The following is a 141,636-nucleotide window of genomic DNA, read 5'->3' on the forward strand; positions in this document are numbered from 1 at the left end:
ATGACAATAAAGTTGCCACCTTTGGTAACTTTAACCCTAACCCTTGAAATTGTATTATAGTTTTAAAAAGTTATAGCAGCTCATCCCAGTTAATTCCAACGTGTTCTCAAACTATTTGTTATCTTAATAATTTAGTGATGTGTAGTTATATCCATTTTTATGGTTTTAATGTTTCTGCTGTAGATGTGCGAAGATGGAATAGCAGACATCGGTTCCTCCAGTTATTCTCTTACCGTACAGAAAAGTTCTTACACTAAGTTTTCATTTTGCACTAAGCTTAGATTTCCTTTAGGTGTTGCATGAGTCCCACATTCTTACAGTACCTTTCCTAGCATCATTTATCCATCTTCCTCCTGATAAGCGTATATAAACAGATTTGATCAATTGACAGACATCTGAGTGAGTCATGCAAGATAACTGTCCTCAATGTTTGTATATTAAAATGCCCAGATCTTTCAGCCATGACTAAGCTGGCTGGGGAATTTCAGTTCTACAGTTATATTCCAGGAAGATGCTCAGCTGGAGAAGACAGAGTTGATTTGCTGGGCTTTCTTTTTGGTAGGTGTGCATGCATGCAAGCATTTCATCCTTCTTAATTTGTGAAATTGTTTTCCAGTGGCTATGTTTTTTAATTATATTGAAAGGAAATACCTTCCTCCTCCCATGCTTTGTCTCTCTTCTTGTGTTCAACACGTAGGAATTGACACATGGCAAAGAGCGTTGTAGGAGAGAATACTTTTTGCTTGAAAGAGGTTTTGACCGGGTTGGGGAAACACTGGTTAAAAACAGTGCAGTCCTACCATTAACAGGAGTCTTTACTATCTGCTGCATAAAGCTTAAGTTGACAATCTGTTGATGTCTTTTTGCTAGAAACTGTGGTATTTTTTCTGTCATTGTTAATAATCACACATCTCTCTAAAGCAGTATCTGTATGAGAAAAAATACTTTCCCCCTTCTTTAAGATGCACTGGGACTTCATTCTTTGTTAAAGATTTGAGAGATACAGTTTGTTTATTTGCTTGTTTATTTATTTAGTTTGTCACTCATGTACAAGATAACAGGAGTAAGAATAAACATGAATAAGAACACAAGAAATGGGAACAAATAAATGGGGACAGTAGGACAGGGACGGTACGCACACTGGTGTGCTTATGCACGTCCCCTTACAGATCTCTTAGGAATGGGGTGAGGTCAACAGTAGACAGTTTAAGGTTAAAGTTATGCGGGTTTGAGGATGTAACAACAGAGTCAGGTAGAGCATTCCAGGCGTTGACCACTCTGTTGCTGAAATTGTATTTTCTGCAGTCGAGTTTGGAGCGGTTTACATTAAGTTTGTATCTATTATGTGCTCATGTATTATTGCGGTTGAAGAAGAAGTACGTAGTCCTTGACAGGTAGGACATTGTACCAGATAATTTTGTGTACTATGCTCAGGTCAGACTGAAGGCGGCATAGTTCTAGGTCAGCGATGGCGAACCTTTTTTGGCTTGCATGACAAAAGTGGGGGGAGCGCAGGGGGGTTGTTGTGCGCTGGCGTGCTGCACCCATAATGCATTGCACGACTCCCAGCGTGCATGCGCACATGACAGACATTCCCCCCATTTTTTGCACTCTTTTTTCGCCCTCCCCAGGCTCCAGAGGCTTTATAAGAGCCTGGGGAGGGCAAAAACAGCCTCCCCCCCCCGGAGGCCCTCCAGAGGCTTCAGGAGCTTCCCTGAAGCCTCCGGAGCGCAAAAAAATGGCCCTACAGGCAAACCGGAAGTTCAGGAACAGACTTCCGGTTTGCTCGTAGAGCCGGTTTAAGCCCTCCGGAGCCTTCAGGGGCCTTCTGGAAGCTTCCATGAAGGCTCCAGAGGACGAAAAATGACCCTAGGAGCAAACCAGAGTCCTCCGGAGCCTTCAGGGAAGTCTCTGGAAGGCCCCTGAAGGCTCCGGAGGGCTTAAACCGGCCCTACTAGCAAACCGGAAGAGCCATGTAACCAAACGACATGCTACATGTAATTGAAGAAGATTTTATGTTTTATGTCTTGTTTGTCTTTGTCCAAAAATAAAAACTTTTACAAAAAACTAAAAAAAGGTATTCTGTTGGCGAGCAGAGCAGTGCAGGACTCTTCTCGTGAAATGCCTTTGGACTCGCTCAGTTGTGTTAATGTCCGATATACAGTGCATTTTCCAGACAGACAAGCTGTATTCGAGAATTGGTCTAGCAAAGGTTTTATATGCTCTAGTTTGCGCTACAATATTACCAGATAAAAGCTTCGCAAGATTAAGTTAACAACTTTTAATGCCTTTTGGGCAATACTGTTACAGTGAGCTCCGGTGCTTAGATCATTTGGTATGAGTATTTGATAATATAAGATAATCTTTTATAATATAAAATCTTTTATGATTTTATGATATCATATATCATAATATATGATAATCTTTTTCTCTTTTAACACAGGGAACCAGGGGCTATAATTTTAAGACAGCACAAGGAAAATAGAGATTTGTCTTCAGTTCTGATTGAATGGTGGGGAATGGAAGGGTTTCTTTTCCTTGCAGTCATCTTGGCATTAGCATCACTCTGAAGGTCGGTTGTTAGCTCTCAAAGTCATTGAGGCCACTTGGAGGTTTATCAGGGTCACTTGAATGAGAATCAACTACTACTCTTTGTCTCTTGGAATAAACCTGACGTTTAAAACATAGGAGAATTCCCAAAGATTTGGTTGGGTATGGACGTTTCACTTATTTGAGCATGGACTGTTATGGATGTAGATTCAAAAATACGTAAAGAGAAAAAAAATGATACTCATTTTGAAGATTTGACTAATGTGAAGATACAAATCATTTGTTTTTGCTACCTATAAAATATTTCAGCACACTGAAGAAAAATATGTGCTAATTATTATATTATATTATATTATATTATATTATTATATTATATTATATTATATTATATTATATTATATTATATTATATTATATTATATTATATTATATTATATTATATTATATTATATTATATTATATTATATTATATTATATTATATTATATTTATTATATTTATTATATTTATTATATTATATTTATTATATTTATTATATTATATTTATTATATTATATTTATTATATTTATTATATTATATTATTATAGTTGGTTATGGACGTTTCACTTATTTGAGCATGGACTGTTTTGGATGTAGATTCAAAAATATGTAAAGCAAAGAAAACGATGCTCATTTTTAAGATTTGACTAATGTGAAGATACAACTCATTTGTTTTTACTACCTATAAAATATTTCAGCACACCGAAGAAAAAGATGTGCTACCGTAATTATTATATTATATTATATTATATTATATTATATTATTATATTATATTATATTATATTATATTATATTATATTATATTATATTATATTATATTATATTATATTATATTATATTATATTATATATTATACTATACTATATTTATTGTATTTTATATTATATTATATTATTATATTATATTTATTATATTATATTATTATAGTTGGTTATGGACGTTTCACTTATTTGAGCTTGAACTGTTTTGGATGTAGATTCAAAAATATGTAAAGCAAAGAAAACGATGCTCATTTTTAAGATTTGACTAATGTGAAGATACAACTCATTTGTTTTTACTACCTATAAAATATTTCAGCACACTGAAGAAAAAGATGTGCTAATTTGTATTATATTATATTATATTATATTATATTATATTATAGAGATTTTAAAGTTATCATGATTCTTTTTGATAAAAGATGTATCTAAAATTTTAATAGTCTAATCTGAGTCTATCTGTTCCATTCCATTCTAATCTGGTGGGAAAAGTTTTTCAACTTTTTTGATCTGCAGCCGCTGCTCCCCAACCGCCTGACGTCGCCCGTGACGTCACGCGGCCGGGCGGGGCGTCGCTCGCGGCAGCCGGAAAGGCGCCTGGGCTCTGCCGGAAGTCGTCGCCGGCAATCCTCCCTCTCCGCCTCCCTCGGTCTCCTCAGACGCCGACGCCGCCATGGGGAAGGTGCGCTTCCAGGGCCACCGCGCCAGCTTCAACCCGTCGCGCGCCAGCACCAACCCGGGTAAGCGGAGCGGCGAGCGGGCGGGCGCGGGGGTTTGCCGGGCGGCGGGCGCTGAACCTCCGCTTTGTCCCCTCAGATCGCCCAGCTGGCGCCGGAGGCCACAACATGCGGGACCGCGCCACCATCCGCCGCCTCAATATGTACCGGCAGAGGGAGCGCCGGTGAGTTGAAGGGCCGGAGTGCCTGGGCGGTGCTGCGAGACCTCTGCCCGCCTCCTTGGGCTGAGAGGGGCTGGCGGGGGGGGGACTTTCTCGGTTCATCTCGGGCCCCGACCACCCTCGCACGGCAGAGCTCTTCAAACTTGGCCCCTTTAAGACTTGTGGACTTCAACTCCCAGAATTCTGGGAGTTGAAGTCCACAAGTCTTAAAGGGGCCAAGTTTGAAAAGTTCTGCTCTAGACCACCATGGCGCCTATGCAAGAAAATTGACATTATTCGTATACAAAACAAACCTTTGTTTTTCAACCTTGGTAACTTGAAGATGTGTGGACTTCAACTCCCAGAATGCCCTGGGAAGCTAGGGGAATTTTGGGAGTTTTAAGTCCACACCTTGAGTTGCCAAGATTGAAAAACATCGGACTTCCTCCGTCTCTCTTCCCCTCTCTTTTCCTCTCTCTCTCTCTCTCTGCCTCTGTTTCTCCCTCCCTCTCTCTTTGCCTCCCTCCCTCTCTGTCTCTTCCCCCCTCTCTATTTCTCTCCTTCTCCCTCCCTCCTTCTTTTCTCTCCCTCTCTCTTTCCCTCCCCCCTCCCCCCCTCTCTGTCTTTTTCTGTCTTATTTGTCTCTGTCTTTTTGTATCTATCATCCGTCCGTCCATCCATCTATCCATCCACTCCAGCTTCATGTGTTATATGAATCCTACCACTTGGGCTGTGGAGAGGGAGGGGAGGCCAGCAGGCAAAGCCAGTCGTTAGAGATCCATGCAAAATAAGGCAATTCCAACCTAGATCCTATCAGGGAGACACCTCCCCCCTTCCCTCTCCTTCTCCCCCAAGCCCCTGAAGCACCCCCATGCTCCATACCTCGGACTCTTTCCCTTTAACAACCCTGACAGCTTGGAGTGCCAGGATTGCAGCCACTAAATGACATCTTCCTTTATGACTGATTTGCTTAGGGATCAAAATTCCAGATCTTATTGCGGCCGTGAATTGAGCACTACCTGTACTGACAAATATTTGCTAAATTTATATGCCACCCATTTCACTGGCAGGTGACTCTGGGTGGCTTACAACATAAAAGCAAAGATAGAAACACGAACACATTAACTATTAAAAGTAGCAGAAATTAAATAAGTTAGACTACAACCAGACTATAATGGGAGGCAGGTGGGATCTCCTTCCGAGTCCATTAACCCCTTTCAGCATGGAATTCCCCCTTAGGGCCCCAGAGGAACCAGCAGTCCCAGGTGTTCAGGCCCTTTTGGAAGGCCGAGAGGGGGGTGCAGATCAGTGTGAATTGAGGGACATGATGTTCCCAAAGGGCAGGAGCCAGGGCAGAAAAGGCTCTTCTGGACTCCAACCACTGGAATGTCTTGGCCGATAGGATCCACAGCGTCCCCTTTCTGCAGAGGGAGTGGGGGGAACCAATCCCATTGGGAGGAGACAGTTCTTGAGGATATGAATTCAGAATTCCACCCAGATTGTTCTAATGGCTCTGCTAAACTTTTCTGCATTGATTTGTTTGTATTGTTCTTATTCTGTTTCTTTGCTGAGAAATGTTCCTTTGTAGCTTTATCTAGTTCACCAACCTGAAGTAGATAAATCAGGAACTAGCTCTGGACATGATCATATCAGTTTCTGGGAAGATCTTGAATGGAACGAGCCTTCTGTCCATTCTCCCTGAAAACTTGAAAAGCAGTTTCACAGGCCAGTTCCATCCAGCCTTTTTTTCTTCACAGTTGCTGAAGATTTCTTTGCTCAGGATTCCGAGTCGCATCAAAAGTGCTCATTTTCCAATCTTCTGACCATGTCAGGCACAGCCCAAGAACAATAATCCAGCCAAAGTCTAGTGTCTTATTTGCTCACACCATTTGACAGAATTTTGTTAGACTAAACTTTTATGGCCCCCACCCTAACAGATACACCCTGGTTGACTCTAGGCAGTGACTCTCTTCCTCTCTCTCCTATCCAGTTCTGGGTTGTGTTGCTTGTTCCACCACCACCACCCCCTTGCAATGTGCTCACTCCTTCCTGGGAAACTACAGTGAACTCCACCTGCTCTCCCTTTGTAGCCACCATCCGTCGCAGATCAAAAATATTTAAGTGGGGGTGGGGGAGCTTCCACAATCACTCTCTTATTGATTTAGTACCTCATAAGCTGTAATTCTTTGCCTTCCTGGATATGGGGTTAGTTACCAAATCTTTACACTGATATTATCATGTGGCAGAGAGATCAAGGTATGAGTTTGAGGTAAAGTTAGCCGCTGTTTTTCCTCAGCTATATGAATATTTTTCCCAATATTGTGGCTTCTTTCTTCCATACGGAAATCAGTCAATTTTGTGCTTGGTTGTGAACTCCCATGTGTTCAGCATCCACTAGCAGGTGCTAAATGGAATCATCCTTGCGTGTTTTCCCAACCATCTCTGCCTGTGGAAGGGGGCCAACTGCAACTATGAAATCTTTTAGCAATGTGTTTCTCAGATGCAATGCTCCATCACTTGGCTCAGCCTGTGGAAAACTGTCAGACTTGCACAGAGAGGCCTCCATCTCTGCAACCTGTTGCCCTTCCACCTGACTGCTGACCAAGGAGCCCTTATTACTTCCACTTGTTCACCTGGAGTCTACTCTGTTATGCCAGGCTATTGAATTTTGTTTGAGCGTTTATTTGCCCTTTCCTGTAAACAAGAGGAGTGGTGGTAGATGGCCCAACTTGTTTTCTTAAGAGATAGGATTTAATTTATTTAATCTTTTTGTAATCCACCCATTCTGAAAATGCATACAGTTTTAAAGGCATTCATCTTCTTAGCACACGGAGAATACAAGTTAGAGAGCTGGGCCATCTGGTTCTATAATGTTTTTGCTGATTGAGTCCTATTGGCGTTACCTAGAGGGGGGCCAGGACCTTTTTCATGTGAAGGGGGCCCTCTCACAGAGCTGCAGCTTTAAGCTGTACATTGTAAGCAAGCCAATTACTATAAGGGCTCCCATGTTGCTCTTCTTTATACAGGAACAATCGTGGGAAAGTGGTCCGACCACTCGAGTTCCAGTCCACGGTGGCGCCAGGCACCGTAGCCCGCGTGGAGCCTAACATTAAATGGTTTGGTAAGCTTGCTTTGATTGGGACAGTTGGGGGTGGGTGGGTTGTGTGTATGGGTTTGATTAACCCCAAAGCTGAATCAGAGAGACTGAGAGGGCTGCTGAAACAAGTGATGTGTTGCTCCCTGCATCCTGTCAATCCAAGCTACATTAGGCACTAACAATTGGAACATCCTCTTTACGTAGGAAACACACGTGTGATCAAACAGTCCTGTCTCCAGAGATTCCAGGAGGAGATGAAGACGGTGATGAAGGATCCTTATCGAGTGGTCATGAAACAAAGCAAGTTGCCCCTCTCTCTGCTCCATGACCGGATTAAACCTCATGTAAGTGGTATGCTTCTCCTGTTGACCTGTTGTATTTCCACGGTGTGTGGATGGAGGTTCGGGGGGGTTGGACTCTGGGGGAGACTCTAGCTGCATTCTCTTTCTCCCTTCCCTTGTTCCCGCCTCACAGAATGAGACGCCCTCTGCCAATTACAAAATGTAAGACTGCAATAGGAAAGGCTCTTCTGTAGGATCTCTTCTGCCTGCCAAGTTTGCATTAGGTCTTTCATGGGCTAAAGTTCTCACTTTCCTAACTGCAGTTGCAAGAAAAAGTATGTGGACCCCTTGGGATTACGTGGAGTTTTGCATGAATTGGTCATAAAATGTGCTCTGAACTTCATCTAAGTCACAACAATAGAAAAAAAACAGTCTGCTGAAAATAATACTACACAATTGCATGTTCAATTAAACCATGGCAACATCTAATGTTTGTGTAGTATTATTTTCAGCAGACTGTGTTTTTCTATTGTTGTGACTTAGATGAAGTTCAGAGCACATTTTATGACCAATTCATAAACTCCACGTAATCCCAAGGGGTTCAGATACTTTTTCTTGCAACTGTATAAAGAGGAGAGGAAAAGTGAAATGGGATATACTCAAAATATATACAATGTGGCATGATCGTTCCACTTCCTTTTCTCTGTCAGAAGGTGTCCAGCAAAATTCTGGTCCCAAATTGCCTCTATTGGGAAAAGACTTGCCTATATACAAAGTGATGCTGTTCAGGGGCTGAAAGTCCCTGGTGGGATGGTGTTGCCAGCTGCTTTCAAGCTACTGGTGAGGTCTACCTGTCAGTTTGCCAGATCCCAATGCCTTGATCTCAAGTCCAAAAATGTTTTTTTGGTCTGGTTTAAGAGCCATGTTTCTTATTTTCCTGCGTAGCTTGATTTTCCTCTGAACAGTTCTTTTTTTCCAGCAGTTCTCATATTGTATGTCTAATAAAATAAAAACGATAAATACTGACTAGGGTCCTCTAAAGTTCAAACATATATCACTCACTTAGTAGTTCTTATTAGCTAGAGAAGAGTTGGTTCCAAAGAAGGAGCTGGCTTTCCAAAGCAGAAATCAAGCTCTGAGGAACATTATCCTGGACAGTTCTGAATTTTGGCAGAATGAAACCTCTGTGGCTGAAACAAAGCAGTCAGCAAAGAACAGTGATATCTTCATTCTTGTAACTTCAATCACAGAGGAAGGAAGGGATGCCAAGCCACGAAGTTTGCACTCTAGCTAGCATAGCCCGCTTTGGGCCAGGAGTGGTGTCGCTGTGGCCCTGTAGCTGATATCTGGGGAAAGCTCAGATGGGGGAAATTCTTTGTGGGGCCCAGGTGAGCTGGAGCAACCTGTTCTGAGCCAGGATGATGTAGATGGGATCTTTTTCTTCTTTTAGAATTCCAAAGTCCACATTCTTGATACAGAAACCTTTGGAACAACCTTTGGTCCAAAATCTCAGCGGAAACGACCAAATCTCCTGGCAAGTGATATGCAGTCTCTGGTGGAAAATGCCATAGTGGAGGCCAGCAACTACAGCCAAGACAAAGACCGAGATCTGGTGACAGAGGAAACTGGAGTGAGGTATACTATTGAAACTGGCACCTAGAAATATGGTTTGGTGTAGAGTTGTGTGGAGGGTGATGCATTTTTGCCTTTTAGTTGAAGGGTTGGTAGGTACCCTTATAGCAGGCCTGTCAACCTGTCAGCCCGCAGGCCGGATACGTCACCTGCTGGCCACGCCCACCCAGGGTTTGCAAAGGCAAAAAAGTCACAATACATCATGATCAGGCTCATGACACGATTGACCTAATGGGGTCTCGGTTGTGTCCACCTGTATCCTTAATCACTAATTGCTCCAGCTACATTATTGGGAGCACCTGGATGATTTTTTGATCCTGCGTTAAAAGGCATCTCATTGAGAACTGTGACTTCTTTGGCTGTTTCCAGCTTTTCTATTCTGGGTGGATGCTACTACTTCTGGGTGGTAATTCTGCTTCCACTCAACTTGAATTCTTCCCATTCTGACAACGGGACTTGCATATTTTCTGCCCTTCAGGAGCAGTACTATTTTATGTGCCAGAGAGCTTTGCTATAGTCTGCAAATGCTTGTTTTACTTGATTACAATTAAATGGTTTTAACATAGAACTAACAGAAGGGGCACCTGCAATGTTTCTCCTCTTTGAGACCTGGCACTTAAAATCAATAAAACATTCGAATAAATGAATGCTCTTTTATTCATGAAAAAGATAAATAGGGCATGAGAGAGGAGCCACCACAGCAGCACCTGCATGGATGGTTCAGCTGATGGAAGAGTCTTCTGTGAGAAGAGACAATTTGTTGGGTGCTATTCCTTCTCCCAGGGGAAAAGGAATTTGCCATCTAGTCATCTGCTGACATATAGCATGGTTGTGCTTTTGTGCTGCTGAGTCTTCTGGTTCCCTTTTTCAGGGTGGAGGTGCAAGAAGAAATCTACAAAAAAGGACAATCTAAGCGGATCTGGGGAGAACTTTACAAGGTACATGAAAGGGGGGTGAATGTGGCTGCGTAATTGTGTTCTCACAAACATTTTTGACTAAGGCACGGGAAAACTATTCCTGCCAAGGTATCATGAGATAGCTTGCTTGACTTTTATTTTATCATTCCTTTATTATTTGTATAAATAACTGAAGGTGGCAAGCATACCTAATAGATATTCTTTCCTCCTACCTTTCCTTGTGAGACGGGATTGGGCTGAGAGAGGGTGACTGGCCCAAAATCACCCAACTGGCTTTCATGCCTAAGGCAGAACTGGGACTCGCCACCTCCTGGTTTCTAGCCTGATTCCCTAACCTGTAGACCAAAAGCACTGAGTTTCTTTCAAGTTGAAGTAGGCCTAGAGTTTGATGTGTTCAATTCTAGTTTTCTCAATTCATTCTCGACAGAACTCCTTATCTGCATAGTTTGAAATGCTTGAACTTGATTGTTATGAAGAGTTAAAATATGGAAATCCTCCTGGATGCTTCCCCAGTCCATTAAATCTCTTGCACTGTCTCTGGACTGCCAGGTGATAGATTCATCAGATGTCATTGTGCAAGTGTTGGATGCCAGAGATCCCATGGGGACCCGTTCCCCTCACGTGGAGGCCTACCTAAAGAGGGAGAAGCCTTGGAAGCATCTCATCTTTGTCTTGAACAAATGTGATCTTGTGCCCACGTGGGTGACGGTAGGTTGATTGGGAAGTGAGGTGGGCCACAAGAAGAAGCTGCTGGTTGCTTGTCTTCAGTGCAGATGAGACCATTTTGCACATGAGCTTGGGAAACGTCAGGAATGGAGCTTGCGGATATTTAAGTCAGAAATGATTCTTTGCAACTCCTAGGATGTGTGCTATACCTGCTGCATCCTGGAACGGTCTGGGAGGGGTGTGTGTGTCCAGAACCTGTCACCTGGCAACTTCCCCCTTAAGCTGTTGGCTTCCATGGGATGGAGGGGCTGCTGAGCATGGAGACTTGGCTTGTTTCTTCCAGAGGCGCTGGGTGGCAGTGCTGTCTCAGGAGTATCCGACCTTGGCTTTTCATGCCAGCCTCACAAACCCTTTTGGAAAAGGCGCCTTCATTCAGCTCTTGCGGCAGTTTGGAAAGGTATAGTAAATCTTTATGCTTGCCTTGAATGTACTGAAGAATGCTGCATTAAGTGGCCCACCACTTCAGTATGACCCAGCAGTGTGCTGCAGCTGCAAAAAGGCCTACACGAGTAAGAGCATCCTTGGAATCCTGGGCCCAGTTCTGATCACCACAATAGATAAAAGTTGCTGAGGCAACTAGAAATTATGCAGAGAAGAGCAGCAAAGATAATTAGGGAAGCTAAATTGTACAATGTACAGTTGTGGGAACTGAGTATGTTGAGTCTAGCAAAGAAATAGGGCGACACGATAGCTGTCCTCCAACGCTTGAGGGGCTGTCACAGAGAAGTCAACCAATTTTCTAATCAATCCTGGCATCTTAGAATGGAGAATAGGTTGACCGCCTCTTCCCCAAAGCACCTTTCTAAGATGCAGGAACTAATTTGGAACATTGGGGGTGGGAGGGAGGGGGGAGGCAGCGAAAGATGTAAGTACAAAATTCCAAGAGAATTCATTAGTCCAGAGGTTCCTTGAAGCTTCAAGTAAGTAAGAAGCAGCTATTCTAGGAGATTCTGTTGCTTGGTTGATGGGAGACAGATAGGAGTGGTGATTTGTCATAATTAGCAAGAAGAATCAGTCCTGAGGTGGAGTCAGCTGCTGGATGTCTGAAAGATTTGTTCTCCCAGAGATCATGCTATTCTGTAGACCACGGGTGTCAAAACCTGTGGCATCACGCTGGCACAGGATGTTTCATGACGTTTGTTCCCTTCACGGAGCTGGGGTGGGCGTGGCCTACACATGATGCATCTGGCCTGTGGGACGGCAGTTTCACACCCCCGTTGTAGACAGTCTAATGTTACTTGAGGGAGGGTTCAGAATGGCATGCTGATATAAGGTCACCTGAACTTTCATTTTCAAGGAATTGTCTTCCAAAAGAGTTCTGACTGGCCAAGAAGTGGCGCAGTCTGGAGGGGGATCAGCATCGCCCAGATGGGGAAAGAAAGAGCAAAACTGGGTGCTTGCATCCTAATGAGCTATTCATGTCCTCCATGGGACATTATCACATTGGCATGGACTTGTAGAGGAAATCACTTGAATGGCCAGGGGATTGCGAGGTTATATATGGAATGCCCTCTTGCAGTCTATAGCGCTTTTCAGGGAAAAGCAGATATGGTTAACCCTTTCCAAACAAAGGAGTAAGTTCCCTGTCTGATTAAGTTGCCCCATCAGCTGAAACTTTTGCCAGTCCTCCACAAAACCTGGTTGCTTGAAGCGTCTACTGATGAATGCCCATTTTATAAGCTATGTTTAGAAGCTTAAACCAAGAAGCTGTAGATGGAAAAGAGAGTTTGCCAGTTTGGGTGACTCTTTTAGTCAATCAACTATCTTACATTTGGCTCTCCAAAAGGCCAATTGCTAGTCCAAAGAGTCTTTCTCTGATTCTTGGGATGTTTGTTATTCTGTGTCTTGTCCCTTACAGCTGCATGTAGATAAGAAGCAGATCAGCGTGGGCTTCATTGGATACCCTAATGTGGGGAAGAGCTCCGTAATCAACACTCTCCGCTCCAAGAAAGTCTGCAATGTGGCTCCCATTGCTGGTGAAACCAAGGCAAGCTTCCCCACAGATTCAGGATTAAAATGTAGCCATTGTGATTGACAGGACTTCTTCTGCCTGAAGGCAAGGTCTTCTGTGCCAGTGTGAAGCATGTTCTCATTTCTAGGATTGCAGAATTGCAGGGCTGGAGTGAAAGTGCCTCATGTATAGTTTATAGTCCTCTGTACTTAAGGTTTTAATTCTGCAGATATAACAAATACTTGATAACTTGTCACGATCTCCTGGAGGCCAATGTTGAACAAAACTTTTATCAGATGGCCAAAAGATCTCAAAATGGCCATGTTGGAACTAGCAATAGAATGAGAAACTTGGTGTCAATATGCCCAGATGATTAGCCAGCTACAGAATGTCACTTAAATGTCATTACCAAAAAAAAAAACCACCTTGCCACGTAAATGTGGTTTTGAGTTTTTGCTGATGTGTGAACACTAGAAAAGCTATCTTTAAAGACAAGAAAAACAGGTTTGGATTTATTGTATTGCCCTGCACTCTAGCATGCTTGCTAAATAGCCTTTCCAAAGTAATAGCAGGTGAGGTAATGACATTAAAGGGCTACTCGCATGTTTCCTGGCCATGAAATTCTTGATGTTTAGATTCTTGAATAGTATCAAGAGCTGCTGCCATGTGTTTTGTTCCTTCTGAAATAAAAGACAGACTGTCCTTTTTCCCCTGCAGGTATGGCAGTACATCACTTTAATGCGTCGTATCTTCCTTATTGACTGCCCAGGTGTGGTGTACCCCTCAGGAGACACGGAAACAGATATTGTACTGAAAGGAGTTGTAAGTGTCAAGGGAGATATTTTTTCTGCCTTAGTCTGACTTGCCAGTGTTATTTATTATTGAAATGTTGCCAAAATATAGGTGCTTAAATAATCACAATAGATTGGTTTACTTAAAATTTCAGTAAGGTATTTGACAAGGTAGACCACCGCCTACTTCTTAGTAAGATAGAAAAATGTGGAATAGACAGCAGCACTATCCAGATGTATTTATAGCTGGCTGACAAACTGCACTCAACACCTAGTCCTCAATGGAAACACATCTACATGTAGGGAAGCATGCAGTGGGGTGCCCCAGGGCTCTGTCTTAGGCCCAGCGCTCTTGTAACGTCTTCATGAATGATTTAGGTGAGGGGATAGAAGGGAAACCCATTAAATTTTCAGATAACAAAAAGCTGGAAAGAATACTCAACACTTTAGAACACAGATATCAAACTCAATCATGTCACGTGACAAATAATGCAGGTTTTTTGCCTTTTGGAGCCGAGGTGGGTGTGGCCTGCACATGATGCTTCTGGCCCTGGGCTACCAGTTTGATCTTCTAAACCAGACCCCTAGTTTAGAAGATCGAGAAGGACCTTGACAGATTTGAACACTGGGCCCTATCCAACAGAATGCAATGCAGTGGTGAGGAAATCAACCACTTAACATTTGGACAAGAAAAAAAAATGCATAGAGACAGAATAGTGGCACTTGGCTCAACAGTATTGACACTGAGAGGAATCTTGGTGACCTAGTAGGCCACCATTTCACAATGAACCAGCAGTGTGCTGTAACTGTCAAGGCCAATGCAGTCCTAGGCTGCATCAACAAAGGGGTAGAATCAAGATCACACGAAGGGCGAATAGAGCTTTATATTGCACAGCACCCAGTTTTAGTCACCCTGATACAAAAAGATGTGCAGACTCTAGAAAGAATGCAGAGAAGAGCAACAAAGATGATTAGGGGGCTGGAGGCTAAAGTGTATGAGGAACGGTTCCAGGCACTGGATACAAACTAATGGATGGAAGCTCATTAAAGAGATCCAACCTAGAATTATGGTGAAATTTCCTCACAATGAGAAAAATTAATCACTGGAATGGGCTACCTCTGTATGTCTGACAACAATGATTTGTCCAGAACGGTATAGGGATTGGGCTAGAAGACCTCTAAAGTCCCAACTGTATTTTATTACCGTGTTTCCCCGAAAATACAACCTGTCCTGAAACTAAACCCTAGTGACATTTTTCGCGTGCGCAAAAATATAAGCCCACCCTCGAAAATAAACCCTCTGGACAATCCCCCCCCTCCAACCAGGCAGAGCACCGCTCGCCGACCTAGCAGTATCCCGAAGGCACCAAGCCACGGGAATGAGGTGGGGGCAAAGGCGCTTGCGTTGCTTGGTGCTTTCGGGGTACTGCTAGGTCAGTCAGCGGCGCTGTGCCCAGCTGAAGAGGGGGGGGTTGCTGGGCAGCTGCTCTCTTGCGAGCGGGCTCCCGAAGAGCCGGGCACAGCCTCAGGGTCGAATGGCTGTGTTGCGCTGTCGCAGCAGCAACACAGCAGCCATGAGGTGACCAAGCTTATGAGCAGCCGCCCGGCAACCCCCCTTTCCAGCCGGGTACAGCGCTGCTGACTGACCTAGCAGTACCCGGAAAGCACCAAGCAACGCGAGCGCCTGTTCGCCACTCTCCGCCTCCTGTGGCTCAGTGCCTTCAGAATGCCCCTAGGTGAGTGAATGGGGCTCTGCATGGCTGGAAAGGGGGGTTGCACAGCAGCTTTTCTATGGTTGTGGGCTGCAGATTGTACAACCATAGAGCGTACTTCCAGAGCGGCATCCATCCTCCGTGCTTTGAAAAAAAAAACCAAGCGGCGGACGGCGCCAGCAGCGCAGATGCCCTTCGCGCGAGCAGGGAGAGGAAAAGCCGCTGCGAAACTCCCCTCCAGCCATGCAGAGCCCCATTCACTCACCTAGGGGCATTCCAAAGGTGCCAAGCCGCGGGAGGCGGAGGGCGGAGAACAGGCGCTCGCGTTGCTTGGTGCCTTCCAGGTACTGCTAGGTCGGTCAGCGGCACTATACACGGCTGGAAAGGGGGGTTGCCAGGCGGCTGCTCATAAGCTTGGTCACCTCATGGCTGCTGCGTTGCTGCTGCGACAGCGCAACACAGCCATTCGACCCTGAGGCTGTGCACCGCTCTTCGGGAACCCAGTCACAAGGGAGCAGCCGCCCGGCAACCCAAAAATAATAAGCCCTCCCCTTTAATAAGCCCAAGGCCATATTTCGTGGGTCAAAAAAATATAAGCCCCTGGCGTATTTTTGGGGAAACACGGTAGTTATTGGAGATGTATGTGTGGAAAGCTGTGTCTTTGGTAAAAGCTGGGAGTTTGACTCTTCTGTAATTTCCAGGTTCAGGTAGAAAAAATCAAGAGTCCGGAAGACCACATTGCTACAGTGCTGGACAGAGCCAAGCCGGAATATATCAGGAAGACGTACAAAATAGAGTCCTGGGAAAATGCAGAGGATTTTCTGAAGAAGTTAGCATTCCAGACTGGGAAGTTACTAAAGGTGAATCTGGTTTTGTGGGTGCTGAATAGAGAACGGAATTTGGAGCCCTTACTACAGACGTTGGGCCAGCAAGAGAGATGTTTTCTGAAGGAGAACCTGCTCCTAGGATCCTGCGGGGAGCAGCCGGAAGGGATAAGGGAAAAGATGATTATGGAACAAAGAGATGATGACTTAGTGTGGTTGCTCATGACATGCTTTAGGGGGCTGAAATCGGGTTCATGGTAATTTGGGGAGTGTCTCTTTGTCTTTGCATATTGAATGAATCAGGCCCTGGAGTAGACAGTGAAACATTTTGAGGAGGTATGGTATGAGTCCAGCCCACAAGTGCCTCCTCCCCCCCCCCCCCATCCTGCCTGAAGTCATGATGCCAGGCCCCTTCATCCTCAGGCTGTTCTCTTTGATCTCCTCTCTTCCCTTCTTCAGTTGTGACTGCTGGCCCTTCTGCCTTTGCAGGGAGGAGAGCCTGATCTGCACACGGTCAGTCGGATGGTGCTGAATGACTGGCAGAGAGGCCGCATCCCGTTCTTTGTAAAGCCTCCAAATGTGGAACAAGATTCTCAGGTAAGGGCTGCCAGAATAGCTTTGAGTGTTTCTTTTCAAAGAGAAAAAAGGGGAATGACTCTTCAAAGCAAATAAAAGGGCAGTAGTTAACGATCAAGCAGTATTTAAGCAGAACTGATAATGTACTGGCTTTCAAGCAAAAACTTGAAATAATAGAAACGTTCCTTCCCTTATAATAGTTTGTCTTCCTGGGGTCCTTATGAATATCCATAATGCTCAATGGGCAGACAACTACCCTGTTTCCCTGGATAATAACCTCCCCCGAAAATAAGCCCTCCTCAAAAACATTGCAACACAGCAGCAGCCTTGAGGTGACCACACTCGGTGCCTCCTGCATCTCAAAAATAATAAGACCTCCCCGAAAATAAGGCCAAGCGCTTATTTCAGGGGTCAAAAGAAAAGAAGACCCTGTCTTATTTTAGGGGAAACACGGTAGATGAGCCTTTTCTGTGCCTTTAGATGTCCATCTTCATGCAAGGTGAGGAGGGCCCACCTTGCATAAAAATCACACATAATTAAAATGTTTTTGCATCCTTGTCATGGTTGTAAACTGCTCATGGGAGTAGTTCAGAACAACAACAGTGTACAGGTAGCCCTCAACTTTCAACCATTCATTAGTGACCATTTGAAGTTAACAATGGCACTGAAAAAAGTGCCTTATGACCGTTTGTCACAAGGTTATTGCAGGATTCACATAGTCACATGATCAAAATTTGGGCGCTTGGCAACTGACTCATTTATGACAATTGCAGTATCCCTGCTTGTGATCTAAGAAGCAAAATCAGTGGGGAAGCCAGATTCAGTTAACATTGGAGTGACTAACTTAACAACTGCAGTGATTCCCTTAACAATGTTGACAAGAAAGGTCATAAAATGGGTCAAAACTCACTTAACTGTCTTGTTTAGCAATAGAAATGTTGAGCTCAGTTGTGGTCATAAGTAGAGGACTACCTGTAATTATCTTCTTCCTTCTTACATGTTCTGTTGTCAGAGAAAAAAAAGGAAACAGAGCCATCTTTTATGTCTGGAAACCCTTATCTTCTTTTCAGGGAGATGGGAGGATTGGATGGTTAGTCAGTGGTGGTGCATGTGCATAAAGTGGGTGCTTGATTATCCTTTCTCATGAATCTGGGTTCTGACAGGCACAGACCAGGTTGGGATCCTGGCCAGTCTTACTGAAGACCTTCACAAGTATAAAATGGTACCAAGATTGTTTGGAATTGAGCAATCCGATGGCAAAGTGAAAGATAGGGATGGACAAGTAACCTTGCTTACAGACAAACCTCCATTGCTTAATCTCTCAGCCCACAGAAGCTGCTTCAGATGTGACTATAGGCCTGAGTCACAGCGAGAACCCAGGGATGAAAGAACAATGTGAAGGACAGGCTGGGACTAATGAGTGCTCCAGTGTGACACCAAAATGGCCTTTGCCCCAAGTGCCACAAAACTACGAGAAGATCACGGTGACCTCTCAGTTCTTGGAAGAGGATCTGGCTCCTGTGAATATACTGGGTATCAGTGAAACAGACAGTGGTACAGAGGAAGAAGAGCAGGAGGAGGAGGAGCAGAGTTCCCCACATGGGAGGCCAACTTGTGAGGCTAACCCTAGAGAAGATCCAAAGGTGGTACTTAGGTCCCTGGAGGAGAAGATTGCCAAGTACAAGAGATTCTTGGAGAAGGCAAAGGCCAGGAGATTCTCGGCAATAAGGTAGGGCATCCGAGCTTCCTTGGTTCATCTGATTCGTCAGAAAGAAGGCCTAAAAACACCCACTCGCCATTGTAGCTCAAGACTGACCGATGCCCAACCCCCTTTCTTTCCAGCACTGGTTGCAACACCCAATTCATATTTAAAGCAAAAGTTCCAGGCACAATATGTTTTGTGCCTGGACCTTTGTGGTCTTCAGGTGGCATTTGGGGTTCTCTGGCCCCCTGAATGAAACAAAAGGAGCTGTTTTAATCTGTGCAGGGACTGAAATGGAACAGTGCTGGCAGAATTAGTCTGGGGCAAGTGGAAGAATAGGGCACAAAAATCAAGAGGGTACTATGGAGGAAAAGAGAATAATCTGGGCATTGCTCTCTCCTCCTCCGCATAGTTGTTCCTGCACAGTCAGTCAGTTTGCATAACCCATATTTTCCCTATCCACCCTTCTCCAAAAAATCAGGCTTGCCCACATAAGCTGTAAGCTTACTCTTTGGCAGCCATGTTCTACTTGGAACTTCTTAGATTAGTGAAGCATGCTTTAGGACTTATACTTGAGACACACAGAGGGCTGCAGCTGTGGGGATATGCCATAAAATAGATTTCTCAGTTTCTTCTGCCACATGTAGGAATTCCCAATCACTTCCAGCAATAATAGGAGAGCCTGCCAACAGTTATAGCAGTCAGTAAATTTCTTTGTGGTCACCTAAAGAGATTAAGCAACCCATATGATTAGGATGTTTTTCTTTCCTTGATTTGTGTCAGTGAAAGTCCCATCTCATCCCCTAGCAATGCTAAGCAGTTCAACATCTAATGAAGCATGATTGGGATAAAGACCTACTACTGATGGCTGTTATTCAGTTGTAGGTGATGGCTCGAATAAGAGACCATATTCTGCCCGTTTCTGCAGAAGGGAGGCACCTGAAAATGTAGAGGTGGTTGGGATAGTGGGAGACTGCAGCTTGGGAAGTGGGAGTTTATGAGAAACAGTGACATCACCATCCTTGCCTTGTAAAAATTCTCTTCTTCCCAAAGCCAGGACAAGTAAAGATTATTCCCCCCCCCCCCCATTATACTCCTAAAAAGGAGTTTCTTCTAGGTCAGTGATGGCGAACCTATGGCGCGCGTGCCACAGGTGGCACGCGTAGCCATTTGTCAGGGCACGCGAGGCGCTGCCCTGTCAGCTGGCCAGCGCGCATGCGGGTGCTGGACAGCTGATTTCACCCTTTTTTAAAGCCATTTTTCGCCCTCCCCAGGCTCCAGAGGCTTTATAGGAGCCTGGGGAGGGTGAAAAGAGCCTCCCCCGCCGGCCCGGAGGCCCTCCGGAGGCTTCAGGGACCATCCGGAGGCTTCCCTGAAGCCTTTGGAGCGCTCAAAACGACCCTCTGAGCAAACCGGAAGTGACTGCCGGTTTCCTCAGAGGGTTGTTTTAAGCGCTCCAAATGCGTCAGGGAAGCCTCCGGACGGTCCCTGAAGCCTTCGGAGCGTTTAAAACGACCCTCCAAGCAATCCAGAAGTGACTTCTGGTTTGCTCGGAAGGTCGTTTTAAGCGTTCCGAAGGCTTTAGGGAAGCCTCCGGATGGTCCCTGAAGCCTCTGGAGGGCCTCCGGGGGTGTGTGGGAGGCTCCTTTCGCCCTCCCCAGGCTCCTATAAAGCCTCTGAAGCCTGGGGAGGGGCGAAAAAGCATGTAAAATGGGAGGGGGGCTGTTGTGCGCGCATGTGCACTGGGGGGGCGCATTGCATTATGGGTGCGGCCCGCCCGCCCACAACCCCCCTGCGCTCCCCCCACTTGTGACACGCGAGCCAAAAAAGGTTCGCTATCACTGTTCTAGGTGCAAAGCACCCCCCCCCCCTTATTTATATCCCATCAAGTCAGGGTTAACTCTGAGCAGCCAGAGAGATTTCTACTCATTTGTAAAATATGTATTCTACATTGTATTTTTTTTTCCAGCTTGTGATTATGGTAGAGAATTAAGCCATCCTATGAAACTTAAGGCTATACAACTGCTAGAGGAATGGGGAGTCAGATTTAGGTAGAGTAACTGTTTGTTTGCTTTCCTGCCTAGAATCCCTAAGGGGCTGAATGAAAGAATACTTGCAAAATCAGAGTTGGATTCAGTGGCTGTGGAAACTCAGAAGACTAGAGGTATGGTGGCTCCTTCAGCCGTGTCTGCATCCTATGCACATTTCATAGCTTTATTCTTACAAAGGGCTAGCGTTGGCTTGATTCCACGATGTACTTAAGCCACAGAATTCTGTGTTGCAGTGCAGATAGTCCGGTCCTCCACAAATGTTCTTTTCAAAACTATCAACCGTTACTAATCTGCATGGATTTTGACTAACATCTGAATCACTGACTGCACTGAGTACTGGTTGCTAAGGAGTGACTATGAAAAAGTGTAATTGCCTTTGTTCACTTTGGAGCGCTTCCCAATTGCATCTGTATAGCATTTGGTACAAAGGCCCACACCTATTCCGGAGAGCACTTTTCCTCGTGTTGTTGTGATCTACTTTGCTTCTTGTGTTCGTTGAACCTATTTAAGGTATGCATAAGAGAAAAGGGGGGGTCAGGAAGCTGTCATGTGGGAGGGGAGCACAGCCATCCCATTCCAAAACAGTTTTGTCCTTTACTGGAAACTTCTTTCTTGCTCACAATGTTTGGCTCTTCAGAAAGAGCTTCGTCTCTTACTATTCATGACACGCTACTTTTAGGAAAACCAGGAGAAAGGAAGAAAAGGAAGATTTCAGAGGGAGAGGAACAGCAGAGTTCCAGCGTCTGTAAGAAACTGAATTCAAAGGAGGTAGGTGTCAGCGGTGAAGTTTGGCTAAGTGGCTTTGCTATGGTCACTTTTCCTTAGCCCAAAACATCTCATGGAATTGTTCGGAGGGGGGGGGGGAAGAAGGTGGGAGCATTAGGTAGGTCACCTTCAGTTATATAGAAACTCAAGGCAGGATGTAAATCAGTTGTCCTCTGTGGCTTTCATAAGGTGCAGCCTAAGGGAAACTTTTTCATTTTATGTGGCGTAGTTGTCATGTAGTGTGGATTTTAAAAATAGAACTGTAGTAGCGCTTACATATGGAATTTTTTCCCCTTTGGGATAGTAAGTTACAGTTATTACGTTGTCCATTGTCTTGGATTTTCCCAAAACCATTGTTTTGCCTTTGCAGAAGAGAAGAGCAGAGCGGCAGCAGCACTCAAAAAAAGTTGGTGTTCGATATTATGATACACATAATGTCAAAAATAGAAACAGGAACAAGAGGAAAATTGACACTGAAGCCCAGAGGCTTACAACCCAATAAATAAATAAAGATACATCTTGAAATTGTTATCTTTATAAATCCACATAGTAAACATTTACAACATGAAAACTGTTGGCTACCATTTGGGATCCTTACAAAAGACACAATCAATGTGAAAACGATCAAAAATAGCAGAAAGAATAAGATTTCTTACTACTTTTGCCTTATATGGATGGTAAAAGAGAAGTTGATTAGGATGTGTGATCACCAGTTAAACCACAACATCAAATTTCAGGAGTCAGGATTAATTTTATCGCATTTTGTAAAGCCCTTTGTTTTGCAGTTGGGCAGACTCCCGCATAGAACTAAAATACTGCCTTTTTTTTTAAAAAAAAGCACCTCTATTATTTACCTCCAGTAAATATTAATTGAAAAGAAATCCCAAGCCAGTTGAGATTCTTTTTAAATGTGCAAGAGACATTTGAAGAGTATTTGGATTTATGTTGATTCAGATGAGGTGGAAGAGTTTGGATACACTCTTTCAGGAAGAATACTCTACAGCCGTGTTCTCCTTTTCCCCTCAAGGCACTTTTTGCATTGGGCTGACAGAGCTTATTTCTTCGGTGCAATGATGCCTTCGAGCTGTGCCTAAAATGCAGACAAAGCAGTTAATCAGTGAGTAACTACTGCCCTGTGCCAAAAGATACAAAACTGCTCCCTGAGAGATGGTGCTGCTACGGGCATGAAGGAGAGACACTGTATCAAATATTTTAGCAGTGGATCATTCTGCAACAGCATATGGCTGGCTTATAAATTAAAGCATAATTGTTAAGTTTGAAAAACAGAATCCAGAGTGGGCTTTGTTTTAGAGACTTCAACACCGCCAGCAGTGTAAATTGCCCAGGTCCAAGTCAGCCGAAGGCAAGTCCAGGTAGTTCTCGGCTTACAACCAGTTGCTTAGTGAGTGTTTTAAGTTACAATGGACTCGTCAAAAGCAATTTATGACTTGATTTGAATGTGATGGCAGCAGCACCCTCTCACATGAACACATTATGGGCACTTGGCTCACCTTTGCAGCATCCTACAATGGTATGAGCACGTGGCAAAAAAACAACAAATCGGATTCACTTAATTACAATGCAAAAACCCATCAAAATCAGATCTGCTCAGGCAGTAACCTGCTTAACCACCGTAATTCCGGGCTCAGTTATGGTTAGCCAAAGACTTTGTGCAGGGAAGGCAGAGTAATGTGACTACGGGTTGCAGCCAATTAAAACTCCAGCGCTCAGTTTGTGTCTTCCCTAACCTTGAGCTGCTGATTAGTCCGTTTCAGGAACTGGACCTCCTCGGTGTGCTTCTTCTCTTCCACCTGTCGCCTTTCCAGTTCCCGCTTTTCAATGGCTTCACACTTGGCCTTCTGCTCATTCACCTGCCTCTCCAGGTCCCGTTTCTCTTCCTCTAATTCTGCAATCTTGAGACAGAGAAGACAGCAGCCAGGGAACCTTTAAGAATGGCCGCCTGCCACTTCCAAGCCGCCCTTTGCTCCGGCTTGCTCAGACCCCAGGGAAGCCTTCTCCCCTCTGCCCGGGCCAGGCCGCCCGGCTGACCTTACCTTTCTTTCCATGTCGGATTTGCCCTGCTCGGCCTGCAAGGCCTTCCTCATGCCGAAGGCCACGCTGCTCTCGTAGAGGGTCTGGTACGCTGCGATGGTCATCCGGATTTCGTCCCGCACGCGCAGCAGCAGCAGCCCGCGCTCGGCGCAGTTGATGGTCACCTGCCGGATTAGCTCGTCTGCGGGGCAGAGAGAGACAAGTCTGGCTTGCCGGCAGCCCCTCCTCCTCCTCCCCCGGTGCCCCGCCTCCCCTTCCCACGTCGCTCACCGAAGCACTGGGAGTAGAGCTCGCGCCGCACCGGGCAGATGCCGGTCTCTCGCGCCTGGCGCTGCTGCAGCTTCAGGTCCAGCTGCTCCTGCAGGTGCACCACGTCCATGCGCGTACTGGGCGTGCTGGAGACCTGCTGCACCCACAGCTGGTTCTCCTCCGTCCATTCTCTGCGGGGGGAGCGCAGGTCAGCAGCCCGCCCACCTCGGGCGCCCCCGAGCCGCCCCCCACGTCCCCCTCGCACGCCCCCCGCATGCTGCTCACCGCGGCGGCAGGATGGCGTTGAGGATCTCCTCGGCCTGCTTGCTGGGGTCCACCGAGGGCGGCGGCGCCTTGCCCTTGGGCGGCGAGACGGGCCCCGCGGGCACCGACAGCTGCGGCGTCCCCTTCAGCGGCCGCGCCTGCGGAGCGGCGGAGCGGTCAGTCCCCGGCGGCGGCCCCGCTGTCCTCCGGCCCCTTCCCTCTGGCCCCCGCCTACCTTGGGCGAGCGCTTATCGGTGTTGCGGCTGACCAGCACCGGCGTCTCGTAGCGCAGGAGGGAGTCGGCGGGGGGGATCATGGCGGCGGCTCCTCCAGGCCCGACCGGCGCCCAGCCAGTTGCGCCGCCGTTGCCACGGCCACGGGGACGCCGGGTGCGGGGCGGCGCGCAGGCGCACAAAGGGCCCCCGGCCCGCCATGATGCAAGAAACCCGCTCGCTGGCCTCGGCCAATCACGGGCCGCGTCGCGCGGCACAAGCCACGCCCCTGAGAGCGGAAGCACTTGGTCGAGCGCTTCCGGGCCGTGCAGAGGGTGGCGGCGGCCTAGAGGCGGAAACCAGGAACTGGGAGCCGGTGAGGCGCCATGGAGGAATCGGAGCGGCGGCGGAGGCACCGGAAGCGCAGCCCGCGGGGAAGCCCCCGGGAGGCCGGCAGGTAAGCAGCGGGGACGGGGACGGAGCGAGGGGGGGCCCGTGGGGGCCCGGCCTTGGTGGCTGACGGGGTTTGTGTCGTCGGAAGGTCGCAGTCGAGGAAGAAGCGCCGGTCCTCGGGCAAAAGGAGCAGGTCGCCGCTGCCCCGGGAAAAGCGGAGCCGGAGTCCGCGACACGCCGGCGTCAGGATAAAGCAGGTAGGCGGCTGGGGGGGGGGCGTGCGGGGGGGCCGCGAGGGAGGAGGAGGAGGAGGAGGCTGTGGCCCGCGTGAGCGGCAGATGGCTTCTCTTTCCGTGTATCGGAACTTTCCAGGCTCCAGAGCGGATTCAAGGTCGCAGGTGAGGCGGCTGGTGTCGGGTCTGGGCCTCGCAGCCACCAGCCCAGCCTCTTGGTGCCAGGGTTCCACTTCAGGCGCTTCTGGTGGTATGCAGCCCTCGCACTTCCGTTGTGCCGGTGCCCTTCGCCATTTGGCTTACCATTAAGTTACACTTGGTTGTTCAGTAGTTCAAATGTTAGCCGTGCTTTGCAGCCATGTATTTCAACCATTATTGAAATAATATTGAGCCCTCATAAAGTATAGCTGGGAATCCATTTATTTTTATTCCTGAGTTCCACTTGTAGCTATCTATTTATTCCTCCACTGTTATAGGAGCCAGAGGATCATTCTCGGAGGGGACACGAAGAGCGGCAGAATCAAGACCGCTCAGAGGTTGAACGTAGGCAACCAAAAAGCAATAGAGAGAGGTACCGGGACCATTCAGCTCGAAGGAAGCTCACTAAGGAACAGGCTGAGAGTCGTGGAAGGAAACAGGATGCCGACCATCTCCTGGATCGGCAGGCGGAAAGGGAGTTTTATAATGAGAGGCGGCGGCAACATCGTCAACACATGGAAGCAAGTGGAGATGAGGAAAATAGTGAGGGAAAAGGGCCCAGCAACAAGAATACGGACAAGGAGGCTAGCCAGAAGGAAAAACCAAGCTTTGAACTATCTGGTGCTCTTTTGGAGGATTCCAATACTTTTCGTGGTGTTGTGATCAAATATACCGAACCCCCAGAAGCACGCATTCCCAAAAAGCGATGGCGTTTATATCCCTTCAAGAATGATGAGGTTCTTCCTGTTATGTATATTCACCGGCAGAGTGCTTATCTGTTGGGAAGACACCGACGCATTGCTGATATTCCTATTGACCATCCCTCATGCTCTAAACAACATGCTGTTTTTCAGTACCGGTAAGTTCTGAATCCAGAGGGGTGAGGTGAAGTGGGGAGTGGGATTAGCTGCTTGGGGCAAGATTTTTCAAGATGTGGGCCACAACACCCTGGGAGGTTTTGAGTGAATTTGAAGAGAGTTACAAAAACATAGCTCGCACAAGCAAGGCCAACCCCCTGCAGAGTTTCTCTGGACAACCTGGCTGCCTATTCTACTCTCCCTACCTATTTAGGTTGTTGTGATAGCAACAAAAGCAGCAGTAGCAACAGCCTCTGTCCCACACCAACTTTGACCTCTAGAGCCTGATGCTTGCTGTCCCTTGTATTTTCCCACCCAGCCCGCTATACTTTCTTCTTTCCCTCCACCGGAGAAGAAGAAACGGAGGGCTCAGCTCCTTTTGGCAGCAGTTGTGCCATTCCACTGCCATCATTTTTCCAACAAAGGTGGACAAAAGCTAGACAAGTTTTTCCTAGGTTTTTCTGCAGTCTCAGTGGCTGCTCCGGATCACTTCTTAGTCCAGGCTTCTTAACTGTTGCTTGGTCTGTAGAAGAGAAGGCAAGTGTAAGGAGAAGAGAAGATGGATAACCTGGCAGGTGTAATAGGCAACAATGATCTCGCATGGAAAGAGGTGGCAGTTACTGCTGCCATGCTAACCAAAGTAAAGTAGCCAGGCAGGATACAAATAAATAAACACATGCTTCGTGGTAATCAAGAAATGGAATGGGATTTTTTTCAGTAGATAGGTAGGAGGAGAATTTGAGAAGGTCAGGCTTAAATTTGTATGTATAATCCAGGCATGCTTAGCCAACTTCTTTACAGGTAGTCCTTGACTGGTCCATAGGTCCGTTTGAAGGTATGTATGGTGGATCCTCCCAAACCTACTTACAATCTGGTCTCAAAATTATGGCCTCTGTAGCCCCAATCTGCCCCCAACTCCACTCCTGTGTTTCTGCAGGCCTTGGGCCACCCCACCAGGTCCCACATCCTCTTCACCTTTTGAAGATCTCCGGAGCTTGGTTTAAGAAAAAATAGCAAACTACTTTGTTGCTGGACCATGTGGTGCAATCCTAGAAGTGGTCGTCCCTTTTGAAGCAGCTTCATTGGCTTGCACCACATGACCCAGCAGTGGAGTAGCTTGCTATGCTTCCCTAATTCTAGTTCCACAGCTTTTTGCAGAGTTTCACAGCACTATTTTTCCCCACAAGTATTGCTATAAAGCTAGATATCTCCCGATTTGTACCTATTCATTTGTCTCTGTTAAATGTTGTTATGATACTTTTGGCCTGTTTCTCCAACCTTTCAACATATTATTCTTGTCTTCTAGGTATCAGCTATCTATCCAATTTTATATACTTTGCAAATTGATAAGAATTCCTATCACTTTTTTCCCAATTAAGATAATCATTGATGAATAGAGGATACAGAGGTGATGCATTCTATTCTGATCCAAGGCTGCCCACTTTTATCTTTTTAGTGTGACAGAATGATTGACAAGCACTCTTGGGATAAGATTTGCAAGCCAGCTGTGGTATCCATTTCACTCTCATGCTACACTTAGCTGACTTGCAAAGCAGCCTGTCCTGAGGCGTTTCATCAGATGTGCTCCTGAGGTCAAGATGCTTTTTGCCAAAGGGCTTCCACAACCAAGCACTGGTCACCTGATCCAAATGTGAGATAAAGTTAGCCTAGCAAACTCTTCAGGTGTTGACTTCTGATAACTATCCCATTGTTGTCAAGGTCCTTATAGCTCTAAGTTACAGTATTTTTCGGTGTATAAGATGCCCCGCAGTATAAGAGGCACCAAGATTTGAAGAGGGAAACTCAAAAACAACAAGAGTTTTTGCACTCTGCAGGCCTCCCAAACCTTCTGCACACCTCGTTTTTGGTGAAAAATGGGGCATGCAGAGAGTTTGAGAGACCTGCAAAGTGCTCCGGGGGGGGGGGGGGGGAGCACAAAATGATCCATTTTTCACAAAAATGGGCCCATTTTTTGCAAAAAAACCCAGGACATGCATAGGTTTTGGAAGGCTTGTAGAGTGCTCCTGGAGGGCGTGGGGGCAAAAACAAGCAAAAAATAGCCCATTTTTCGCTCATGTTTGCCCCCCCCCAACCCCCAGGAGCACTTTGCAGGCCTCCCAAACCCTCTGCACATCCATTTTTGTGAAGGGGGTGGGTTTTCGGGAGGCCAAAAGCTGTATTCAGTGTGTAAGACGCTCCCTGATTTCACCCTGGGGGAGGGGGTAGGTTTTAGAAGAGAAAACCACTGCTGAGAAGTGAAAATTCATTGGTTTCATGAGCCTGATTTTGGGAAGAGAAATAGGTGGGGAGGAGGCGGCTACTCCTTTGGCTTTCAAAAGGAATTGAGGAGAAAGTATTAGCAACAAAGTGGAAAGGTGGCCACATGGAGAATCTGGTTGTTGACTTTGTTAAGCCTCATTCCAACCATCCCTCACCCATGGCCAGGCGACCTAGAGCATCCGGTGCAAGGCAGTTCACCCCTTCCTGAGATGGAGAAGTGAACGTTATTTTTATAAGGGGAGAGGAAGGAAGTGTTAGGAGTTCCAGCGATTTTTCTCTACCAGGATATTGAAGAGACTCCAGGTTGGGAAACCAGGAGCTGCCATTTGTGGAATGTCATCTTTAACACACCCCTTCTTCCACAAGTCTCTCAAACCTGGCTCTACTGACAGCCTGGTCTTGAGGGAGCTGTCAAGCCTCTTACTTCTCTTGGCTATCTTGCGTAGTTTGTTCCTGGTACATGTGCCTTTTTTTCTTTCATTTCACTGTCAGCTACCCAGAGTTGCTGGGAGTTGGGCAGCCACTCAATCTAGGGACATAAACTGCTTTCTCCCATCTGGGCACAAAGGCCTCCAGCTGTGGAATCAAAAGGGATCTGGTGTTTTTGATCTCTCTCTCTCTAGAGCTATGCGAGAGGCTGAAGGAATCCAAATACAGAGGTACATATGACGCAAACTGTTCCTGGGTCTTTGGGCATTAACTGGCATTGGTTTCTTTTCTCTCTCCTGCAAGGCTTGTGGAGTACACCCGTCCTGATGGCACAGCGGGTCGGAAGGTGAAACCATACATCATTGACCTCGGCTCGGGCAATGGCACCTTTCTGAATAACCAACGCATCGAATCTCAGCGCTATTATGAACTGAGAGAGAAGGACGTGCTAAAATTTGGCTTCAGCAGCAGGGAATACGTCCTCCTCCACGAGTCCTCCGATGCCACAGAGGACAATCAGAAGGCAGAAGAGGAGGAGGAGGAAGAATCCGCCTGCCGTGCCGATAGCGAGTAAACCTGGATCCCCTAGGATCCATCTGGTGGACATTGGAGCCCTGAGGCTCCGGGTGCCCTCGCTGCCTTAACATCCGGAGGCTCCTCAGAGGGAGATGGCCAAACACAGCAACGGGCCAGGAACAACCCCATTTTTGCTTTGGGGGTGACATTTTTAAAAGTTTGATGCTTCAGTGGCATCCGGTAATTTTTCCAGTGCATGTTTCATGATTAAAACCTCTCAAGTGGTCGACCATCCTGAACAGGCAGGGCTGCCATTTAGTTAATAGACCCTTTTGCTCGTTTTTGCCCTTTTTTATTCCTTGTGCAGTTTGTCTAAAAATAGATGCTTTTTGTTCAGAGAATACAGCGTGTGTCTGTCTCTGTGTGTGTCTCTTCTTCGCCTTCGTCACACCCTGCAGCCCCAACAGAGGTGGGGGGGGAGGGGGAGGGGGGGGGTCTTCCCTCTCCGGGAAAGAGGAGATGAGCCGAGCCGCCTCCTCTCCCCGGGCACCAATCCTGGGCCGCCTCCTGCGCTTCCCCGCCCGGCCTTGCGGCGCGGTTGAAGCGGCTTCCCCTGCCCTGGCGCGGCCCGCTCGTTCCTGGGCGCACGAGGGGCGCGGCGGCCTCCGGGGAAGGCGGGCGGGCGGGCGTCCGGCCGGCCGAGGGCGCTCCAGGCTGCGGCTCCTCCTCCCGTCACCGCCGCGCCACGCTCCGCCCCGCCCGCCGCCTCCTCCTCCGCCGGCCTGGTCGTGGTGGGGCTCTCGGGCCATGGCGGCGTTGCACGGGGCGGGCGCCAAGGCCGGCGCCCCGCCGCAGATCCCCGACACTCGCCGCGAGCTGGCCGAGCTGGTCAAGCGCAAGCAGGAGCTGGCGGTGAGCCCCGCGGGGGGAGGGAGGGAGGGGGGCGTGCAGCGGAGGTCCCCCCCCCGGCCTCCTCCCCCCCCCACCACCCGCTAGCCCGGCCGGTGCTTCCTCCGCAGGAGACGCTGGCCAACCTGGAGCGGCAGATCTACGCCTTCGAGGGCAGCTACCTGGAGGACACGCAGATGTACGGCAACATCATCCGCGGCTGGGACCGCTACCTGACCAACCAGAAGTGAGCGGGGGGAGGGGAGGGGGCTCCGGGGGGAGGGAGGGAGGGAGGGGGCGCCCCTCCCCCCAGGCCCCGCTGCTGCCCGCCCGTCTCCCGCTCCCTCCCCCCGCAGAAACTCCAACAGCAAGAACGACCGTCGGAACCGGAAGTTCAAGGAAGCGGAGCGGCTCTTCAGCAAGTCCTCCGTCACCTCGGCCGCCGTGAGTGGGGGGGGGGGGCTCGCTAAGGGGGGGAAGTGGAGGGAGCGAGGGTCCCGCTGACCCCCCGCCTCTCTTCTGCCCCCCACAGGCGGTCAGCGCCTTGGCTGGAGTTCAGGACCAGCTGATTGAGAAGCGTAAGTCTGGGGGTGCCCTGCCCCTCCCTCCCTCCCTTCCTCCAGGCTCCTCTTGGCCCCTTAGCCTGGTCCTGGGTAGCCCAGCTCGGGGGTCCTGCCTCCCTCCCTCCCTCCAGGCGAGCCCGGCAGCGGCACAGAGAGCGACACTTCCCCGGATTTCCACAACCAAGAAAACGAACCAAGCCAGGAAGAGGTGGAAGATCTGGATGGGTCCGTTCAGGGGGTGAAACCCCAGAAAGCAGCCTCTTCTGCCTCTGGGAGCCACCACAGTAGCCACAAAAAGCGGAAGAATAAAAACCGACACAGGTGAGCTGGGTAGACTGGAGACCCCGAAGCAGCTTCTTTCTCCAGGTCTCAGGCTGCCCCCACCTGAGCCTCTGGAGAAGGAAGCGTCTTCCTGAGCTTCCTCCCTTGGACAGTCCTAGTTCAACATCCCCCCCCCCCCCCCCCCGCCCAGACAAAGTGCATGAGGATCAGAGTTCGCCCCTCCCCATGAGCTGAGTGGCCAAGAGGGGCTTTGAATCTGGCAGCTGATCCCCCCTCTTGGGGTTCAGATGGAAAAGCCTCAGAGGCTGCTCCTGGTCTTCTACCCCAAGGAGAGTCATAAATCAGCAGCCGTTTTCCAGGGATTCTGTCCCAGAGAGAGACACCCCCTCTTCTCTTAAAGACACAGCCCATTAGGTTGGCAGGTTGACCCAGAAATGACATTTTACTGCTAAAGCCACGAAGGAAGTGCCTTGAAAATGACAGTGGAGAAGGGGATGGAAGTGAAGGTACAAAGAGGGGAAATGGGACTGTCGTTGTTGTTATATGTATTTTGTTTCAGTTGCAAATGTTTGATGATAACCCTTTTTTGTGTAGTGAGTCATTCCTTATGGAGAATTGGAAATCTTCAAGTAAATGGAGATTGGCCTTGTTTCAAGGCAGGAAGTACCAAGAGACAAAAAAGGTCAAGCCTGGATATTCTGTTCTGAAAGATGCCAGATCTTTCCGTTCACAGGCTGGGAGAAAGCTGCGGAGACATAGGTTGGGCTGGACTTGGGGAGCAGAGTCTTCTCAGGGCCAGAGCTACCCCTGAAAGTGAAAGCAGGCTCTCTCTCTTGGCTGATGCCCCTGGCCCAGCATTCTCCCCAATCCAAGCTGGTGTTCTGCCTTCTCAAGCACTGGGCTAAGAAGGCCCAGCCAGGCAGCAGGGGAAAGTCTCTTCCATTCTGCCCAGGCAGTCGTGCCAGGATCTTGCCCTTCCTTTACCGACCTGGCTGTTTACTGTGCTCCTTTCAAGCATTGTGGGAGGTTCCCACCTTGCTTTTCTTCCCAAGGTTGCTGATATTTGTCCCATGGGGTTATTTGGGGTAGCAGACGTCTGGGGGAGGGAGGGGCAGTCTTGGGTGGATTTCATATTTCAAGATGACAATGATGTGCCATTTGCTCTTTTTTATTTTTGAACTTTGCTAGGGTGGCTAATCAACTAATTGATTTAATTCCTTAGTGTATTAATTTCTATTGCTTTCTTCTTTTTGAATGCTGCCCCTCAGCCCGTCTGGCATGTTTGATTATGACTTTGAGTAAGTTTGACTTGATTTGACTTAGTTTTTGTACTGTGATGTCAGTGTGTAGACTTTTCTTTTCCCCTTCGCCATCCTCCTTCAACGTCGCCATGTGCGCTTTCAAGACTATTCTAATCCATAGTTTATCTGTTTAATTGTAGGTATGTATATTAGGTTAGGCTGGCAAGTTTTTAAAAATACAGACAAAAGCACAATGGAGGTAACTTTTTATTTAATAACCTTGGCTAAAAAAACTCATTCGGCTACCCTCTTTGCTTCTTTATGTCATTTTGAAAAGCAGATAAACTTCTACTGAATTCTGAAAATTGTTTTTTGTTGCTTGGCTTTCTGAGGCCTACAGATAAGGCAGTTTCCCAAATGCAGAAAATACAATTTGATTCTTACTGGTGCCACTAAATCCTCTGGCTACCCATTTCCTCTTCCTCTGCTGCCTCCTCCTCCTCTAAGTTCTATCTTTAACATGCTAGCCCAGCAGATGACATGTTCCCATGGTCTTTGGATGCTGCCTAACTCTCTAATGTGTTCCTTCTGATCGTTGGGTGGAATCTGCTTTTCGGTGCCATTGGGTGGTGGGTTGGAAATGCTAATATCAGGCTTGTCCCTTAGCTAATGTGGCCCAGACAGGGACTGCCTTTTTAGCCATCCATAAGCTAACATTCGCTTATTTCTTCTTCCCATTGCAGGATTGATCTCAAGTTGAACAAAAAACCACGAGCTGTAAGTATCCCTCCTCTTTTCCTTCCCAACGTCCTGCCATCTTTCAGTTACTGCACAGTTCTGGGTTAGGGTTGGGGTGAAGGTTGCTTAAAGGGGAAAAGAATGTCCTTGCAGCCTCTGCTTTGGGTGGCTGAAGGACAGCATTGTCGGAGGGGGTTTGATCGGAGTTTGGAGCAGGGTTTTCTAGGGTTGGCCCTGCTCTACCCCTGGTGCCTCTCTGGTTTGTGGTGCCTCTCTGGTTTGTGCTGGCATCCCCGGTGATGTTCACTCTCCCCTTTGTGTCCACAGGACTACTAGCGATCCTCCAGGATGAATCTTCCAGGAACTTTTCTCCTTCCTTCCTTTCTTCCTTCCTTCCTTCCCAAGAGACTGAATAAGCACAAGCCCAGCTCTTTCCTGCAGCAGCCTGCACACCAGCGGCCCTGCTGGCTGAAACAGCTGCTGCCAATTCATCATGCATAAAATCCATGAAGTCAAGTCCTCTCTACTTGCTGCCATCTTCTGGTTGAATTGTTTTGTCTTATGTATTTGGCTCTTTTTTTAAAAAAAAATAAACTTTATTTAATTTTCCATTTGTTAAAGATTAAGACAAATTGTCTGCTGGATGCTTTCATTCTTCAGAGCCCAAATAGTTTTTTTCAAACTGGAAAAGGTGATTTGATTTTACTCTGAAATGCCTGCTAACTTGAGGGGAAAAAATGGATATGTGGGGCAAGCAGTCTCCTTTTTAATACGTGTGTCTCCTTATTGTAAATAAAACATCTACATTCACTTTAGATTGTTTTGTAGCTGCGCTCATATCACACTGAGAGCTATAACCACGGCTAGTTGAGTAAACCAAAAATTGGAGAGATCCTAAATTGTGCTGATGCATAAGTATTAAAGCGGGTGTCCAAACTTGGGAACTTTAAGACTTGTGGACTTCAACTCCCAGAATTCCCCAGCCAGCACGCTGTATTAAAGGATAGTCTGGTTTAGTGGTGATGGCACCAAGCTAGAAACTGGGAGACTTGAGTTCTGCCTCAGCCCAATCCACCTCCCTCGTTGTGGGGAAGATAAGAGAAAGAAGGAACATCGGGTATGTTTGTTGCCTTGAATTATAAAGGATAATTGAGTTGCAATATAGAAAGGTGCAGATAAACCTGCCTTGGCCTCGGGTGTTGTATGAATTCAGCCTCCCAGAGAAAGTTAGGCCAAGGAGTCAGATTCCAGAGCCTGCCTCTGTTCTCTTTCTCTTCTCAGCCACCCATGGTGGGTGGGTGGGGCAGAAATGGCCTTTGGGGGGCTTTCTGGAGTTTCCCTTGAGGGGAGGATCTCTTGCTTTGCTACAGATACCCAGAGGCATTGATTGGGATCCCTGCCAGTGAGTTTCTACTTCTGGAAAGACGTTCCTCAGAATAACAGTCCTTCCCTGCTCAGCAGCTCTTCTATGCCACTAACGTGTTATCTGTCTAAACAACTGATACAAACAGGTCCTTAAAGATTAGAATTTGGAATAACAGTTGAAAGAAACCTTGGAGGTCTTCTCATCCAACCGCCTGTTCAAGCAGGAAGCCCTATGCCATTCCGGACAATGCCTGTCCAGTCTCCTCTTGGAAACCCTCAATGATGGAGCATTCTCAACTTCTGGAAAAAAGCTGCTCCATCGATTAATTGTTCTATCAGGAAATTTCTCCTTATTCTAGGTTCATCAAGACACCTAGATCTCTTTTGCAGTTACAGCTGTTGAGCCAGGTGCCACCTATTCATTACCTGTGCATTGGGTGGGTTCCAGCTACTGCCAGTTTGCTCAGGGATGCATGCACGGACGCTTAATGCGCACTATGCGTGCATGCACATCACTTTAAAAAATGCTGCACGTGCGCAGAAGCAAAAAAGATGGCGGCAGTGCCTACGGCATCGTCGATAGAACCAGTTCGAGGGCATGGCAGGCCAAGTTACTAACTACTTGGCCAAACCTGTAGGAACCCACCTCTGCTGTGCAATTGATTTTGCTGCCTAGATGCAGCACCTTATTTTTCTCACCACTGAAATGTTTCTTGTTGGATAGCGCTCAATGCTCAAGTCTGTCAAGGTCCTTCCATATCTTGAGCCTATCATCTAAAGTATTAGCAATTTCCCTCAGCTTAGTGTCATCTGCAAATTTGATGAATTCTCTTTCTATCCCCTCATCTAGATCATTTGTTAAGATGTCCTGGCCCTAAAACAAAGCCTTGGGGTACCCCACTGCATACTTCCCTCCATGTAAATGTAGTGTCAAGATTGAACCACTTTGCTTCTTTCTCTCCCCCCCCCTCGATTTAAATTTTTTTTATAAATGTGTCAAATCAATGCGTGAACAGTGTGGCACCAGGGTGTCATACATTCTAATACAAATAAAACTTGTAAAGTTAATCATAATTATTACATTTATTCCACTTATGCATTTCTAATAATAATACATATTTATATTAGGTTGGAATCTATCATTATTCAATTATTCCATATTTTCTCTTGTTATTACTTTTATTATATAAAGGTGTATATACTAGTATTCTCCCTTCTCTTATTTCTATCACTTATTCTAGCTTTTTATTATGTCATCCTTTATTAAAATACTTTTTCTTTTAGGCAAATCCAAACAAGAGCAACAAATCTATCCATCATCTCTTGTCCGCTTCAATATTTTAATTGCTATGCTTTCTTCGTACTTGATTCCCAAATTCCTCTCTTAAATCTTTATCTCTGCATCAGCTTCTTGGATGTTCAATCTAGGCATTTCTCCCATCTCTACTCTTCCACTGCCCAGTTTCTAAAGTTTCTACCCAGACCCCTGTCTCCCTTTCAAACACATCTTCCAACTCCCTTGATACATTTTCTCCCTGGTTTAATTCACCAGTCAATGTTATTTTCATTGTTGTCTCCTCTGTCATCTTCTTCCTTCATTCCCTCTCTTGACTCCTCCCTTTCCTGGGCATCTTGGTCTTTACTCATCATCTTTCATATGGTATTTTCCATTTTCCCCATAATCTCCTTAAAAACTTTCTCCATGATGTCTTTTGAAAAAGTAACTCCATCTCCTTTGAAATTCCACTCATTTCTTCCTTATAAAGTATCTTATTTTGTTTTAAAGAATTCAATTTTTGTCCGGCAATCCAAGAACTATTTATTCGACCTTAAATTTCCCTTCAAGGAGTGCACTAGTCCCAGTTCTTTACATCCCATATATCTGTGATGGCGAACCTATGGCACGCGTGCCACAAGTGGCACGCGGAGCCATTTGTCAGGGCACGCGAGGCGCTGGCCAGCTGAGTTCACCTTTTGAAAAGCTATTTTTCACCTTCCCCAGGCTTCAGAGGCTTTTTGCCATTTCCCCTCTGAAAATATGTGGGTTTGTTTGAATCTGGTGACATTAAAAAAAAAAAAACTTCAATGGAATAAGGAAGCCATTGAAACCTCTGAGAAAATTTATAGGAGGGTCGTTTTAAGCGCTCCGAAGGCATCTTAGAAGCCTCGGTTTGCTCGGAGGGTGGTTTTAAGCGTTCCGAAGGCTTCAGGGACGGTCCCTGAAGCCTCCGGGGGGGTGGGGGAGGCTCTTCTCGCCCTCCCCAGGCTCCTATAAAGCCCCTGAAGCCTGGGGAGGGCAAAAAAATGTAAAAATGGGGGGGGGGGGTTGTGCGCGCATGCGCACTGGGGGGGTGTCGCGCGTTGCATTATGGGTGCGGCACGCCCGCCCTCGACCCCCCTGCGCTCCCCCCATTTGTGGCACGCGAGCCAAAAAAGGTTCGCCATCACTGCCATATATAAACACTCAGTTCCATTTAAATAGTTCCAAAGATTATCAAAAGCCTTTTTGCATCCCTTTTGCAAGTTCAATCTTCTAGCATAACATTCAAGTGTCCCTTTAATTAAATAGCTTCCTCATTTTCATATTTGGGTTTCCAGTAGTCATGGGGTAGCTGAAAATAATCCCATAGATATTTTCACTAAGGGGCGTTGGGCAGAAGCTGTTCATTTGTGTTGCTCAGCTCACCAAGCCTCACTTCTTTCTATTCTTTGGCACAGGACCTTCCTTCCTTCCTCCTCCTTCGTCCTTCCTCCCTGCCTCCTTCCTTCCCCCCTCCTCCCTCCCTCCCTCCTCCCACTCTCCTTCTTTCTTCCCTCCCTCCCAACTTCCTTCTTTCCCTCCTTCCTTCCCTCCTTCCCCCTCCCTCCCTCCTTCCTTCCTTCCCCCTCCCTCCCTCCCTCTTTCCTCCCTCCCAACTTCCTTCTCTCCTTCCCTCTGAAGTGAATAATGCCCAGATGCAACTGCTGGCTTTCTCCTTAGGGAACGGATCCCCAGGGCTTCCCTCCTTCCTCCCAAGCCCTAAGGAGTTGCTCCATCATTTCCGGAAAGTCCTGTGCGTCAACTCTGTCTCCGGAGGTGGGGACTTTCCAAGTTTCGCCACGAGTCCTCTGGCCTGGGAGAGGAAGGAAGTTCACCGCTTCTAACCTCCCTCTTGCCCTTTGCTTGGCTTCCTGGCTGGAGGCCGTCCATCCTTGGCCGGAGGAGGACACACCGGCTGGCTGCCTGTCTCCAGAGAGGCCAAGGATAAAAACGGCTGTGGGTGGGTGGGTGGGGAAGGCGTGCTAAGGCCAGGCACTCCCACCAGAGCCTGTTTCTACATCTGAAAGTCCTTGAATGGGGGTTGCCATCCTGCCTGCGTGTTTGGGGAGCCAGAAAGGGCATTTTGGAGAGGGTCAGCCCTGCCATGAACTACAGAGAAGCCGACATAGCCCCCCCTCCCCTTTCTTGGCTTCTGGCTAAGCCTATACAGACTCTACATCAGGGGTCCCCAAAATTGGGAACTTTAAGACTGCTGGACTTCAACTCTCAGAATTCTCCAGCCAGCTGGGAGTTGAAGTCCACCAGTCTTAAAGTTCCCAACTAAGCTAAGCAAAACAGGAGCCGTCTCGGCCCGCACAAAGCCCCCCTCCCCACTTAGAGCAACCCACCCCCCACACCACACCCCCGCGTGGCTGCGCCAGGCCGCCTCCCCCGGCAGGAAGTGCCTGGGCCTCGGGGAAATTCCCTGGCAGGAGCCCGCGCTGGAGGGGGAAACCCCCGGGGGCCTGGAGGAGGGCCGCACCCCCCCCCGCCCTCTGCCTCTCGGGCGTGGGCGCTGCACGCGCGAAGCCGCCCCGTGGACTGGCCGCCTGGGAGGCGCCTACCTAGAAGTCATTCCCGAAGGAACCGGGAAGCCCCGTCATTTCCCTGCCAGCTGCAGGTCGAGGGCTCCGGCAGTTCTGTAGCAATCAGCTCCTCCCTCCCGGGGGAAAATAGGGTCTTTTGGAAGTCTTTGGAACCCCCCCCCTCTCTGGCCGTTGCAGGGGGGTCGTTGGGTGAAGCGCCTTAACAGATGAACAGAGTTGGAAGGGACCTTTTAGGTCATCTAGTCCAACCCCCACCCCCGCCCACGCAGATCATATACCATTTCTGACTGATGGCAGTCCAATATCTACTTGAAAGTCTCAAATGATGAAGCTCCCACAACTTCCGAAGGCAACTTCTGTTCCATGGGTTGATTGTTCTCACTGCCAGAAAGTTCCTCCTTATTTCTAGGTTGAATCTCTCCTTGCTCAGTTTCCATCCATTGTTCCTTGTCTGGCCTTCAGGTGCTTTGGAGAATACTTGATGCCCTCTTCTCTGTGGCAGCCCCTCAAAAATTGGAAGACTGCTATCCTGTCTCCCCTGATCTTTCTCTTCACTCGGCTAGCCATGCCCAGTTCTGCCCAGAGCGATGAATATCAGTTCCAAACAGATTAACAGAGTTGGAAGGCACCTTTTAGGTCACCTAGTCCCACCCACCCACCCCTCAAGCAGGAGACCCTACTCATTTCTGACAAATGGCAATCCAATCTCTTCTTAAAAGTCTCAAGTGGTGAAGCTCCCACAACTTCCGAAGGCAACTTCTGTTCCATTGGTTGATTGTTCTCACTGTCAGAAAATGTATCCTTATTTCCAGGTTGAATCTCTCCTTGGTCAGTTTCCATTCATTATTCCTTGTTTGGCTTTCAGGTGCTTTGGAAAATAGCTTGACCCCCTCCTCTCTGTGGCAGCCCCCCCCCAACACACACACACACCCTGTCCCACTCATGCACAATCATAACGGGACCCACCTAATTGTGTGTATTGCTGCTCTTAAGCATATTTATCCTCTGCTTTGCAAACACAAGCTGGTTGCCTGTTCCTACCTTAGGGGGCCATAGGAGAGGAAATGCTCAAAACTTCAGGTTGTAAACATAAAAGACAAAATTAAAAAAATTCATCCATTACATACAGCATGTTGTTTGGTTACAAGTGTTTTTGCATCCATATTTTCGATTACATATACAATCACAAATTTTAAAAAAATGTGGGGGGAAAAAAAACTTCAGGTTGTAAAGGGTGTTGGTACTTACCTGATACACCTCTTCTCATAGTGGGGGAGGAGTATCCAGGATGGGTTGACCTTGTTCTCTTGTTGATTGGGTTGAGTCAGATAAGCTCTTGGGACACGCCCTGGTCACCAGGTACTGCCCAGTTATCAGCGAAGAACTATCTCCGACTCCTTGTGCCATCCACTCCAGACTTTTGCCTTAGTTTCAAACATTTATTTATTTATTCCTTTAACAGAGCAGTTCAACAACCAAACATATATTGTTCTTGCTTCATAACAGAACAGTTTGACAACCAGGCATATCTTGTTTTGCTTACATAACCATATCAGGGAGGGGTTGGATACTCCTCCCCCACAATGAGAAGAGGCGTATCAGGTAACTACCAACACTCTTTCTCCATAGTGAGGGGAGGAGTATCCAGGATGGGATGTATCAAAGCCTACACGTCCCTAGGGAGAGTTACACATGTTAAGAGCACGCACAAACTAATGCCTGGTGAGGCGTCACCTCCACCCTGTGCCCAGCCTGCAACACCCTACGCCCGAATGAAGCCTCTGCAGAGGCAAAGGACTCCAGTTTGTAGTTCCTCACGAATGGTGAGGGGGAAGACCACATAGCTGCCCTACAGATCTCAGACAATGAGGCCTGAGTGGCCCAGGCCGTTGAGATGGCCGCGCTTCGTGTGGCATGCGCTGTAATAGAGCTTGGTGTTTGCAGACCCCGTGCTTGGTAGGCGGTAGCAATACAGGTTCATAACCACCTGTCTATGGTGGTGGATGTCACCTTGTTCCCCAGGGACCGCGGCTGGAAGGAGACAAACGTGTTCCATCTTTGATGATAGGGGGAGAAATTTTAGCCCCCTCAGAGAAGGCTCGCAATCTGGGAGTCCTCCTGGACACGCGGCTTAGTTTCGAAGATCACCTGACGGCCGTGACCAGGCAGGCCTTTTACCAGGTTTGCTGGTATGTCAGTTGCGCCCCTTCCTGGATCGGGATGCTCTGTGCACAGTCACTCATGCCCTCGTCCTTTCTCGCCTGGACTACTGCAGCGCTCTCTACATGGGGCTGCCCTTGAAAAGCACCCAGAGGCTTCAGCTGGTCCAGAATGCGGCCACACGGGTTATCATGGGGGTACCTAGGTGCTCCCATGTTACACCCCTTTTAGGCGGCCTGCACTGGTTGCCGGTTGTTTTCCGGGTGCGATTCAAGGTACTAATTATGACCTTTAAAGCACTCCATGGCTTAGACCCAGGATACCTGCGAGACCACCTACTGCCACCAGTAGCCTCCCACCGCCCAGTACGATCCCACCGAGTTGGCCTCCTCAGGGTGCCATCGGCCAAACAGTGTCGGCTAGCGACCCCCAGGGGGAAGAGCCTTCTCTGTGGGAGCGCCTTCCCTCTGGAATGAGCTGCCCCCGGAGCTTTGCATAATCCCTGACCTCTGGTCCTTCCCTAAAAAGTTGGTTTTTCCAGCAAGCTGGCCTGGCCTGTTAATTTTATCTAATTTTTAAAATGTTAGTGTTATATTAAGGGGGTTTGTTTTTTAGATTGTTTCTAATTTTCTTTTAACTTTTGTAATATGTGTTTTTTAATGTTGTATGCCGCCCTGAGTCCTTTGGGAGAAGGGCGGCATATAAATCCAATAAAACATAAACATAAACAAACATAAACGAACAGGGCTTCAGACTTCCTGTTCGGCCGGGGTTCTTCTAAGGTAAATCCCCAGAACCCTCCTTAAGTCTAGGATGTGCCACTTCCTCTCTAACAGGTGAGAAGAGTCCGGGCAAAAATTGGGCAATATCAATTCCTGCGAGCGATGGATGCAAGAGCACACCTTGGGGATGAAGGATGGGTCCAACCTTAGCACCACCCTGTCCTAGTGGAACACACAGAGATCTTCCTTGGCAGACAGTGCCTGTAGTTCGGATATCCTCCTGGAAGAGGTTATGGCCACCAGAAAGGCCACCTTAAGGGTCAAAAACTTAAGCGAAACAGTTCATAATGGTTCAAACGGAGAGTCTGTCAAAGCATCCAATACCTTGTGCAAGTCCCAGGATGGGTACTTGTATACCGTCAGTGGCTTTAGGTTGGATGCCCCCTTGAGGAATCGCTTGACCACAGGATAAGTCAACGCCTGAGCCCTTCCCCACAGGAGTACCAATGAAATGGCCAAGACCTGTCTCCTAATTGTATTGGGGGGCTAAACCTCTGTCCAGACCCACCTGGAGAAAGTCTAGAACCTGTGGAACAGTGGTCCGAACCGGATTGTAACCCCTGGAGGTGCACCATGTTGAGAAGGCCCGCCATGTAGTGCCATAAATGCGCTCTGTGGGGGTCTGCGGGCCGCCTGGTCTGTATAGCCCTAGGGGAGACATGGTCTTCCCTCAGGATGCTCCGCTCAAACGCCAAGCTGTCAACTGGAGCCACTGAGGGCTGGGGTGCTCCAGCGACCCCTGGCTGAGGGAAATCCTCTCCTGGGGGATCCTCCAGGGCCTGTCCACCGAGAGAGATTGGAGATTGGCAAACCACGGCCTCCAGGTCCAGTGTGGGGCAATTAGCATCATCCCTGCCCCCTCCCAGACTTTTTGTATGACCTTACCTTGGGAATCAGGGGCAAAGGTGGATAGACCTAGAGGAGTCCCCGGGCCCATGGGCATCAGAGGGCGTCCATCCCCTCTGCCCCCCATGTCTGGTACCTGGAGTAGAACCTCAGGAGCTGGGCATTGAGGAGTGGCAAATAAGTCGACCTCCGGGCATCTGAAGTGCTTTGCCACCTCCTTGAAGATTGCTGGCTGCAGTCCCCACTCCGAGTTGTCCACCTCGGCCCAGCTTAGCCAGTCGGCTCTGATGTTGTCCACCCCCGCTATATGTTCCGCAGTCAACGAAAGAAGGTTCCTTTCGGCCCCCCGTTCCAGTCTTTTGGCCTCCCACCTGAGGGACTTCAATTTGGTCCTCCCCTGTCTGCTTATGTGAGCCTTGGTGGTGATGCTGTCCGTGAGGACTAAAATATGATTGCCCGTGACCAAGTGGTGAAAATGTAACAGAGGTCAGGCGGACCGCCCTGAGCTCCAACCAGTTTATGTTGTGAGTCAGTTCCACCTGGCTCTATTGTCCTTGTACCATCTGAGCCCGCAGATGGGCGCCCCACCCAAACAGACTGGTGTCCATCTGACGTTCTGAAAACTTCGCCCTTGGTTATCACCAGGGACATCGACCAGAGGAGTTGGGGAACTCCTGCTGGAAGAAGGACTTTGGTTTGGGAGCAGCTCATACGCCTTCACTGGAAAGGCAAAAGGAACCATTGGAGGTCTCTGGTGTGGAAGTGAAGCCGAGGGACAATGCCAATGGTGGACACCATGGTGTCTAGCAGTTTGGTCAGAGTGGCTAGTGACACCCTACGCTCACTGACTACCTGGGAGGCTAGCTGTCTGAGAGAGAGCTGTCTTTTTGATGACAGAGAAACCGTGCCTGCTTCTGAATCTACCATTTTGTTAATGGCCTGGTGTCTCTGACGTCTGCTGCAGGGAGTTGCTGTAATCCTGAAGCAGAGCAGACAAGAAAGATTAAAAGGGAGAGGAGTGGCCGTAGTCACTGTTAATGCCCAGCCACTGCCTGAAAACTCGTTATAGTGATGTCTGCTTCTTGACCTCAGGCTGTAGAGCCTCCTCAAGTGCCCCGGCATATTACATGTGCAAGGCAGCACCAGAGCCTCAGCGCTAGGTGGTAGAAACCCTGGGCTATATCCTTGTCCTGCCATTAGAGGTGGGCACTTGGCCTGAAGTCGAAGATGCCCACTATCTATTAATCAGATCAGGAAGGATCTTTGGTGTGGGCACTGCCTCTGCCTCCACGGCAAATGTAAGTAAATATAATCTTTATTGTCATTGTACTTAAATACAAAGAACTACCATTCCTACTGCTATCACTGGCGGTTGCACAGTCACCTCTGAGACATGTTGCCAGATTTGGCTGAGGCCTTAGCTTTGAATAAGAGGTTTTTGAATAGAAAAAGCTGGAGGAGACCAGAAAGGATGGAAGTGGCAGGTGGTATACCGTCCTCCTCAGAGAAGGTTTCCTTCCTAATTAAGCCTTCCTTCAAATCCGAGGCCTGAGCATCCTGTGACTGGACAGGGAAGACAGGGGAATCCTCTGCCTGGGTGTCAACTACCACTGGCCTACCCTGCCGCAGAGCCTTGGCCCTAATGTCTGAAATTGGGTGTACACAAAGGGAAAACCTAGGTCAGAAGGGGAAGGTATCACCATCCCTGCGAAGTCGAGGCTAGGGCTGGTCGCCATTTGTGGGCTGTGCAGGGGAAGCTGCCACCCTTGGCCAGAGCCCCAAGCCCTGAAGCGGCAAAGGAGGTTCTCAGGTGGAGCTATCGACCTCTGCCCTATTCCAACAGTCAATTTAGCCCAATTAGTCTCCGCTGCACTCGGCGCTCTTCAAAAAAGACGGCGCAGGTGCTCACGGCTGCTTTGAGAGTCCCTGTCATTGCCCATTCTGTGAAGAGCTGCGGAGTGCTCCTGTGCCAGATGAAGCCACGATAGACAACTAGTGGCATGGAGCATAAGTGTTTGAAATAGGCCCCAATGACAAGGCCCTGTCTAATGACAGTTAGGCTGTTAAGGCCTGAGTGGGACAGTATGCCGCCCCTGAGGGGCTGAGGCAAGGCTGCCACCACCCGTGGTGGGGAATTAACAATCCAGTTCAATACTACTCACAATCCAACTTTCAGTCAATTAAAGATGTATATAGATATGAATTCCAAATATTTTTGAAGATGCTTGCCCATCTAGATGTGCAGGCTTGGGGTAAGGCACTGAGGGGGGAGGCAAACTGGGTGGCATCGTGTGAGGGTGTGATTGCCATCCCTGGGCAGGGCCCCGGAGACCTGGGGTGTCAATGGGTATCCTCCCTTGCAGCAAGGGGTCTTCCTCTGCAGTCTTGCTGGGCGAAATCCCTGGACTTATATCCTCCTGTTTTTGTCTGTGGAAGAGTGCTCACAAGCTCTGATATACTAGGAAGCAGATTCTGCAAAGTTAGAAAAACACGTTCCCCCTTCTCAAACCTATTCAGTCCAATCTGCTGTTGTTAAGGCCAAACACATGTGGCTTCGAGAGAGTGGTTGTAAAAGCTTCGTGGAAAGGTCTCCATGGAAACGAAATTTGAATGAGAAAGGGATCAGGTAGCCAAGAGCCGACCTCCCAAATCCTTTGATAGCTGCAAGGAATCCCCCTCTGCCCCTCCCCCCAGGGGAGGGAAGCCCTAAACATTGCCCAAGGGAGGCCTTTTATCAGAAACTGGAGCAGAGCTTTTTGCTGCCTTATTGCAAAATTGCTTTTGTTGTTCGAATCTATCTCTGGGCTTGTAGACTTGTTTTTGCTGTGGGGGTTCCGCCCCCCTCCCCTTAGGGAAAACATCTGGCAAGGGGCCAGAGGCAGCTGTGGGGGCATCTTTAGCCTCCTTCGGACTGGTGACCTTCGGCCTCCAGAGGTGAGAGGAACAGGCTCTTTCCCATGTCCACGCTGCTGCTAGCGGCTGCCCGTTTGAAGCATGGCTTGAAATCTCAAGAGGGTGATTTGCACCAAAAGGAGCTGCGGGAACAGCGCGCGCTTAACTTCAAATGTACGCGGCTTGGGCTGCTCAGAATTCTGCCGCACGCCACTCGCTGGCGTTCTGTACTCTTGTGGGCCCTGCGGGGAATGTGCTTGGCTTTGCTTTTAGCCTTGCTGCCCCCCCACCACATGGAAGAGGCTCCCGGAGAGGTTTCAAACCTGTTTGGAGGTTCCTCTGTGCCTCTGGCAGGGCTGCTGGTCATAGGTGCAGGGACCAGATTCCGGCTTGTGTCCTTGAGCAGGGGGCCTCCATCTTGGAGCACATGGTCCCTTGCTATCCAAAAAGGCGATTTGGGCCAAAATTCAAAGGGCGCTTCAATCCGGGGCTTGAAAAGCGGCTTGTGCTGCAAAGAGCTGCCGCGCCCCTTGCTGCCAGTGGGATTAGCCTTCTGGAAGCAGTGGCTCGTAAGTGAGCTCTGCTCCCAGCTCCCACCGTGATCTGGTGAGGCTTGCGGAGGCTCCGTGTTGCAGAGCGGCTGGCAGTCCTTGCTGAGTGACCCAGGTCACCCTTAGTAACCTAAGCTGTGTGCCACCCCTGGGGGCTAATGGCGCCCGCCCCTAGCCCCACCAGCCTTTCTGTGAGTCTCCAGATACTCACTCAGGCAGTTGATGGTAGTATTTGCGCTTTTTAAAATAAGTCTCTAGTTTTTTCCTTAGGATTCTCAGGAGTTCCAGGATGGCACAACCGCCCAGTTGAGGGCTGAGTCGATAACTGGGTAGTACCTGGTGACCAGGGCGTGGTCCAAAGAGCTTATACGACTCAGCCCAATCAAGAGAGGACAAGGTCAACCCATCCTGGATACTCCTCCCCCTCACTATGAAGAAAGAGCTCCTCCTAACCCCCTCCTCCTCCGGATTCAGGCCCACTCAGTTACTGGGCAATGGGTTTCACCCCAGCTCAGCTATCCTGGAGGGGAGACACATTCCTGCGGCCTTCCTAGCATCCTGTGGCCTCCTTCCGAAGCGTCTGGGGCAGGGGTCCCCAAACTTGTCAACTTTAAGACCTGTGGACTTCAATTCCCAGAATTCTCCAGCCAGCTGGGAGTTGAAGCCCACAGGTCTTAAAGTTAACAAGTTTAGCGACCCCTGCTCTGGGGCATGGCAGAGGGCGCTTGTGCCCCACCCTTCTGCTTTGAGGTTTATAGCAGCCAAAGAAAAAGAGCCAAGAGTGATCTTGGCATCCAAAGTGTTGACTTGTACTTTGGAAAGAGACTTTGTGGTAGAAGAAAAGAGACAGTCATTCCAAGGTTCAAGGTTGGTTTATTTTTTTTACTTGATTGCATCTCTGCCTAGGGCAGAAGAAAGGAAGACCAACCATCACCAAAGCAGCCTCAGCTCAGAAAGCATTTCATTAAAAACTATGGCTCTTGTAATTTACAAGTGCAAAGTTGTAAGATTATAAATGATTACTAAAAAGCATTTTGCTTACTAACGTGAAGCACCACAATTCTGTGATGGGTCATAATTAACCAGATACAACAGGGTTTCTTTGGCCACGTGGCTGCCTCAGCACATAGTGCTGGCATGGCTGACCGATCTCCAGGGCACCTGGCAGGGAGAGCAGCAGGGCCTGGTGGCATTGCCAGCTGCCCACAGGGGCTTCTTGCCCTGCTTCTCCCCCAGGATGACTTCAGCATCAACCACTCCAAAGACCCACTCGAGAGACAGATGCAATGTGCATCAACCGATCAACTGATCCTGGCCTGCAAGTGAACCACTTCTTCTGAAGAGGGTAGGACCAGGAACAATTGTTGCAAATTCATTACCGAAGGATCTATAACTGCCCGTATTGGACTTACCAATCCTCAAGACTGAGCTGTGATAGAAAAGGATAAGCTAAACATGCACCCCCCTCCCCCCGGTCAGGTTTCCAGTGGGTCTTTCTACAGCCACCGAGAAAGTGGCGTTGTCTTCTGTCAGCAGACGAGCAAGTTGCCCAAAACAGCTGGGCACTAAAGGCTCCCCAACAGTTGATCTAAGCAAGTCCCTTTTCTGGAGACCCTCCTGGTTTCACATTAATGCGTTTTGTATTTAGTCTTGGGATTTGTGACATCTGAGCTTAAGATATAAACTTGATTATGACACTAACATTGCTAAGATGCCCCATGGAGCATTTTCACTGCTCCATCTCAGGGCAGAAGAGGTGCAGGTGCCCCGCATGGCAGGACTTGCCTGCCATCAGCAGCACTGGAGGAGGAGGAGGAGGAGGGATGCAGGGCACCTCATGGCTTGTTCCCAGAAGAGAGGAAATGACATGGAGGGCTTAGTTGTGTTCAAATCTTACTCTAGAAGAGCAACACAGAACTTTGGGGAACTGAAATGACAGCGGATATTTGGCTTGAAAGAAATATTATGCTTCACAATCCAAACCAAGGGAAAGGAGACCACTGGGACAACCACATTGACAGAGAGGGGCAGGAAGCCCTTCCAGAATTCCCCTCCTGGCAAGTCATTCTCCTGGCCAGCTTCTTTTTCACAAACATCAAGCTCTTAGGGTAACAGAGAACAATACCCCAAACCTCAGAATTGTTTTCCACCGGGGCAACGAGGAGAGCCCATCACTCTGCCCCCGTTGGGCTGCTGTCTGCCTTGGGCTGAGGAAGGAAGCATCTCTCGGCCACCTGGAAGCAGAGCAGTTAGGATGCAAGTCAGATTCCGTCCATTCCTCACAGTTCATTCTGCAGGCCCCGGAACTTTCTTCTCCCTGCGGCACTCCAGTCCTGGCCGTGCCATAGCCAGAAAACTTGGGACTCCCACCATCTTCCTTTCCAAATCAACCGGAGCAGCCACACGGTTAGGAGCAAGAGACACACTCACTGCCAGCAAGGCCGTGCTACCCGCCTTCTGCCTGGCACAAACCAGCCAGCCAGCCTTCATGCAGCACGAGAAAATGGCTCAGCATTGTGGTTCCTGGGCCAGTTTCTTGGGTTGCTTGAGGCAGACCTTTCCATCCCACCTGAGCCCCCCACAATCCTGGTGCTTGGCTTCCATGAGTGGCCGCTGGATGAGGGTCCAAACTGCGGGCAGAAAAGGACGTTTTGTCCCCCCCCTCCCAGGAGTTGGGCTTCCCTCCTCCAGCTGTGTCACACCCCAAGGTGTTGGGTCTTGTACGTGAGGATTTCGGCAGCCAGCTGCTGCGGCTCCAAGAGGTGCGGGAAGCGGCTCATGACAGTCTCCACCAGGTGAGGATGGAAGATGCCACAAAGCTTGACGTGCACTTTTGCACGCTCTTCTGCAAAGCTGTCCGGGGGGGGCCAATGGTGTGAGGAGTCCTTGTAGGCCAGGCAGGGAGCTCTCGACACGTCTTGGCGCACTGCAGGACCCGGATGGTACGGCTCGGACCAGTACTTGCGCCCAGGGCCCAGAGAAGCACTGGGGGCCACATCGTATCCAGAAAAGGAGTGAGGAGCAACCTGTTCAGATGGGGTTGGCAGGAAGTTCTGAGGCCGGTACTGGCTGTAGCTCCTGGATTCCGGGCCAGGAGGAACCCGATAGGCAGGCCCCTGCCCCCTGCAGCTGCTCTCCCCAAGCGGCTCTTGCTGGGCCCACTTGACAGGACTAGCCGAGGGGCTGGGCCACATTTCAGAGAGCTGATTCTCAAGGGAGCCAAGGCCCGAGTCAAGGTGGTCTTGAGAGACATGGGCAAGGGAGTCCCTGGGAGGCGGCTGGTACTGATCTGAACTCCTGTAACTGTGGCTCTTCCGGGCTGGGATGCCATGGGCACCGAGGAAGAAGGCTGGCACATCGCCATGTCTAATGTGAGGGGCAGAGCTCGTCTTCTCAGCCAAGAACTTCTGCAGGGGGACTTTCTCACTCTCTGCAGGGGCAGAGCCCCAGAATTCCCCGTGGGGAGGCCTCCAGCTCCTCCTCTCCTCCTTGGTGGCTGGCGCAGTCCTGGTGGGGGAGAGCCCGGCGTTGGCCCGGAGCTCATCGGCAACGGAGCGCTGCAGTTGGTGCGGCCGCTCAGGGTGGTAGAACTTACACTTGATGCCATAGGTGCACTTCTTGCCTGCAAAGAGAAAGGCGAGCCGTGTGACAGGTGTCCACCGCCCCAAACCCTTCACGCCGCTCTCTCTCAAGCAGCATGGCCTCACCGTATGGGCACTGCTGCCTCTTGTGCTCGGGCACGGCTGGCGTCTTCCTCAGGAAGTTCTCCAGGCTGGGTCCGTGGCGCCCCAAGGGGTCATCGGGAGGCATGAACCTGGGGAGCAGACGAACCACGCCATCAGGAGCTGCAGGTCCCAAGGCCAGGCCCAGCCCTCCCCCATCTGCCAAGGCAACAGTGTGCCATGATCCCACCAACCCCACCGCCTCCTGAAAAGCTGGCTAGAAGTGAGCAACTTGGTGGGCCTGGGAAGCTCAGCAGAGATTAAGAAGAGCCCGCTGGGCACGCTGTCAGCTGAAGAAGCAGGCAGGCTGCGAATGAGAAGGGCGCTTCCTAGTCAGGAACTTTATGTCCCAGAATTCTCAGCCATAGCCTTGGGGGGCTACTCTTCACCCCCCACCCCCCGGAACCCTACTCAGCCTCATGGCCAGCCTCCAGCCTTCCCCAAGGCCAAGGACTTACTTGTCATTGACAAAGGAATACATCAGCAAGCGTTCTTCAATGAACTTCTTCCACTCTGCCCGTTCTGCTTGCAGGTCCCGGTAGACATCGTTGGAGACCACAATCCCGTCCGACTCCCAGGCTAGCTTCACAATGAAGCGGTCATCGTAGCAGACCACTCGCTTGCCTGCCACTCGCCGGGAAGGAGTGAAGACAAGGATGTTCTTCTTCTCGAGGTCATGGAGGATGTGCTGGTCTGCAGGAAGAGGTGGCAAAGTCATCCCCACTCAGGCTTCTTACAGAGGAAAGATCAGGGGAAACCAAGCTGTGGATGCTCCAGACAGCCCCTTGGCAGGATGAGACCCTTGGCTGATCTCAATGAGCAGTCTGCCAAATCATTTCCCTCCCTCCCTCCTTCCTCCCTCCCTCCCTCCCTCCCTCCCTCCCCCCTCCCTCCCTCCCTCCTTCCTTCCTTCCTCCCTCCTTCCTGTCTTTCTTGTTTGCCTAGATGTCCCTCTTCCTCTTCCTCCATGTTTTCTTCCAGGCACTGCCTCCCATAGCTCTACCCTTAATTTACATGTCTAAACAAGATTATGATTTAGAGCAGGGGGGGCTGCAACCTTGGCAACTTTAAAACTTGTGGACTTCAACTCTCAGAATAGCTGGCTGATGAATTCTGGGAGTTGAAGTTCACAAGTCTTAAAGTTGCCAAGGTTGAAGACCCTGCTTTAGAAGGTCAAGAATACAAATCAATCCTCTAAAATTGCTGTAGCATTTTTTAAAAAATCTGCAAACATCATTTTTGCCATTAGAAACTGTCAAAGTGTTCAGGTGATTCCAGATAGACGTGTGGAAACAGGGCTGACTACTTCAGTGGTGCCCACAGTCTTCCTGATGCTTTGGCCAGCAGCAAAATTCGGGGAGAGGCCTCTTAAAGCCACTGAGAAGCAAAATTCCCACCAGAGGGAGAAGAAGCGGCATGTCCCATCTCAGTCGTCTCCCCAGCCTGAGGAAGAAGCACAGGGGGCCACCACTAGCCTGCATCAATGTACTAGGATGGACAGCTGCCCAAGGCCACCTTGTTACCTGTAATGGCGACATCAGAGCGTGAATGCTCTTTTCTCCAAGATGGGACGAAGACCGTGACATCCTTGTGTCCTCGATCCAGAAACCAGGTCACAGCCAGCTGGATGCCTCGGCAGGAGAAGGAGTCTTTGTCTCCATGACTGCAAATGGAAGAGAATGGCAGGTTCAGAGTGCTTCCCCCACTTGGCCTCGTGTGCTGGCATCCAAGAGACCTCAGGCAGCCATAGGGAGGGGCATCCCTTCCAAAGTCTCCCACTGGTCACGCTTCACTGCCCTTCTGCTATTAACAATCAAGCCAAGTTGGCTCATTGACGGAGAGAGAGATCTGGGCACAAACTCATTCAACCATGCCAGGAAATTGACTCTGATTATAACAGAACAACAAAGTAACAAGATTGGAAGGGACCTTAGAGGTCTTCTAGTCCAACCCCCTACTCAAGCAGAAGACCCTCTACCAGTGATTGCTAACCTTTTTGCTGCCAAGATCCCAAAGCGGGCGGGGGGGAATGCACTTGCCTTAACCCCCAAAATGCAATGTGAACCCCCCCCCCGACCCCCCGTTTTGGGCCTGGAAACCCTCCTGCACCAACCTGGAAGCCAAAACGGGGTGCGTGTGTGGGGGGCTCGCACTGGCAAAGAGGCTGAGGCTGCAGGCCATTTGTGCAGGCAAAGAGGCAGCGCTGGCAGGCCAGTGTCTTGTGGCGAAGTCGTGCCCAGCTGCACCAACACAGGCAAACCCCCAAAATGCAATGTGAATGCCCCCTGATGCCCCCTGTTCCCCGCACGCCTCCCGCGCATGTGTGGCAGAGACAAAAAAGACCAGCTGGGTGGCGGGAGGTGCGGACACATGCCTGGTGGAGCTGGGGTGAGATGCCAGCTCTGTGTGCGATCTGTGGCACGCGTACCCTAGCTTCGCCATCATGGCCCTATGCCATTTTAGACAAATGGCTAACCAATCTCTTCTTCAAAACCTTCAGTGATGGAGCATCCACAATTCCTGAAGACAACTTCTGTTCCACTAATTAATTGTTCTCACTGTCAGGAATGTTCTCCTTAATTCCAGGTTGCTTAGTTTCCATGCATTGTTTCTTGTCCTGCCCTCTGGTGCTTTGGAGGATAGTTTGACTCGCTCTCAAACTTAAAGAGAGCTTTAGAAGGATTCCATGGATGAGAATCCTGACGGGAAAATAACTCAAGAAGCCTGGGAAATTTTGAAAAAATGAGATTATAAAAGCCCAGTTTACCACAATACCAATGAAGAAGAAAAATAACAGCTTTCAAAAGAAACCAGAATAGCTGCATAAAAAACTTCCTAATAAATTGAAAGACAAAAAGGACAAGTATAAAAACTGGAAAAAGGGGCACATAATTAAGGCAGAATGTCAGCAAATATCCAGAGCCTGCAAAGATGAAGTGAGGAAAACTAAGGCTCAAATGAACAAAGGCTTGTGACAAAAGTAAAAAATAACAAAAAAAAAAATCTAACAAAATGAAATTCAATGGTGAAAAGAGTAAGGTTCTACATTTAGGAAAAGAAAAAAAAAGTACAGGTACAGTATATGCGGTACCTTGCTCAATAGTAGTAACTGCGAGAGGGATCTTGGAGTCCTAGTGGACAACCATTTAAATAGGAGCCAGCCGTGTCCAGCAGCTGCCAAAAAAGCCAACACACTTCTAGGCTGCATCAACAGAGGGGTAGAATCAAGATCACGTGAAGGGTTAATACCACTTTATAAGGTCCTGGTAAGGCCACACTTGGAATCCCGCATTCAGTTTTGGTCACCACAATGTAAAAAAGATATTGAGACTGCAGAAAGAGTGCAGAGAAGAGCAACAAAGATGATTAGGGGACTGGAGGCTAAAACATATAAAGAATGGTTGCCTGGAATTGGGTATGTCTAGTCTTCTGAAAAGAAGGACTAGGGGAGACTTGATAGCAGTGTTGCAATATCTCAGGGGTTGCCACAAATAAGAGGGAAAGCGCCTGAGGGCAGGACAAGAAGAAACTGGTGAAAACTAATCAAGGAGAGAAGCAATTTAGAACTAAGGAGAAATTTCCTGACATGACAGAACAATTAATCAGTGGAACAGCTTGCCTCCAGAAGTTGTGAATGCTGCAACACTGGAAGTTTTTAAAAACAGATTGGATAAACACTTGTCTGAAGTGGTGTAGGGTTTCCTGCCTAAGTAGGGGGTTGGACTAGAAGACCTCCAAGGTCCCTTCCAACTTATTGTATTCTATCCCTATTCTCTTCCAGCACTAATTTCAATTGTCTTAGATGAATGAGAAACCTACAGGGTATTCTTGAAAACCACTGCAGCCTTCTCACCCGTACCTCCCTGTTCTATCCCCCCCTCTCCTCTTCAGCCTGGAGGGGCTCTTCTGCTGACCCATCTTCCCTCCCTGAGCCGGTCTTCAAGATGCTTGGGAGGCATCCACCTCCTTCCCTACTTTCTAATGCCTCTCTTCCAGTGGTGGGTTGCAGGTGGTACGCCCTGGTATGGCCGTACCGGAGCCAGCCCGGAGCACCGGATACCATTCTGGTATGGTGCTCCGGTGGCCTGCCTGCCCGCCCAAGCTCCTTACCTGTGTTTTAAAGCTTCTGCACTGCCACGCATGCACATGGCACTTAACAGCTCCTGCGCGATGCTCGGCGGAGCAGCTGGAGTGTCGCAGAGGCGCTAAGAGCAGTTGTGCACTGCGGGCATCCATGAGGACACCGCTGGCCCTGTTCCAACCGTACCGGTTGGAACGTGATTTGAAACCCACCACTGCTCTCTTCCCAGGTGCGAATACCTTCTCTTGGTGCCAGGGGGACTAGCCTCCTCTCCTTGGGGCCCCTGCTAAACCCTGCATGGTGCCAAGCTGATGAGGGAGCGTCCATTGCAACTTTTTGGCAAATGCCTCTCTAAACATCCCATAGTTTCTATCCACTTCAGCATGATAGTGCAAGCCCTTGGCATTTGGGCAATGTTACTTTCATCCGTCAAACATAAACGGTCCTCCTAATCAACAACTCATTCTCCTATCTCCTGGACAGCTGCCCGAAAACAATGGCAGTGCAATTTAAAAAACGTGAAGAGCGGTTGTGAAATGAGAGTTTACTGGAAGATACAAGCAGTTTGTTAATGAAGTTTGACAGGGCTGGGCCTCGTTGCAGCAAGTCCTTCCCTGCGCTGCCTCTAAAAGTGACCCACATAGACCCAACTCTTCTGCCTGCCCCCCTGCTGCTCTCCCTACTCAAATCCCTTGTCTGGAAAGAGGAGTTTAATGTGCAGTGTCAGCACTAAATTAAGATGGCCAAAGCAATAGAGCAGGGCTCCCCAAACTTGGCAACTTTAAGACTTGACAGATAGTTAGCATATATATGAATTTAATCCTTAGAATACATGTTCAAAAAGAAGAAATTATAAGACTAAATTGAATATATGATTTACAATGACAATCAATGGACTAATGTATATTGGGCTGATAACTAAGGATTCTATATGTAATTGAAAGTGGTGATGCACCAATGTTTGTGACCAAACAACATACTAAATAGATATGGAACTGATGATATTTTTGTTAATGTGTATTTTTGTTTGTTTTAAAATAAAATAAAAACTTTATTAAAAAAAGACTTGTGGACTTCAACTCCCAGAACTCTCCAGCCTGGCTGGAGAGTTCTGGGAGTTGAAGTCCACAAGTCTTAAAGTTGCCAAGTTGGAAGACCTCTGCAGCAGAGCAAAGGAAAGTTGGGAACAGCAGAAAGAAGGGTGTGCCATCTGGTGGAGCTGGCACAAGAACTAGGCCTGGCATAGGGAAACCAGCAGTTTTGCCAGCAGTCCCTTCTCAGTTGGACTACTACACTGCAAACTACAGGGGGCTGCAGCTGGTCCAGGATGCAGAGGCATGCACAGTTCTGGGCACCCCACAGTTTGCCCACACTGCATCCCTCTTGCATCAATTGCCCTGGCTCCTGCATGATTCCAGATGCTGGCCATCGCCTCTCCCAGAGCTTGCAGGTGCAACTTCTTGGTAGCTGCCTGGACTTTTGGAATAACCTCCTGCTGAGATGGGTGTTATCCTTTTAGTTTTCTGGAAGGCTGTAAAAACATTGTACTGGGACGTGTTGAATTGGGGCTGGTCAGTGGATGCCTGGTGGGAAGGGTCTGATGTGTTTTTATATCAGTTTTTATTGCCTACCTCCGGTCCTTCCGACGTGCCCTAAAAAGTTGGCTTTTCCAGCAAGCCGGCCTGGCCTGTTAATTTTAACTCATTTTTAAATGTATTGTTCTATAAATTCGTTTTTTTTTTTTGATATATAATTTATTTCTTTTTAACTTTCGGGATGTGTGTTTCTTAATGTTGTACGTTGCCCTGAGTCCTTTGGGAGAAGGGCAGCATATAAATCCAATAAAAGCAAAACAAAACAAAACAAACCTACTGTGAGACCCCCCATCTTTTTTGTGACAGCTCCTCAAGTACTGGAAGAGAGCCATCTCCCTTAATCCCTTCAGTCGCACATATCCAGTTCCTTCAATCCTTCAGCATACATGGAAATAATAGAAAACACGTGTAGCTAAGGTTTTAGATTTTGGCAGTGGTTTGCGCTCCAGGCTTGTTTCTGAATGTAGTTTCTGAACATTTCGCTCCCAGGCCTGATGATGTTACCTAGCCTGGTAACGGAACGTTCAGAAACTAAATTGAAACAAGCTTGGAGAGTTAAACCACTGCCAAAGCATTACATGATTTAGCCTTCAGACCCCCCACCTCATCTTTCTGTGTTTCTCTTATCGGCATGGTTTCTGGAGCCTAGGCATCTTTTTGTATTGTGGTAAAGCAGAACTGGGTGCAATATTCCATGTGTGACCTCACCAGTACAGTATAGAGCAGTAATGGCTAACCTTTTCCCCATCGCGTGCCAAAAGCAGGGGGAGCGCAGGGGGGGCGTGCGCGGGCATGCCCACACGCATAATTCTGTGTGTGCGACCCCCGCCCTCCCCTCCACTTTTGACACAAGGCGGTACCGTTTTTCACCCAGGGGGGCGGGGGGGGGGAAGAGAAGCACAGTGCGCCAGGAGAAGACTCTATGGCAGCGGTTCTCAAATAGTGGGGCGCGCCCCCCTAGGGGGGCCCGAGGCTCAGTAAAGGGGGGCGCGAAGGCTCCCTTTCCATCTGGGTGCAACGGCAGCGGCGTGGGCGAGGCATAATATATCCCGCCTGGAAGTGGCAGCACTTCGGACTGTGGATTTTCATTGGAGCCGCAGGCTGGAGCTGTGCAAGAAGCCTGCTCGGGCGGGGGTGGGAGGGAGGGAAGCATGGCTGTCCCAGGCTTCCCTCCCTTCCCCCCCCCCCAGCCCAAGCAGACTTTTTGCACAGCTCCAGCCCGCGGCTCTGATGAGTCTCTGAGCAGTCCCCAGCGCTGCCACTTCAAGCCGGGATATATTCTGCCATGCCCTCGGCGCCGTCTTTATGCAGGTAGCTCGCTTCCCCGCCAGCAGCTCCACCGCCAGGATTCCGTCTGGAAGCGGAAGCGCAACAGCCGCTGTTGGGGAAGGGACAAAGGGGCGGCGGTCGCCCGATCTTGCCACCGCCACCCCTTCGCCCCTGGTAACGGCGACTGTTGTGCTGCTGCTTCCAGCTGGGATGCTGGAGGAGCTGCTGGCAGGGAGGGAGGGAAGAAAGGGAGGAGGGAGTAAGGATAGACAAGCAAGAGGGAAAGAGGAAAGAAGGCAAGCAGGCAGGAAGGAGGCAGAAGGAAGGAGGGAAGAATGGAACTGGAAGGGAGGCAGGGAAGGAGGGAGGGAGAAAGGAAGGATAGGAGGATAGGGAAAGAGGAAAGAAGGCAGGCAGGCAGGGGGAAAGAGGAAGGAGGGAACTGGAAGGGAGGCAGGAAGGAAGGGAAGGAGGAAGGGAGGGTGGAAGGAAGGATAGACAAGCAAGAGGGAAAGAGGAAAGAAGGCAAGCAGGCAGGAAGGAGGCAGAAGGAAGGAGGGAAGAATGGAACTAGAAGGGAGGCAGGGAAGGAGGGAGGGAGAAAGGAAGGATAGGAGGATAGGGAAAGAGGAAAGAAGGCAGGCAGGCAGGGGGAAAGAGGAAGGAGGGAACTGGAAGGGAGGCAGGAAGGAAGGGAAGGAGGAAGGGAGGGTGGAAGGAAGGATAGACAAGCAAGAGGGAAAGAGGAAAGAAGGCAAGCAGGCAGGAAGGAGGCAGAAGGAAGGAGGGAAGAATGGAACTAGAAGGGAGGCAGGGAAGGAGGGAGGGAGAAAGGAAGGATAGGAGGATAGGGAAAGAGGAAAGAAGGCAGGCAGGCAGGGGAAAGAGGAAGGAGGGAACTGGAAGGGAGGCAGGAAGGAAGGGAAGGAGGAAGGGAGGGTGGAAGGAAGGATAGACAAGTAAGAGGGAAAGAGGAAAGAAAGCATGTGACTACGGTGGGAGACGAGGAAAGACCGGTGTGCTATGTTATGCAGAGGTGTACTTATAACAATTTTATAGACAAATTATACTATTTACAGTCGCGCGGGGGGGGGGGGGCGCGAAATGTTTTCTTCTTCCTAGGGGGGGCATGACAGAAAATAATTGAGAAGCACTGCTCTATGGCAAGGGGAGGGTTTCCCAGTTGTCTCCACAATTGATAGGGCTTTCGGTTATGACAGGTAGAGGAAAAAGTACGCCGCGCTAGGAGGAGACTCTATGGTGGAGGAACTGAACTTCCGGTCAGCTCCAGAATTGAAAGGGGGGGGGGGGGGGCTTCCGGTTAGGACCTTTGTGGTTTCCGGTGGTTTTTTTTTTGTGGGAAACGGGTCCAAAATGGCTCTTTGAGTGTTTAAGTTTGCCGACCGCTGCCCCAGGGCATACTCTTCTCAGAGGGTGGGCTCTTATGAAGGTTGCCACTCTCATTTAGTCTGAAGTTGTGGTTTCTCCATCACTGGAGGCTTTTAAAAAAAAGACTGGACAGTCACTTCTCTGGAATGGTCTAGGCCAGTGGTGGGCAACCTTTTTTTTCAACTGAGCCAAATCTCACCAAAACCACGATTGAAATTTACTTTGAGAGCCACATTTTTAAAACCGAAAATACATAGGATGGTACACTGTTTTTAGTTTCAATAAGTTTTTATTGAGAATATTCTGCATGCAAGTATCCACATAGGTCGGGAGGATACAAATAACACAACTAATAAAACAAAAACTTTAGAACGATATTATTTATCGATAACGTTAAATTCCGTAAAAATTTGCCTTACAATGTAGAGAAGATTACATCCTGACATTGACTGACAAAGTCACAACCACTAATGTGAACATTGGCCTTGCATTTCCTTGGATAGTTTGAGTAAGTCAGGTTTGTATGTTGTTGTTTTTAATTTCATCTCTCTCTCCCACTTTCTTTCTTTTTTTCTTTTTCTTTCTCTCTCTCTCTCTGGCTCTTTGTCTCTCTCTCCCTCCCTCCCCCATCTCTGTCACTCTCTCTCTGTGTGTGTCTGTCTGTCTCTCACTCACTCTGTGTGTGTGTGTGTCTGTCTCTGTCTCTCCCTCTGTCTCTCTCCCCTCCCTTCCTCTCTCTCTCTGTCACTCTGTGTATGTGGGTGTGTCTGTCTCTCACTCATTCACTTAATCACTCACTCTGTGTGTGTCTCTCTGTCTGTCTATCTTTCTCTCCCTCCCTCCCCCTCTCTGTCTCTCTCTGTCTGTGTGTGTGTGTGTGTCTGTCTGTCAGTCTCTCTGATTCCCTCCCTCACTCCCTCTCTCTGTCTGTCTTTCTCACTCACTCACACACACACACACACACACACTGTGGTCACCTTGTTGAGTGTTCCAATCACATTTGAAACACTCAACAACTGGCCTGCATTTATGGTATTTTGCAGCATTCTGCAGTCATAGGACCAAAATTGGTTGTCACTCGCCTGGGCTTTTGCAGAAGCTTCCCTCCGAAGCCCGAGAGGAGGGAGGGGAGCGGGCACCCGGCACACAGAAGAGCCGCATTAAAGGGTGTAAAGAGCCGCATGTGGCTCCCGAGCCGCGGGTTGCCCACCACTGGCATAGGGTATCCACTTGGGCAAGGGGTTTGGACTAGAAGACCTCCAAGGTCCCTTCCAACTCTGTTATTCTATTATTTCCTGGGCCCAATGTTAGAAAAAGCAGCGATGAAATCAGGAAGACTACGGCTCGTTACCTACTTTTTCTGAAAACTACCCCCTCCACGAAGCTGCCTAGCCATCCCTGAGCCCTTCTGCTCCCCCTCCATACCCTGCAAGTGCAATGCAGGATGAGTAAGGAATACCAGGGACGGGATCTCCTCCAACGTTCCAAGTAATTCATCTGATGTGGCAACAGACGTGAGAAATTCCCGTAGAAGGAAGCCGGGGACAATTCTGCTCTGCACACACCCCTCCCAAGATTTGCATAAACCTGCCACAAGTATTATCCAAGCAAGGGTGAATGGGTGAGGAACAGTTTGTCACTCCACTCATGCAGGAAACAGTCTGTAAAAATTCCCCTTGTTTTTTTTTTCCCCCTTGAAAAGAGATTGTTCAGAAACTCCGTCTCTGCTGCTCCAGGCACCACTCAGAAACTCCACTCCCCCACCCCTCTTTTCAACAGAAAGTGCCCTCTGGCCGGCATTTACAGCTGGAGAGCAATCTGGCTTATCTTAAATAAAGCACGGAAAGGACAGAAGTCCGGAACTGCTGCTGGCTTCTCCCTGCAGGCTACCGGGTCTGGGCTGCCAAGAGCAGAATTAGGGCTCGATTGCCTTTTTCCTGCCATCTGGGGGAGGTCCAGATTTTTGCAGCCCCACCACTGCCAGCATCACGTGATCAGTCGGTGATGGGAGGATGCTTGCCGGGAAAGTTCCAGGTTCAGTGGTTAAGCCAGCGAATGGTGCTAAGGAGAGAATGCCGCACCTTCCAGCACCCCCAAGTGCAAACTCCCCACTTAAGCAGCTACAGCTCAGGATCAACGTTCACAGGTGGTCCTCAACTTACAATTCATTTAGCAATCGAAGTTACAACAGCACTGAAAAAAGGGACCTGTGATCGTTTATCACATTTACGATTATTCGAGCATCCCCATGGTCACATGATCAAAATTCGGACACTTGCCAGCTGGCATGTATTTATGACGGTTACAGTGTCCGGGGGTCAAGTGATCACCTTTTGTGGGGCAAAGTCAACGGGGAAACCAGATTCATTTAACAAATATGTTCCTAACTTTAAAAAAAACTGCAGTGATTCACTTAACAACTGTGGTAAGATAGATTGTAAAATGGGGCGAAGCTCACTTAACTATGTCACTTAGCAACATAAATCCTGGGCTCAACTGTGGTGGCAAATTGGGGGCTGCTGTATTTCCAACAGGCTTAGAATCCTGGGAAATGGAGAAGTTGTTGTTCTAGGAAGCACAGCTTCCATCTCAAAACCAAAATGTTTCTCCCACGGACAGGGAAGCAACGCGAGTTCCCTTCCCTGGGTTGGCCACCCTCTCACCCAGGACAGGCTGGGCTTCATTCTGTTTTCAACCTGGGCCCTCCACCCTTCTCTCCAATTCAGTCCACACCTGGTTGTGCCCAGAGCTTGCCTCCTCTCCTCCAGTGCCCCCCCTCCTCTCTCTCTGTGGGGCCTCATCCCCTTCAGTTCCCCCTGAGAGGCCAATTGATGGGGGGGGAACCTCTGGAGGAAGAGAAAAATGCTTCCCCAGGCACTGGTGCTTGAGTCACTGGGTTTCTTCCTGTTTAGATAAGAAAGAATGTTTGCCCAACAGAGTCAACGCAGCTGAAAGGCAGAGCTGCCTGAGCCACAAGACTGGTTGCCAGTCAAGGGGATGCCCACATCCCCCCCCCCCGCCTCCTGGCAAAATCCTTCCTGCTTCAGAAATAGAGGGAACTGCAGGGGGTCCCAAGCAGACCCCCTCACATGCATCCAAGACAAGGATGCACCACCCCCAAAACCCACCTGTCCAATCTCATCTAATCACGTAGCTTTACAGTATCATCAAAATCCAGCAACCAACCCTTATGAAATCCCCAAGAAGATAAAATGACTTCTTATGGCCTCCTGTAGGGTTAAGAAGGAAGGAAGCCAAAGCAGAGACATCGGGGGTTTCAGCCTTAACCTCCTCCATTGTTCCCCACTCCAGAGCAACACCAGATCCCAAGATCTGGGTGTTTTGGTGGTGGTGGTGGTGGGCGATCTGACTAGGATCGCATGGGCAGGACTGCCATGAGGAAATGGAAGCCTGGTGGTACTTTCGTTCTCCGAAGACCAATTTTGTTTCCACGGCAAGGTCAGGACTCAGTGGATGAGAGATCCAGCAACTCACAAGGGGGGGGGAGTATGTGTGTGTGTCTGGAAGCAGCTCACTCCGGACTATTTCGCCTCCCAAGGGCAGCCTCCCCTTCCTCCTCCCTCCCTGAAGTCGGGAGCATGGGGATCGCGCCTTTGCTTGAAACCGACGGGGGTGAATCTGCGAGCCCGCAAGCAGCAGGGCTGAGAAGGGCGCCCGCTTTGTGCCCCAGCCACATCCAGGGACCCAGAAGAGGAGAGAAAGAGCCCCCCAGAACTTCCCCGGACCAACTGCGCCCCAACGCGGAGGAGCCCGCCTAGACTCACCTCATGGCCACGTTGCTCCCATCAATGACGATCGGCCGCAGATGATCCCCGTCCTGCTCCTCCGGAGGCCCCGGCTGGGTCGCGGGGCTGCTGGGGGCTGGCCGCACTCCGGGAAGCGGCGCCGGCGGCTCGGGGGCCTCCGGGGCGGCCTGCTGGGCGGGCTCCCTCTCCCTCTCGCCGGGGGCCGCCCCGTGCTTGACCAGCTCCCCCAGGATGGTGTTGGTGTCCGCCTCCGGCCCGTGCTTCTGCAGAGCGCCCAGCACCTCCTGCGAGGAGTAGCCCAGCTTGCGGAAGAACTCCACCTTCCGCCGCCTCTCCGCTCGGCCCTGCTCGGGGGCGCTCCAGGGGTCGCCTCCCCCGCCGGACTCTCCGCCGCCCTCCAGGCTGCAGCCGCAGAGACTCAGGTAGCCGCTTTCCGGAGGCTCTTCGCGGCCGACGGCGCGGGCGCAGGGCAGCGGGGGCTCGGTCCAGCCGGAGAAGCGCAGGGCGCTGGGCGGCACTCGGTCCAGGTCCATGGCGGCTTCTGCTGGCGCTGCTCCTGGCTCGCTCACGCCTGGCCTGCCGAGAGAAGCGCGCAGCTAGGAGGGCGGCCGGGCCGGAGAAGCAGGAGAGCCCGCGGGTCGGGCAAGGCCACCCCGAGCTCGGCCCGGCTCCTCCCTCCCAGCCGCCGGGCAGAAGCGCGCCCCGCCCTCCGAAGGGGGGAACCGGCCGAGCCCGGCAGGAAACGGGGGAGGGCGCGGCGCTTCTCCGCCCGCTACCAGTCCCGACGCGGGGCGCCCAGCCGGGCTTCCCCGCAGCGGCGGGACAGGAAGCGGCGGCCGCCCCAAGGCTGGAGGGAGAGGGCCTTTCCGCGGGAAGTGGGCCTCCGAGCCCCGGTCCGGCCAGCGCCCTGCCCAGTCGCCCCGCCCGCGCGGAGGGAAACCCCGCCACCCCCGAGCCGCGCCGCTGCTTACCGGGCGCCTCCATGGGGGCGAAGTGTTCCCGTCCGCGCGTCGCCGCCTCTTTATGCAGGGCGAGGGCTGTCCGGGTAGCGCCGCCTCCGCCTCTTCCCCCTCCGGGCTCGTCGGGGAAGTCTCCGCGGAAGAGACGCGGCGGGCGGGACCCGTGGCCGGGGGTTGGCTGGGGCGGGCCTGCCTGCCTGCCTCGCGGGGTTGTTGGGAGCGCTGGAGGGGGAGGAACGCGGGGCCTGGAGCTCCTGTCGGCGGCTCCGCTCACCTCGCCCTCCCAGGCCTCCCCCCGCGATGGCGCTCGAAAGACCGGGGCCTCCCGGGAACGGAGGCCGAGCAACCCTCCGCTGGGGGCGGTGATGTGGAGGGAAGGCAGCAGGGCAGGAGGCCGCCTTCAGTGCAGGAAGGGGTCGCACCCTCGGGGGCTCCGTCGGAAGCAGCTGCGTTAATCGGGCAGCCCCCCGAAAGCGCTCTGGAGCTGCTGCCTGGCGGGGCGGGACCGGGCTGGGGTCTCCCCGCCGAGCAGTGGAGGGTGCTAAGTGGCGCGTCGTCGGGGGTCTCTTCCCCGGGCAGGTCCCGGGTGGCAACGGCGCTTTCGCAGCCGGCAAATGAGCTCTGCGGGAGCGGGGCAAGAGCGCTGATCGACGCGGCCTTCCAGGGCAGCCGAACAGCTGGGGCAACTCTTGTCCAGCGGTGGCCGGTTCAGGGAAGGGGCCGCGGCCCTTCAGGTGAGCCTTGGGGCAGCAGCTACTGCCGGCTGCAGAGGAGCCCAGCCGGGCGCTGGAAGTCGGAAGCGCCCGGGGCCGACCGTCTTCCGAGCGAGGCTGGCTCTCTTTCCAGGCGGGTTACGAGGGATTGGCCGCTGTCTCGGCTGCTCCAGCATCAGGCGCCGCATCTGCCCGAGGCGGCGGGGCGGGACTCCCCCAAGGACGCCTGGCCTCTCTATGCAAAGCAGGCCGTCCAAGGTCGGGGAAGATTTGCATCCCCGCGCCGGAGAGGGGTTCCCCGGGGAAGAGGAGCGCTCGCTTCCTGGTTTCACGGGAGCCTTTACACTCTCGGGCCTTTGGCTGCCCGGCCTTCGGTTGCCAGGTTGTGTGGAGCCAGGGCAGTTGCCGGTCCCCCCCCCCCCAAAAAAAAACAAACTCACGGAGTGGGGGGTGGGGTGGGTTCAATTTTTTTAGAACCTCTTCTGTAGGTGTGGCCTGTTTTGTGGGAGTGGCTTACTGACCATGTGACCAGGTAGGAGTGACTTGTGGGCTTCAGCTCCCAGAATTCCTCCTCCAGTCATGTTGGCTCAGGAACTCTGGCATTGAAGTGTGCAAGTCTTAAAGCTGTCAAGTTACAAGACCCTTGCACCCCTAACCCTTTAGGAAAAAAACTCCAGGGGTGTTCAAACTTGACAGATTTAAGACTTGTGGACTTCAACTCCCAGAATTCCTCCTCTCGCTCTTCATCTTGATGATGTGCAGATGGGCAGGGGGAGGGAGCTGGAACCAGTTCTAAACGGCACTGTAGATTTGTGGAACCTCTTCTATAGAAGAGGTTAGAACTGGCAGGAACCCACCCCTGGGGGTGGGTGACCGGCCTTTAAGATGTTTAGGACCCCCCAAGCAGAAACTCCCAATCAAACAAAGAAGTAGAGAAAGGAAGGAAAACGGTCCATTTTTTTGCTATTTTTTGCTCTCCCCAGCTCTCAGGAGCACTTTGCAAGCCTCCCAAACCCTCTGCACGTCCATTTTTGCAAAGGGTGCGGGTTTCGGTAGGCCAAAAATGCTGTATTCAGTGTATAAGACGCACCAAAAATTTTACCATATTTTTCGGACTATAAGATGGACCGGAGTATAAAATGCACCTTAGTTTTTGAGGAGGGGGAAAAAAATCTTCCTGTGCCTACCAGCTTCCATTGGTATTCATCTGGCTAACGTCTTTGCCGCAAATAGCAAACAGCCTGTTCATCTTCAGCACATTATTGCCGCCTGATTCAGCACAAGCAACTGATTGGCAGGTGGATAGACCTCCCGGAATACCCCCAATCAGCTGTTCCAGGCTGCAGGGATTGCCACAGGCCATCGCCATCTCCGTGCCTTGCGTTTTTGGGTGGTTCCAGGCGGCGGGGATCGGCGGCGGCCTCACTTCCACTTGGATTTTGATTACGAGCAGCACAGATCTTTTTACCCATTTAAAACAAACACCCTACATGCATTTAAGGGGGTGGGGTGGAGGATAATTTCCATGGGGGCCGAAGAGGGATTTGGCACCAAAGGCTCTATTCCCAAGATGCCCCCATCTTCCTACCTATAGCTGTAGGGGTTGAAAGCCTGGCTTTCTTGCAGCAAAGCCTGATAGAGACGTAGCACTTCAGTCCCCCTGGACGCGGCCACCTCATAAACACGCTTTAACCAGAAGTTATAACCGAGGGTTTGTCAAAAACAGATCGTGCCAAATAAATCTTATTTCATTATTTGACAAAGTGATTAAGTTAGTGGACCTTCAGAATGCTGTAGACACATCTTCAGTAAGGCGTTTGACGTAATAGACCACAACCTACTTGGCAAAGTAGAAAAATCTGGGTTAGTCAGCATCACCACCAGAAGGATTTGTAAATGGTTGACAAACTGCACTCAATGCATAGTCCTTAATGCAGGGGTGTCCAAACTTGGGAACTTTAAGACTTGTGGACTTCAACTCCCAGAATTCCCCAGCCAGCCCAAGTTTGGACACCCCTGCCTTAATGGAACTATATCTACATGAAGGAAAGTAAGCAGTGGGGTAATGCAAGGTACCAAGGAAGAGATTGGAGAACTATCTGAAATGATAAAGGGTCCCCTCCTTGAGCAAAGGGTTGGACTTGAAGAGCCCCAAGGTTCCTTCCAACTCTACAATTCTGTTCCTGCTATATTCGAATTTCTTCTGTCTATAAAATAGCAGCAGCCAAACAACAAAAAGGCCTAGAATCCGAAAGGGGAAGCTGCTCAATGTTTGATGCTATCTTAAGCAAAAACCCCAAACTCTGCACTTCTGCTTTCCCCAGAGAGCACCGGCCACCCACCACTTCTGGAGGGGAAGGAACACATGATCCTCACCCCCCCCACCCCTCCAACGAATGCAGAGTGATTGTTTGCTGATAAGGGAAGCGAAGAGAAGGCATTTGTCTGGCAGACTATGTTGTGTTGTGGGCCGTTTCCTCTGCTGCAGCTGGCCGAGATGGCTGCATGGCAGCAGAGATTCGCTGCTTGGGTTCCGGGTGGCTGCCTTGCACAGCCATTTTTTCCTAGGCCTCTGACTGACACTTTGCCTTCCAAGTGTTTAGGGCTCAGATGTGCTGAACCTTTGACATACAGAGCATACTTGGTTTTTAGCTGATCTGTTTCTACGTATAGTGAGAATTCAGACTCTTAAAGGTAGTCCTCAACTTACAACAGTTCGTTTAGTGACAGTTCGTTCAAATATATAATGATACTGAAAAAGAGTGACTATCAGCCTCGATTTACATCAAGTAAATCTGTGGCTTGGGGAGTTTTACCCCGGTGACGATTTCTACACTGCAATCAGTAGGGCGATGGGGTGGGAGCTTATTGGAAGCCCTTTCGCTAAATGCCTCTCTGGGGTCCCCATGTTCCTTTGGGATTTTCTCCTCCCCCCCTCAATTCTCTTGCATGCGAACGCTGCCAGTTCTTTCGTGGCTCTGGCTATGCAGGAGGGTTTCCCTACCCCCTTTCCCGGCTGGGTGGAGTGGATGCGTAGCAGTCCCTTCCTCCAATTCAACTGTGGTTCCACTTCCACTTCTAGTCCCACTCAAATGAGTGCACCATGCAGGATGGCCTTGCATGGGTGGGAGCCAAGTTGTATGTGCCTGCTAGTCTAAAAAGTGTTGTCCTCCATCAGGCCCATGATTCAAAAGCGGCTGGACATTTTGGATTCATGAAGACCTTACATTTGGTTAAAAGACAGTTTTGGTGGCCTTCCCTGAAAAAAGACATAGAATCCTACATTGCTAGTTGTCCTGTTTGTGCTGCGGCAAAGAGACCACCCGGAAAACCTCAAGGACTATTCCAAAAAGTTGCCAGTCCTGATGCCCCTTGGAAGGAGATATCCATGGACTTTATTGTCGAGTTACCAGAAAGTAAGGGAAATATTGTCATTTGGGTGGTCACGGATTTGTTCTCCAAGCAAGTGCATTTCGTGCCCTGCTCCAAGATTTTGCCTACAAAAATGCTGGCTAGACTCTTCATCCTATAGGTCAGTGATGGCAAACCTATGGCACGCGTGCCACAGGTGGCATGCGGAGCCATTTGTCAGGGCACGCGAGGCGCTGCCCTATCAGCTGGCCAGCGTGCATGTGCGCGCTGGCCAGCTGAGTTCACCCTTTTTAAAAGCCATTTTTCGCCCTCCCCAGGCTTCAGAGGCTTTATAGGAGCCTGGGGAAGGTGAAAAGAGCCTCCCCTGCCCCCCCCCTGAGGCCCTCCGGAGGCTTCATGAGCTTCCGTGAAGTCTCCGGAGCGCAAAAAAACGGCCCTATGGGCAAACCGGAAGTTCAGGAACGGACTTCCGCTTTGCTCGGAGGGTCGTTTTGACTGCTCCAGAGGCTTCAGAGAAGCCTCCTGAAGCCTTCGGAGCGCTTAAAACAACCCTCCGATCAAACTGGAAGTGACTTCCGGTTTGCTTGGAGGGTCATTTTGAGCGCTTCGAAGGCATCAGGGAAGCCTCCTGATGGTCCCTGAAGTCCAGGGGGGCGGGGGAGGCTGTTTTCGCCCTCCCCAGGCTCCTATAAAGCCTCTGGAGACTGGGGAGGGCGAAAAAAGCATGTAAAAATGGGGGGGGGGGTCACGCCTGTCGTGCGTACATGCGCACTGGGGGTCGCGCATTGCATTATGGGTGCGGCACACCCGCACACAACCCCCCTATGCCCCCCCCACTTATGGCACGCGAGCCAAAAAAGGTTTGCCATTGCTGCTATAGGTGTATAAGTTACACGGTGTTCCTGAACGCATTTCTCAGATAGGGGGTCCAGGTCACCTCTCACTTGTGGAGGGAGTTCCTACAATTATTAGGCTCCACGCTCTCTCCTTCCCCTACCACGCTCACCAAGCCACGCCACACACCCCAAGCCACACCCACAGAACTGGTAGTGAACATTTTTGAATCCCACCACTGGATGGTTGACATGATAGCAGTGTTCCAACATTTGACAGAGAAGGAGGGGGATCAATGTATTCTCCACCTGAAGGCAGGATAAGAAGTAACAGAAGGAAGCTTATTAAAGAGAGGTCCAAGCTAGAAATAAGGGGAAAATTCCTGACAGTTAATCAGTGGAACAGCTTGCCTCCAGAAGTTGTGGGTGCTCCAACACTGGAGGTTTTTAACTTTTGCTTAAATTGGACAACCATTTGTCTGGAATGGTCTAGGAATCTGCTGCTTGAGCAGGGAGTTGGACTAGAAGACCTCAAAGGTCCCTTTCAACCCTGTTATTCTGTTAAACCTGGGAAACACACTGGAGCATTAATAAGGAAAGGTTGCACACAGACCCCTTAATTTATTTCCCCAAATACTATTTCTTAATCTAATGGAAACTCCCCTCCAAATAAAGATCTCTAAAATTAGTCAGAGGTGGGTTCCCACTGGTTTGGACTGGTTCGGCCGAGTAGGTAGTAACTTGGCTGGCCACGCCCCCGAACTGGTTCTATCGGCGGCACCGTAGGCACATGCAGAAGCATTTTTTAACCTACTGTGCATGGGCGCCCCCCCCAAGTGCATGCTTGCCCGAAGTGCGTCCCTGAGCGAACCGGCAGTAGAAGAAACCGGAACCAGGGATGGGTTCCTGCCAGTTCTAACCTCTTCTATAGAAAAGGTTCCACAAATCTACTCTGCCGTTTAGAACCGGTTCCAGCTCCCTCCCCCTGCCCATCCGCACATCATCAAGATGAAGAGCGAGAGGAGGAATTCTGTGAGTTGAAGTCTACAAGTCTTAAAGCTGTCAAGTTTGAACACCCCTGGGGTTTTTTCCCTAAAGGGTTAGAGGTGCAAGGGCCTTGTAACTTGACAGCTTTAAGACTTGCACACTTCAATGCCAGAGTTCCTGAGCCAACATTTTGGTTGCTAAGCAAGAACGTTGTTAAGTGAGTTTCACCACATTTTGCAAGTTGGCCATGCCCACCCAGTCACATGGCGACAAGCCACTCCCACCCGGTCACATGGATGGCAAGCCCCTCCCACAAAGCAGGCCACACCTACAGAAGAGGTTCTAAAAAATTTTGAAACCCACCACTGACCGGAACCCACCCCTGAATTAGGTGGTTGTTGCTATGCTCTCCCCTCCTTGTTCAACCCAGAACACTTTTTTCCTCTTCCTTTGTAAGGAATGGGAACTTTCATTTGTTTTATTCTCATTCTTACTGCTACTTTTTTCACCAGAGATTTTTAAAAAGGCTCCGAAATGCTTCTGCGGGCAGGGATGTCCGGTGGGGAAATCGCAAATGAGTGACCCCTTTTCCAGTCCTCTGGTAGTTTCCCATGTCCCAGAAGCTCTGAAAGATTCTGCTCAGTGGTTCTGACAGATCCCATTTGCCAGCTCTTTCAGAACCCTGGAAAAAAATCTGACTTTGTTTCCACATGGAAAGCATTGTTAGACCTCTTGCTAGAAACTGAAAGAAATGAAAATTTAATTTTGGGATGTGATGATTAGAACTGTTTATGAATAAGGAAAATACTGTGCTGATTTTAGAGTAAGAGGTTAGTGCATTATTTTCTGCATTTTTACCTAAGAGAGTTGGAAAATATAGTTTTCCCACCTTTCATTTTCTTTTTTCTTTATCTTTGTTCTCCTAAGTTTGCTTTTCTCTTAACCTCTCTTTTCTTAACCCCCTCCTTTTTTGTCTTTTATGTTTTGTGAAATTTAATTTTTTTTCTTTTAAATGAAATATTTCTGTGGGCCAAAGCAGCCAGGCTAGGTAACTCTAATATAAAACAAACACATTTCCCTTTTAATATTAAAATGAGTCGTATGTTATGTTTTGGTTTAATGGCATAAACAGAGTTGAAGGAAAAGCAATTAACAGGAGGTTGGCATACAATATTCAGCAGAATTAAACAAAGCAAAATTGTTCAAAGGGAAAAGGATATTGAGAAAATGGGGCCCTGGAAAATCTTAATGGGTTAATTCTGTAACGAGATCAAAAGTGTGCAAATACTGAGATTGAAAAACAAGTCAGATTCCTTATAGCTCACCCAGATTGATTAGTAAATGTATTACTGATCTGTTGAATAAACTTAGACTGCCCCCTCCTCTCTCACCAGGAACTCTGAAAGGCAAACAGAATAGAGGTAGTCCTCAGCTTACGACCACAATTGAGCCCAACATTTATTTTGCTAAATGAAACATTTGTTAAGTGAATTTTGCCCCATTTTATGATCTTTCGTGCTGCATTTGTTAAGTAAATCATTGCACCTGTTCAGTTAGTAACATGTTGTTAAGTGAATCTGGCTTCCCCATTGACTTTGCTTGTCAGAAGGTCACAAAAAGGGATCACATGACCTGGGACACTGTAACCATCAGTTGCCAGCATCTGATTTTTTTTAAAAATATATATATATATATTTAAATATACATCCATATTGTGTGTGAACAGGGCTGGTTCTGGGTATCATTGATATTAATCCAATTCACAACAACAGTATTAGTAATCTCTATCACATTTATCAAATTAAGTAATCCTCATTATATTGTTCAAACATATATAAGCAAGAAATGCCTAAATCCTCATCTTTATCTCTATCTCCATCTATGTCTTTGTTGCTCAATCTAAACATTTATCTATTATATATGAACACGTTTGGCTAGGTATCATTCATATTGATCCCATTCATGCTAACATTGTTAGTAATCTCTATCGCATTTATCAACTTTATATAATCCTCATTATATTATTTAAACATACATAAAAGGAGAATGCCTAATGTCATCTCTTCTAATAACAGTACTAGTGATCCCTATCACATTTATCAAGTTTAGGTACTCCTCATTATATTGTTCAAACTGGGACGTGCGGTCAGGGGAGGCAGGGGAGGCAAAGCCTCACCTCTCATCATGAAATAATAATATATAATAATAATATATATTTCCTCCCATCCCTTTTACACGGCTCCCGCTAAGCTCCAGTAAGGAGAAGAGCCTTTGGGGAGTGAAGAGGAAGAGGAGGGAGGAGGAGGAGGAGGTGGTGTGCGTGCGGGGCGGTGCCAGCTGGGCAACCGGCGGAGGCAGGAGGGTTCTCGGAAGTGCCAATAACCTTCCTGCCTCCGCTGTACTTTGCGCGCTCCTCGCGACTGCAATAGATGTCCAGAAGTGGCAGGGGCTGTTGGGCTGGTAGCCCAAACCCCATTAGCCACAAAAGCCGCTTCTGGATGTATATTGCAGTCGCGAGGAGCGCGCGAAGTCCAGCAGAGGCAGGAAGGTTCTCGTCATTCCCCAGTCACTTTTGTGGTTTTGTCATCCGGGAGCGCCGACAACATTTCTGCCTCCGCAGGTCCCGGGCACGGATGGACGGAGGTAGCCAGAGTGGCGCCGAGGCAGTCCGGTGGGCGAGCGACCGAGGATCAGGCTGCCTGATCCTCCATCGCTCGCTCGCTCGCTCTTTCGTCCGCCCGGACCGCCTCGGCGTCGCTCTGGCTACATCCGTCTGGCCGCACCCAGCAGCTGCGGTGACGTCATCAAGATGAAGTGGCTTGGAGGCGAAGTGCTTTTCAGTGCTTTTCTGTGTGTCTGGCATTTAGGTAGATAGCTGGATGTCCTAAACGCCAGACGCTCAGAAAAGCACTGAAAAGCAGCTGCTGTTGGGGACTGCGGAGCGCGAGCCGGCGGAGCACGCTCAGGAAGGCGGGGAATGGGATCACGTGTGCTGGAGGCTGAGGCAGCCTCAGCCTCCAGCACACGTGGTCCCATTCCCCGCCTTCCTGATGATATCACCACCCTCACCAGCCATAAACCTCACCGCACGTCACTGTGTTCAAACATACCTAAACAAAAAATGCCTAACTCCTCATCTTAGTCTCTGTCTGTGTATCTTTCTTGTTCAACCTAAACATTTCTCTATTACATATGAACAAATTTAACTAGGTATCATTCATATCAATCTAATTCACGCTAACATTGTTAATAATCTCTATCACATTAATCTAATAGTAATCCTCAAATTATTTAAACGTACATAAAAGAAAAATGCCTAGAATCTGTAAACTTCTAATCTAATCTTTCTATTTTTATTCATTCTATAATCAATTTTAGTTCTAATATTTCCCCTAATTTTATTTCTGTCTCCTTAGCTTACACTCAGGCTATTTTAATATTTAAAGGGCAATTTTTCTATCCATCATCTCTTCTCTTCTTTAGTGCTTCACTTCTTATCCATTTTTTAATTCACCTCCCACACTCCTCATCTTTATCTCTATCTTAGTCTATCTCTTTTTTGTTTAATCTAAACTTTTCTCCCAGTGCAGTCTTGTGTTGGCAATTCTCCCAGTTTTCTGCCCATATCCCAATCTCCTTATCAAAAGTATCTTCCTGACTCTCCAATTGTTGATTTATCTGTTTTATTTTCTTTTTTCCTTTGTGAGCTGATTTGTCAATCCTATTTTTTGTTCCAGTCCTTGATTTATTTGTTGATGTGACCAATCCCTCTGTTATTTCTGCTTTTTTTGCTTATCATTTATCTAGTCCTCCTCTTCGTCAAGCTGTTGATTTATTTGGTGATTTTTCTGATCCATATTTTTCCCTGTTTGTGTTCCATTTGTTGGCTTAAATTGTCCATTTCATCCAATCTTTCTGTTGTTTCCACAAGTTCATGGGCAGATCTTTTTTCCTTGTTCTTTGCAAAATGTTTTCCATTTTCTGATCCATACCATCAACTAAGTTCATAATATCTTGGAACAACAAAGTCATCTCATTAAGAAATCCTCTCATTTCCACAGCTGTTCCTTCAACTCCTGTCAAAATAGTGATACAAGTGGAATAAACAGTCACGCCTCAATCAAATTCAGAGAGTCCAAAACCCTAGGAGTATGGTTTATTAAATGGAGCTCTCCTCTCAAATTTCCATACTGCCTTTTTTTCAGCAGATATTTGTTTCACTCAATCTCCATTTCTTTCAAAACAAGGTCAATTATTTAAATGGACCCAGTCCAGCATTTACTCAGTACTCCGATAGTCCAAGATATTTTCCAAATTCTTTAAATTACTCTGTGGTTTTAGTCTTTTATTGTAGTTTCCCAGTGTCTCTTTTATAAACTTTCTTTCTTATTTCTGCCTCTGGTAATCATAAAACAATAAACAGCTAAAAATCACAGCCACCAAATGTCAAGTATTTTCTCCTCCATAAATTTCCAGGAGTCTAGGAGTCACTTTTCCTTTCATCACTAGATGGCAGTCTCCTTACTTTTCAGCATACATCTCTTTAAAAATATTTTCTTCAGCCACTTAAACAGTTATATTTTTAGAGTATCTTCTCTAGGATTTTTTTTTATCCTTAGGGTAATTTGTAAAGAAAAAAGAATCATCCCACCCAATGTGTTAGTCTCTGTTCACTGCTCTCTTTGCTCCTGCACTTTCTTAGGTGTTCTGGCTGTCCCCAACTTTATGGCAGTCATATTGACTGCTGCTGCTCCTAGTCTTTGGATGTGTAGAATTTTTCAAGTCAGGGAGGAGAGATGTGGCTCTCCTCAACCTGCAAGGTGCCCCCCTTTACTTCACCACCCCTACAGGGTGGCTATGGCTCCTTTTGGAGCCCTCCGATGAGGAGAGCTTGGAGCGGGGCTGCGGAGCTCATGGCCCATACCCCCGATGGTTCCAGAAGTACAGCCAGAAGTCACCAGCATCTGAATTTTGATCACATGACCATGGAGATGCTGCAATGGTCATAAGTGTGGAAAACGGCCATATGTCACTTTTTCCAGAGCTGTTGTAACTTCGAATGGTCACTAAACAAACTGTTGTAAGTCAAGGTCTGCGTGACTTCTTCCAGATAGATCTCGACATACAATAATTTGTTTAGTGACCATTTGAACTCTACCTGTAGGAAGTCAGGACACTGGTTGGGTTTCCCTGTTTCGGAAATATATTTATCAGTATTCAACTAGAGGAGACAGTTTATGTACATATAGGTTTGTTTATTTTTATGCAGATTTCTTTTCTTTCTTTTTTCTTTTTTGGTCTTGTCTAGTTTTGCTTAGTTTTTGTATTTTTGTTGTTTTTCTTTTCTGGAGTTTGTACTTTAATGTTTTGAATAAAAATAAAAAATAAAAAAAATCTGCCTTTGCCTGGCTTTTTGCCCAGCACAAAAATAAAATAAAATAACTCAGTCTGAGTTTTTCATATAAACACAACTAAATGGAAGTTTAGCTGAAGGAGGGTAGAGCAACAAATAGAAATTCCTAAATGTACAAAAGAGGAACCTTGCCTTAGCTTGTGAATTAAGTTGGTTGTCATTTATTTTTAAAGGTACTACAGTATTCCCTTCTGCTCTGAGTAGCAAGAACATTTACAGAATATAGAATAACAGTTGGATGGAATCTTAGAGATCTTCTATTCCAATCTTTGCTCAGGAAAGCCTGTTTATTTTTTAAAATAAAATAGCTGAGCATCCATGTGTACATCTTCTCAATAGCAATAGCACTTAGACTTATATACTGCCCCTATTCTCCATAGAGCTTTACAGTACTCTCTGAGCATTTTACGATGTCAACATACTGCCTCCAACAATCTGGGTCCTCATTTTATCAACCTTGGAAGGATAGAAGGATGAGTCAACCTTGAGCCCATCAGGATCGAACTTCTGGCAGTAGGCAGAGTCAGCTTGCAATACTGCATTCTAACCATTGTGCCACCAAGAAGAGAGATGAGCCAGTGAAGAGGAGGGAGGAGGGGCAGCTGCCACACCTAGCAAGACTTCATTATATTGGAAACACTGATGCTGTATTTCAGGACCACAAAATGAGGAGGAACTGAGGCTGGCCTGTAATGAGATGGTCTGGTTAATGTCACCCTTTGTTCTTTTCTTTCTTTAATTTTATTTTTTTGAATATACGTACATCAATATCAATACATGAACAGTGAGGCGTCTGGGTATTAGTTGAATACTAGTAGTAATGATAGTATTAATATTGTTATTTAAATCATACTTATGTAATTGTAATAATAGTCTTATAAGTATTGTATTAAAATATAAGCCTTCATTATTTAATTGTTCAACATTTTAGTCCCCCATTCTAATAACAATAATAGTATCATTAGAACGTGCATAGTATCACAGTCTTTCAATTTCTAATTTTTATATCTAGCTATTACTTTTAATGTATTAAAATATGCATAATAATATTCCCCCTATTTCTTGTGTCTGCCTCTATTCTAGCTCCTAGTAAAGCCAATCTTGTGTTACAAAACATTTCCTCTATCCGTCATATTTTGCCCGTTTTAATATTTCAATTCTTATTAATTTTTGGACTTGCCTTCCAAATTCCTCCCTTGGGTCTTCTTCTCTATCTACATCTTTCCTGTTTAATTTAAGTATTTCTTCCATCTCTACTATCTTTTGTTCCCAGACCTCCAGAAGATTTGTCCAACTCTCCATTTTCTTTTCAAAGATATCTTTCTGATTATCTAGTATCATTTTTTGGTCTTTTAACATGTATTTTTCCTGAATTGCTTCATATGTTTTTATTACCTTCTCCTTCTTACCTTCTTGTTTTGTTTGTTTATTTAGTTCTGTCTTTTCCCCTGGTCTCTCCTTTGTCTCCTCTATTTCCTGGGCTTTTTGATAATTATTCATTATCCCTTGTGCAGCACTTTCTAACTTCCCATTTATGTTATTCATTAAGTCCATTATCTCCCTGTGATTCCTTGTCATTGTATCATGAATGCTTTGAAACATCGCAACCAATTCTTTTTGCAACCCACTTATTTCCCCCTGCTGAAACATCTTGCCTTCTTTTTTGATAAGTCCAATTATTGCCCTTTAGTCTGTCAATGTTCTATCACTGCCCCAGAGTCTCAATTATTTTTGCTCCTCCGGAAATACACTAATATGTGTCCTACAGTTAGCCAATTTAGCTCTTTTTTGGTAAGCCAGGAAAATTTCCAAATGTCTCCTTAACTCCCCACTATAAGTTCAATAACTCCTGATATTTAAAAGTCACTTTACTTAGATGTCTTCCGTATTTTCAATGTTAGAACTTCAGTAGTCATGGAATAGATAAGTATAAAGCAATAGATAGCACCGTAGTCCTCTAGGTGTTATTTCCACTTTCTCCTCTTTCTTATCAGTATTTTTCTCAGGGTTGAGGGAATATAATGTATCCCATTCACCAGTAGATGGTGCCTTCTGTTTAACTTCAACATTGCATAGAGTCTAACTTCCGTTTGTATTTATTCACACAAATAATCAACGTTCTGACAAGTAATTCCAGCATTTTAAAATGCCTTATTGCCAATAAAAATTAGAGATCCAATAACTATTCATTCATACTGCTCAGTCTTTGTTTCTTCAGTTGTCCCAGCTTCACAGCAGCCATAATGGCTGCCTCTCCTCTTTGTCGTCGGATGAGAGGGAATTGGCCCTGGATCAAGTAGGAGAGCTGCCACTCTCTATGACCTGCAGGGCACCCCTTCACTCTTTGTCACCTCTACAGCGTGACTTTAGCCACTTATGGGGCCCTCCAACAAAGGGATTCGGTGCGAGTTCGTGGAGCCCTGCTTTTTGCGTCCGATACTGCCGCGACCTCTACCAGAAGTCCTAATGTCACCCTTTGCTCTGAACTACCACAAATTATTTTTAAGCGGTTAAGTCAATTATAATAATTCTCTCTCATCAAGGACTGGACTCAAGTCTGCCAATATTGCAGGTTCATATATGCTAAAAACAGCTTAATGATAGGCACTGATTGCAGTAATGACAGACAAAGGACCTGAACATATTTTGTTTTCTCCACAAAGGAGGGTCTGTGTGCTGTAGAACAACCTAGAACTAAGGAGAAATTTCCTGACAGTAAGTACAATTAACCAGAGGGACAGTTACCTTTAGACGTCGTGGGTTTTAAATGACAGATTGGGCAGCCATTTGTCTCAAATGGTATAATGTTTCCTGCTTGACTAGGGGGATGGGCTAGGACCTTCAAGGTCCTTTCCAACTCTGTTTTACTGTAAAATAATTCATGGATAGGATTTGTAGGTAGGCAAGGCTGGGCAATTCATCCAGGACATTAAAGTTGGATTGTTTATTTTGATATAAATCAGTTGATTTTTTTTCATCCATTATTCCTTTCTTCAGGTGTCTTGGAAAATAGCTTGACCCCCTTCCTCTCTGTGGCAACCCCTCAAATATTGGAACATTGCTATCATGTCTCCCCTGATCCTTCTCTTCTCTTCTCTAGACCAGCCATGCTCAGTTCATGCAACTGTTCATTGTATGTTTTAGCCTCCAGTCCCCTAATCATCTTCTCTGCACTATTTCTAGAGTCTCAACATCTTTTTTATACTGTGGTGACCAACAATCAACCAGTGGAACAGCTTGTCTTCAGAAATCATGGGTGCTCCATTACTGAAGGGTTTTAAGAAGAGACTAGTCAGTCACTTATCTGAAATGGTATAGTTTCTCCTGCTTGAGCAGGGGGCTGGACCTGAAGACCTCCGAGGTCCTGTCCTGTCCTGTCCTATCCTATCCTATCCCATCCTAAAGGCTGCTAATGAAATATTAGGTGCATTTCACAAGAAATGTAAAATATTTTATGAGACAACATGGAAACTTTGACAAGCAGTATTTTAAACCTGTGAAGGAGTAGAACAAAAAACAAAAGTAACAATTTCAGATGAAAACTTGTGCACCACAGGGGGGTGGCAAAGGAAAAGAAATAGGGCATCAGAGAGAAGTGCAGAAGATCCTAAGATTATCTCTATCTGTTCAGAGTATAAACTTGAGATCTTAGTGTGGAAAGACAAACGGGCCTAAATTAGTAAGTTATTTAGCAAGGAGTAGAAGATCTGGTACGATGGAATATGGCAGATGAGAAATAGAGACACAACATCAGAAAAAGGTATGGGACTGTAGGGGGCATGTTCCAAAAGCAAAATATAGCATATAGAAACATGGGGCTGGAAGTACCTTGGAGGTCTTCTAGTCCAACCCCCTGCTCAAGGCAGGAGACCCTATACCCCTGCTGGCATACCTATGGCGTGTGTGCCAGAAGTGGCACTCAAGAGCCCTCTCCGTGGGCATTTGTGCCATCGCCCCAGCTCTGCCCCATTGTGTTTCTCTGTCACATTTCTCGCCATCATTTGCAGGACTAAAAAAATGCACGAAACAGCATTCCGCCTTCGTCGTGGTGCATTTGCTGTTGCTGCCTCCTTGGCCTACCCCTTGCTCAGCACAGTGAAATTTAGCATGCTTCACGATGGGGTAGATGGGATCCCGTCCTCCTCCTGGAGCCCATTACCACATGGAGCCACAATGTGACCCTGAATCTTGCCTCCCAGATGTCAGCTGCTTTTCCTGCAGAGCTGCCAGTGTTGGGATACCCCACCTCCCCGCCGTCCAGCTGGCTCTCTGTTGACCAGCTGAGCATGGACGCACTGCTCCTTCGTCAGCCTCGAACATCAGATTCCCACTACCCAGCACCAGTTCAGGGGTTTCTTCCCCCCCCCCCCGAGGGTGGGAGAGAAGGAGGGGGGAAGAGAGAGGGAAGGAAAAAGAGAGGGAGAAAGAGAGAGAGAGAGAGAGAGAAAGAGAGGGAGGGAGGGAGGGAGGGAGGGAAAGACTGAAAAGGACTGTATGGGTCCCACCAGGAGTGTGAGAGGAACTTGAAACAATGGAACAATGGGAGAGTCAACAAGACTTTGTTCAAAAAGGGGGAGGCCCGCAGGGTGTGCCTGGAATAAAACAGAACAGGACAGAATAGAACTGGAAGTGACTTGGAGGTTTCTATTCCAATCTCCTGCTCAAGCAGGAGAGCCTATACCAGTGATAATGAACATTTTTATCCTTGCATGCCAAAACTGTGTTTGCATGTGCAATAGTGCAAGCGTACATGCTCCACACCCACAATGCAATGCCCCACGACCAGCCCCGTGCATGTGTACGTGACCATCACCTCTGCGCATGCGTCAGTGCTGTGTTTCAAAATTTTTTAGAACCTCTTCTTAAGTGTGGCCTGCTTTGTGGGAGTGGCTTACTGGCCATGTGACATGGTGGGAGTGGTTTGCCAGTCATGTGACCGAGTGGGAGTGGTTTGGCAGTCATGTGACTGAGTGGGTGTGGCCAACTTGTAAAATGTGGTGAAACTCACTTAACAACGCTCTTATATAGCAACCAAAATGTTGGCTCAGAAACTCTGGCATTTGAAGCACGCAAGTCTTAAAGCTGTCAAGTTACAAGATCCTTGCACCCCTAACCCTTTAGAAAAAAAAACTCCCAGAGGTATTCAAACTTGACAGCTTTAAGACTTGTGGACTTCAACTCCCAGAATTCCTCCTCTCGCTCTTCATCTTGATGATGTGCGGACGGGAGGGGGGAGGGAGCTGGAACCGGTTCTAAACGGCACTGTAGATTTGTGGAACCTCTTCTATAGAAGAGGTTAGAACTGGCAGGAACCCACCCCTGGCATATGTGCACGACCACCCCACATGAGGGAGTTTTTGCCCTCCCCAGACTCCGGAGGTTTTCCTCCTGAACTCAGGAGGCCCTCTGGAGGCCGGAAACACTCTCCATTTTTGGCACCAGGAGGCCTCAGGGAGGGCCGCCGGAGCCCGGGGAGGCCATTTTCACCCTCCCAGAAGTTCCAGACTTCCAGAAATTCCATTTTCCCCCTCCCCAGGCTCTGGAGGCTTTCCTCAAGCCTCTGGGAGGGTGAAAACAGGCTCCCCTGGGTTCTGGAAGCCTTCGGGAGGCTGGAAACAGGCCTGTTTCCGATTTTCCAGAAGTCCTGTTTTTCACCCTCCCAGGCTCCAGAGGCTTTCCTGAGGCCTGGGTAGAGTGAAAATGGCCTCCTCCGGCTCTCCAGAAGGCCGAAAACCAGCTGGCCAGCGCACGCATGCACACTGGAGCTGACAGCTCGCGTGCCGACAGATATGGCTCGTGTGACACCTGTGGCATGCGTGCCAACAATTCGCCATCATACACCTATACCATTCCAGCGAAATGGCTTCTCTTCTTGAAAAGCTCCGGCACTGGAGCACCCACAACCTCTGAAGGCAACCTCTGTTCCACTGGTTAATTGTTCTCACTGTTAGAAAGTTTCCTCTTAATTCCAGGATCTCTGCCTGGTTTTATGCCTCTCCCCCTGGAAAAGAGGTAAAGCTTCAGTCGTACTATGCCTTCCTGCCTGGTTTGTTTTTGTTCCTTTTGGCTGCCTCTTCTAAAAAAGGGAAGAAAGAGGAAATGGGAGAACTACAGACTAGTAAGTCTGACTGATCCCTGGGAAAATTCCAGCCAGAGATCAAAAGAAATAGCCCCCTCCAAGATTCAACTTGAAAGGGTACTTCCAGCAGTCAGCATCAATGAATTGACACCTCTAGTCAAACTACCCTGATCTCTTATGTCGATCGGATCACCACCTTGATAGGCTGTCGACATAACATACCTTCGCTTCAGAAGATTGTTTGACAAAGTGCCAGGAGGCTCTTCTTTCCAATAGTAAGTCTGAAGGATGACAGAAGAGTCTTTCTGGTGAATTGATTGTTTAGTTACTTTTCTCTCTCTCGCTTCCCTCCCAGCTGTCTCTGCCTTTCAGTTTTAGCTTCTGGGCATCCATCCAACTTAGCACCTGCAATGCGCTCCAGTCATGAGAGCTTTGGATGCTCCTCAGAATACTACGCGATTTTTAAAAAATCATTTTTCTCCCTTCCTTTCCCTGCCCAGAGTTGACACACATTAGTTGTCTTTCCTGTCTTTGGAGATGAAAATTGCTGGATTGTGCCCCAGCCTAGATATGCTGACCTCCAGGAGAAGCAATTGGGGAGCAAGCACATTTTCCCACTGCGGTCTTTCTTTGTTGGCTGTTTGGGCCGTGGCTGGTCCTGTGGAAAGGATCTGGAGCTCTTCCCCGCTGGCCTTGATGCTTCCTCTGGGTCTCTCCCTGTGGCTCTAACATGGGTGTCTATTTCCAGGTGCCCGACTTCCTTCTTTCTGATACAGAGGCAGCCTTTGGAATAAATGCACAGATGCATGTTTAACTTGACTCTTCAGTTGCTTTCTCCCCCTAGGACCTGTAAAAAGAAACATACCATATTTTTCAAAGTATAAGATGCACCTTCCCCTCCCTAAAAGAGCATGGAAATGTTGGTGCATCTTATACACTGAATTCAGCCATTTTTGGCCTCCCGAAGCCCCACCCCAGCATCCCATTTTTGCAAAAAACAGGCCATTTTATTTGCAAAAACGGGGGCATTTTTGCCTTCCCCCAGCCCTGCTGAAGCCTGCAGAGTGCTCCTGGGGGCCAGGGAAGACAAAAACTTTTTTTCTTACTTACCTCTTTGAAATCTTGGTGCGTCTTATACCCCAGTCCGTCTTATACTCCGAAAAATATGGTACATATGCTGATCTCCTGCTTGGTCTTCAGATTTTTCCCCAAAGCCAAGTGTGCATGTACAGGAAGGCATGCCTTGTGCTGGGAGGCCCAGGTTGTTAGATTCGGGCAACAAGAGAACAGACTCCAGACGATAGTGACAACAACAGCTCTTATTATTAGTAGTAATCCAGCATTCCTTGGGGTCTAGAAGCTCCCCTTTTATAGGGATCGGGTACACCTCCCGTCCAATCAGAACAACCCCTTGTTCCCGCCCTAGTGGCGGACCTGAGTGGAGACTTACAGCGGTTTATGCTAATATCTAACACAGGTGGTTTCAGTTTAGCTGGCCTATCTCACTAGATACCCCAAAGCAAGCTAGTTAAGTGGGAACTGGAGGCATGAGAATGAAGTGCATGGATTCCTGGCTGAAAATCATTCCCAAAGGGTGCCAATCAATGATGCCTCACCATCCTGGAGAAAACCTTTCAGCATGGGGTGTGTGCCACAAAGATCTGTCCTGGGCACTCTGTTGTTCCATAGTTATTAATGATTTGAATGAAGAGATGACAAAATTAGATGCTACCTTAGAAAGAAATAAAATTGACAATAAGGTTAGAGAAAATAAAATGAATTTGAAAAATGCAAAGTTCTTCACTTAGGAAACACAAATAAATGCACAGATGTAGGGTGGAAGATACCCAGGTTGGAAACAATAATTGTGAAGGAGAAAGGGAATATACCCAAACTAGGAATGAGCCAGCAGTGTGACGTGTCTCTAAAAAGGCAAATGCAAATTCTGTCTGCCTCAAACTCAAACACAATTTTGAAATTGCAGGAAGTAACTGTTCCACCATATTTCACTTTGAGCATATCCCCTCTCCGGTCCAATGTCCAGTTCCAGGCATCATTTTCAAAGGAAGATTTAAGACATTGGGGTAGGGTCAATGATGAGCACTGATAATGATCAATGGCTGAAAAATAAGTTCAACAAGAGAAGCCAAAGGAGTTTCAGGTGTCTTATTTAGCCTTGAGGAAGGTAAGTAGCATCTTCCAGTATGCCAAAAGATATCATGAGAAAAATGGTCACATCCTGTCTTTCTGTCTTGGAAGATTCCAGGACACGGGACAATGGATTTGAGTTAAAGGAAGGCTGATTATGAAATCCTCTCTGGCAGGACAAACAGTTTGAGAATGGAACCAACAACCCAGGGAATGTGTAGTTCCCCTTATCTGGATATTCAGATGTGGACAGCGGTCAGTTGGGGCTGCTTGGATGGCCTTAATCCCCGCTCTGGGATTCTACTATGGGATAAGGTTTTGATGCCCTTTAAGGGCTCCAGAGTCTTGTTTGTTTTGAGCGAGAAATGATTAGCAGATGCTTCAATTACAAAGGAGAAAGTACCAAGGAATGGCTTCCTTCCCTGACTGTTTCTCTTGGCCATTCAGCAGCTCTGTGTGCCCTGTTGGTATACAAATTATGCTTCTGCTCCCCCCTCCCTCAAATCTCTTGGAGGGGTGGTTGCGTTTTATGGAGTGGAAGGCATCTGTTGGTGAGATCTTCCTGCTAATGAGCTCTCAGTGGCTTTCTTCTTTCACCTTTCTCTCTCCTTGTCTCTTATTTATGAAGGCTGTTGGCTGGTGGTGCTACAGAGAAAAGCCTGCGCACTGGTTTTCCTCCTTGTGAAATTTCTCCTCCTGAAAAGAATTAGCGGTAGCAATTGCTGGTGCAATAAAGTACATCCTTCCATCCGCTACTTTTTCCTTTAAAGTGTGCTTTTCCTGACCATGGAAAATTACCCGCTTGTTGTAAAGCAAAAGGGGTCGATGGGCTTCCCCACTGCTTCCCTTCTGCAGATCCACATAATCTTCAAGATCTACTGAATGGTGGGATTTTTCCTTCCAGATTTTCATAAACAAAAAACAATGGGACTGTCCGTCCAAAACTTCCATTAGAGCAGTGGTTCTCAACCTTCCTTAATGCTGCAACCCTTTAATACAGTTCCTCATGTTGTGGTGACCCCCAACCATAACATTATTTTATGTTTTCCGTATTTTTTCAAAAATATGGGTTTTCCGATGGTCTTAGGCGACCCCTGTGAAAGGGTCGTTCGACCCCCAAAGGGGTCCCAACCCACAGGTTGAGAACCACTGCATTAGAGGAAGAAGAGGAGGACATCCGGAACATTCTACCCTAGCTCCGTCTTTGTCCTCACAATATTAATCCCAGACCAAGTGCCAGACATGGCCACAGTTTTACCCTTGCTTCTTGGTGGGGACTTGCTCTGTCAGCTGGATTTGGCCATCAAACTGCTGGGATTTCTACTGGTGTTTAGGTTTAGGTTTATTAGACTTGACATCAGGGCTGCATGTTCTAGTGCAAGCATCTGTTGGCCTTAGGGCAGACCGAACCAGATGTTGCTGTGACCACATCTCCCAGCTTCCCTAGGCATCCCTCACTGCTACCACCCAACGTCTTCAATCTTGGAAGTCCTCTCTCACCATGTCTCCTTGGTTGTGTTGTGGAAAGACCAACCAGTTTCTACTGCCTTCATTCTCTTGTGTTTCAGATCTGTTTTTTATGGTACTGTTTTTGATAGCTTGGACTGTTTTTTTCCCTTGGTGTAAAAGCGGATGCAAAAAATGAGTTACGTAGTTCTGCTTTTTCTCTGTTGCTTGTCACCTTCTTGACACTTTCTCCCACTAATGGACCAATCATTTCCTTGACTTTTTTCTTGTTTTTTACATGTTGATAGAAACTTTGTTTGTTAGTTTTAACTTTTGTTGCAAATCTTAGTTCATGTTGAGCTTCACTTTATCTTTGCAGGCATGGACTATTTGCTGATATTCTGCCATAGTTATGTGCCTCTCTTTCCACTTTTTATACTTGTCCTATTTGTCTTTCAATTTATCAGGAAATTTTTTATGCAGCCATGCTGGTTTCTTTTGAGAGCTGCTTATTTTCTTATTTATTGGTATTGTAGACTGGGCTTTTATAATCTCACTTTTCAATTCCCAAGCTTCTTGAGTTGTTTTCCCCATCAGGATTCTCATCCATGGAATCTTCCCAAATTTTCTCTATGTTTATTGAAATTAGCTACCTTAAAGTCCAAGACTAGTTTGACTTTGTTCTGTTGCTTGTGCTTGCATAAATCTGAATTCCAATATTGCATGATCCCTCCCTCCCAAAGTTCCTGTAGCTTCAGCACCTTCTATCATTTCATTTCTGTTAGTGAAAATTAAGTCCAATATGGCTGATCCCCTTGTTTTTCTGTACTTTTTGGGAGACAAAGTTGTCTGCTAGGTTTGTCAGGAACCTGTTGGATCTTCCACTTGTTGAGGAGTTTGTCTCCCAATTGATTTCAGGGTAACTAGTCCTCCATTACTATTGTGATGTGCTTCCTACATACCCTAGTTAACTGACTAGCAAAAAGGTCATCTATTTTACCTGTTTGTTTGGGTGGCCTATAGTATACACCTATGGCAATTTCATCCCCCCCTTTAATATTGACCCAAATGCATTCAAGACAGTTTTCATCATTGTGCTCTATTTCTGTAGAGATGTAGTTATTTTTTATATATAGTGCAACTCGACCCCCTCTTTTGTTTGGTCTATTTCTTTTAAATAATTTAAATCCCTCTAGCTGTATGTTCCATTTGTGGGTTTCATCTCACCAAGTTTCCGTAACGGGAACAATATCATATCCACCCTCATTTACATGATATATATTTATTAACCTTGATTGAATAAGATTTAAAATCATGATTATGGAACTGGAGGCTACAATATATGAAGAATGGTTGCAGGAACTGTGTATTTGTAACCTAATGAAGAGAAGCAATAGGGCAGTGATGGCGAACCTATGGCACGCATGCCACAAGTGGCACGCGAAGCCATTTGTCAGGGCACGCAAGGCGCTGCCCTGTCAGCTCGCCAGCGCGCATGCACGCGCTGGCCAGCTGAGTTCACCTTTTTAAAAGCTATTTTTCACCTTCCCCAGGCTCCAGAGGCTTTATAGGAGCCTGGGGAGGGCGAAAACAGCCCCCCCGCCCCCCCGGAGGCTTCAGTGATCATCCAGAGGCTTCCCTGAAGCCTTCTGAACGCTTAAAACCACCTTCTGAGCAAACAGGAAGTGACTTCCGGGTTGCTCGGAGGGTCGTTTTAAGCGTTCCGAAGGCTTCAGGGACCGTCTGGAGGCTTCCCTGATGCCTTCGGAGCACTTAAAATGACCCTCCGAGCAAACCGGAAGTCTGAAGCCTCCGGAAGGCCTCAAGGGGGGGGCTCTTTTCGCCCTCCCCAGGCTCCTATAAAGCCTCTGGAGCCTGGGCAGGGCGAAAAAAGCATATAAAAATGGGCGGGTGTGGGGCGCGCGTTGTGCGTGCATGCGCACTGGGGGATCGCGCATTGCATTATGGGTGTGGCATGCCCGCACACGACACCCCCGCGCTCCCCCCACTTGTGGCACGCGAGCCAAAAAAGGTTCGCCATCGCTGCAATAGGGGTATCAGGATAGCAGTGTTCTGATATCTAAGAAGAGGTCAACTTATTCTCCAAAGCACCAGAAGCCAGGACAAGAAGAATGGATGAAAACTTGTCAAGGAAAGATACATCCTAGAAATAAGAAGGAATTTCTTGACAACGAGAACAATTAATCAGTTGCCTTCAGAAGCTGTGGTTGCATCATAACTGGAGGCTTTTAAGAAGAGTTTGGATAGTCATTTCTCTGGAATGGTATAGGGTCTCCTGCTTGAGCAAAGGGTTGGACTAGAAGACCTCCAAAGTCCCTTCCAACTCTGTTACTCTATTCAATTCTAGACCAACCCTAGAATATTTGTTTTATATTTTTTTCTTTTAAAAATCTTGATGTTTATTCTCTTTAAATGGTGTCCCAAAAGCTAATTTCATTTTCTCATGATCTTTTCTCAGGAACTCCTTCATGGGAATAACATACCTTTTTTAAAGTCCAAAATATGAAAGTTGACCAAAGTACTGTTCTGGTTTTAGTTATTAAGAAAGCAGCTGAGTTCATCTTTTCCCGTATTATTCTTGTCATTTTTAAATCCATAGCCCAAACAGCTTGAGTCTCAGTTGTATCTTCTTCTATCTCCTCTTTTAAACCCAGTTTTATAGTAGCAGATAAGCTGAATTCCTGACTGCCCTATGCCAAATGTCATTGAATTCTTCCAAAGTTACATCTGTTCTTATTAGGGATCACTTCTCCTTAACTCTTGCACCCTTAATCTCTTTCTGGTTGCATTAAGTGTCCAGCCTTCAAAGTCTCTCATCATGTTTAATCCACATTTTCCATGGGGAGATTTCCTATACTTAGATTCAAAATCTTCACATATTTTAAATGTTAAACAATCTTATTTCCAATCCAACTAGGCCAGGGATGGCTAGCCTTTTTCTTAAGGTGTACCAAAATTCTGTGCGCATGCACTATCGTGCACACACGTGTGCCCCACCCACTTGCGCATGTGCACATGACCCCCCGCACATATGTGCACAACCCCCCCATGCGTGGGGAGTTTTCATCTTCCCCAGGTCCAGAAGCTTTTCTGAAGCCCAGGGACGGTAAAAACGCCCCCCTGCCCCTCGGAGGCCCTCCAGAAGGCAGAAATGGATCATTTCTGAACTTCCGATTGGCCTATTGGGCCCATTTTTCACCCTCCCTAGGCTTCAGGAAAGCCTCCGGAACTTGGGGAGGTGAAAATGGCCTCCCCTGGCCCTCTGGAAGGTCGCCATCATTGATCTAGGCCCTTAATCCAAAATTAAAATTCAAACCACTCTTTTGCTGTTTTCCTCAGAGTTTTTTTTCAAAGCCCTTAAACTTACATGATTTTCTCTCTCTCCAAGGAAGAAGGATGTGATGGCACTTGGCATTCTGGAGGGTCTTCATTACCCCAAATAAGTTATTTTCAGAAGGCTTTTTTGAAGCACATGACGTATATAGCCAGGGAAGATTATAATGCTTTTTACCATTCAGCACTTCTAGCAACCTAAGATTGTTAGTTCCTTAGTTCACACGTGGACACTATCCACGGTGCACCACAAAGGGTGTACTACCCTGTTTCCCTGAAAATAAGACCTCCCCGGATAATAAGCCCCATCAGGCTTTTGAGCAGATGCACTCAAATAAGCTCTCGCCCTAAATAAGCCCTCCCCAAAAATATTGCAACACAGAAGCCGCCATGAGGTGACCACGCTCGCTGCCTCCTCACCTCAAAAATAATAAGACCTCCCTAAAAATAAGGCCAAGTGCTTATTTTGGGGGTAAAAAGAAATGAGACCCTATCTTATTTTCGGGGAAACACAGTAGCTTTGTACCAGAAGTGTTCAGGGATATCAGGTCATCTGAGCTTTCTTCCTCAACCTCGCCGCTCATCCAGGGAGGTCTGGCATTAGTTGCTACTTCTGCTCAGAATGCTCCTTAGCGATCCTACCAGAGTGGTACCTGTTTCTCTAGTTGCATTTTTTAAAATTTTATTTTGTTTGTACAAACTTCACATCTTATTACATTTTTTAACCTATCTGTTGTGTCTGTTTAATCTATACAAATAAATCTTTTATAACTATGACTTCATATATTTGTGCATTTACATTATTTCATACATTTTTTCATTCTATATATAATATTCTATATATTCTATGTATAACAGTTTTTACTACATTTATGTCATTTTGTATAATATATAATATATTAAATCTTTTATAACTATGACTTCATATATTTGTGCATTTACATTATTTCATACATTTCTTTCATTCTATATGTAATATTCTATATATTCCAGTGACGTGCGGTCAGTAGAGGCAGGGGAGGCAGGGCCTCACCTCTCTTCATGGAATAATAGTATATAATATTATATACTATATATAATATTATATACATCCGTCCGGCCGCGCCCGGGAGACGCGGAGGGAGCAATGTTGTCGGTGCCTCCGGATGACGAACCAGTCGCTTGCTTTCGTCATCGGGAGGCCGACAACATTTCTGCCTCCACGTCTCCCGGGCGCCGAAGCAGTCCGGCGAGCGAGCGAGCGAGGCAGCGAGATCTTCGGTCACTCGTCCACCGGACTGCTTCCGCATCTCCCGGGCGCGGATGGACGAAGGTAGCCAGAATGGCGCCGAAGCAGTCCGGCGAGTGAGGCAGCGAGATCTTCGGTCACTCGTCCACCGGACTGTCTTGGCGCCATTCTGGCTACCTTCGTCCATCCGCGCCCGGGAGATGCGGAAGCAGTCCGGTGGACGAGTGACCGAAGATCTCGCTGCCTCGCTCGCTCGCTCGCCGGACTGCTTCGGCGCCATTCTGGCTCCCTTCGTCCATCCGCGCCCGGGAGATGCGGAAGCAGTCCGGTGGACGAGTGACCGAAGATCTCGCTGCCTCGCTCGCTCGCTCGCCGGACTGCTTCGGCGCCATTCTGGCTCCCTTCGTCCATCCGCGCCCGGGAGATGCGGAAGCAGTCCGGTGGACGAGTGACCGAAGATCTCGCTGCCTCGCTCGCTCGCTCACCGGACTGCTTCGGCGCCATTCTGGCTACCTTCGTCCATCCGCGCCCGGGAGACATGGAGGCAGAAATGTTATCGGCCTCCCGATGACGAAAGCAAGCGACTGGTTCGTCATCTGGAGGCGCCGACAACATTTCTCCCTCCGCGTCTCCCGGGCGCGGATGGACGAAGGGAGCCAGAATGGCGCCGAAGCAGTCCGGCGAGCGAGCGAGCGAGGCAGCGAGATCTTCGGTCACTCGTCCACCGGACTGCTTCCGCATCTCCCGGGTGCGGATGGACGAAGGTAGCCAGAATGGCGCCGAAGCAGTCCGGCGAGCGAGCGAGCGACGCAGCCTGATCTTCGGTTGCTTCCAGAGCCGGAGCGGGATGGAGCAGCCATTGCCTTGGAAGTGAGTCGCGCGGACGGAGCTTTGGGGCTGAGGAGAGAGGCAGGGACGGAGGGAGTGGGGGGAGAGGAGCCGCCCCCCTCAACCCCCAGGCAATGGGGAAAGCTTTCCCGAAATGGGGGGGGGGTGTCGCGGGAAATAAAAAGGGCGCGCGCTGGGGGGGACGAAGGAGGCTTTGGCGTGCCTTAGAGGCGGGCGGGCAAGCAACGAAAGGAGCAGCGAGGGCGGGCGGTGGCTGCAGGCGGCAAGGCTTGAGCGGGGTGAAAGGGACTGGTGCCGGTGGAGGAAGTAATGCTACGCCGCGGTCCCCTTAATGTTCACTCAGGAAGGCGGAGAACGAGACCACGTGGTCTGCACACGTGGTCTGCACACGTGGTCCCATTCCCCGCCTTCCTGATGACGTCACCAGCCTCCCCAGCCATAACCCTCACCGCACGTCACTGATATATTCTATGTATAACAGTTTTGCTACATTTATGTCATTTTGTGTAATATTTATTTGGTATAGTCTATCTCATATTTCAATCTTTTAATCCTTTTCCGGTTTTGTAGTTGTCTATTGTTTTGTTGATCTTTCTTCCTTTCTTTTTTGCTTTCCTGCTTTTCCCCTCCTTTCCTCTAGCCAATTGTACAATAAATCCCAAACGGAGTAGTATTCAGATTCATCTTTCTCTTTGAGTTCTTTCGTGAGCCTATCCATCTCTGCACATTCCAATATTTTTTTAAATTACATTTTCTTCTGTTGGTATATAATTATTTTTCCAGTTTTGTGCGAATATAATTCTCGCTGCCGTAACGATGTGTAAAATTAAGTATCTAGTATTTTTTTCATAATTTCCTTTTACAACAAAAATAATTCAGGTTTTAGTGCAATTTGATGTGTAGTAATCTTCTCTAGCCAATCTTTTATTTTATTCCAATACTTTTTCGCAGCTGTGCACATCCACCACATCTGGTAGTAGGTTCCCTGTTGTTTGTTGCATTTCCAGCAGATAGGTGAACACTCCGAGAACATTTTTGCAATTCTCGCTGGTGGAATGTGCCATCTGTAGAACATCTGGTAAAATGTTCTCTCTATAAGCCATTGCCATCGTTAATTTGAAGTTTATTTCCCAAATTTTTTCCCATTCCGCCAATTCTATACTATACCCAAAGTTTATCGCCTATGTTATCAGCGTTTCTTTCAGTTTCTTCTTCCATTTTAAATTTTAATAAGTGATATATTTTTTTAATTAATTTTTCTTTGGTTTCCTGTAAAATTTTATCCAGCTCTTGCGGCTCCTTATACAATCCATCCCTTTCCCTGTCTTTTTTATACCTTGCCTGTATTTGTAAATAGGGCCACCAGCCTACATCTATTCCCTCGTCTTTCAATTCTTGCCTTGTTTTCAGTCTTTCTTGGTTGTCTAATATGTCTTTATATCTTATTATCTTGTTTATGTCCAATACGTTCGGGTATATCAGAGCTTCCATGGTGGATAGCCAGGTTGGGATTTTAATGTAATGTTTTGTTTTGATTTTTAACCATGTTTGTGGTAGAGCTTTTCTAATTACATGTTTTTGGAAATAGCTGTGAATCTTGTCTTTCCCATCCCAGATAAAGGCGTGCCAACCCAATTCCAAGTTATAACCTTCTATTGTTAATAATCTTTTTTAGATTGATCCAGTCCTTTATCATAAATCTCCCAATTGGGAAGTCCAAATCCTCCTCTTTCTCTACTGTCTTGTAACAATTTTAATTTAATTTGTGGTTTTTTTCACTGACCAAATAAACTGCAATTAATTTGTTTAAATCTATGAAAAAAAAATTCCCTAGGCTAATAGGCACCACTTGAAATAAAAATAAAAATTTTGGTAGTATATTCATTTTAATGATGGCAATTCTTCCCATTAAGGATATTTGTAGTTTCCTCCAATTTTCCAGATCTTTCTTAATTTTCTGAATTGTTTTAACATAATTATCTTCTTTAATTGTTGAGCATTTCCCTTCAGCCAAAGTCCTAGGTACTTTACTTTTTTTGCTATTTGCATTCCCATGTTTTCCTCTAATTCTTGCTCTTGTTTTTTAGTAAAATTCTTCGTAATGATCTTTGTTTTGTTCTTATTAATTTTAAGTCCTGCTACCTTACCGAATTCCTCTATTTTTTGGATTAATTTAATTCCTGATTTTAATGGAACCTCTAATATTAATACCATATCGTCCACAAATGCCTGTGTTTTATATTCCTCGTTTTTAATTTTTAATCCCTTTATTTCTTGATTGTTACTAATTTTTGTTAGAACTTCCAGTGATAGTATAAATAATAAATGTGATAATGGACAACCCTGCCTCACTCTTAACTTCTTCTGTAATGTCACTATTATTATCTTTGCTGTTTGGGCTGAATAAATTGATTCTATCATTTTTATAATTTTTTCTCCAAATCTCATCATTTTTAACTCTGTGGTAATGAAATGCCAATTCAAGTTATCAAAGGCCTTCTCGGCATCTAAAAAGAGCAGTGCAACTTGTTTTCCCGGATTCTCTTCATAATATTCTAGTGTATTTATAATTATCCTCATATTGTTTTTTAACTGACGTTTTGGTAAGAAGCCGTTTTGATCTGTGTGGATAATTTCATTTAATATTTTTTTAATTCGCTCTGCCATTATTGATGTAAAGATTTTATAATCTGCATTTAGTAAAGAAATTGGTCTGTAATTTTTTATTTGTTGATGGTCCAAATCCTCTTTGGGTATCAATGTTATATATGCTTCCCTCCATGATTTTGGTAGCTTCGCTTCTGTATGTGCTTCATTAAATAAATCTAGAATCATTGTTTTTGTCTGCTCTTGCATGGCTTTATCAAATTCTACAGGTATACCGTCTGGGCGATCCTACCAGAGTGGTACCTATTCCTCCACTTGCATTTCTACATGCTTTTGAACTGCTAGTGGGCAGGAGCTTTAGGCATGACGGGAGCTCACTCCACCATGCAATGCCATGGACTCAAACCGCTGGACTGTCCAATCATCTCTGAGCAACAAATCCAGCATTTTTAAGGTGCTGCACCACTGCGTCCCCTGTATTTCCAGAAGTGATTAAGAAGGAGAGATGGCAAACCCAGTGTCCATTTGAAGGCTGAAAACTGCAACTTGGCCAAAGCTGGCTTTTTTTAAATCTCCCAGAACTGTAAGACCAGCCAGAGGCCACCTTTTGACAGTTTGCTTGTGAGGACCAATGGTGGGTTTCCAATTTTTTTACTACTAATTCACTTGCATACACGGCATTTCTGTGCATGTGCAGAAGCGTCCGGGCGGGTGAGCAGAACCTATTGCCTCCGCTTACTACCGGTTCACCCAATCCAGCCGAATCGGGAGCAGCCCACCATTGGTGAGGACTCTCTGTATGGAGCATTTATGGGTAATCCCAGATCTTCCCCATTAGTCTGGGAAGAATTTCAAGATGCCAGTCTGACTCCTCATTCTGCTGCAGTCATCAGTTCGGTAAACAGTGAAGCTGTCTACAGGCCACCATTGCTACCCCACAAGTCCAAAAACGTATGGTTTTAATATTGAGTAGGTTACATTGGAACCAGAGATAATATCCAGCAGGTTCTGATCAGTTCTGGCGAGAACCATCTTTGATTGGCCCCTCCCCCATCTATTCTGTCTCCTGAGTCCCAGCTGATTGGGAGGGAATGGGGATTTTGCAGTACCCTTCCCCTGCCATGCCCACCAAGCCATGCCCACAGAACCGGTAGTAAAAAAAAATTGAATCCTACCACTGATTGGAATTGGTCTTTCACTATTATTAGTTAATTTGTGGTGATGATACATTAGCCATTTGGGTGTCACATTCAGACAGGTCCAGCATTGGTTGAGTTTGAAAGCATGTTCCATGCAGGTAGGTAAATAAAGTAGGTACCAATTTGATGGGAAAAATAATGGCACTTCAGGAAGAAGTTTGAGCCATCACTGTGGCTGAGCCAGAAAGATCCCCTTTTCTCAGAACAAGATGGGTGCTATAAATTACTCCCACCCCCATCAGAACAGGGAAGACATGAAATTTGGAGAGTTCGGAAGGCTCACCTGCAGGGAATAATAGCTTTCTTTAAAAGATCTGAGCATATTAAGAGATGCCACCAAATAATCCCCAGAACATTTTTTCTGTAAGTAGGACAAGAATGAAAAAAAAAGAAGCTGTGCCTTAAGAGAGCACTTTTCCAAGAGCTGAACATTTTCTGCAAGTCTCATCACCTTGTAACAGATTAAAGACAAACATGCACTCATCAGAGAGAGAATTATATTCTATTATTAAACCTAATTGACTTGAGGCCGGTGCTACAGATTTAACTCATCCTGAAGGCAGCAGCATTCATGTCGTGCCTTTCATAAAGCAAAATATCACTGAGATCAAGAATGTCACGTATTCCATCTGAAAAGGTAGGTATTAGCAGGCATAATGGCTTAATCTCAACCCACCGGTTTTGGAAGAGACAGGGCCTTGTTTTCAGTTGGTTTGAATTCTTTGTACTACAGGCTGGGGCAAGCATTTCTTCAATCTCTCCTCCTCTCTCTCCCTCTCCCCCTCCCTCCCTCAGACACAGACAAAGACACACACACACAAAGACACCCTGAAGCAAACTTGCAGTATTTTGCTCCTACCAGCCTGTGCACCCTCTCAAAACCTAGCAATTGCTTCCATAGCCTCCCCCTGGAAGAAAATATACAGACATATATATACTCACAAAGAGTATTCATCAATAGTTTCTAAAAAAGAGGCACAACCCAGCATTCCTGCGACAGGAAGAAAAGTATTCCAGACTTCCCTAGGAAAAAAAAGGTGAATATTGGTGATAGCGCTCCATGGCACAGGACCTAGCTACCTGCGGGATCGCATCCTGCCCCATACATCCCTACGACCAATTCGCTCGCACAGAGAGGGACTTCTCCAGGTGCCGTCCACCAAACAGTGTCGGGGGGCGATGCCTAGGAGCAGAGCCTTCTCTGTGACGGGCCCAGCCCTGTGGAATGACCTCCCCCCTGATATCAGGACTACCTCTGACCTCCGCTCCTTCCGTGCAAAGCTCAAGACCCACCTCTTCCAATTAGCTGGCCTGGCTCAACCATAGTTTTACCTTATCGCTCCTGACGGGTTTTTTAAATTTTGTAACTTAATTGAGGGTGTTTTAAATTGTTAATTTTAAATTCTATTTTATATATTTGCTACCTCCTCCATGTATATGTATATGTGTACGTACGTATATGTGTTTATTTTTATCTGTATATGTATTGTTCATTTGTATATTTTATGTGCTTTTATTGTACGCCGCCCTGAGTCCTTTAGGAGAGGGTGCGGCTAACAAATAAAAATTTATTATTATTATTATTATTATTATTATTATTATTATTATTATTATTATTATTATTATTATTATTATTATTATTATTATTATTATTATTATTATTATTATTATTATTATAGGAGATTCAATTCCTAGGGGAACAGAAAATATAGTCTGCAGATTACGCAGTCAATATAGGGAGATATATAGTCTTCCTGGAGCAAAAATCAAGTATGTAACTGAGTATTTTACTAAAATAACCAACCCTATGGGGACCAATGGTACAATAATGAATCTGAAAACAATAACAAGAGATTATGAACAGCTACGGAAGAAAGTTAAAGAATTAGGAGCACAAGTGGTGTTTTCATCTATACCTCCAACGAAAGGTCAACATCCAATGAGGAAGCAAAGGATTTTAGAAACAAGCCACTGACTCAAAAACCAATGTTGACAACAGAACTTTGGCTTCCTAGACCATGGTCTGCATTACCTACATGAAGGGCTCCTGGCAAGGGATGGGCAGCACCTCACAAGAACTGGAAACCATATATTCGGAAAATAATTGGCTTATCAAGAGGGCTTTACGCTAAAATTGAGAGGGGAGGGGGGCCATCTTCATGACCTACGGAACCTAATTCCCAGCAACAAACACCAGATAACCAATCCCATAAGGAAGTAGGAAGTAAAGAGAAAAGAAGAGATAAAAAAGAAGAACACAATGAAATAGAGAGTGATGAAAAGGATGGAAATTCCAGTTACAAGGTAGGAGACATAAGAAACAGACCCAAGACCCATAAAGGATTCAAATCAGTGGTGGGTTCCAGATTCCATTCCAACCAGTACAGTTGGAACAGTCCCAGTGGAAAATACCCTAACGATGCCTGCGACCCAATTTTGTAATACAAAAAGCAGTGATTTATTAACAGCTTCATTAGGCAATCTTCATTAGGCATTTCTTATTCGCAACCATCTTTTTTGCTTTCTTTTTCTGCTTTTGAACTTTGCCCGTGTTTCTGTCCTCCCTTCAGCTGTCATAAATCACGTTATCCAATAGCTTCATTCATTTCAACCCATCTACTGTAATCTGAGATCCGGCTCCGCCGCCACTCTGCCTGGAATGTCAACACAGAGAGTTGACACCAGGCGTCACCCACATGGATGTGTGTGATGCGTGTGCACACACATGCTGCACGCACATGCGTCATACTTGCCTGCGACCCTTCTGCAAGCCTCCGTGACGCGCCAGCTGCTCGGTGGAGTGTCGTGCAGGTGCCGTACGCGCAATGCATGTGTGCGGAAGCGTCAAAGGCTTAAAGGAGCTTGGGTGGGCAGGTGGGCCCTCTGGAGCACCGTACCTGAATGGTACCTGGTATTCAAGGCAGGCTCTGATACTCCTGTACCGGGGTGTACTGCCTGCAACCCACCACTGATTCAAATGCCTAGACACAAACACTCAAAGTTTAGGGAAGAAACAGGGTGAACTTGAAGCATTTGTACATGAAGGCAGATATGTTCAAAAGGAACAGATCGAACAAAAGTGGAGGTGGAGTTGCATTATACATAAAAGAACACTACATCTCTACAGAAATACACAAAACCAAGGATGAAAAGCCCCTGGAATCTGCATGGGTCAATATAAAACGGGGGAAATGGCTTTGCTATAGGTATATAATTCAGGCCACCCAGCCAACATAAGAAATAGATGAACTGTTTCCTAATCAATTAACAAATGTATGTCGGAAACATACCACAGTAGTAATGGGAGACTTTAACTACCTTGATATCAGCTGGGAGATAAACTCTGCAGCAAGTGGGAGATAAACAGATTCGTAATCAACTTTGCTGACAATTTTGTCATCCAAAGGTAGAGGAGGGAACTAGAGGAAAAACTATACTGGACCTATTTCTTACTAATAGAGAAGAAGGGACAGGGAGTTGAAACTGTGAGAACCTTGGGTGAAAGTGACCATGTCATTCAATATAAAGCAAGCACAACCAATAGAAAATAATTCACCAGTGTCTTAAACTTTAAAAGAGCTGATTTTAACACACTCAGAGAGAGCCTAAGCAAAATGTCATGGATAAAAATCCAAAAGGGGAAAACAATTCAAGAAGCATGGGAAACTCTGAAAAATTATGATCATAAAAGCCCAATCCAACACAATACCACTGAAGAAGAAAAACAAGAAATCCAAGAAGAAACCAGCATGGTTGCACAAAGATCTCTCTGATGAACCGAAAGACAAAAATGATAAGTACAAAAAAATGGAACGAGGGACACATAACTAAGGACAGAATCAGCAGATAACAAAGATGAAGTGATAAAAATAAAGGCTCAGAATAAACAAAGAGTTGCAACAAAAGCCAAAGATAATAATAAAAAGGTTTCTTTCAACAAAGAAATAACAAGAAAAAAGTCAAGGAAACAGTTGGTCCACTAAAGAGAGAAGACGGCAAGGAAGTAACCGGCAGCAGAGAGAAAGCTGAGGCAGCTGAACTCATTCTTTGCATCGGTCTTCATACAGAAAGAAAATAGGGCTCAACCTACAAAAAACGTAACTGTAAAAGAACAGACTAGAAATAAAAATTAAAATAAGCAAGAAAACAGTGAGAGAACACCTGACTGACCTTGATTAATATAAATCAACAGGACTTAATGGACTACATCCCAGAGGTCTGAAGTAACTGGCAGATGTGATCTCAGAACCATTATTGTATCTTTCAAAAATCTTGAAGCACCGGGAACTACCGGAGGATTGGAAAAGAGCTGATGTGTTTCTCATCTTAAAAAAAACAAAAACAAAAAATTAACAACAATCCACCACACAACCCCCCCCCCCCTCAGGAAAATACAGGTCAATCAGTCAAACATCAATACCTGGGAAACTACTGGAAAAAGTAATTTAAAAAAACCAGATCTGTGAACATCTAGAAACAAATAAAGTTATAACTAGTAGCCAGTATGGGCTTGTTAAAAACAGATCATGCCAAACCTAACTTATGTCTTTCTTTGACAAATGACTAAATTAGTAGAGCAGTGAAATGCTATGGACGTAGTATATTTAGACTTCAGCAAGGCATTTGACAAAGTAGACCACAACCTACTTCTTGGTGAGCTAGAAAAATGTGAGATAGAAAGCATCACCACCAGATGGATTTGTAACTGGCTGACAAACCATACTCAACAAGTAGTCCTTAATGGTACTACATCTACATAGAGGGAAATAAGCAGTGGGGTTCCACAGGATTCTGTCTTAGGGCCAGTACTCTTCAACATCTTCATAAATGACTTAGATGAGGGAATAGAAGGGGAACTCATGAAACTTGCAGATGACATTAAGCTGGCAGGAATAACCAACACTCCAGAAGACAAGCTCGGGATCCAAAAAGACAGACATGAACAATTGGCCCTATCCAGCAAAATGAAATTTAATGTGGAGAAAAGCAAGGTTTTACACTTAGGCAAGAAAAAAACCCCTACAAGTACAGATTAGGTGAAACTTGGCTCAAAAACAGTAATTGTGAGAGGGATCTTGGAGTAGTAGTGGACAATCACTTAAACATGAATCAGCAGTGTGCAGTAGCAGAAGGGGTGGGATTCTACCAGTTCGGACCAGTTCTGGTAGCTATGAAGATCAGCTGTGGGCCTGGCCACCCGCCCCTGCACTTTACCTATCTTTGTCTTCTCAGCTGAGTCGCGGGGCAGAATGGATTGCAGCACCTCAACTGTTTTCCTTCCCAAGCAAGAATTAACTTTGCTGCAGCAACTTGTTTATCTGCTGATGGTCTTCCTTGCAAACAATTTTTGTTTTGCAAATAGCTTCTTCCTTGAAAATAGTTTTTTTTCTTTGAAAACAGTCCTTCTACAAATGAGTCTCATTACCACAAATGAAGCACTGCCTCAGGAATTTCTCCTTGTGGCTTTTTGTAAAATGGTGCTTGTCCTCCTCAGCAATCAAAACAAGCCTTTAAGGCTTCCAAATGCAACTCCTGCTCTGGTTTGCACTCAAACAATGCAGAAACAATGTCTCACATTTCATCCAGACTGTTTTAACACCAACAGCACTTTGTGAGACTCAGGAATATTCATTCCACGTTGTTCTAACTCCACAAATAAAGTTTGCATTTGTAGAAAATGCTGCTCCACAGATTCTCCTGGTTGCAGACAGGCTCTGAATGATTTTCTTGATAATTGCCCAATATTGCATGCAGATATACTTACATGCACATTTCTTAACTTCAGCCAGACTTCATTTGCAAGTCTTTAAATCAGCTACATTCAAAAATTGTTCATCTTCTAAACTCAAGATGATATAGGCCATTGCTTTACCGTGCTGCCTCTGATCTGCAGCTCCTAAAGGTGCCTGGGTTGGATTAGCAACGATATCCCAGAGCTCCTTAGCCTTCAGGAAACATTCCATCTTTGCAGCCCAAATAATATAGTTCTTCTGTCCCAAACGAGGCAGAGAGCTTTCTTTAAATTGAATAGAAGTCATCTTGCAAACCTTCTCTGCTTGTGTTTCTCTATTAATACAAGCAGTCTCTCAGCTTAATTACAGATCAGTTTTTCTGTGCACTCTGGGCCCATAACCTGTTAGAGTTTGTTGCAGAAATCAAATCCAAAAAGCACACACAGATAACTGATTCAGCAGGATTCATTAGCTTCTTTATATACACAATAGCACATGAGTAATATATACAATACCAAGAGCTGGTTCACAGGCAGAGGAGAGAACATGGTATTCAGTTTCAATTTAGAGAGCCGATAGGATAGATTAGTTTTGTTTCTCAGCACAGACTAGTTTCAATTTAGAGCTCTCTTGCACAGACTCAGAGCTACATTGGTAAGCCACGCTCAGGCTCCGAGCCGTCTGGCATGGCTCTCAGTCATCAAATAGTTCCCATTGGCTGACCTTGTTACCAAGTATCTGCCTGTTCATGAGTATTCTGACACATTCTTGGCAGTAGCCCAGACTTCCTGTCCCCTCCTGAGCTTCTCTGGAGTTTTTTTTTCTTTGCTGGTATTTTGTTGGGGCTTGACTTTCTTAAAGGGGAAGGGTTGTTTTAAGCTTTTTACAGTGCTGTTGGGAGGAAATATTCCCCTGTTGGAGTTCTTCCAGCTGGGATGCAATAAATAAAGCAGAGCTGCCCGAAAGAAGCTTTTAATGACAAGGAACCGAGATGAGTGACATTCAGCAAGGCTTCTTGGCTAGCTAGAAAGATTGACATTCAAACATGAGTTTACATACCCTTTCTGAGGTTTGGTCTAAAACTGGTTTTTGGTGAAGTTTAATTCTGTTTAACAAGCAACAGCTACTGTATTTGCTCTTGTTGGAAGGCAAAGGTTTCCCATCCGTTCCCAGCCGGGAGTCCCCACCGACGCTAAAAGAAAGTTTCGTGAAGACAGCCGCCTGGAAGTTATAAGTTTTATTGAAGAAAAAGGGAACGGGAAGGATGAGACGCAGCTCTATCGTTCCCGGGTCTGCAGCACCCATATACAGTTTGGTTTTCCCTTATATACAGTTTTTCTTGCCCCAGGCTATTGTGTAAAATTCAGTTTTTACAAAAGTTCTTTTATTCTGGATGATTGCTCCGATCTTGATTCTCTTGTCTTCAGGTTTCGTCCGTCCGGTATCTCGTCCTTGGGCTAATCCTATCATAAAACACGAGGAGGGTGTTTTCCTGTTTGGAGCGCTTATACAAAAGTGTCTGCTTTATGTAAATGGTCATGATGTTTGTGTTATCTTGGAACTGGATTTTGTGCTTTTGTTATCCTGACCGGTCATTGCTAGATCCGGGGATTTTCCAACTCTGTTACCCTTTTCCTAATCCTATTATTTTATTTCTTTTGTGACCAAGTGTAACCTCTTCCTGGCTATGTGTGTGGTTTTCTCTGGCTATGGCTCCTGGCTACATGTTTATTAATTTTTTCTGTGCATGTCATCTGGGCTATTTCTGTTACCTTACTACACTCTTTTGCTACATTCTAGTGCTAATTGCATAATTTGTAGTTAGGGTTATCTGAAGTGTTTATACTTGAGCTTGCCTGGGGTGTGAGCTCTGGCAAAGACCCAGGCAAGGTTTGTATTTTAGTTTTAAAAGGATTTAAACAGGTGCAATTTAACTATTTGTATTGTGTTTGAATTTTTACCTGTCTTATGGTTACTTTTTCTATCTGGGGGGGGGGGTCTTCCTTCACTGCTTTAGTGGTTCCTGGCACTGTCCTTTTGGGGTGTACTTCTAAGAGGCAGAATGCAATCTTGATGCTGCTTTTTTACTGCCTTTCTGGGGGGGGGGGGCGCATGTGATCTTCCCTCAAATCTGGATGATTTCCGTAGGATATCTTGTGAGGTGAGTGAGACCAGCTGGTATCTTTAAGTGGTGCAAATGGATCTAAGGATTGCTTCTTCTGGGTGTGCTCTTTCTGGAGAGTTTAAATAAACTTTCTGCTAAAAGGTTTCACTTTATGAGCAAGAGTTGGCTGCTGATAGTTATCATTGCATTTTAACTATTTTAATTCTTCCAGGTGCTCTGACATCCTGCCTGATTTGTAACTCCAGTTTGCAGGAGTTTTTTTTATTATTTTATTTTTGTATTTTGTATTTTTTAAATTAAAATTTAACTTCCGGTGGCGCCGCTGGCCTTGGAGGACGCTCCCTCGGGAATGCCAGCCTCGTGTTTGAGTAACAAGCTGCTAGGATAGCATAAATCAGCTGTCCAGCGGTTTGAAACCCCCCCTCGGGAAAAGAGGGGGAGGTGAGCTGTCTGGCATAGGGTAGAGGCCCCCAGCGGCCCCAGAAGCAATTCTGTGGCGTGAAGGGTGTGAACTCCCCAGGAAGCCCGACAATCTCCTCATCTCAAGACGCTTCTGCCTTTGCAGAAACAAAAGGCAGCGTCCACCCCTGCTGTTTCAATGCTTATTCTACATCTGAACAAGACACAGGCAGAGCAAACCAGGAGGTCAATATATCACAAGTACAAGCCTTAACTCCGTAGATTATATCTCCTTCTGTAAACTTTAAAAAAAATGGCGCTGGAATAATAAAGGGTGTGGTGAAAACGAAAGTGAAGCAGAAAGCAGTTTGCAGGAATTTTTAATCTAATGATTGGTGTTTAGGGCAGCTTTTTGCAAGCAAAGAAGCTTTTTATATTTTTGTACAGGTAGTCCTTGACTTACAACAGTTCATTTAGTGACCAAAGTTACAATGGCACTGAAAAAAGTGACATGACCATTTTTCACACTTACGACCATTGCAGCATGAGGAGAAGCACCCCTTAACATGAGTGATGCTGAGTTGGCCATGCCCACCCAATCACATAACAACCCAGCCACACCTACCCAGTGGGTCATTAGGGCAGAGAACCTGTTGTTAAATTATTTGAATCCCACCACTCAGTGGTGGGTTGCTGCCTGTTTTACTACCAGTTTGCAACCCACGCACATCAGGCATGCTCGCTTTGCTCATGCTAGGAATTTCAGCCCAGTGCTGAAGGGTGTAAAAGCATGTTTGTTGACATTAGGACTGAACAAGGACGCTTTAAGTATTTGCTTAGAGATAAATGTGGAAGAAGAGATCGTTTGATGTATTTTAAGAGATGTTTGTCCGTTCTGAAAGCTGGACATTGCCTGCCATCCAGAGGTGAAGGACCTAAATTGGTCCGTCAGGGTGGTCGAATAGCCAGAGGAAGAGCGAGGAAGGCACCGGCTGGAATGGGGATCGCGGTTGGAGTTAGAGGCCGATAATGGCGGCGGCAGAGGAAGAACGAGACGCCGCTACTAAACGAGACACCATTACTAAAAGCCCCTCTGCGGCAGCAGAGGTGGGTCGAGACGCCGAACAGCCTGACTATCTGCCCTTTACCGCCCACCATGGACCGCATCCTGGCCTCCATCCATCATCCATCTACCATCCGACCACCTGACCAGCATAATATTTTTTTCCACCTAGATGCGACCGTGGACATTGCTTTCCCCCCACATGGAATCCTGGCTTATTGACTTTTTAACATCAACAGCACCCTGACCCTGTTACAGCTTTTATCACCATGTATTCGAGGTCAGACTTGCTCCTACTGTGGGAGTCCCCCCTCTCGCAGGCATGGCCCTTTGCCCTCTCAAGGGCCCACCTTGATGATGGGTTTGTTAACCCAGAGAGGTGGAGGAAGCGCAGACTTAGGGGGTTTTTAACGAAGTGTTTTTTATCTTTTTTAGGGGGCTCCAGGGTGGGTGGGTGGGCTAATCAGGCCAGGAGGGGGACTAGTGCCAGGCGAACAGGTGAGGTCAGGAGGGAAGTGAGCGGAGTAGGGGGGGGAGGAGAATGACACTCCAATAGAGGGTTGCTTTATTACAACGGTCGTGGGGAGGGGTGGGTGCGAGGATAGAAGAAGATCTCGCAGTCGGTTGGGAGACCATGGCTGTTGGACACGCCTGGTCGCTTGTACCAACCCCCGCAGTCTAGGTGGCCAGGACCTACAGAGCCAGGGCCTGAGGCTGATGCTTTGCAATGCAAGGTCCGTTGTCAACAAGGCCCCCCTCATCAATGAGTTGATCTCGGAGGGGGAGCTGGACCTTGCAGGGATAACGGAGACCTGGCTGGGCCACGAGGGTGGTTTACCCCTCGTGGAAATGTGCCCACCGGGCTTCCATGCATTCCATCAGCCCTGGGCCCTGGGTAAGGGTGGTGGGGTGGCGGTAGTTATACGGGAGAGTCTGGAGCCGAGGGAGTTCACTGTGCCACAGATATCCGGATGTGAGTCCCTTGGTGTGAAATGGGGTCCAGGGAGGCAGTGGGGCTTGCTGATTGTATACTTGGCTCCTCGCTATGCATCAGCAGCCCTGCCCGAGCTCCTCGAGCTGATCTCAGAAACGGCAGTTGAGACCCCCAAACTCTTGGTTATGGGAGACTTCAACCTGCCGTCGATGGGGGAAGCGTCCGAGGTGGCTCGGGAGTTCATGGCTTCCATGACAGCCATGGACATGACCCAATTAATTCAGGGCCCCACACATGAGGGCAGCCACACGCTGGACCTTGTTTTTGTATCTGGGCAGTGGACGAGTGATCTGGGAATAGGGGATTTGGTTGTTACCCCCCTGTCATGGTCAGATCACTCATCTCTTCGGCTCAACTTCCCTGGCGCTACCCCCCGCTGCGGGGAGGCGGAACCAGACTGTCCAAGATGGTTCCGCCCCAGGCGCCTGATGGAACCGGATAGGTTCCAGATGGAGCTTGGGCCACTTTCTGTAGCCCTGACCCGCTCTCGGACGGAGGACCTAGTGGCCACCTGGAATAGGACGGCTGCTGGAGCCTTGGACTGGGTTGCGCCTTTGCGGCCTCTCCTGCGGCAACAAACCACTCTGGCTCCTTGGTTTACCGAGGACCTAAGGGTGATGAAACGCCACAGGAGACGCCTAGAGAGCAGGTGGAGGTCCTTGCGCTCCGAATCTGACCGAACACAGGTAAGAGCCTATTTATGGACCTACCTTGTGGCACTAAGAGCGGCCAAACGTAGACGTTGTGCTGCCCTTATTGCGTCCACCGATAACCACCCTGCCGCCCTGTTTCGGGTGACCCGCTCCCTCTTATCACAGAGGCTGCGGGAAGCCCCTTTACAGGGCAGAGCAGAGGAGTTTGGGGAATATCTGCAGGACAAAATCGCTCAGATCCGGAGTGGATGGGCCCCCTCCAGTGGACCAGAGGAGACGTCAGAAGCGAGTCTTGAGGGACCACACTGGGAGGAGTTTGACTCTGTTGCCCCCGAGGATTTGGACAGGTTACGTGGGCGGCTGCGAGCCACTACATGTTTATTGGACCCGTGCCCCTCCTGGCTTGTACTGGCATCCTGGGAGGTTACACGAGACTGGCTCCTGGGTCTAGTGAACGCGAGGGGTCCTTACCGGCCGCCTTGAAAGAGGCGGTGGTGAGGCCCTTACTCAAGAAGCCTTCCCTAGACCCGACGGAACTAGCTAATTATCGTCCTGTCTCCAACCTTCCCTTCTTAGCGAAGGTTGTAGAGAGTGTGGTGGCACAGCAATTCCCATGGCACCTGGAGGAAACCGATTATCTAGACCCGCGCCAGTCTGGTTTCCGACCCGGTCACAGCACGGAGACGGCCTTGGTCGCGTTGGTTGATGATCTCTGGAGGGCCAGAGATAGGGGTTGCTCCTCTATCCTGGTCCTATTAGATCTATCAGCGGCTTTTGATACCATCAACCATGATATCCTATTGCGCCGGCTGGAGGGGATGGGAGTAAGGGGCACCGTTTTACGGTGGTTCGGCTCCTACCTCTCTGACCGGACGCAATGTGTGTTGGCAGGGGAGCAGAGGTCGACCCTGAGGTCGCTCACTTGTGGGGTGCCGCAGGGGTCGGTCCTCTCGCCCCTTCTGTTCAACACATATGTGAAGCCACTGGGTGAGATCATCCGTGGTTTTGGGGTTGGATACCACCTGTATGCTGATGACACACAGCTGTACATTTCCACCCCAAACCACCCCAACGAGGCCGTCGAAATGATGTCCCGGTGTTTGGAAGCCGTTCTGGTCTGGATGGGGGACAACAGACTCAGGCTCAACCCCTCCAAGACAGAGTGGCTGTGGTTACCGGCGCCTCGGTTCAACCAGTGGACCCCATCACTGGCCATAGGGGGCGAGCAACTGCCCCCTGTGGAACGGGTGCGCAATTTGGGCATCCTCCTAGATGCCTGGCTGTCGATGGATGATCATGTGGCAGCCGTGGCAAGGGGGGCGTTCCACCAGGTTCGCCTGGTGCGCCAATTGCGCCCCCTATTGGACCGGGACGCCTTACGCACAGTCACTCATGCGCTGGTGACGTCCCGTCTGGACTACTGCAATGCTCTCTACATGGGGCTCTCCTTGAGATGCACCCGAAGACTGCAGCTAGTTCAGAATGCGGCCGCGCGGGCTATCATGGGGAGTACTAGGTACTCCCACATAACACCTCTCCTGCGCGAGCTGCACTGGCTGCCTGTGGTTTTTCGGGTGCGTTTCAAGGTATTGATCACCATCTTCAAAGTGCTCCATGGCACAGGACCTAGTTACCTACGGGATCGCATCCTACCACATACATCCCTGCGACCAATTCGCTCTCACAGGGAGGGACTCCTCCGGGTGCCGTCCACCAAGCAATGCCAACGGGCGGCGCCCAGGAGTAGAGCCTTCTCTGTGATGGGCCCAAACCTCTGGAATGACCTCCCCCCCCCGATATCAGAACTACTACCGACCTCCGCTCCTTCCGACAGAAACTCAAGACCCACCTGTTCCAATTAGCTGGCCTGGCCCACTTATAGTCCCATTTATACCTCCTGGCAAATATTTTATCTCGGGATAGTTTTAGGGGTAGTTTTTAATGTATTTTTAAATTTTTAAATTCTAAATCTAACTTTAACTATTACTGTACAGTAAATTATGTTACCTCCTCCAGCCACACCTATATCTATTTTATATTTATATTATGTATATTTATTGTTTTTAATATGACTGTACACCGCCCCAAGTCCCTCTGGGAGAGGGTGCGGTCTAGAAATCAAATAAAAGTTAAAGTTAAAGTTAAAGTCATGCGCGCACCTAACACGCGCTGCGCATGCGTGCACTGTTCAATGTAAATTGTTCTTTGCGCATGCACAGAACAATTTACAGTGAACTGCGCACACAGTCACAAAAATCCAAAATGGCAGCGGCTCAGCTGTGGTGAGGGAACCGGTTGAGGGGTGTGGCAGGCCTGGGTTGCTGCTGGTTCTGTGACCCAGGCCTGAATTCCACTATTGGTTCGGCCAAACTGGGATCAACCCACCTCTGCCACCACTGTGTATAAGGAAAGCATTTGGAGATAGCACCGATGTGTTGGAGGCATTTATGTGCAATGTAATCTTCTGTAGTCTGTATTGTGTTGCTGTCTGAGAACCTTAATAATTAGCCATGAATAGTTGATAGACTGAGGAGGCAAGATCTGAAAATCAATGTGTCATGGTAGTTATGTTTGATGGGATAAATGGGGAAAGGTTAAATGACAAAATTTCCAAGTTTACCATGTAAAAGGCGAATTGGGCAAGTTTCAATTAAAATTCAATTAATTTTTAAACATTTAAAATCCCCCAAATATTTTTTTTCAGATCATCATGTTATATTATTGCATGTTTTGTTACTAAGATTATTTAATTATCCCAGCGCACAGCCAATGGACTGAAAACTGTTTGATAGCATCTCTTGCAATATCAGAGAGCCCCAGCATACCAAATGCTCCTCACCCAGCTGGGTGAAAGTTGGGAGTACATGCTGTAGGGGTCCTTTCTAGGCCCAGTTTCTTTCTTTCTTTTTTCTTTTTTTTACAATGTTTTTAAAGGGTTATATGAACACATTTTGGAAGCAATACAAACATTTTATCTTTCATTTTTTTATTTGTCAACAAGTACAAGGAAACAAGTATGAAAACACATGAAAAAATGGCATAAATAAATGGATATAAATAAGCAAAACATAGCCATAAACACATAAAAAGAGTACATATAAATGGGGACAGTAGGACAGGGATGGTAGGCAGGCTGGTGCGCTTATGCATGCCCCCTTAGGGGCCTCTTAAGAAATGCATAAGGTCCATGGTAGACAGCTTAAGGTAAAAGGTACGGGGGTTAGAGGAACTAACAACAGGATCAGGTATAAGGTCTCCTACTTGAGCAGGGGATTGGACTAGAAGACCTCCAAGATCCTTTCCAACTCTGCCAGCCCTGAAGCCTTTTTTGGAGAATCTTCAGGGCTGCTACAGCGCGACTGGGTGGAGGTGTGAGAACGTAATGGGGAGATAGAGATAGCTGGGGGGAATGTGTAGCCAAAATAAGATTGTTTCTCATGGGAGTCAAGGACGCTCTACCAAGTGTTGGAAGGGTGTGGACCAAAGCCAGCCAGAGCTGGGACTATGACTTGAGTGGCCCATGTGATGGACATGTGACCTGGAATACAAGAACTGTGGACTTGATTTTGGTGGGGAAAATCCTGGTTGCTTCAGAGTCAGGTTTTCACCAGCTGTGCCAATATGACATCCCAAATAAAATTATACTTTGAGGAAATTCTAGGCCTCAGAATTTTGATTGCTTTTGGGTTTATTACTTGGAACCCTGACAAACCCGTGGTATAAGGTCTTGAGCAGGGGGTTGGACTACAAGACCTCCAAGGTCCTTTCCAACTCTGTTATTCCGTCAGCATCAAGAGAAGGAGTTTTCTACCCTATTCTTCACTGGTCAGGTCATATCTTGAGCATTGTGCTCACTTGGCATCACAGTTTAGGCAGGAAATGAGAATGATCTGGAGATGTTCCAAGAAAGCAATCATGACAATAGGAGCTCTGAAAGTTAGAAAGGATGTTTGGAAGCCTGACTATGTTTCACCTGGAGGAAACTTGAGGAGGACGGGGGCCTTCGAGGCTCTGAACGCTTGTCCTGTAGAAGCTGGGGCAGGATTATTATTCCAGAAGACAGGCTGAGAAACAGAAGCTTTCAGTAGGAACTCAGGAAATGATGCCTCACAGTTCTTCAACAGGCAGGCTCTCCTTCATTTAAATAAAAAGTTAAAGATAAAGGTTGCCCTTGCATATACATGTGCTAGTCATTCCCGACTCTAGGGGCCAGTGCTCATCTCTGTTCCAAAGCCAAAGAGCCAGCACTGTCCGAAGATGTCTCCATGGTCATGTGGCCGGTATGACAAAACACCGAAGGCGCACGGAACGCTGTTCCCTTCCCACCAAAGCAGAGGTGGTATTCAGCCAATTCTGACAGGTTCTGGAGAACAGGTAGTGGAAATTTTGAGAGTGGGGAGGGAATGGGGATTTTGCAGTATCCTTCCTCTGCCACGCCCACAAAGCCACGCCCCACAGAACCGGTAGTAACTGTTAGATTGGGTAATGGATAGGCACACACAGGTTAACGATAACAACAGCTCTTTATTTTGTACAACAAGTGAGAACAATCCGGCGAAGGTTGAGTCTGACAGCAGCCCTTTTATAGGGAGCTGTCAGACCCTTTGACCAATAGGATTAAACCTCTGTTCCCGCCGGAATAGAGGACCTTGGTGGAAACCACTGAAGTTAGAGCAAGTATCTAACAGTAACATTTTTTGAATCCCACCACTGCACCAAAGGTGGTCCCTATTTTTCTACTTGCATTTTTACATGCTTTCAAACTGCTAGGTTGGCAGAAGCTGGGACGAGTAAAGGGAGCTCACTCTGTTAAGTGGCGCAAGGGATTCAAACTGCCGAACTGCTGATCTTTTTCATCAACAAGCTCAGCGTCTTGCCACCACGTCCCTCCACCCCATTTAAATAGATTCATTTATATAGAGACCAGGGATGTGGGAGGGTTGATCCCTGTGCTGCAGGAGCTTGGGAGTCCCCCAGCCGCCTGACTGGATTATTGACCCTGCAAATCTTGTTTGGCAATGCAAATGGGAATAAGCAGGGAGGATATGTGGGCTGCTGTATAAATCAGTCAAAGAAAGAAACCTGAATGGAGACTTGCCTTTTGGATGGGAGAAGTTATGATTTCCTGACTACAAAATGGAGAAGCAGATGCTAAAGATATGGAAAAGGGAATCCTTTGCGCTAGTTTGCAGAGAAGATGATTTCCTTGCGTGCTTTGCCACAGCTGAAAGGAAACGATGCACAAGACCTGCCAGGAATGAGGCATCTCCTCCCCCACCCCAGGAAGGCCACGAGGTGGCAATGTTGCTGTGTGGATGGAGGCAGCATCTGGGTAGCTGCCCTGAAATCCAGGAAGGACTGGTGCCCTCAAGAAACACATCTGCATGGGCAAGGATGCCTTCAGGCTACTTCCCATCATTTGGGCAGAGCTGTGGAGTTTCTGAGGCTCTCTTGCTACAGCCGAAGGGGATCTGCAGCCCCCAACCCAGCCAGGACCCCAAAGGGGGTGTGGAGTGATTTTGATTGGCCAATGAATTCTTCAGACACCTGCAACTTGAGGGTGGGGGAGCCTGTGAGGGAAATAGGATTCTTTCTTTCTAGCGACTGGAGCAAGCCCCCTCTTTTCTTGCCTTGGGGTCATATTGGCCCCTGCCCCAAATTTCATAAGGACCCGGCTGGGTCTGAAAAAATCATTCTGTCCTGCTGCCAGCCGCTTGCAGTCTTCTCTTGGGAAGTTCAAGTGGGCTTGGTCCAGTGGTGAAATTCATTTTTTTTTTACTACTGGTGGCTTGGTGGGCGTGGCTTGGTGGGCGTGGCAGGTAAAGGATATTGCAAAATCTCCATTCCCACCACAATTCTGGGGCCAGCCAGAGGTGGCATTTGCCGGTTCTCCGAACTACTCAAAATTTCCTCTACCAGTTCTCCAGAACCTGTCAGAACCTGCTGGATTTCACCTCTGGCTTGGTCCCATTTCTGACCTGGGCCACAGAGCAGCCTGAAGAAAAGTCATGGAAAAAGTACCTGCGCCCTCTGAAGACATGCTGTGTTGTTGCACATGAGTTGATGCTCAACCAATATGGGGGCAGTTTATTTGTTTGCTTTGTTTATCATAATTGTGTAGCTGCCCATCTCACATGAAAGTGACTCTGGGTGGCTAATTAATAAAAGAAGCAATAAATACCTAAAACATTTACAATTTAAAAATAATTATAAAATGGCACACAGAACAAGAGGGGATTATATCACAGTTAAGAGAGCCATCACAAAATCTCCCCTGTCCCCTGAGACTGCTAGATCTGATGACAAATTCAGATTTTGGGACACCTGCAGCAGGTAGAGAGGGATGGGGCTGACCTCACTTCCAGGGGCAGAAGGTTCCTTAAAGTGGATGCTGTGGCATAGAAGACATGTCTCCCAGGACTTGCTAGTTGTCATTCCCTAGTAGATGGGGCCACCGATGGGGCGCAGAGACGCAGTTCCTCAAAGACTCCAGATCCATGCAACGAAGGCTTTTAAAGATCAAAAACAGCATCTTGAACTAGACCTGGAAGCAAACCAGCAACTGGTGTCACTTTGGAATGGAGGTGTAACATGTACCATTCTGGGGCAGACACATGCACTGCTGCGTTTTGCACCAGCTGAAGCTTCTGGATACTTTTCAGGGGCAGCCCCATGTAGAACATATTACAGACATACAAAAGGACATGACTAAGGCATACGTGACAGTGAGTAAATCCCTCTCTACCCTGATCTAGGAAAAGGTACAACTGGTGCACAATACAAAGCAAAGACTGTCTTAGACACAGCTGTCACCTGCTAGAAACGCAGAAGTTGTGAGCCCACAGTGTGCACAGAGTCTGTCTGGGGCAAAGCCGTCCCATCCAGCACAAAAGATGCCATAGTCCTAGAACCAGAAGGGCCCCAAACCCAAAGCCTCTCATCTTGCCAGGGTTTGGTTGAAGCCTCTGGTTCCACAGCCAAACTTTCACAGCCTCCAGGCACCAGCACAAAACATTCACAGCTTTGCTTAACTTGCTGGCAGCAGAGAAGCACAATTGGTTGATGTCAGCTTTCTGATGATACCTTACCCTAAGACAGTGCTTCTCAATTATTTTCTGTCATGCCCCCCATAGGAAGAAGAAAACATTTCGCGCCCCCCGCGCGACTGTAAATAGTATCGTTTGTCTATAAAATTGTTATAAGTACACCTCTGCATAACACTGTATCCTTATTAACGTATAAGAGAATAAAAAAAGAAAGAAATGTGGATCAATTTACAACAAAGAATAGCTTTATTAACTGTAGCAGAAAAGATTTAAAGGAGCACAGGATTTAAAGGAACACAATATTAAAAAAAACTTTAACCTGCAAAACAAAAATATATAAAATAATTTGAGCTGAGCCCCCCTTTACGGAGCCTCGTGCCCCGCCTGGGGGGCCCACCCCACTATTTGAGAAGCACTGCCCTAAGATAATGGATGGGCTCACCCAGTGGCCTCGTGTAGATTTAAATAGGAGGAGGGAGAGCACCACATACAAAAGGGTCTCAATCACCCCACATCTCTCCTCAATCATCAACTATTCATCCCTGGAGGAAAGTAGTCTTCGACTTTACAATTCGTTTAGTGACTGTTTGAAATTACAATTGCACTGGTAAATATCTATGGAGCTTCTCAGTCATCCAGGTCAGGGATTCTTGGATGAGAAGCAAAACGTCTTCAAAATAAAACAAGAAATACCACCCCAAGAAAATAAAAATTAAGAGCTGGAAGAGACACCTACAACAATAGAAAAGGAAAGGAAGAGAGGAGGAGTGGAGATGAGATGAGAGGAAGAGGAGGGAAGGAAGATGGAGGTGAGGAGAGGAAGATGGAAGGGAGAAGGAGAGAAGGAGAGAGGGCAGGAAGGGGAAGAGGAAGAGAGGAGTTGGGGAGAGGAAAGGGAAGAAGGAAGGGAAAGGAGAGGAGGAAGGAAGAAAGTAGAGGATGGAGGGAGGGAGAAAAGAAAAGGAAAAGGAGGTGGTGTCAAAACAGGTGAGGGATGGTAAACAAAGCAACCCAAATGGTATATTGTAAGCCTGTAAATGGAATGATAAATGTATAAGAATAACGAATGTAAAAAAAAAGAATAATAATAACTATGTGAATGCATACCTATAATTGTATATAGAGAAAAAGAAAAAAACAAGAAAGCTCAGTTGTCAACTGAAAAAGCATCTTTGGGACAACCATGACTTGAATCACTGAGAATCTCTATAGACATTCAGCTATGCACTTTGGGATGTACACCCGTCAAATGGGGTGGGAGAACCGTGTTTCCCCGAAAATGAGACCCAACCAAAAAATAAACCCTAGCATGATTTTTCAGGATACTCGCAATAAAGGCCCCACCCTCCCCAAATAAGCACCAGTTAAGACTGTCAGCCCTCGGGGTGGGTGGGTGTGGCCAGCACAGGAGGCGGTGCTCCCGCCGACCCTTTGACCAGCACACTCTGGGGCTGCGCAACTGAGTCGTGGTGCTGTGAATGCTGGTCCAGCCCTCCAAGCAGCGGGGGGACGGGACACGGGACACATGCAATCTGATTTGCTGGATGCGCCATGCAGTGCCTGCCTACTCCATCCCACCGTCTGTCTTCTCGTGCCTCCCCTTGCCTCTGCTTCCGCCTGCTGCCAGTGCCACCACTGCAAGGTAGGGAAGGCAGGTAGCGGGATGGGGGTGGCACCACACCGTGGCCCCTGCACACTTGGCTCCTGCCATCCAACCTTGTCCTTCAGCTCTGCCACACGTGCCTCCCGCCCGCCATCCCACACACGATGGCCCTGGTGAACGGGAAGGGCAGGGAGTCCTCCAGAGGCAGCTGGGACTCTCCACTCCACCCTGCCAGAGTGGGTGGGTGACTGCATTGCATGTCTGTTGGGCCGGATTGTGTGCCTCTCCCTTGCCTCTGCCTCTGCTGCTGCTTGATGGGGCCAGCCCGGCAGTTGCAGCTCTTGGTCTGACCTCTGCTGCATGGACTGCACAGCCCCAGAGTGCGCCAGCAAAGGGGTTAGCAGGCTGCAGCTGCTGCCGGACACCCTCAGTTCCCGTGTGCTTGCTGCATCTTGTGTGCATGCTGGGGGGGCAGTAGGGTGCCTGGCTGGACTAGGCTGGGGCCAGGGTGGCAGTGGCTGGTCCCTCACCTTCACCCTGGTCCTTTTCCCCCCACAAAATAATCCCTAATGCAACTTTTGGAGAGAAAAAAAACACCAGGGAAAGATGGTATGAACCAATTTCCAGAAAAATTGCAGACTACAGGAACCAGTTGCGCTTCAGTTTGAGATGCAGACAGCACTGCCTCATCTCCACAGCTTGCACCTGCACTCAACAGTGAAGGGACACAAGGCAGAAAACACCCTGCAGCCAAGAAGGCTCCACACCCATTTGCACCACTCGGATGACCCTGAGGACACGGATAAACCTCCAAGTGGCCTCAATGACTCTCTGAAAGGATGCAAATGACCATCTGTCTGCAAAGAGCATCAATCCTTCCATTCCCTGCCATCCAGTCAGAGCTGAAGAAGCTTCTTGGATGAGAAGCGAAACGTCTTGAAAGAAAAACAAGCAAGTCCAGTTGCCTCCTGGAAAAAAGCACCTTTGGGACAATTGCAGTGGTTAAGTGACTTATGACTTTCACACACCACTGCAGCCTCCCCATTGTCAAGTGATCAGAATTCAGACATATGGCAACTGCCCTGTGTTTATGACAGTTATCAGTGCCAGAGTCACATGGTCAACTTTTGCAACCTTTTGACAAGCAAAGTCAATGGGGAAGTCAGATTCACTTAACAGCCATTTTATTAACTTAACAACCACAGTGATCCACTTAACAATTATAGCAAGAAAGGTCATACAAATGGGGTGAAATTCAGTTGACAATTCTCTGATCTCTGTCATTTGGGGCTGACATCCTCTTAGTAGAAAACTATAGGTGCTGAAGAACTCAAATACTGTCCAGCCCATAGTAACAATGCAATCTTGAGGTAACAACAGCACCTGTCCAAGCCAGAGTTAGACAAGGGTGTGTAAATGTGAAAAAAGCTACTGCTTCTGTTTCCCAGGCCTACGTCTCCTGGACTGAACCAAAGCTGCATTGGACCTCCTCCAAACAAACAGACGCTATAAATCATTGTTGACGTGCAAGAAAAAGGAAGCCATGGAAACATCTGCATGCAATTCATCCAGGCAGTGTGATCCAATCATTTGGCCTCTTTCTGGTATATCACACAAAGCTCCCACAGCAGTGATCCATCCATGGTGGACTGTCTCATCTTCCCAGGGACCTGGACACCATATTTTTTGGGGAACTCTATCACAATACACCCATTGAAAGCCAGCCCCGTGATGGTGAACCTATGGCACGTGTGCCACAAGTGGCATGCAGAGCCATTTGTCAGGGCACGCGAGGTGCTGAGTTCACCTTTTTAAAAGCCATTTTTGCCCTCCCCAGGCTCCAGAGGCTTTATAGGAGCCTGGGGAGGGTGAAAAGAGCCTCCACTGCCCCCTGGAGGCCCTCCGGAGGCTTCAGGCACCGTCCGGAGGCTTCCCTGACGCCTTCGGAGTGTTTAAAACGACCTTCCGAGCAAACCGGAAGTCATTTCCGGTTTGCTTGGAGGGTGGTTTTAAGCGTTCCGAAGGCTTATGGGAAGCCTCTGGACGGTCCCTGAAGCCTCCGGAGGGCCTCCAGGGGGCAGGGGAGGCTCTTTTCACCCTCCCCAGGCTCCTATAAAGCCTCTGGACCCTGGGGAGGGCGAAAAAAGCATGAAAAAATGGGGGTGGTGGTAGTGCATTGTGCACGCATGCGCACTGGGGGGGGGGAAATCGTGCATTGCATTATGGGTGAGGCACACCCGCACACGACCCCCCTGCGCTCCCCCCACTTGTGGCACGCGAGCCAAAAAAGGTTTGCCATCGCTGCCCTAGCCAAACTACGGAAGAACTGCCAATATGGACATGAGTTACAGGAGCAGAAATCAAGAGCCTGGTTGCTCAACTAAGATTGGGGAAGACTCCAGGGGAAGCCTTGATCTCGCCCATGGTCATTAAGTCCAACCTGGACTCACCTCTACCATGGGTGGCGTCACATTGCCATCATGTGATGTTTCATGATGTTTTTTCCCTTCACGGAGCTGGGCTGGGTGTGGCCTGCGCGTGACGCATCCCTGACCACACTGACATCTGCATCTGGGGAGAAATGAGAGTCAGGCTGGCTCAGGAATCCTGAGAGTTGAAGACCACAAGTCATAAAAGCCATAAAAGCCACAAGTTGTAAAAGCCATAGTTCCCCCTCCGTTTTAGATCATCGCTTTTGTATACAGGTAGCCTTCCTCTTACAGTGGCAATGCAAAAAGTGACTTATGATCATTTTACATACTTACGACAGTTGCAGCATCCCCATGGTCATGTGATCAAAATTCAGATGCTTGGCAGCTGTCTCATATTTATGACGGTTCCAGTGTACCAGAGTCATGTGATCAGCATTTGCAACCTTCTGACAAGCAAAAGTCAATGGGGAAGCCACTTAACAACTGGGTTGCTAACTTATCAACTGAAGTGATTAATTTTACAACTGTGACAAGAAAGGTAATAAAATGGGACGAAATTCACTTAACGACAGAAATGTTGGGCTAAATTGTGGTTGTAAGTTGCATGTTTAGTTTTTAACTTTTATATATTCTAACTTTTCGTAATTCTTTCTAGATTCTCATTTTCTTTCTCCCTCTCTCTAGATTTTTTAAATGCTTTCTTTTAATGTATTTATCCTGCCTTACTACTTTTCCTGGTCTGATCATAATAAAAAGAAGAGCAACTAAGACCAAAGGCCTGGATTCTACAATATATGAAGAACGACAGCAGGATTTGGGTTTGGCTAGTCTAAAGAGAAGAAGAATGAAGAGCAACATGATTGCAGTCTTCCAGTATTTGAGGGGCTACCCCAAAGAAGAGGGGGTCAAATTATTCTCCAAAGCACCAGAGGGCAGGACAAGAAACAATGGCTGGAAACTAATCAAAGAGAGAAGCAACCTGGAGTTAAGGAAAAACTTCTTAACAGTGAGGACAATTACCCAGTGGAACGGCTTGCTTGCAGAAATCGTGGGTGCTTCATCAGTGGAGGTTTTAAAGAAGAGACTAGAGAGCCGCTTAACTGAAATGATATACGTTCTCCTGCTTGACTAGAAGACCTCCGAGGTCCCTTCCAGCTCTATTCTATTCTAAGGTACATTATAAAAATTATCTCTCTCTCTCTCTCCTTCCTCTTGTGCCAAGCAGAAACTAGATAAGGGGTATAAGTAGTTTTGCCTTGATACAGGTAGTTGTCAATTAACACCTGGTCTCTTAATGACTGTTCAAAGTTATGAGAGACTTTTAAAAAGTTACTTTCAAACTATTTTCACAGTTACGATTGTGACCCCACTCCCACCCCAATCCCTCAGGGTCCTATGTCACATTTTGGATGCTTGGCAGTTGCCTCATTCCATAGTCCCCATGACCAAAGCTTGCAATATTTTTTTTGCCATTTTTGGACAGAAAATGGCAAAAAAAACCTGCCATTGGATATACTAAATTCACTTAATGACCACATGGTTCACTTAGTGACCATGTGATTCACTTAATGATTATGCTGACTTACTTAACAATCGTTGTAAAAATGGTTGCAAAATCTAGTCAGACCCGCTTAACGACTGCAATAACTTATAACAACTCAAAATTCCTTTTCTAGGACTTTGCTTGTCTGTCAGTTTTCCATCAGCCACCTGTGCTCTGGTACACCCTTAGGAGGCCCAGCATCTTTGAGGACGCTTGTAGCTGTGCTAAGACTTTGGCACCAAGGCTGCAAACAAGAAATGTGTTGAAGAGTATTCAGCTATTTTCTCAACAAAGAATTATTGTTATGAAGCCTTTGTGAACAGAAGCATCTGAGGTCCAGCAGAGATGGGGGGAGGCACACAATCCTGGCTGGGCAGGCCTGGTGCTCTTTACAGCAACTGCAGTGGCCTAATGGACCTGCGTGAGCTGCTGTGGCCTCAGTGGTGGCAGTGGCCCACAGCGATACTGAGGTGCATTGGGTGAGCAAGGGGAAACTTCTCCATGCTCGGGCTAAGGGCAAGTCCCTCAAGGGGGGCGAGGAGATGAACAGTGGCGACCTGCTCTCCAACTGCAAGCAAAAACAGATGGGTCAGAATTGGCGGGCCGATGGTGTCTCCAAGCAGCTTCCCCACACCCTCCTCATCTTGTCTTGGGCCGTGGCAGTGGCGGGAGCTGGAGGCAGAGGCACAGGGGAGAGGCAAGCGGTCTAGCCTGCTGGATGCGCCGGACAGCCACCTGCGGTGTCCGGTAGTGCACATCATGTGCCTCTCCTGATTCTGCTTGCTGTTGATGCCGCCATCTCTGCCATGCCTGCTTCTTGGAGCGCCAGCTGCGGAGCTCCTGCTGCTGGACACCTCCCTCATTGCAGACACATCCCTGAAAGGCTAGTAAGTGTGGCCATCCTGGAAAAAGTAATGTTAGGGTTCTAAATACCATGCAGAAATAAATCATTGTCCAAGGCAAAACATCCTTAAAGGTGCAATTTATTCCGCAGGCATGTTAGCACGGCTATGGAAATTTCAACTCTGAATTACATCCTGTAAGTTCACCTAGTTGAAAGTTCATGATCTCTCCCCACACCCACAAATCCATCACATGTTCCAATCATCATCTTCCACGCTGGCATGTACACCCATCTTCTTCCGGCCAGGTGTCGAGGTGCTGAGACAAAAGATGACCTTGGCTTCTACAAAAGAATGTCAACAATCCATTCTACAATCCTACTCCTTTCTATTCCCCCCTCCCAACTACTACACTATTGAAACAGCATAGAAAATTATAAGAAAGTGTGGCAGGCCAAAGATCCTAAAAAGAACATAACTACAGGCCTGACAAAAGGAGCATCCTGTATCGCTTTGGCCTGGCCCATGCTATCCCGGCAGGCATGCATACATACAGGAGGCGACGGGTGCATGCATGCACAGGCCTGGCCCACCCCATCCTGGTGCATGCACCCACCTCCTCCTGTATGCACATGTGCCTGCTGATATGGCTTGGGCTGGGCCTGTGCACACATGTGCTCGCTGCATCCTATGCACATGCACACCTGCCATGATGGGCTGGGCTGGGCTGAAGCAACACGGGCCAGCCCCTTACCATTTCCGGGATGGCCAGGCAGGCCAGATTTGACCTCATCGTGGGCTGGATCCAGCCCGGGCACCTTGAGTTTGACACCCCTACAATACAAGAAGGTAATCCTTCTGATTCATCAGTTTGAGACTCTTTATGATTAGAGGACTCTTTCAGTGTTAGAGGTTAGACAGGAGAAAGTTGGTGTTGCAAACTGTGGACTTTGATAGTAATATGGAAAGTTGGTTAGTGGAGCTCAAAGCAGAATTTCAGTGTGATCAAATAGTTCATTAAGCAAAATGTGAATGGAAGCAAGAGAAAACCATGTGAGGAGATAAAAATGCAATCTTTAAAGGAATTTAATAAAGAGAAGTAATCAAAATTGTTCAGAATAAGCAGAGAAATACATACTCCAAAACGTGGCCCACCAAAGTGTGGAAATAGTCACAATGCAAGCGATGGTTGGTAGTGGGCGAGGCAATGCAGGAGCATCTGCCAAAATGTAAATGGTGACCCTTGAAAGGCTGAGTGAGCTGGCTTGGATAGGAGGTGGCACTGTTTAACAGTCCAATAATTGGCAAGAATTAGGAGGATTTGTTAAGGGCTCATAATATGAAGTGGCAAAATCATTTGCATTTTGTCAATCCACAATTGCCGTTAGTGGAGAGGAGGTGTTTGAGAAGAAATTGGACACCTATTTGTCTGAAATGGTATATGGCATGGGTCCTAAAACTACGGCCCGCGGGCCGCATGCGGCCCACCAAAGCCACTAATCCGGCCCATGCAGGATCACAAGGCCCCACCCACATTGCCCTGCCCACCCTTCGGCTGAGCACAGGACTTTCCTTTGCGGGCTCTGCAGGCTGAAACTGAAAGGTAAGGCCAACAATTTTAGCCTGCAGAGACTTTCTGGAAAAAGAAATGAACTGTTTTGGCAAAAAACCCAGGCTGTATTTGCCTGTTTTTGGCCTGCAGAATGCTTCTGGAGGTGGGGAGGGGTGGGGGTGAAAAATGGGGCACACAGAATTTTTAACCTCCCTTGCTTCCAGAAGATAGATAAAGAGAGAGAGATAGAGAGAGATAGAGAGAGAGAGAGAAAGAGAGAGAGAGAGAGAAAGAGAGAGGAAGAGAGAGAGAAAAAGAAAGAAAGAAAGAAAGAAAGAAAGAAAGAAAGAAAGAAAGAAAGAAAGAAAGAAAGAAAGAAAGAAAGAGACAGAGAGATTTCTCAAGCTCCTTGGGGCTGGGAAGAATTGCTGCAAAACTGAGTTTCCTGAAGTGGACCACTAGACTCCTAAACAACTGAAAAAAACAATGATCTAGTAAAAAGAAAAGGCACCCAAAAGAGCAACATGCAAACAAAAGCAAATAAAACACCCCCAGGAACAAAACAAATTAAAGTTTAATTTGTGTGCATTGTTCAATGGACTGTTAAATTGGCCATGCCCCCCTAGTCACATGGCATAGCCACGCCCCACCCAGTCACATGACCACCTAGCCATGCCCACCCAGCTGGTCCAGCCCCCCCAACAGGGACCGTAAATTGGCCCCCTGTTTAAAAAGTTTGAGGACCCCTGGAATACGGTTTCCTGCTTGAGCAGGGGACTGGACTAGAAGACCTCCAAGGTCCCTTTCAACACTGTTATTCTGTTGTTATTATTATTTTTAAAAAGTTTTTATTTTTAGACAAACAAAAACAAACAAAATAAAAAACATAAAGCCATCTTCAATTACAAACAGTGTGTTGGTTGGTTACAAGGTTTCTGTGCATCCTTTCCATAGTTCTCACTTACATTTCATATATGATCACATGTTATCAAGTCAAAAATATTTATATATGTTGTTATTATTATTATTATACCTCGTTTATTTGACTATCACCATTATTCTTCATTTTCCACAAGATATATTAAGTATTGGGATAATTTGCACCATAGCAATTCAATATATCATGTCAAAAAATTCCAGTAGTAAAATATTTTTATGTTATTTTCTATATCATTTAATTGTTCTTATATTTACCACATTCTCTAATAGCTTTCATTTCATATTTTTTTAATCTAACCACGAATAAAATAAGTCCCATATCTTAAAAAATTGTTTATCTTCTTGTTCTCTAATTTCAAATGTCAATTTACTCATTTCAGCACATTCCATTATTTTATGAATAACTTCCTCCTGCATTGGTGTTTTCTCATTTCTCCAATTTTTAGCAAATGCAATTCTAGCTGCTGTTAGCACATTTACAATCAGATATTTCAGTTCTCTATTATATGTTTCCGGTATAATTCCCAATAAAAAGATCTCTGATTTAAAGTCTATGTGTATGCGCATCATTTTCTCCAACCAAGTGTGGATTTTAGTCCAATATCTTTTAGCTTCTATGCAAGTTCACCACATATGATAATATGTACCCAGTATCTGATGACATTCTAGCATTTTTCCGATTTATTCTTGAACATTCTTGCTATTGTCATCGGGGGTAGATGCTACCTGTAAAACATCTTATACAAATTTTCTTTATATGCTGTTGACTCTGTTATTCTGTTATTCAGCCCAGTAAGAACAACAATCTCAGGGCCCCACAAAGGCTATCAGAGAATCACAAGGACAGAGCTGTGCTGGCACAGTGGAATGCACTACTGCAGGCTCCTTCTCCTGACTGCCGGCTGCCAGCAGTTCGAATCTCACCAGCTCAAGTTTGACTCAGCCTTCTATATTTTGGAGGTTGGTAAAATGAGGACCCAGATTGTTGGGGGCAAATATGCTGACACTGTAAACCTCTTAGAAAGGGCTGTAAAGCACTGTGAAGCGGTATATAAGTTTAATTGCTATTGTTCAATCGGCACTCCTATTCCAGCTGCAATGAGGAGATAACTGATTTCAAGAAGATCCAGTGACCTTTCACAGCTAACGTTGGGCACCTTTCCCTGCATCCTCACTGCTGATTGCCAGGTCTTAGAAAAACAGTTGGCAAAAGCTCTTCCTCTGTAGCAAAATCAACAGATGCCTTGGTTTTTCCTTGAAACGTTTTGTTAATCCAGTCTGGATTAACCTTTGCACGGCCAACGATCTTGGGCAGTTCTTTTATTCAGGCAAGATGGAAAGACTCTAACCCAACTCCATTACCTGCCCATCATCTCCCCCCCATTTGTCTCTTTCTATTGCTTGTCTTTGGTTGGCTCCTCCCCCCCAATTAACAAATAGCAAAGTTGGAAGGGATCTTGGAGGTCTCCTAGTCCAACCCACTGCTCAAGCAGGAGATCCTATATCACTTCAGAAAAACGACTGTCCAATCTCTTCTGGAAAACTTCCAGTGAAAGAGAACCCACAACTTCTGGAGGCAAGTTGTTCCAGTGGTTAATTGTTCCTACTGATAGGAAATTTCCCCTATATTTTAGATTGGATCACCCTTTGGTAAGCTTCTATGTGTTATTTCTTGTCTTGCCCTCAAGTGCTTTGAAGAATAGACTGACTTCCACTTCTCTATGACAACCCCTCAATTTTTGGAAGACTGCTATCATATCACTCCCATTCCTTCTCTTCCCTAGACTAGACATGCCTGGTTCTTTCAACTGTTCATCTCTCCAACCCTCTAATCATTTTAGCTTCCAGCCCTCTAATCATCTATGTTGCTCTTCTCTGTACTGTTTCTAGGGTTTCAGCATCTTCTTGTATACTGCTGTCCAAAACTGGACACAGTTCTCCAAGTGTAGTCTTACTAGCGCAGTATAAAGTGTACTAAGACTTCACATGCTCTTAATACTACCTTTCTGTTCATGCAAACTAGAATTGCATTGCCTTTTTTTTGGTAGTTACAGCACATTGCTGGCTCAAACCTAAGTGGTTGTCCTCTAGGACTCCTAGATCCCTGTCACAGTTGCTGATGTTAAAGCAGGTACTGTCTATTCCATATCAATCCATTCAGTTTTTCCTAGTGAAATTCAGGATCTTACTTTTCTCACCACTGAATTGTTGGATAGGGCCCAGTATTCAAGTCTACCAATATCCTTCTGGATTGTGTCCTATCTTCCAAAGTATTAGCAATTCCTTCCAGCTTGGTATCATCTGCAAACTTGATGAGTTCCTCTTCTATCCTCTCGTCTAGATCATTTGTGATGATGTTGAAATGTACTGAGCTTAAGACATAATCTTGGAGTACTCCATTGCATGCCTTCTTCCACGTAGATGCATTTTCTCCCAGGTGTATTGGTCTGAGCCACTTGATACTGACCCCCTCTAACTGTACTTCAGTCAAGTTGATATGACTCTTGGGAGGCAAAGCCTGATGATTTCCCATTAACCGGAAGTTGTAGACTCAAACAGCACATCCAGTATTTGGCCTCTTAGGCTTTGGAAGCTTTTTGGATCACAGCAGGTCCTGTACTGGGACATTCAGATCAGCTGGATTCAGACCAAGACAAAGGAGCAGGTCTGAGTCCCTAAGAAGCCAAGGAGAAAACTGAATAGATGCAGCAAAAAAAAAAAGCACCCGTTTTCCTTCTGCTGACTGGAGTATCCATCTTGTGCCTAACTTTGAAGTCTAGAGTGTTCCTGACATGGTCCAGCTTGACAAAAGAAAGCTGCTTCTTTCCCCTCTTCCATCTAGAAATATTCTGTGCATTCTCCATTGCCAACTAAAGTAAAAGAGTGTATACTTGAATATTATACCTTGTAAAATTCTCTTCTACTTTGCAATGACGCGAGGCCTCCACAATTATGGCTGTTTGTTATGGCAAATAAATCTTTATTTTTCTCTTTCTGCCTTCTCCTTCTCCACCTGAAGGCTGTGTAGCATGGATTGCTTCTCAAAATCTCCCCCATTTCTCCTGTCATTCTCTTCACTCCTGCTTGGCTTCTGGACTTGAAAGATACTCTTGAAAGTCCTTCCTTTCTCACTGAACTGAATAATGTGCCAAATTCTTACCAATTACTAACTGCTTCATATTTTGATTGCTTTATTAGCGTCAAGTATTATATAATAAATTATGTTGACTGGTTATTAATTATGGTTTGATTTTTGACCTCTGGAAGGCCTAAGACTAATAAACAATGGCACAATGGGCCTGGATGAATTGGGGGGGAGGCAAGGGGGGGGGGGTTCCCGAGAGGCACCTCTGTGGCAGGCAGGGACTTCTGAGCAAAAGATATAGAACATTGCATAATAGGGTTGGAAGGGATCTTAGAGGTCTTCTAGTCCAACATCCCTGCACCAGGCAGGAGCTCCTATGTACCATTCTGGACTTTCTTTGGGCTTGATGGGATCATAGAAAGAATAAAAGGATAACAGAACAGAATAACATAGTTGGAAGGGACCCCAGAGGTCCTCCAGTCCAACCTCTGCCCAAGCAGGAGATCTATACCATTTCAAACAAATAGCTGTCCAGTCTCTTCTTAAAAGCTTCCGGTGATGGAGCACCCACAAATTTAACTGTCAGCAAATTTCTCCTTAGTTGCTTCTCTCCTTGATTAGTTTCCATCCCTCGCTTCTTGTCCTACCCCCAGGTCAATGGTGCAATTCAATTTTTTTTACTACCGGTTCTGTAGGCGTGGCTTGGTGGGCGTAGCAGGGGAAGGATACTGCAAAATCCCCCTTCCCTCCCCACTCTGGGGCCAGCCAGAGGTGGCATTTGCCGGTTCTCCAAACTACTCAAAATTTCTGCTAACGGTTCTCCAGAACCTGTCAGAACCTGCTGGATTTCACCCCTGTCTCAGGTACTTTGGAGAATAGCTTGACTCCCTCTTCTTTGTGGCAGCCCCTGAGATATTGGAACACTGTCATCATGTCTTCCCTGGTCCTTCTTTTCATTAAATAGCCATGCCCAGTTCCCACAACTGTTCTTTATATGTTTTAGCTTCCAGTTGCTCTTCTCTGCATTCTTTCCAGAGTCTCAACATCTTGTTTATATTGTGGGGACCAAAAATGGATGCAAATTCCATGACGTGGAGCCCTTTCCCAGCTTTGGCTGGACTGCAATATCTTGCAAAGCCAGAGCCCTTTCTTTTCTTTCAGAGTCCTCTGGTGTTATTGTTGCTTTCAATTTCCTTACGCACTGATGGCTTTCTCCAAACAGAAAGTGCTGTGAAGAAACAACAAAGACTATTTTTCTGCTGTCAACTTACAAAAAATGCTTTGGGGGCAGCTTGGTTGAAACGTCTTGACCTTTCCGACTATGGCAAACAGTGATGACACATTACAAGTCTTGCTCTCTTTCTGCAAGGAATGAAAATGGCTGGGACCTTCTCTCCCATGTTGTCTGCCCGTTTCCATGGCAATAAAGAATGCTTCTGATCCAGTTGTTCTCTTATCCTGGAGCATTTCAGTAATTTAGCAACATCACCACACCTGCTCCGAGCCCTCCAGCCTTCCTTCGGCAGGCCTGCTAATGGCTTGGGAAGGAGACGTTGTCCTATGGGGCTTCTCACCTCTCACCCTCAAGTGAGAGGATGCCAGATGGAGCCTCTCAAATGGCCCCAATCCACCCATCTTTCAAGGAGGTAGAAGAAGAGGAAGTCCCTCATCCGAATGCAATATTATCTCTCCCTTTTTTTCGTTCCGTGGGCAATTATGCTGAGAGTTTTCTTGGTCTTTCTTTCCTTATTATGAAATCAAAGCTCCTTAAATGGCGGAGTTGAACAGAAACTTAAAATGTAGGAATGCAAGCAATAAGGCTGGTTTCATTTTCCTCTGGCAGTAAAGGGCAACTCTCTAAAACAAAATAAAAATCAGCTAAACCCACTCCAAAGCAAATCCGGTTAAATTAACAGGAGCCACAGCAATGCTGACAGATGGGGCCAAGTTGTTTTGCAATCCTCAGTGCGTTTCTTCTGACAACAGGACCTGCTGAAGAAAAACAAATGCCAATTCTGAATATCTTTTGTACAAATAATGCACCCGCCATGGAATGGGGGGCATGTAGTGTAGAAAAATCAACCCAAACAATTGCCCCAAAGAACAAAAGGAGGAAGATTAACAAGGGGAAGGGAAAAATCAGCCTGGGAGCCCCCCCCCCGGCTGTTGCTGGTATTAAGCATTCAGATGGGCCTTCAGTGAGCAAGGGCTGAAGATCAAATGCAAAGTTGGCAAGACGTTTTCTCCTCCTCCTCCACTTTAATTCCTTTTTCCTAGAGACGACAGGCAAACAAGCCACCAGGTGCAAGGAGTGCGTGACAATGTGTTGTTCTTTTATGCCAACTGGAGATCTTTTCAATGCACCTCACTTCCTCTGGCATTTGATTTGGCCAGGGCTGAAGCCTCCTTAGATGGTTCAGCTTGAAGCTGCAGCGATTACAGATGTTCTCTTGACAACTGACGTATAATCCAGACGAATGTTGCCACTGGGAGCCAGGAAAGCTCCAGATGGACATTAAAAAGGAATCTCGCCTCACCTTCCCTGAGATCCTATCAATGCCATGAAAGGAGTGCAGAATATCACCTAAGGTTGGGTGTGATTTATTTATTGCAAGGTTTTTATGGTACTTGCAGATCCGTTTCTTTAGGATCTCCTCTAGAATCTTCCCAAGGGTCAATGTCCGACTGTTCTATAGTTTGCTATAGATAGCGAACCTATGGCACGCATGCCAGAGGTGGCACACAGAGCCCTCTCTGTGGGCATGCGTGCCATTGCCAGCTGCTCTTCTGGTTTTCAGCACACGCATGTGTGCTCGGCAGCTGGTTTTCGTGGGCGCCAGAAAATGGCCTGAAAATGTCCCAAAACCAGGCCGTTTCCTGGGCTGTTTTCAGGCTGTTTTTCGGGGTTTGCCTGTTCTGCCTTTTCTTTTTATCTCAAGTCTATCCTCTTCTAAGTCTACTTCTGACCTGCTTTCCTGTCTCTCCTTCATCAGACTTTGCATAGCTTCTCCTTGCGGAGAATTCATGCTATGCGTTGGCATGCATTGGCATCCATCAGTCTCAAAAGACCAAGGTATCATGCTCTGGAAAGAGGTCAAAGCTGGATTGACCTTTTTCCAGAGCACGAGGCCTGAGGTGATTAACATGAAATAGTCCAATGGAACGGCAGAGCCGATACGATTGGTTCCAGCTGCGTCGCAGGAGTTACCAGAATGTGGTTTACACAGTCACGAACTGCTTCTGGGACTCCGGCTCCAGATTTTGCCTTGAAGTTGACTCCTGAAGCCTTTTTCAGTAGTGGATGAAGCCACAAGGCAGTGGAGGTTTGTCATCAGAGGTTCCCTTCTCCTAGAAAATGGTTCTGCCACTTCATCTGCCGTTGGTGCGTAGAGTCCTCTTCCGCCTTCAAAACCATTGACCGTCTTCTCCTGTAACCCTGGAAAGGGGTCCTTACGAGGTGTTACCAGTTGGGCCAGCTGGACCAAGGTTTTTTAAGGGGGTGTTACTCCTCCATCACTCACCCTTTGTCCTGGCTTGGGACAGGCAGAGCCTGGCTTCCCAAACGTTGGGCCCAGGATGTCGTTGGCATGAACACCTCAGAATTAGCATGCAACCTATTCCAATTATTTTGTTCTGCAAAACTAGCAAATTGTGAAATCACCACTTTTTTGCTTTCATCTCTACACTTTTGAACCTGGCTGATAACTAACAAAGCTAAGCTTCCGGGCCTTTTCTCCTGGGGCCTTTGGGACTATATACCCAGGCATAACTACCAAATGTTCTTAGGTGTGCCAATGAAGGTTTTCTTCCATATAATAGGAAATATGAGGTTTCATTTATAGCAACACTCTACATCCTGTTTATTATATAATTCGCTGTGTTGTTGACTCCCCCCCCCCAGTATACTCTACTCATTCCTGCATCTGCTAGCAGTGAGTCTTTCATGGTTTGCAATACCCCATTCCGTCTTTCAGCCACTCCATTTTCAGCTGGTGAGTATGGATTTGTACGTCTATGCCAGTGATGGCGAACCTATGGCACGCATGCCACAAGTGGCACGCGGAGCCATTTGTCAGGCTGGCCAGCTGAGTTCACTCTTTTTTAAAGCCATTTTTCACCCTCCCCAGGCTCCAGAGGCTTTATAGGAGCCTGGGGAGGGTGAAAAGAATCTCCCCCAGCCCCCCAGAGGCCCTCCGGAGGCTTCATGAGCTTCCCTGAAGCCTCTGGAGCGCAAAAAACCAGCCCTATGGGCAAACCGGAAGTTCGGGAACGGACTTCCGGTTTGCTCGGAGGGTTGATTTGACTGCTCCGGAAGCTTCAGCGAAGCGTCCTGAAGGTCCCTGAAGCCTCTGGAGAGCTTCGGGGGGGGGGCAGGGGAGGCTGTTTTCACCCTCCCCAGGCTCCTATAAAGCCTCTGGAGCCTGGGGAGGGCAAAAAAACATGCAAAAAATGGGGAGGGAGCGCCTGTAGTGCGTGCATACACACTGGGGGGGTCGCACATTGCATTATGGGTGTGGCACACCCGCACACTACCCCACTGCGCTCCCTCCACTTATGGCACGCGAGCCAAAAAAGGTTCACCATTGCTGGTCTATGCCTAATGGATAAACTCCTTAACCATATTTGGAAATTATCAGACATGAAATCTGTCCCCCTGTCTGTCTGCAACTGGCATTCTTTACAACCATACCTTTGCTCTACAAGTTTTATTTATTGCTTGAGTTGTTGCAACGCTGCTGTCTTGCTTTTTAGCAGATAGCAAAACCCATATCTCATGTAATCATCCACCGTGACTAGGGTATATCTAGCTCCTCCAAAGGAGGGTGCCATAGAGCCAATCAAGTCAGTGTGCGCTAACTGCAAGACTTTGTTTTTTGCCATGAACTTTTCTTACTCACAGGATACTCCCTGGCTTTTGACTCTTTACAAATAGTGCAATCTAAATACATCCTGCATTGCTTTAGTTTAAGCCCCTCAGCTAAGTCTGGCATCTTCTGCAGTAGTCTAAAACTTGCATGCCCCAACCTCCTGTGCAATAAATGTACACAATTGTCATGTGTGGGAGTGTTTGTAAGTGTTTGTGCACAACTATTCTCTTGTCTTCCTAGTATGTACAGGCCACCCTACTTAACTCCTCATGCACGAATTCTTCCACCTTTCCTTTGGGAGTATTGTCCTCCAGCCAACAGTATTTCATACCCTGGGCTATCTAAACTGAAATACTCAACAGATTATGATGTAATTCAGATACATACAATATATTGTCTAATGCTTCCCTTATCTCAGGTACATAGACTTTACCTTCCTCTTTAACACAGTTCATTGTCCATTAGCCTAATAAATGTTTGCTTAGCTGGTCTCAAGCCAGAAAATGTTTGTGGTCAGTGCTAGAGTTTTTAGACGCTGTTGCTGCCAGGGAAAAAGATGATGATGGCGAATGACTCCTCATGTGTTGAGTAGCTCTACGCTCTTGTCTCAGATCACCAAACTGCTCAGAAAGTTAACAACTGATTCTCCCGAAGTGGTGCAAACTGGCTGAATCCCACCTCTGCTCTAGGCCAGTGGTGGGTTCCGGAGTCCTTTGCAACCAGTATGGTGCAATGGGGCCAGGCGTCCACCAAATGCACGCCCGCAGCACTTACCGCCCGCAATGCTCCAGCTGCTTGGCAGAGCATTGCGCAGACACCATATGCTCCGTGCGCATAAGCCCCGATCGGCTCAAATATGGGTAAGGAGGGTGGGCAGGCGGGTGGGCCTTCCGGAGCACCGTACCGGAATGGTACCTGGTGCTCCCAGCAGGCAGCGGTATGCCCATACCAGGGCGTACCGGTCGTATCCCACCACTGTTCTAGGCCCTTCTCATCTTTACCAGCATGATACAGCTAGACTCAGGAAACAACTAAACAACTAAAGACATATCAGGAATTGTTTAATGTTTATCAATGTCTTTACAAATGAGTAAAAGAAAAAAGAAAAAGATAGAGCCTCCCCCCCGCGAGAAATTGTGGTTAAAAATATTAATAATCCAAATGGAAATTGCTGTTAATATCTAAAATAATATATTAAAATAAGCAAATAACTCCCCTTCAGTGGGAGAGGGTGGAGAGAAAGGGGAATGCCCTATTTATAAGTTTTAAAACCCATTTTGTTTTTCTGTTAATTTCCCTCCTTCAAACCCTTAGTTATACAATGCCCATCTCCCCCCACTGAGCAACTCTGGGCCATTGCAAATAAACATAAAATATGTTTACAAATAAACTTAAAAATATGAAGGCCACCTATAATAAATAACATCGTTAAACAAGAATGAAATAATAATATATATGTTTACGTACAATTTTTTCCTTCCCTTTTTCTTTTTCTTTTGCTAGCATGTTTTAGTTAACTAAAAAAAAAAAAGAAGCAATGTTAAAACAAACCCCCACAGACCGAAATTTCAGCAGACTAAAGACCCCTCATTTCAACCCTGAGCTACAAATATTCTCCTTTATTGGCACAGGCAGAGATGCGCAGGTGAAAGTGTAGCCGTTCCCCAGAAGTGGTGCATTGATGCCAAAGCAAATATAATTAGTACAGCACTTATTCATAAGGAAGCAGTGGGGATATGAAAAGTTTTAAATGGTTGAGATTAGGTCAAATCAACTTTAGTTATTTTTGGCATCAGTTTGGCAATTTGGATCTCAACTTCCAGCCACTGGCCTTCAACTGATTTGAACTGGGTCAAAGTCACAGTTTGCATGTCTGATTCAAGTTGGACACTCACATCCCTAAATGTCACCTCTGCAAGAACAGTTAATCTTCTCAATGCCCAATTTAGGACGCACTTTCCGGATATGCAGATATGTTGCCCAAATTGCAATGGTCGTTGTAATGTCTGCCAAATTCAGGACGCAGCTAAGATATTTGTGTAGCTTTTGTTTCGGATGACTCTTCTGTAATTGTTGGCACAGTGACATTGTGAATCACCCACTGAAGACTGAAATTGACGGGAGTGTAAAGTGCTGGTTCTCAGTGCCATTTACCAACAAAATATGGTGTAAAAACTCTTTTCTTAGATATACGTGATTGTCTGTGGGACTACTATTATCATTTTGAGAAAAGTGCCAAGAGAAAAATCTTCCCTGACATTTCATTTCGCAGTGCAGTTAGAAAGATCCTCTTCCTTCTGCCCAGGACTTAAATATGTGTTACACATTTGAAAAGATCCTAAATAATTGGAATCATCTTCCGTGCAATCCTTCTGTTCACAGAACCTGTTTCATCCCAAGGCCACAAAATCCCACAAAACAAATGAATCACCTAGGGAGTAGCCTGGCAAGTATATTAAAGATCTGCTTTATAAATTTCAGATAATGTTTTCATTTTTCTTTGATTCAGGAAGTTTAATAGGAAGACAGTCTTTTCTCAACAAAGATCCAGCACAGAAATGGCTGAACCATCAGTTCAGGAAAACAAGACAAATCACGCAACTAACTGGACCCTACTCTTATAAGGTCTAGCTCAGTGACGGGCGAATGTGGCGCTGACACATCAACCAGCTCAGACGGTGAGCCACCAGCGCAGCAGACCAACACTCGGTGCAGGCCCAATCCTGCCCCGGGGAACTAATATTGACAGAGGCTGCTCCAGCGCAGACAGAGCTGCAGCAACACCCCCCACCGATGCGTTCTTGTCGTCAGCCTTACCTGAGAATCCGGTCAGTCCCGCGGCGGTCAAGTTTCCTGTCGACTCAGCTGCGTAGTCTCTCCACCAGCTTCTCCTCCTTTGGCCACCGCCCCTGAACTAAGGCGATCTGGGAGGAGCCGACGCCGGCCGGTGTATTTGGCTGACTACGCATGTGCTACCTGGGAGGAGAGGGGTGTTAAGTCCTTGAGGCTACGACGCCATTGACTATCATTGCCGGCCCCTGATTGGTTGAGATGCGAGCAGCCAGCTGGCGGGAGAATGCAGCCATTCTATTGGTTCAGCGTCTGACAGCTCTAGTATAAAAAGGGCTGTCAGCTGTCAAATGTTGCTGTTTGCCAGGTCGAGGTTTGCCTTACATTTTGCTGTGTTATACTGTTAATAAAGGTTGTGTTAGCTTCAATTTGCCTTGCCTCAGTTCCTGCCTGCCTCGTTCTCCCTACAGAACATGTGATGGATTTGTGGGTGTGGGGGTAAGAACTTGAACTTTCAACTGGGTGGGGAAAACCATGAAGCTTTCAGATTCGGGTTTTCCCAGATGTGCCAACATGGCTCTCTTAATAAATCGGAACTTTGAGCAATACTTTGCCTCTGACTCTGATTTAATTTTGGATGCTGTTTGAACCCTGACAGCCACCACACTAAAATGCACCCTGTGTTTCTTGCCACCTTCTACACCTCAGCCTGTCTCTTCCAGATCTTCTGTGAGGTCAGAAAGCAAGCAGAATTTTAATGGTCTCAAGTGGGAAGTGATTAATTGGGGGGAAGCTCCTTAGATGGTCGGCCTGCTCCAGGGTGCTCCAGCTGTGTGAGGTCCATCTGTTCCCCAGGAGCTGAGCACAACTGACACAGCCTGGCCGAGACTGCTAATTCATGATCACACGGAATGATAATTCTCGCCTGAATTGTCTGTCACATTAGTCAAATAAATGCTGCTCCGAGTTGCTAGCCGGAGTCTCTTGTGCTGTTGCCTGTTCAGAATATATATAATACCATTGCGTGACTCTGGGTGGTGTGTGTGTTTGTGTTGAGGCAGAATTTTAAATTGTCCTCTGTGTTCTTCCAGACACAGGCTGCATAATATACAGATATGTCTCCAAAAGAAGCAAGCTCTTTTTAATGTAATATAGTTATAGGTTTTGCTGCAGGGAGAAATTGTAAGGCTAGTTGTCCAGAGATGTCAAAGAAGCAAAAACAGAGGGGGACCTTTGTGACTGAGAGAGGAACTTCCAGATGCTTTTGGCTTCCCTAGGAGAGCGAAGTATCCCTGTTTGTTGCTGCATATGCCTCTGTGTGTGTGCGTGTGTGTGTGTGTCTGCAGGAAGATGGGCAAACAAACAGAAAAATGGGAGAAACTGCAGGGAAATAAATGGTAGTAACTCGGCCTGCCATGCCCCTGAACCGGTTCTATTGGCGGCGATGCCATCTTGATATTCGGTTCTGCGCATGCACGGAACAATCTTCATTGCAAAAATGTATTTTTTTTCTTTTTCTAACATGCGCATGCGCAGACCTTTTTAGGTGCAAATATTTTGCATGTTGAACTGGCAGTAATGATGGCAGCAAGCCATCAGTGCAGAGTTATACATGCTTCATGCTGATTGGTTTATCCAACTTCCTCTTCTGGGCTTTGCTGTTTGTGTGCCCAGCTTGAATATTAGAATCCACAGATGCATGGATGCAACAGCTATGCAACAATCTACAAACAACAGACACATATATTCCATCATGGAAGTCTCCTTGACCCTTAAGGCATGAAAGGTGGCTGGGTGACTTTGGGTTGACTACCGGGAGACTCTGAGTTCTCGCCCCCTCCCCTTTAGCTTGGTGTTATCTGCAAATTTGATGAATTCCCCTTCTATCCCCTCATCTAAATTATCTATGAAGATGTTGAAGAGAACTTGGCAGATTTCACCTGACAGGTGAAGCAGGCTGGGACTCCACCCAAATAAAGCATGTGTCAGGCCTGTAGTTATGCTTCTTTTAGGATCTTTGGCCTGCCACACTTTCTATTATTTTCCTATGCTGTTTCATTAGGTAGTAGTTGGGAGGGGGGAATAGAAAGTAGATTTGTGGAATGTGTTGTTGTCATTCTTTCTAGAAGCCAAGGTCATCTTTTGTCTCTGCACCTTGACACCTGACCGGAACCAGAGGGGTGGAGTTGTCGGGGTCGAAGAAGAAGATTGGACCATGTGATGGATTTATGGGTGTGGGCATAAGGTTATGAACTTTCAACTGGGTGGAATTCCAGGAAGCAAATCAGAGTTGGAATTCCACAGATGTGCTAAGATGTCTGACTTATTAAATTGGAACTTTAAGGAAAGTTTTGCCTTGGACTCTGATTTAATTCTGCATGATACTTGGAACGCTGACATTATTCCAACTCTCCCTTTAAGATAATTCACCAGCACCCCCCCTCGCACCGGGGGGGGGGGGCTGGTGAGGGGATGCTGACCGGGTCAGTGTAAAATATCAGCAAACAATTATGAGTAAGCTTTTGAGATAAGAAGCTGAGATGAGACGCTTCTCTGCAAATCTTCAAAGGTGAAGGAATTCCTGTTTAAGATTTATAGCATCTGGAGGAATGCAAGGGGGAAAAGATTCTGCACACAGCTGGAAACGACAAGATGTTTGGAGTCCCAGACCAACTTCTTCAGCCAAATGTGAGTCAATCTCCCCCCCCCCCACTAATAAATGCTGCAATGGACTGGAGGACTGGAGTGGAGATAATTACTCCTTCCAAACAGCGATAAATGAAACGACTTATTACCCTGCAACTGAGTTGAAGACAGATTCCCTATCAAAATGGGAAATTCAACCCAGACAGCAAGAAGCATCTTTCACTTGCCAGCCACCACAAATTGGGCTGCAGCTTATGAATGAAGCACCACCAAATTGGGCTTTCTTCCCAGGGCATGGATGGAAAAGATTCCAGTGGGCAAATCCGTGGCCATCAGCATGGGAAAATCCTCCAAGCCAGCAGAGGGCACCTACTTGGCCCATAACTCCTCCAAACCAGCAGAGGGGTCCTTGGCACATAAACCCCCCTAGCCAGCCATCGTTGGTTGAACTGCAACCTGTGAAGCAGGCAATCCCGAGATGGGTCTTAACCCCAGGTCATGGATGGAAGGGATGCCAGTGGACACCTGCCCTCCCTCAGCAGATGACACCATGGCAGATAATTGGGCAGTGGCCAACCGAGGGATTGACCTCCCCACCGGTTCCAGTCTCCCCTACAATGCCCCAACAGGTTCTTACCCCACCTTCCTACAGAGAAGCAATCTCCACAATGGAAGAAGGGATTACCAAAGGGAGGGCTGCAGGATGGATGGCAGGACCATGTGCACCTGCAATGCCCCAACAAGTTCTTACCCCACCTTCCTACAGAGAAAGGTTCTCAACAATGGAAGAAGGGTTTACCAAGGGGGAAGCTGCAGGATGGATAGCAGAACAATGTGAAGTGGTGGTTCCTAAGTTTAGAGATGTAACTAGGTTCCTTCCTTCGTGAGGGCCAATAAAATGCCACCGTTGCTGTCAACTTGGCCACAGAGCATCAGAGAACTTGGCTCCAGCCCCAATGCCACAAAGGTGCACACCAACCGCCACGGCAGTAAAGAGAAGGCCCCAGATGCCACCAGAAAAAAGTCATCTGGGCCAAGAACCTCTGGAAGAGGATCCCCAACTTAAGGTGACAAAAAGTCCTACCAAGAGGGAGGCCTCGGAGGAGGAAAAGGGCAAACAACCTCTGGAAGAGGATCCTATCAATGGGGACGCCTCGGAGGAGGAAAATGCCAAAGATGACCCAATGGTGAGTGCACCCATCCATCCCATCGCCTTCCAAGTCAACCTCCAAGTACCTGAGGTGGAAGGCAAAGTTGAAGCAGTTGTGGACACCGGTTGCACTCGATGCTTAATCAGCATGTTGATTGTCAAGCAACTAAGCATATACACAAGACCTCTAGCCTGTCCCATTCGGGTTCAGCAGGTAGATGGAATGCTAATTGGAGGGGCCCCAGCCACACTAATAACTGAACTGGTGAAGTTACAAGTTGGCCGCCACTATGAGCTTCTCAGATTCATTGTGGCTCCAGAGATGCTGGCAAAAATAATCTTGGGGCTTGCATGGCTTGACAAGTGGAAGCCTACGATAAAGTGGGAAGACGGTGGTAGGAAATTGATGATTGTGGTTGAGCTGCTACCACCAGAGGAGGAAAAGGGCCAACAATCTCTGGAAGAGGATCCCCAACTTAAGGTGACAAAGAAGCCTACCAAGGGGGAGGCCTCGGAGGAGGACAAGCCCAAACAATCTCTGGAAGAGGATCCCCAACTTAAGGTGACAAAGAGTCCTACCAAGGGGGAGGCCTTGGAGGAGGAAAAGCCCAAACAACTGCCAGAGAAGTCCCCTGGACTGCTACAACGAGTGGCCAGCCCTAACCGACCATGGGAAGAGGTCGCAATGGACTTCATCGTGGAACTCCCAGACAGCAGCGGGAACAGAGTAATCTGAACAGTCATTGATTTGGGTTCCAAGCAGGCGCACTTCATCGCTTGCTCAGGATTGCCATCCGCAAACAAATTAGCGAAAAGGTTTGTGAAACACATTTATCATCTGCACGGATTGCCCAAGAGGATCATTTCAGACCACGGAGTCCAGTTCACAGCCAAGTTCTGGAGAGAGGTCCTGAGATCCATTGGGTCCACACAAGAACTGAACTCAGAAGTTCATCCCGGTATGAACTATGCAGCAGAGAGAGCCAAAGCGGTGGTGAAACAATACATCTGGTGTTTTGTGGACTATCAGCAAGACAACTGGTCGGACTTGCTACCATTCGCTGAAGTGGCGTACAACGACACGGTCCACAGCAGCACTGAATTAATTCCTTTCCAGATTACCAGTGGCATGGAATTTGTTGCCATGCCTGAGCTGCCTAGAGAACCTCCTTCCTCCATGTCTTTGAATGAATGGACACGCTAAAGAACGGATGGGAGAATACGAAGAAGGCTCTAGCAGATGCGGCAGAAGCCTACAAGAAGCAAGCTGATAAACATCGCTCTCTCCAAACCCCCTTCTGTGTGGGGGACAAAGTTTTAGTATCTACCAAATACATGAGATTAAGAATGCCTAGCAAGGAATTTGGTCCAAAATTTCTAGGTCCATTCCCAATAGTGAAGATAGTTAACCCAGATACAGTTCAACTCAGTCTACCCAGAAGTCTAGGGAAAATTGACCCAGAATTTCATTGTAGCTTGTTGAAACCAGTAATTGGGTTTAACAGAAGAGCATCCACCCAAGCTTTTTCTCCTCCTGTAGTGATAGAAGGGGAAACACAATCTGAGGTGGAAAAAATCATAGACTCCAGGCTGAATAGGGGTCGTTTACAGTACTTAGTGCACTGGAAGGGTTACCCTTTGTCTGAAGCTTCTTGGGTGAATGGTGGGAACCTAAAGTGGAGAAGGTAGTAAAACAATTCCATGAGAAGTTTCCTGATAGGTCAAAGGGTCCCATTGGGGGAGGAAGAGGTGGTTAATTGTGTTATGTTAACTTTTATGGTATTCTATTTACAGGAAACATTTTTCTTCTGAGGAGAGGTCACCTGTCAGGCCTGTAGTTATGCTTCTTTTAGGATCTTTGGCCTGCCACACTTTCTATTATTTTCCTATGCTGTTTCATTAGTATAGTAGTTGGGAGGGGGGAATAGAAAGGAGTAGATTTGTGGAATGTGTTGTTGTCATTCTTTTTAGAAGCCAAGGTCATCTTTTGTCTCCACACCTTGACACCTGACACCAGCAGGGTGGAGTTGTCGGGGTCGAAGAAGAAGATTGGACCATGTGATGGATTTATGGGTGTGGGCATAAGATTATGAACTTTCAACTGGGTGGAATTCCAGGAAGCAAATCAGAGTTGGAATTCCACAGATGTGCTAAGATGTCTGACTTATTAAATTGGAACTTTAAGGAAAGTTTTGCCTTGGACTCTGATTTAATTCTGCATGATACTTGGAACGCTGACAGCATGACTGGCAAATCTGTAATATCACAAAGGTGAGATTATAAATGTTGGGATTAGTTTCACCCTTTCCATTTGTCATTGTAGCTTACAGAGTTGATAACATTCCCATTTAGACATAACATCCCCTTTTGTCTGCAACATGTATTACTGCAACATGCTTCTCTAGCATCTCTACACCTTGTTTTACAATACGGTGACTGAAACTGGATGCACTATTCCAAGTGTGGCCTTACTAAGGCTGTTCCTCTGTTAATGCAGCCTAGGCATGCATTGGCTTTTTGGGTTGTCACAGTACACTGATGACACTGATTGATGACTCACAGTTACTGCTATCGAGCCATATTTCACCTATTCTGTAAGAATAAAACTCTTACTTTTCTCTACATTGAATTTCATTTTGTTAGATAGGGCCCAGTGTGCAAGTCTCTCTAGATCCTTTTGGATCTTGAGCGTATCTTCTGGGGTGTTGACTATTCCTGCCAGTTCAGTGTCATCCGCAAATCTGATGAATTCCCCTTCTATTCCCACAGCTAATTACTCTTGCAAATTGTCAAACTTAATGTTCTAATCCCAATTAGATCATTATTTCCCCCTTTTGCCATCATAGGAGCCTAAGACCTGCTAGACATTTAATCCTCATTAATGCATTCTAACTTTCTCTTGCCGATGCCTAAACTAAGTGATGCCAGGGGTGGAAGTGGAAAGAGAGGGGACAGGGCCAGTGGTGAAATTCAGTTTTCTTTACTACCGGTTCTGTGTGCGCAGCTTGGTGGGCGTGGTGTGGCTTGGTGGGCATGGCTTGGTGGGCATGGCAGGGGAAGGACACTCCATTCCCACCCCATCCCAGGGGAATGATACTGCAAAACCTCCACTCTGAGGCCAGCCAGAGGTGGCATTTGCCGGTTCTCTGAACTACTCAAAATTTCCGCTACCAGTTCTCTAGAACCTGTCAGAACCTGCTGGATTTCACCCCTGGACGGAGCTATAAAAAGTGTCCAATGAAAGCAGCCTCTTGGTGTGTCGAATTTGGGAGACAATTCCCCTCCTGGGTTCATGGTGTCAGATTGGGGGAGGACTCCTTGGTAAGTAATGAGGACAATTTTAATAGGCTTGATCTTCTTTATTTCAGCCCTGATGCTTCTTTTAAAGTCCTCCTGCTTTGGCATCCATGCTGCAGATGCTAAATTAATGGACGACACAAGACTTTCAGAAAACACTGGCCAATGACAGATCCATAAGCCTCCTAAATATAATTTACGAATTGTATGCAACCCATGGATGTTGGAAACCACATGTGCAGCTGGATCAGGAGCGTCTCTTTGGGGATGCAGGCTGGGTTTATGCAAGCTCTACAACAGATTAACAGCTGCTCTTCAGCCTCTAGCTGAGAAATGTTCACAAGGCACTAACTCAAAATGGCACATCCCTCTGCCGATTTTGGAGCTGCTGTTTGTCTCTAGAATACAGTTAAGCTGGGATAAGCTTTAAAATGTTGCCATTAACAAATGGCTTCCACTTCCATATGGCAACTCCAGACTCAGGTGTAGCCCTACTGATACTTGTCAATGTGGTCAAAATGCAGGACGGTGTGAGGCAAGGCAGGGTATGCTACCCAATGTCTTCTTTAATATTTGTATACATTCTGTCAGGCCTGCAGCCATCTTTTCCTTTGGATCTTTGACCTGCCACACTTTCTATTATTCTACTACGTATTTTCTATTGTGGGAAAATGGGAGGGAGAATTGTACGGAGTTAGATGCTATGTATCCATAACGACGTTCTTTCTAGAAAGCCAAGGTCATCCTTTGTCTCTGCACCTCACCGGAATTGGATGGGTGGAACTGCCAGCATGGCAGTGGGAGATTGGACCATGGGGTGGACTTGTGAGTATGGGGTCAAGATCTTGAACTTTCAACTGGGTGGGGAAAACTGGGAAGCCTTCAAATTTGGATTTTCCCAGATGTGCCAACATGGCTCTCTTCATAAATTGGAACTTTGAGCAATACTTTGCCTTGGACTCTGATTTACTTTTGGATGCTATTTGGAACCCTGACACATTCCTTGGTTTCCTTTCTCCAAAGCGCAAGCTTGCAAACCCCAGGCAAATGTATGTAGCTGATGTGGCCATTTGTGCCCAAGGCAGGAGGGCCATGAGCGAAAGCACTCAGGGCTTTGCTATCAGAAAACCAAAGTCAAAAGTATTCTGAAGTACCAATAAAGCCCACAATTTGACTCACAGAAAATCATACAATTGAGCAAGTTAAATGTTTTAAATATTCAAGCTTTGGGAAACAGCAACAATTGTACAGACTGTGATGTCTGTTAGGGATGTAATCCCAGGCTTGGCTTGGCAATGTATAGTAACCTATGATTATGTTACTGTTACTTTAAATGATTCAGAGATGTAATTGGCTTGTTACCTCAAGCAGCTATAAGAGGGAGCCAGAATGGCTGTTAGCTCTCTGTTTTGTTAGACGCTGGTTGGTGTATTTTGAGGTATTGTGGTTTGCTACTGTTTAGCTGTATTTTGTGTGTTAAACTGAGAATATTGATAACTGAATTACTGAACCGTGTATGACTTGGACTGTTAACTCTGAATACTTCTATATTTCTACATAGTAAACTACTATATTTTTATACTATTCAGTGTCTCTGTATGCTGGTTTGTGCGTGTTATTCCATATCACTCTCATTAGTCTTCTCTGCATACTCGCTCTCCCAACAGGGAGCTTAATTACTTAACAATGTCATTTTAAGATTCATTGGAGCCAGGAAGAAGGCTCTGTCCCTACGGCTCTTCAAGTCTTCCACACAAAATCCGACCCCCCTATTCCAGTTTGTTTCATACAAAAAAGGTGGGGTTTTTTTTGAGATCCTTATTGTGTCTCCAGTGGCCATCATTTCTATGAGTAAGATCTGCCTGATCCCAATTCTTAAATAGAAATCTAGCTAGCAGACATGTGTAACAACTAAATCTGCTTGATAGATCTGTCCCTTGAGTTCTCCTAATGTGCATTTGCATAGGGCAAGGAATTAATTAGACACTGGAAAAGTAGACAATTAGTCTATTGAAGACAGTGTTACAATATGATTGAAACTTATATTTTCTCCATTGCCTGCAACATCTCTGTATTTGTGACTTATCTCAGTTACAATGTGCCTTTCCCAAAATAAAATCTAATGCTCTCCCTCCAGCTACCTTATAAGATGACCATATAAGTTAAGTGCCTGTGACTCTACAGAGCTTTTTATTGTGACTTGAAACAATGGCTACTTTGGATATTATTAAAAGATCTCCTGGGTTGCACTGAGGAGGAGGAATAATGATGATGATGATAAATAACACAATAATAAACACATCGATAAATTGCAGCTTTCTGTAATAACACCAGTGGAACTGCAAAAAGCTGTGCTACTTGAAACAAGAAGATACTTGGTTGATACCTAGGTCACCGACAGCAACTCATATAATCCATCAGCACCAATGAATGGTATTTGTTTTTAAATGTTTTAAATGTTCAGTTGACTGACAACAACAACAAAAACAGTGATACCCAGAGCCTAATGTTGGGAATGATTGAGGGCAAAAGAAGAAGAGGATGACAGAGAAAGAGGTGGCTGGGTGAAGTCACTGAAGCAGTTGGCATGAGCTTAAATGGATTTCGGGGGATAGTAGAGGACAGGAAGGCCTGGAGGAACATTGTCCATGGGCTCACGATGGATCGGATATGACTGCAACTAACAACAACAACAGCTCCTTGTCATCAGGGCATTTGGTACAGGCCCAATAATTTTATAAGATACATCAACAAATTGCAGCTTCCTGTAATAACAGTGGTACTGCAAAAAACTGAGCTACTCGGAACATCGTATATTTTAAGAAGGTACTTGGTTGATACCTAGGACATTGGCAGCAACCTGTATCAACCATTAACAGCAGTCAATGGTATTTGTGATGTGATTTTGAATGTTCAGTTGACTGAGTTTCATGTTTAATAAATAAAGTAAATGATGATGATGATGATGATGATGATGATGATGATGATGATGATGATAAAGTATTGAAGGCAAAAATGACCAAAAGCTAACTTGGAACTGGTTAAGATCAGGAGTACTGAAAAAAGAAACAGAAGGCTTTATTTTGGCAGCTCAAGAACAAGCCTTAGCCACAAACTGCATGAAGGCAAAAATTCAGCATGTTACCACCAACAGCAAATGCTGCCTCTGTAATGAGAAAGATGAGACAGTCGACCATTTGATCACTGGGTGCAGCAAAATTTCAGAAACTGACTACCTGCAACGCCATGACCGAGTTGCTAAAAGCATTCACTGGAAATTTTGCCAGAAGTTTGGATTTGAGTACAACAAAAACCACTGGGAACATCAGGTTGAGAAGTTCTAGAGAATGAAAAAGTCAAGATCTTGTGGGATTTCAGAATTCAGACTGACAGGCACTTGGCCTACAACACACCTATATAACAATAGTTGAAAAGAAAAAAGTTTGATTCATTGACATTGCAATCCCTAGTGATGCGTGAATTGAAGATAAGCAGCAAGAAAAAATCACAAAGTGCTGGGACTTGCAAATTGAAGTTGAGTGACTGTGGAAAAAGATTGTAATTGAAGCGCTTGGAGCTAAATGGCTACCTCGCTATTTGGAAATTCTAAATTTATTGGACTTGAACATTCTGACTCTAGAAAAAAACCACCCTACTTGGAACAGCTTATATCCTCAGATATAAGTTCCTAGGTCCTTGGTTAGCACTTGAGCTGCTGAGCTACCAACCAGCCCAAAGGCTGTGAATCTCACCAAAGATTAAAATAATAATAATAATAATAATAATAATAATAATAATAATAATAATAATAATAATAATAATGTGAATGATGACACCAAAAGTCAAAAACCAGAAAAGCAGGCCACAGTTGAATTCTGGAAAGAATTGTGGGAAAATGCAAAGGACTACAATAAGGAAACAAAATGGATACATGACTTTGAGAAAAGCATTGGCAACAAACAAATGCAAGTATTAGAAATAACAACTGAGATGGTCAAAAATCGAGTAAAAAAAGTAAAGAATTGGACATCACCTGGAAAGGACCAATTACATGGTTTCTGGCTCAAATATCTGACCAGTTTACATGCAATATTGGCCTGGCAACTGAATGAGATTTTACAAAATGGCCAAATTGATGAATGGTTGACAACTGGAAAAACATACTTGATTCAGAAAGATGCAACTAAAGGAACAATACCTGAAAACTACAGACCAATAACATGCTTGCCAACAACCTTCAAATTACTCACAGGCATTATTGCAGATAACATTATGGATTATTTGGAAACAAACAACATCTTGCCAGTAGAGCAGAAAGGCAACAAAAGAAGGAGCAGGGGCACAAAAGATCAGCTCCTAATTGATAAAATGATATTAGAAAATTGTAAGAAAAGAAAAACGAACTTGAATATGGTCTGGATTGATTACAAAAAGGCATTTGACTCATTGCCACATAGTTGGATCATAAAATGCTTAGAAACAACTGGCATTAGCAAAAATATCACATCCTTTACTGAAAAGGCGATGAAACAATGGAGAACCGAGTTGGCAGTAGGGAATGAGAACTACGGAATGGTTAATATCAAGCGAGGAATTTTCCAGGGTGATTCACTTTCACCTCTTCTCTTCATCATCGCGATGATCCCACTATCAGTAATCTTAAAAAAAAAATGAAATTATGCTACCAAACAGCTAAAGAAGCCGAAAAAAATTCGCATTTATTATATATGGATGATTTGAAACTCTATGGAAAGTCAGAAATAGAAATCCAATCATTGACA

At 46.9% G+C, this 141,636-nt stretch overlaps 5 protein-coding genes across 9 annotated transcripts; 3 read left to right on the forward strand and 2 right to left on the reverse strand.

Moving 5' to 3' along the window:
* The first annotated feature begins 3,945 nt into the window (after nt 1-3,945).
* On the forward strand, nt 3,946-21,774 carry GNL2 (G protein nucleolar 2). The gene is made up of 16 exons (XM_081962845.1): nt 3,946-4,087; nt 4,164-4,248; nt 7,251-7,345; nt 7,526-7,665; nt 9,053-9,237; nt 10,106-10,172; nt 10,701-10,859; nt 11,161-11,274; nt 12,736-12,864; nt 13,546-13,650; nt 16,033-16,191; nt 16,645-16,752; nt 18,057-18,460; nt 20,518-20,597; nt 21,164-21,252; nt 21,620-21,774. Exons 1-16 carry the CDS (start codon nt 4,021-4,023, stop codon nt 21,749-21,751), a joined length of 2,118 nt encoding a protein of 705 aa, XP_081818971.1. The 5' UTR covers nt 3,946-4,020; the 3' UTR covers nt 21,752-21,774.
* Nucleotides 21,765-24,276, reverse strand: DNALI1 (dynein axonemal light intermediate chain 1). Its single transcript, XM_081962847.1, has 6 exons — nt 24,050-24,276; nt 23,836-23,972; nt 23,572-23,741; nt 23,304-23,482; nt 22,998-23,162; nt 21,765-22,339 (listed from the first exon to the last, which is right to left on the reverse strand). Exons 1-6 carry the CDS (start codon nt 24,128-24,130, stop codon nt 22,304-22,306), a joined length of 768 nt encoding a protein of 255 aa, XP_081818973.1. The 5' UTR covers nt 24,131-24,276; the 3' UTR covers nt 21,765-22,303.
* A 44-nt stretch (nt 24,277-24,320) lies between these two features.
* Nucleotides 24,321-29,333, forward strand: SNIP1 (Smad nuclear interacting protein 1). Its single transcript, XM_081962846.1, has 4 exons — nt 24,321-24,483; nt 24,568-24,676; nt 25,129-25,709; nt 28,720-29,333. The coding sequence occupies exons 1-4, from the start codon at nt 24,413-24,415 to the stop codon at nt 28,988-28,990; spliced, it is 1,032 nt and encodes a 343-aa protein (XP_081818972.1). The 5' UTR covers nt 24,321-24,412; the 3' UTR covers nt 28,991-29,333.
* A 241-nt stretch (nt 29,334-29,574) lies between these two features.
* MEAF6 (MYST/Esa1 associated factor 6) lies at nt 29,575-33,459 on the forward strand. 5 transcript variants are annotated; one of them, XR_014176190.1, is made up of 9 exons: nt 29,610-29,844; nt 29,952-30,067; nt 30,177-30,264; nt 30,353-30,398; nt 30,515-30,704; nt 31,934-31,963; nt 32,107-32,165; nt 32,650-32,683; nt 32,972-33,459. XR_014176190.1 is itself a non-coding variant. In XM_081962679.1 (8 exons), exons 1-8 carry the CDS (start codon nt 29,740-29,742, stop codon nt 32,978-32,980), a joined length of 618 nt encoding a protein of 205 aa, XP_081818805.1. In that variant the 5' UTR covers nt 29,618-29,739; the 3' UTR covers nt 32,981-33,459. The 5 variants fall into 5 exon arrangements, 3 of the variants coding, with proteins under 3 accessions (XP_081818804.1, XP_081818805.1, XP_081818806.1); XM_081962679.1 differs by lacking the exon at nt 32,107-32,165 and having other exon boundaries at nt 29,618-29,844; XR_014176191.1 differs by lacking the exon at nt 31,934-31,963 and having other exon boundaries at nt 29,657-29,844.
* A 12,484-nt stretch (nt 33,460-45,943) lies between these two features.
* On the reverse strand, nt 45,944-61,999 carry ZC3H12A (zinc finger CCCH-type containing 12A). Its single transcript, XM_081962349.1, has 6 exons — nt 61,881-61,999; nt 60,928-61,485; nt 50,332-50,471; nt 49,267-49,501; nt 48,794-48,900; nt 45,944-48,708 (listed from the first exon to the last, which is right to left on the reverse strand). The coding sequence occupies exons 2-6, from the start codon at nt 61,440-61,442 to the stop codon at nt 47,783-47,785; spliced, it is 1,923 nt and encodes a 640-aa protein (XP_081818475.1). The 5' UTR covers nt 61,443-61,485; nt 61,881-61,999; the 3' UTR covers nt 45,944-47,782.
* Nucleotides 62,000-141,636: the final 79,637 nt, after the last annotated feature.

The sequence above is a fragment of the Natrix helvetica genome, assembly GCF_964273705.1.
Source record: "Natrix helvetica genome assembly, chromosome: 9".
In the NCBI taxonomy this organism is placed as follows: Eukaryota; Metazoa; Chordata; class Lepidosauria; order Squamata; family Natricidae; genus Natrix; species Natrix helvetica.

Coding starts and splice junctions, on each gene's coding strand:
- GNL2 (XM_081962845.1), top strand. CDS start 4,021: ATGGGGAAGGTGCGCTTCCAGGGCCACCGCGCCAGCTTCAACCCGTCG. Junction 11,275..12,735: donor TCTTGCGGCAGTTTGGAAAG/GTATAGTAAATC, acceptor TGTCCCTTACAG/CTGCATGTAGATAAGAAGCA. Junction 13,651..16,032: donor ATATTGTACTGAAAGGAGTT/GTAAGTGTCAAG, acceptor TGTAATTTCCAG/GTTCAGGTAGAAAAAATCAA.
- DNALI1 (XM_081962847.1), bottom strand. CDS start 24,130: ATGATCCCCCCCGCCGACTCCCTCCTGCGCTACGAGACGCCGGTGCTG. Junction 23,742..23,835: donor AACGCCATCCTGCCGCCGCG/GTGAGCAGCATG, acceptor CTCCCCCCGCAG/AGAATGGACGGAGGAGAACC. Junction 23,483..23,571: donor GCTCTACTCCCAGTGCTTCG/GTGAGCGACGTG, acceptor TCTGCCCCGCAG/ACGAGCTAATCCGGCAGGTG.
- SNIP1 (XM_081962846.1), top strand. CDS start 24,413: ATGGAGGAATCGGAGCGGCGGCGGAGGCACCGGAAGCGCAGCCCGCGG. Junction 24,484..24,567: donor AGCCCCCGGGAGGCCGGCAG/GTAAGCAGCGGG, acceptor TGTCGTCGGAAG/GTCGCAGTCGAGGAAGAAGC. Junction 25,710..28,719: donor CATGCTGTTTTTCAGTACCG/GTAAGTTCTGAA, acceptor CTCTCCTGCAAG/GCTTGTGGAGTACACCCGTC.
- MEAF6 (XM_081962678.1), top strand. CDS start 29,740: ATGGCGGCGTTGCACGGGGCGGGCGCCAAGGCCGGCGCCCCGCCGCAG. Junction 30,265..30,352: donor CCTCCGTCACCTCGGCCGCC/GTGAGTGGGGGG, acceptor TGCCCCCCACAG/GCGGTCAGCGCCTTGGCTGG. Junction 30,705..31,259: donor AAGAATAAAAACCGACACAG/GTGAGCTGGGTA, acceptor TTTTTTGTGTAG/TGAGTCATTCCTTATGGAGA.
- ZC3H12A (XM_081962349.1), bottom strand. CDS start 61,442: ATGGACCTGGACCGAGTGCCGCCCAGCGCCCTGCGCTTCTCCGGCTGG. Junction 49,502..50,331: donor CTCTGATGTCGCCATTACAG/GTAACAAGGTGG, acceptor CTCTTCCTGCAG/ACCAGCACATCCTCCATGAC. Junction 48,901..49,266: donor TATTCCTTTGTCAATGACAA/GTAAGTCCTTGG, acceptor TCTGCTCCCCAG/GTTCATGCCTCCCGATGACC.